Genomic DNA, 135,337 nt, shown 5'->3' with positions numbered 1-135,337 from the left:
ATCTTTATCATTCCTGAGGATTTTGTATAAATTAGGGGCCCTTTTTATAAGCATCCTCGAACTTTTTCTGTGTGCTATTTCTTTCATGACTGTATTCATACTTTCATTATATGTAAACTTTACAAACTTATTGGGAGCATTCTTAAAACATCTTTTCTTGATGTTGTTTTCATATTTCTTAATTATTCCTAGAATTGTACTTTTTTGGTAACCTAGGGTCCTGGCTACACTTATTATTCTATTTATTTCTTTCGTCCTGTCTTGTACTCTTTCGCAATACAAAAAGGCTCTTCTTATTAAAGCTCTGAAAGCTGCAATTTTATATTTATACGGATCCTTGGATTGGGAGGGAATATACAATGGGCTGTGGGATGGTTTAATAAAAACACTAGTGGACAAGTGGCCTTTTTTGAATGTGATATCGATGTCGAGAAAATGCAGATTCAAGGAACTTTTCTGCTCCAATCTTAAAGTAAGGCCATCATTGTTATCATTGATCTTATCTAAAAAATCTTTAATTCTGCTGTTACTTCTCCATAATATAAGCAGGTCATCAACGTATCTGCTGAAATACACGATATCATCCTTAAAACCATGAAAAATTCTTTTTTCCAGCCTCCTAACTACCAATTCGCATAGGATCCCTGAGAGTGGGCTTCCCATAGGGACCCCTCTTCTCTGTCTGTAGACCTGTCCATTAAACACGAAACAAGACTCCCGGCAGACCAAACTAGTTAAACTCTCTACTTCTTCTGTATAACTAAGCAATTCCGAGTTATTGCTGTATAAGAAATCCAATAGTGCCTCCTCGCACGATTCTATCCTTACTGACGGATACATGCTCTCATAGTCGAAAACCGTTGCAACTTCATCCTCCATTAATGCTGAGTACTTGTTGCAGATCCGTTTAATGGACAGGTCTACAGACAGAGAAGAGGGGTCCCTATGGGAAGCCCACTCTCAGGGATCCTATGCGAATTGGTAGTTAGGAGGCTGGAAAAAAGAATTTTTCATGGTTTTAAGGATGATATCGTGTATTTCAGCAGATACGTTGATGACCTGCTTATATTATGGAGAAGTAACAGCAGAATTAAAGATTTTTTAGATAAGATCAATGATAACAATGATGGCCTTACTTTAAGATTGGAGCAGAAAAGTTCCTTGAATCTGCATTTTCTCGACATCGATATCACATTCAAAAAAGGCCACTTGTCCACTAGTGTTTTTATTAAACCATCCCACAGCCCATTGTATATTCCCTCCCAATCCAAGGATCCGTATAAATATAAAATTGCAGCTTTCAGAGCTTTAATAAGAAGAGCCTTTTTGTATTGCGAAAGAGTACAAGACAGGACGAAAGAAATAAATAGAATAATAAGTGTAGCCAGGACCCTAGGTTACCAAAAAAGTACAATTCTAGGAATAATTAAGAAATATGAAAACAACATCAAGAAAGGATGTTTTAAGAATGCTCCCAATAAGTTTGTAAAGTTTACATATAATGAAAGTATGAATACAGTCATGAAAGAAATAGCACACAGAAAAAGTTCGAGGATGCTTATAAAAAGGGCCCCTAATTTATACAAAATCCTCAGGAATGATAAAGATGTTATAAAGGCAGAAGAGAAAGCAGGAGTTTATAAAATTCCGTATGAAAACATGCAATTGGGCGTTAAAAAAGATTACATCGGAGTAACCACTAGAAGTTTAGGAATTAGAATCAAGGAGCATGGTTATGATATCAGAAAGGGGTCTAATGCAACAGTTTTGTCCCAAATGGCGCAAGCGCCAGGAGCTACGGTCAAATGGAATCAGGCGGCCATCATAAATCCTTTATCGTCTCCATCATTAGCCTTGACAGCGGAAAAGTTGCAGATTTTTAGAAGTAGATTACAAGAAGGCTGTCTTAATGCGAGGGACGCAGATAGTCTTCCCTCTGCATGGAAGTTTATGGTTAAGAAGTTTAATAAGGGCTCTAACCAATCAATATAGTGGTTTTATTGTATGTCTTAGAAATTTGCATTTATTAATGCTTACGTATTCATTTGTTACATTTTTATATATTTTTTGTTATTTTTTGCTTTATGTTAGTTATTCAATATTTTATTTTGATTGTACCTTATTTAATTTTGAATTTGAATTTTTGTATTCCATGGATGGAATTTTAATTTCAAATGTATTCCAAGCCTGAAGATGGCCTGTGAATCAGGCTGAAAACGTTTGCGTGTTTGTTGCAAATAAATATATTTTTTCTCGGCAAGTGTAAGGTGTTAAGTACGTATATCTATGAAGTGTAATATAATACAGATTGCATACAATACACCAAAATATACATGACGAGAAGGAAAATTTTATATTAAAGCACATAATTAATGTAAAATATATTTATCTCTTTCAGAGAATGATCGAGTCTCTTAACATAGAATTATATTAAAAAATAATTAATAATTAAAAATCAAATTTAATTTTATGTCTAATGTAAAAAGTTGTCCCGGTGAATTTTTCCAAGGCCACAGGTCTCATTGAGGTCAATTACATATACTGTATTAACTTAGCTTTTGTCTCTGTGTATAGATATGAAATTCAAATAAATTATGCTGGAGATATTACTTACTTGTTTTAAAATTTAATTTATTCTAGAAATAATATAGAGAAAACTGTGGATTTATTTACAGAAAGATGAGCCTTACATACAATAATATTCCGATACAGGAGAACACTTGAAGTTGCCTACGTAACCTTCATTTTCATATCGTGTTTTGGACTTATCTGGCCCTTATCTGGCCAAGTTTGGAAGTTACGCAATATTAAAATAAATTTTACATATTTTAATTTGTTTTATTTTTAAATTAGTAATTAAATTTCATTGTGATAAAATCGAGTTATTAGTTTTTAGTTTCGTTTTATACAAATGTTATTTATTCAGATATTATTGCTTAAAACCTTTTAAAAATGAGTTACCACTATAAAATTGTATGTAATAAACGTGTAAGAGGTGATTTATAAAGGTAAAATATGTTTTAATTAACACAGTGCTATATTTTATAGGTGTTAACTACAATTATACAGGTTAAATAATTAATTTTGTGTACAAAAATGATAAATAAAACTCATATTATTAAGAAAATGTATCTAAAATTAAATATTAGATACATTTGTGTCCGGATAACGTACGCTACTACGTCATACGCAGTGTACACATCGATGTCATACAGTTTTCTTACGAGGAAACGTCATAGTGACGTCAATTTAACGTAAAAGTATACAAAACGAATGCACCTATTACTCGACACAACACATAAAGTAATTTAATATAAATTAACTTGTTACTATGATTTAAAAATAACTCTATTCACACATCAATATAATAATTTCGACCTTTAAGCGGGAAATTACTCTAAAGTTGAAAACAGGTTTCGAGTGAAACATAATTAAACATTTATTAGAATTACATTTAAAAAAAAATTAATTTAATGAAGAACATTAAATAATAATACTATCAAATCTATTCGTAATTATTATGTAAAGTTATTAGAGTAGATCCATTGTAATTTAATAAATAGGCTGCTCGATTGTTCTCCTATATGGAAAACACGTGCATAACCCCGCAAAAAAAAAAAAAAAAAAATTAGTTTAGTAATTCATTTTCAATCTGTGTTAAATGAATTATTAAGCAAACCTGCAACTGAATTAAAATACTGATTTTTTTCTTTTTAAATATTATTGGTTCGGGGGTGGATAACCAGAGTTTTATATGATTATTTAATAGAGAGAAAAGGGCCTTCCGGATGTTACAGCTTAGGTTAGACAGATCCTTTCATATGGTTTTTCACTGCTTTTTTTAGAATTGCGAGCGTTCTGAAAACGTTACTCAAATGAGAGGAGATAGGGTCTTTCCTTGGGGGCATGACATAAACGTTAGAGGTGAGAATTGTGATCAGTAATACGAGAAACTTATCAATAAAAATAACTCTACGGGCAGTGGCGCGTTATCCTGTAGGCAATTACCTAAGGCCCCACCGACAGGGAACCATAAAACCAATCTTTTATAAGAAAATATTTCCCCAAACATTCTCCCAAAGTAAAATTCTGAAGTCAATACCGTACACGGGGCGATCTAATTCAAATTCGCCTGGGCCCCATGAAGTTACAACGCGCTTCAATAGTTACTTTACTGCAAATAAGAGTAATGATTTACGTTTTTTGGAGTTATTTATGTATTTATGTAGCTTAATAAGTAGTTAACAGAAATAATTTTACAATTGAAATTTTTTTTTTCAAATTGCAGTCCAACAATATTAACGATTTAAGTACGTTTAAAAGTTTAGTATTAGACACAGAGATCATTTAACATTGAGCTCTCAAAGTAATAAAAAAAAAATGCTTTTAAAAGGTCCAAAATTACATGAAAAACCAAGGTTAAAGCATCTAAACAAGGTTGTTTGAGTGCGAAGAAGACCTTTGCCCATCAAGAATTCAGCCAGGCTCATGGAATGGTTAAGAACGGAGCTTGACGTATCTAGGACAGTACGCCCATGAAAATTTTCAAGGCTATGGCCCGACTTGAACTCTCCTAGGGTGACACGTTAACTCCTTTACCGAACCAATAAAACTTATATAAAAAAAAACTAGCTGTATTGCGAAACTTGCCGTAACGACATACCCGATCCTGTGTAAACTAATCAGTTTTCTCCTCTATAATAGCATTTTCACTAATATTTAACCTTAAAATACGTATAGTTTTTATAGAATATCGTAAGAATAATCTAAAAATATCTAAACAATATTTGTTTCAGGAAAATTTCATAATTTTTTTTTTGTTTCTTCTACACTTCAACGTTAATTAGTATTGTGAAATAATTCGCAATTAATTTTTGTAAAAGAATAATCACTTTTTCTATAAATTATTTATAGGATTTTCTTCACTCTCTTCGAGGCTTTTTTTTAACATAAAACTCATCTTTACTCTCAATATTAAACTTTTTGGCACTTTATAATAATTAAGAATATGAAAAGCTTTGAAAATATCGTAACAGATGGCGCCACCGTAATTTTAAAGGTGGTCGGGAAAGTTAAGCAACTCATTGCTGGATTTTTTTCTAGAGTTTTCAAGAATTAATATTTAATAGTAGCGACGAACCTCGTTTAAGCACGCATTTCTCGAGACGTATCCCGTCCTTGTACGTGTATTATACACATGTATACAAGTATACACTTATGTAATACATATATAACGAGGGGATGCGTATTATAATTGAAAATTTACTTTGTATACTAGTACTTTTTATATATTAACAGGACTTATTATACTGGAAAATATGGATGCAGATATCTTACATATCAAAAATAATGTTCTTTATTTAGTTCACCTGAACACACACACTTTAAACTTGTGTTTCGGACTTGTTCGTGCCTCCCCAGCAGACCTTTAAACGACACTTTCTACAATTAACAATAAAAACATTTCTTGGTACAATTATAACTAAAATGAATTAGAAACACAATAATTTCAATTTATTATTAAAAAAACACAAGTTTAAAGTGTGTGTGTTCGGGTGAACTAAATAAAAAACATTATTTTTGATCTGTAAGACTAAATATCTGCATCCATATTTTCCAGTATAATTAAGTCCTGTTAATATATAAAAAGTACTAGTATACAAAATAAATTTTCAATTACGATAGAAAGGACACAAAGGATGCGTATTATACTTGCGTATAACTGTATATTGTGAACATCCAAATAACAGGCAAACAAACAATCTTAATATTGTTATAATTAATTAATTAAGTTGTTTGTTTGCCTGTTATTTGGATGTTAAATAACTATTAAATAAAAATCCATCAACGAGTTGCGCAAGTAACAAGCTTAATTTTAGGGGTAGAGATGAGTTTTATACAAAAATTCTAAATGCTAATAACGAGTAAGATCTTTATTACGTCCGATCCCATTCGAGATACGACACGTCACCCCCTTCTATCAGCCACTCCATCGATCTTTAACCACCAAATTTTAATAGCATCAATCCCCCTAATATACAAACCTCCCTGCAAAGTTTCAGAAAATTTTGACATAAGACACAAGAGTTATTAAGCTTCAAAGTGAGTAAGCAAAATTGTGCCCCACACACACTAACATCCATACATAAAGGGAAAAAAACCCCAGCTTTTTCTCATTTCTCCACGTTTCGAGGTTTCCCGAGTCCAAAAATATGAAAATTATTTTGGGGTGGGTCATTTTTTGACCCATCGCCATACTTTTCCTCTGTTATATATAACAGCCGGTAAGTAAAAAGTGATTAAAGTTGCAATGAGAATGTATAGCAAGTTTGCTACTTTTATCCGTTTTAATTATAAAATACAGTAATTAGTCAGTGAAGGCAGCGGTTTAATTAAAATTAATCACTGATTTTTTCTTTTCTTTTTTTTAAAATTTAGTCCTTGCACAGACATAAAAGCAAGGCAAAGAAATATTTAAATGATTAATGCAATATTCAAGGTCTCAAATAAGGAAAACTTTTTACTGTTTTCTACGTATAGTTGATGTTAATACTCCATGCTGGCATGAAAGTCGGAAAGAAAACGTTTTAAATTAACATATAAAGTTGTTTATGTATCTAAGTATGTATTTAAGTGGTAAAATAATTTAGTAGGAAAAAATTACTTTAGAAACTTCACTTTTAACTCTCTCAGCCACGTGGGCACTAAGAGAGCCTTTTAAACGTACCCTGGGTTCTTCCAGAGGGACTCGGGATATGGCAGACCACCTCCAAAAATTCCTAGGCTCTTTCGATCACCACGAATCGATAGTGGACCCCCAGAGCGGTGAGTTGACGTTATAACCGCCTATTCTATCTGCCCCGTGTTGAAATTCGTTATGACGTCAGCCAACTGCTTCGGGGGGATCCGAGATCGATTCAGATGGTCGAAAGAACTCTTTTCAGGGTGGGCAGGCCCGTTCCTCAGCCACCTCCATCGTGTGCCTGAATGCACCCGTAATGTAGGCCTACTTGCTAAAAAAAAAGCCTTCTTAGTACCCATAGGAATGAGTTTAAAAAAATTCAGTACATGATGGTTCAGTTACGACCAATATATAATTTTTTTCAGCACATTAAATTACGTGTTTTCGCATTAAATGCAATCACTTTAACCTTGTCTTCTATCTAAATCTCATTTTCATAAGTCTGCAGGCTATAACAAATATAAGCATTGAAAGTAATTTATAGTTACGTAAAGTATAATTACGATTAGATTTGCTATTTTTAGTTAGAAAAAAAATCTGTATTTCTTTGTAAAATTACATCAGTTACTTGTGATATTTATATGACTTTGTATGACAATAATGATAATTATTAATACATGTTTTATATATGCAGGGTGGTCCAAAACTCTATTTTATTACTGGTGACACCGTGCGTAAATCTGTTTTAAAATAATATATATCGGTTAACTTACTATAGACTATGTATAATGTCGAATTATTCAAATTACATTCAGTCAAACCTGTAAACAACGGCCGCGGAGAGGAGGCAAAAACATCGCCACTGTTTGGGAGTGTCCGTTCTTTGCAGGTTATTTTTTTTATGAGTTTTAAAGTAAAGAAACGCTCCTGAAAAAATAACCGCCGTTTAGTGGTGGCCGTTATTGAAGGTTCGACTGTATTTACATACATTTAAATAGCCTAACCTTCTGTACGACACCGCCGAAAAGTTGTCGACCCCTGATTCTTTTTTACTCTCTCCACCCTGTGGGCACTAAGAGGGTCTCATTTAGCAAGCCCATTACGGATTCGGCCAGGCCCACAATGGGGCGGCCGGGTGGTGAAAACGGGGACCGACGTATCCGATCGGACCACCTCCCGAAAATTCCTGGGACTTTTCGACCCGTCCGGATTCGATTCCGGGTTCCCAGAGCGGTAGGCTGCCACCTTAACCGCTCGGCCATCCGGCCGTCTCCGAAAAATGGTAATTGGTCGCAGTTTCGCGCCTCACCAAACTCAAATTTCACTCAGACTGCAAGAACACAAAAACACGTGAAGAATACCCTCGGGAAACTTCACGTGCCCAGACCACGTGGAGTTTCTCGAGGGTATTCTTCACGTGTCTAACGCCTCAATACGGTCCCGATTCTCATAGAAAGGCCTCTCGGATGACTGCTAAGAGGCCTTACAACCTTGCCTTATGCCCCTAACCCAATTTCAATAGAAATATCATTCAAAATTATAGAAAAATAACTCGATTTTCCCGGTTTTTTCCATGGATTTTTCAATGAAAATTTGCGGAAAACCGTCAGAAGGTAAAGTGCAACATTACAATTCTAAAATAAACAAGAATAAAATACAAATTTATATCTTTTTTCATTGTTTATTCGACAAAGATTTTAAAATATCTTTTCGTTTAATTAAACATTTACCATGGAGGAAAATAAGTTGTATTTGATGATCTGGCAACTCTACCGGCCAGCGTGAAGCGAGGAGGAAGAAAGGTTGGTTGCATTTACAATATCTACTGATGAGTATATGTGTTAAGGATAAATCAACATGGAAACTCTTGACCCTATTCACGTGATAATAAGGTTACACGTGCTTCGTTTGCATCATGTTTGAGCACGCTTCTAAGTATGGCAATTTGTAGAAGTGAACATTTTTCTGGTTTTAAATTACTTTTCTTTGGAATATAATGAAACACGTGCTGTAAAATATTAATGCCGTCCAAATGGAAAATGTAACAAGAAAATAATAATGATACTATGCTGGTTAGGTGTATATCTTGTATGCAGCTTACCCAGCTCTGTAACAGTAGTGGTGCATTATCCTATAGGCAAAAGGGCCCCAAGCCAATCATTTATAACAAAATTTTTCCTCTTAATATCTTCTCAAAGATGAGTGTGTGAATTAAACACTGTACAGGGTCCTCTCCTACAAATTTGCCCGGGAGTCCACGAAGCGCTGCTTGTCGTAGCTTTAGTCCGTACCCATAGGAATTAAAAAGCCAAAGGAACTGACGGTCTACCCTTCGTGAGATATCCCGAAATCGACCTATCGTGTCGGTTACTTTCACCTTTTACTCCTAAAGTATGGTCTACGGCTCAAATAAGGTCGTTAGGAGCCGCGTTCGTACCAAATTGGCATACGTACCGTACAAATTATCTAAAGTTAATCTTTACCGACGGGCGTCTTGCCCGGTAAAGCTGCTCTAGCACGCAACGCACCCAAAATATCCAATATCTGCAGTCGTATTTTATCAGAAGCAATTGTTTTGGCGATTCGAGCCGCAAATACTAATGCTACAAAACCGCTCGAATGATTACTGATATTTGATAATTAATTGGAGATAATTTTCATTTAAATATGCTGGCTGATATTATTTTCTGAAATATTACTATTAAATATAAATTTCAAGTTAAATTTGAGCAAAAATTCCAATTGTAGACAACTGCACTGTCTGTTCTTTACTTTATGTGCTCTTCTAGAAAGACCATGAACTAATGCATGACTTGAGATAAGTTTGTTTATTCTCTGATATGCATTTCTAGTGTGTCGGTACATGTCTTTGGCCATCAATCTTAATTAAAGTCTTGCATATACCCTTTCTGACTTAATTTAAATTTATCACCAGTAAACCATAATTAAATTTAATGCAAATATATATTAAAAATTCCAGAATTTAGTAGTTATATGTAGACTATCACTAAAAGTAACTAGAAAACTTTTGTATGAAACATTGTAAATTAACATGTTACTTTGACATTACCAACATTATTTGTAAACCTGTCTGATAGGCTTACAAATATTATTATTACTTTCAAAAATAAAAATTTTAATTTATAGAACTACATTTTGAAATTCTTAATAAATATTTGCATTAAATTTTATTACAGTTTGCTTATAACGAATTTAAATTTGGAAGTTAATATGCACTGCAGACTTTTGCCAGATTTTATCGTGCTATATTTTAAAGCTACTTAGTAATCGGAATCAAAGCAATTTGTGTGACTAAATTTAAAAATTAATTTATTTTAAGTATTAAATTTATCGAACGATGGCAGCCAAACTGCCTACCTCTAGACTAATTGATTCGATTCCAGTTATTAAGTAGCCTTGAAATTAATGACAAAGCATATCCCCTTTATATAAATTTATAAAATTGTTAAAGATAATTGGCCGACAGGGATAAACATCAAGAATTAATTCTGTAGAATAAATAAAGTTGTTGCATCAATTCGTGTGTTGGTTTATATTCATGTTTTTCCTAGAAGAACAAATAAAGAAACTGAACAGAACTAAGGTGTGACTTGCATTATCAAATCGAAACAATATGGCGGCAGGAACCGATAAGCATTTATGCTGTAAGTGTCACCAGAAAAGTATAAATATATATAAACGTTTTCGAAAAGGTTAATCGTATGAAGTTGCCTATTTTATTTTTTTCGGTCGCCGCATATACTAATGCTTACGGTGCACATTCCAATGAAGTTATTGCATAACGACTTAAACTTTGTTGAGAGAGAAATACTCGGAATTACGTTATTATTGAAAAGTTTAAAGAATAGTTCATTTGTAACATTACAAGGTAATAGATCAATTATGATTTCTTGCAAAATGTAAACTTACAACTTTTTATCATCATGTAGTTGTATCGGCATTGTTCGATGATTTTGAGAAGATACCTGGGAATAATTTTGGTAAGCTTATCCACAAAATTATTTATATAATTATAAATTTGATACTAGTTAAATGAATTTGTTTTGTACGCAAGCTTTTTTTCTCTCTTGCTTATGGAAAAGCAAATATTCTATAAGCTTAAATAAATAAAAGTAATTATTAATTCTGAAATAGTAAAAAAAAATATATATATATATATAGGCCTATATATATATATATATATATAATAAGTATTATCACTTTTTAAAGCATGATTTTTACTTTCTGTAAGCAATTAACGCAATTTAAATATGAAAAATATTCGATATTATGATGATTGGAACTGTTTTTTGAACAGTTGAAGAAAGTTTAAATTTATTTAATATTCTCTTTATTAGTAATTATATAAAATGAAATCTGTTTGTTGAATGATAACTTAATAAACGGGACACGCTTTAGATTTACAAAATCTGCCATGCTTGTTGTGAAAGCCGAAACTGTTCATTTTAATTATGAATGAATATTTTCGTATTTAGACTTTTACTTTTTTGGCTACAATCTACTTTTTTGTCCTGTTTTTCTACTCTGTTAACCCATTTTCTACAATGTTCACGTAAAAATAATGACACGAAATTAAGAAATAAAAACATTATTATAGGAGGTATACGTATTAGTTCTGTCGATACGGTTAAACTGTCCATAAAATATTCGATAAAAAAGAAAATAAACTATTGTTTGTGCGAGTCGACGTCGGGTTTTCGCTCGAGATGCTCATGAATAATGTGACGGTTTGACTAATTTCGAGACGATAATTTTTAATTCATTTGGTATATTTGTGATAAATAAAACATCTTCCATAGAAGGATAGATGTAGTGATTAAAATATCATATTCTTTATATGATAATCAGCAATAATACTACCATTCTAAATCATTGTAATTATATTAATTATTATCCAAGAATGTCATAATGTAAATTAAAATGTCGGCAAACTATCCAAGTTCATTATAATCACTCGATGCGTGCATCTTGTGGCACACGTCCATCCAATACTCAAATTCTTCCTAAACTCATTACAGCTTATTTGTTGTCACTCCTCCCACGGCGGCTACAATTGTACATTTCCTGCAGATTATTTGTGTTATAAAATGATGAGTGATTCCGACTTTGCAAATTGAGAAAGCAAATGCCTTCAATGTTGTGGAATTGCCATTTTTATTTACAGTGATGGGAGATGAAACTTAGACGGTTACTCTATTGACCTGTGTACGTCGCATACTTCTCGGACAATAATTAACATAATTACGGTAATTTAAAGTAGTAGCATTCATTTCGGAATACCCTGATGTATGTGTTAATAGTTTCTAGACATACATGGTATGAAAGGATTGTTAATACAATAATTATTCTCCACTGATGCATTATTTTATGGAAAAATTCTGAGTATTTATATTACTATTAATTTCCTCTGCATTATTTTAAATTGTATTGTTTTCTTTTGCTTTGTCGGGCTATCAAAGACCACGGTCGTAAGGAATTTGTATATTTTAGAGTGAGTTATATCGTATGCAAACCAAACTTTTTATTGAACGTAATTACAAATAAATATGGAATGTTTTTAAAATAAAGAATTAATTATCAAAATATATTTTTTTCTGTAATTAAAAAAAAGAGGAAAAATAATATTTATTTCTGTATTCTCGACTAAAGGAAAATATACATTAAATACCGATTGACATTTGAATAGTGTCAACAGTAGTTACGTAATATTATTAATATATTCAATATACATTTTTGTTTTTAATTACATGTTTTTTTTTATTGTTTATCAATTCAATTAATTTAAACTAGGAAAATTTTATATCTTGTTATTGATCTACACCATTGTCATACATTTAGCATGCATTTCAACGACTTATGAAAATTGGCATGTTTATTTTCAAAAATATTTTAAAATCAAAATAATTGGCTTATACTTAATTACAAGGATACGGTAAAAGTTTTAAATATGTCAACAAAATACGACAAACATTTTAATAGATTCGATTGTTTGTTGTGATGTGTTTTTGCATCTAATCCTATTTCTAAGATGTTGAAACCCGAAAAATTTAGCTTGTGAATGTAATGTATGCTCTGTATCACCAAACACGCAGCTACAAAGATTAGCTAAACAGTAGTAAATGTACTCTATCAGAGTGAAATATCTATATATGTGTTCTTTAGTATAGTGGATAACATAGCATTATAAGAGACTTGTCTACTGGACATTGTTCACTTGGCTTGCTGTAGTTCAAAAGACCGTCAAACCGTTACAAAACCAAAATTAATGGCCGAGGGATGTGTACTGTGTCTATACAGATGACATAATACATGTGAATTGCCAAGTGACACTGCGGAGAGACTTCATTATGTCGACTTATGCACCGATTCTCATGCGAAAACCAATTTTAGAGACTAGAGAAAAGTCCTAAGAAAGGTGTGCAATAGAATCAAGTAAACACTACTTCTATTACTTTATCATATAAATTTTTTTGACAAAATTGATTATAACAATATATTGATGTTGATATCTAATAGGAATTTAATTATACTTATAAATTAATATAAAAATTAATCTGTCAATAACATCAAATATAAACTAATTTTAAATTGAAAATTGATTTTTTTACTTTATAACTAAGGTACATAATCTGGAATCTAGTCCTATTGGTATCAAATAGAAACAGGAGGTTCGTGCGGTATATTTGAAGTAACATTGTGCACAAATATACACATTAGTCTCTTAGGTTGTAACACGAACTAATGTTCGAACGGGCAATGTAAGCATCCCATTGCTGTCGGACACCGAAACTTTGCTATTATTGAAAGTAGCTAAGACTAAATGCCTTGATACTGTTTTATTTTAAAATAGATTTTACTAATTGAATTGTTTAAATTCTTGTTACTTTCCGTTACTTTAATTACGTAACAAAGAAAAGAGGAAAAATTAACAACAATTTAGTTTTCCTCGTAGTATCTTTCTTGATACATCATTTTGAGAAGAACGTAATTAAATTTGTCTGTTAATAATGATATGTCTTGACTACTGATATATATTTCACTTCAAAATTTCTACTTTACTAAAATATTTTTATTATTAACTTTTATTTATTGAATGATTATTTTTTAATGTTACATCATTTGAAAATATACCATTGGACTAATGTCTATGTTTTTATAGATTATTCCCGTTTGTTTATTTATGCCAAATTTGTTTCGATTTGCAAGACATTTCAGCACAATGGCAAGTAATGCGTCCTCTTACGTACCGGGTACACATTCGATTGCTTATGTTACCGTGCCAAACGACGAAGTTGCTAAAAAACTTGCCGAGTAAGTTAACCTGTACATGCTTACATACGACATTAAATTAGAACTTAGAATAATAAAATATTTCTTTTATGTAAATTAGATTTTTTTTAAAAAGGTTGATTTAAATTTAAAGTAGAAAGGCTGAGCGAAGCAGTGGTCTAACCATCTCCTGTGTCGGAATTGAGCCGACAGTGCCATAGTTTCGTGTATTAAATATACTGTTTATAAATACAGGAAAAGAATACTATGGCTCTGTTTAAGTATCGACAGAAACAAAAAACACCGTCTTTGCAATAGAATATCCCAACTCTAAAACAGTTAGACTACTGTTGCATTCAGCCTTTTGATTAGATAACGATGAAATTAATGAATTTTATTTACATTTTTTAGTGGTATAGTTTCGAAGAAACTTGCTGCTTGTGTAAATGTCATACCAAATATATATTCTGTGTAAGTTAATTTAGCCTTTTTATTTCTTTACACGCATGCTTTCATTTAGTATATTCATTATCAAAATAATTTTTAATATGCAGGATGAATGTATCTGTTACCGATGTTATGTATGCATATATATACAATATTATGTATAATTTTTATAAGATTTAGTTTGAGTCGGTGTAAACTAATGTACGGTAGAACCCCAACTTATCCGTGCCCCGATTAACTGAGGTACTGCATTATCCGAGGCAAACGTGTAAATGAATACGCTATTTGTCTTATACTGTAATTCATAAAAGAAAGATTAAAACAACATATATTAACAAAATAATTTGTATCTATTAATTTTTAATATTTAACTAATGGCCATTACAATGCCCCAGCCGGCATTGTAATGGCCGTCGGTGGTTATAACGTAAGCTTATGTATACTGGAAGGGGAGATTGGACCGGAGGTCCGGGTAGCGTAATTGGCAATGCATCTGCACGGTGAGCACAAGTTGCGCTGTTCGAGTCCCACTTCGGGCTGATTCTTTTCTTCTAGTTAGGCCTAAATTTATTTAAATTATTTAATTAAAATTCTAATTATTAAATTTAGCAACAGATGGCACCTAACGCCAAACTCTAGTATCAAATTATCTTAAATTATTAATATTGCTATAGCCGTTTTCTAGCCCAATAATTCAGCATTGGTTGGTGTCTTACTTTATGTATAACGGGTTAGTTGTTGTTTATTTAATATTTAAGTTCAATGTGAGACAATCCATTCACATAAAATACAACTGTAGTAATATATATTTTAATTCACTAAAGAGTAAAAAGAGGCTTAAAAGTCACAAATCTTTTATATTTGTAATTTTTAATCCAAAATGAATGTGGGGCTTTCCATTTTATCCAAGATAATAGCAAAGTTGAGGCCGAAGTTTTAAACGCGAAAACGTGTACATCAGACTTTGGCGCTGCTTTCCTGTAAGCCTACAAGTTTGACAATGGCGTTTGGAAAGTCAGTGGAATCGTGCTCGATATTCCAAAGGCCATTGTCAAACTTCTAAGCTTATAGGAAAGCGGCGCCAAACGTCCGACGTACACGTTTTCGCGTTGAAAACTTTGGCCTCAACCTCACTAGTATCAAGATAAACACTATGATCTACTTGAACATGTTTAGCAGATCTATGTGTAAGGATAGTCTAAAAGAGATTATTGTTCATAAGCTGTAGGAAAGCATCTACATTTATGTAAGCTTGTCTCTGGGTCAAGCTCAGGCTCATTTTGCAAACTGATCACTTATTGTAGAGTACTTTAGTAGTCTGTTTCCCTCATTTGTTTAACCAAATCATCTTTTCTATTGTGCGCTAGCATTTCTTTTTCATCCTTCCCAATAATGGGCTAGCTTTGAGTAAAGAAACTCAAAGCTAGCCCATTATTGGGTCAAAAATGTTTAGATTTTCCCAAATTGTTAAAGATTATGTTACATTTTAACAAAAATATATATATCAAATACAGTGTTAACTCTTTGATGAGTATGCCCTTATATATATATATATATATATATATACATGATGCATATATATATATGTAAGAGTAGACATATATATATTTTTCAAATGACCCATTGTAATATGCTTATCTTTTTACACGAAAACATGAAACTTTACAGATAGCTAGAGACATCTCTTGACAGGTCTAGAAAACTTTTTTCACTTTGCTTTTATGTCTTGCAGGATTTAGCCTAAAATTTGCTATTAATTAGAAAATTCTGTTATAGAATTATTTAGTATTTATTTAATTACAAAGCCATATTACAGTTCCATAATTTGGCAGTTTGTATGGCTTTAACTATAAAATTGGGTTTTCGAGTCGATGTTAATATATCAAAGCCAAACGATTGCCGTAACGAATCAGGCTACCTTTCGATTGCTATTAATAATTAAATTCTAAATAGTTACTTAGAATTTAATTATTAAGAGTGGCCGAAAAATAACCCAATTTATTATGGCCATGATTTGGCTTCGATTAATAACATCAGACTTTGAGATGTTTATATATGATGTTCATGTATAAAAAAATTAAAATTTTAGATTTAGTGAGAAAAGAAAAGTCTGTTTCCAAAAGTTTTTAAAGTTGTTTTGATGTGTATATCATCAAATAAATAGCACGATACATCATGTATCGTGCTATTTATTGTTAATATAGTGTTTGTTTGCCTTATTTGTATAAAAAAAAATGTGTGGTAGGTATGTTATTATAGAAAATAATAACGGGGTTCACTATTTTACACAAATTTTCCCTTATGCATGGGTCTTGGAACGTATTGAATCATGTATGGTTGGACCCTATTGTATTGGGGCTTCTGGACATGTAGAATATTTGAATAATTTGATTTTTGCTTAAAATGGTCATTTTTTTTTCTATCCGAATACTCCATTATGTGTGCATGTACGTGATTGATGTGCAAATAAGATATTAAATGTGGAAATGTACTTCAAATTAATATAGGTTGCTTTCTACATTTATAAAAAAATTTTCATGCATATACAGTACATTTACATTCATACTTATTTATTTTTACCAAAATTGGAAGGCAATCTGGTTAATTGGAGTTTGATAATTGATTCAAGCTTTATGCCATTAGATAAAATAATATATTCTCAGAGAATTTATATAGTTAGCAATTTAATTTATAAGAAAAATTTGATATTTTGATACATACTTTATCATTGAATTATTCTTGTACATGATTAAAAAACTTAATGAAAATGTAAATAATCAAACATCTTTACTACGCACGATACATGTAAAGCTATCCACCAACCAAAGCCAAATATAATCGGGTGAGAAATGGCTATTATAGCCATTTCTTGCCCGATTATATTCGGCTTTGGTTGGTCGATAGCTTTAATGAAAATGTATTTTACAGATATGAATGGAAGAACGAAATTCAGAGAGATCCCGAACTTTTGTTGGTAAGTTATCGTTTTAATTTTAGATATTAAAATTTCGGACAAATTAGTACTTAACGGCAAAATTATTTTCTAAGCTAAGTATTATTTATTGGCAAATGTACCTTTGTTCATTTTGCTCTATTTTCAAACATATTTTAATACATTAAAACATAAAACTTTATTAAACTTCCAAGTTTAAAAGTATTGAAATTAAAAATATAAATTATTTCCTTGATTCTGAGGCACATTTTTACTTATTTGAAGTAGATGTATGGGTTAGAATTGACGATATGTCGTGTGCAGCTGAAAATTAACAATTGCCAGTCTTCGTGAATACACCACTTTGAAATATATGCATCAATAATAGACAGTTTTGGTTGTACTCGGGCATCACAATTAGTTTAAATGAACTTTGCCATTAACGAATGTTTAATTACGATTCATATTTAATGTTTAAATTATCTTTGAGAAGACTGTATGACTCTGAATTAATACAAACAGTTATCGTATATAACGGGTGGCCAAACTGTGGCTCACAAGTTGCACACGGCACTTCTAGACCCTTATTATGGCACCCATGTACACAATTTCTTTTTATGAAGTTGACGCTTACTACTTACTCATACAGTAGAGCCTCGATTATCTGGATTTTTGATTATCCGAATTGTTCAAAATAAACAAAAATTTTACGAATTTGCTGATTTGCACTTTGCGAATTGCAACACTGTTTATGTACGTGATGGAATGCATAACTTTTTTTGTTCCAACAATGTCTCACCCGGCACAGTGGTCATAAACTTTTTAATACATTTTGCGTCGTAATAAAAATATAACTTGACGTACATATTTATAAATAATTTATATTCAAATTACATCATTTCTATGGCCAAGGGTGGTGTAAGGCATGGGCGACATGAGCCACTGCCTATGACCTCGTGGTCCGAGGGGCCTTGCACCTCGAAGGTTTATGCATTACTTAAAAGCTGTGAACACGACAAAAAAAATTTTACTTGTCATAAAACGATAAATAGTTTGTGTTTTTATGAATAAAAATTTGACAGTTTCAACTGCTTTTTATTTTATAAAATCCGTCTTCTTGTGCCACCAGAGGGCCTCGCAAAATGAACCTTGCCCACATCAAATTTAGATCTTTCCCTGCCACTGTCTATGGCACTGATCTGTCTGGACATTGTGGTGATACAATACGCGTTGTTACACGAATCGCTGGTTATGGACCAATCGAACCATTTGGAGCAGCACGAGTGAGAGCGGCGATGCATGTGTAAGTGACGGTGATACTTTCTTGGGATTCTTTAAACAATAGGCAGTCTGTTAGTGCTGGTCAGTACTATAGTCCAAATTCAATACGAACGTTTGTTTCTTGAAAATTTGTTTCACGATTTAAATATTTATTTTTAATACTGTATTACCGATATGTCATCGAAAAGAAAACATTATGTATTATCATTAAAAGACAAATTGGATATAATCAATGCTTTGAAACGTGGTGAGTCTGGATGCTCTTTATGTAATAAATATGGTGTTGGAACATCAACAATTTCAGATATAAAAAAGCAAAGTGAAAAAATTATGAAGTTTACTAATTGTTTAATGTCAGAAGATGAAACATCAGAGCATAAAGTTATGAAAAAATCAGGAAATGAAGAGGTTGAAGAGTGTATGTTTATGTGGTTCATACAAAGATGATCATCTGGACAGCCAATATCTGGTTCATTATTGTGTGAAAAAGCAATATTTTTCAATACAAGATTAAATGGAGATCCCACCTTCAAAGCAAATTCGGGCTGGCTTGAAAAATTCAAAGGACGACATGGTATCGGGGAACTTGAAGTTCACGGGGAAAAGCTTTCTGCTGCCGTACCTCAGCAAACACTTTCATTGACACATTGAAGATGATCGTGGAGAAGGAAGGATTCGACGAAGAATTTATTTACAATGCTGACGACACCGGTTTAAATTGGAAGAAACTACCCAACAAATCTTTAGCATCAAGGTGTGAAAATACTGCACCAGAGTACAAAACTAGTAAAGAATGTGTCACCGTTATGGTGTGTGTCATGCAGCAGGGCAGACACAGACACTCACTGCTTGTCATTGGGGAAATCAAAGAACCCCAGATGCTTTAAAAATATCAGAAGCCTTCCGGTTGAATATGACCATCAGAATAAAGCCTGGATGAATGGAAAAATTTTTAAATGATGGTACGAAAAGCAATTCATTCCAGAAGTGAAAAAATATCAAAATTCCATAGATGAAAGAGGAAAAACATTATTATTACTAAACAATGCACCGTCCTACCCATCTATAGAATGTTTAAACCGGATCGATGAAATGTTTACGGTAAAATTTCTTCCACCAAATGTCACATCAGTAATACAACTGATGGATCAAGGTGTGATAGAAACAGTAAAATGCTTATATAGAAAACAGATACAGACGATTATTGCTAGCAGACTGAAATAACAAAGAAACAGTTATCAGTTTCCATAAGAAAATAAATTAAAAAGACTGTTGCTACATGGCAGCAGAGAATTGGAATTCTATAGATGTATCAACTTTGTGAAAATCATGGAACAAAATTTTGAAAAGACCATTAGTAAATTCTAGTAACACAGTAGAAAGTGGTATAGGCAACATTGCGGAAGCAATAGCACAAATTTCAATGTGCGCCGAATGTGACGAAGATGATGTAACCGAGCGGTTAAATTGCGATGCAAACGATCTTGGGTTCCAAATTTTGAATGACGAGTAAATAATTAAAGAAATATCTGCCTCAGATGAACGAGATCAAGAAGACAAAGAAGAGATTTGCAAAGTAAGAGATATTGGTGTTACACATTCCGAAGCTTTTCAGTGTTTAGATGTCGCCATGAAGTAGTTTGAGAGCCAAGAAGAGTGTAACTCAGGACAACTTATATGTCTTAAAAGTGTTTGCGATTTAGCAGCTTCAAAAAGAACAGCTAGCTTTAAACAAAACTCGATAATTGAATTTCTTAATAAAAAAATAATTTAATATTGAAGCTGTATGTAAATCTAGACATATAAAAATTATTCATATATGTATGTACTGTATGTACTGTACATGTCTTTCACTGTCAATTATTATTATTTTTCGATTATTCGGATTTTTCCTTATCCAGACTACCTTCATCCCCAATTACTCCAGAAATTGAGGTTCTACTGTATATAATATTTTTGTAACTTTTCTATTTCATACACAGAAATTGTAAATTCACAATTTTAATCTCAAACAGGCAGCTCATAAAGTCAAAGAAATTACCTAATCATAAAGAACCAGTAATTATTTTTCCTACAGAACAATAGTATTTTAACTATCGGTATACATAATATAAACAGACGATGCAGCTCTCCAATAGGCATTTCAATAGAGGACATGACTCTCTTGTATTTCCAATGGGAAGCATATGGCTCTCGTTGTGACAAGGTTTGGCCTCCTCGGTATATATGAACGAACAGACATTTACATTAATTTCTATTAATACTTTTTTTAATAAACTTGTTACTTATCATTTTTTTCTATCATAAAGCAATTTTAAGTTCATCATGTGTCTTAGAATTGAGGAAATGCAATATTAAAATTTATATATATGCAACAATTAGATTTAAAATTTCTTTTAGAACATTAATTACAGTTTGAATCATTAAAATTTTATAGATGATAAAGACAAGATCTTCCAGATTAGAAGAATTAACCACATATGTCAGGTCAGTAGAGAAATTTCTATTTTAATAATAATGTTTAAGTTTGATTATGTTGGATGATTGGATAAATTAAGCTTAACTATATTGGCAATATATATTGTACTAGCTGTTACCCGCAACTTCGCCCGTGCGGATTTTTCAAGCAAAAACCATTTATATTCAGTAATATAACAATTACTGTGGTTGTTGATAAACACCTACCCCTGAGAATGATGAAAATTGCTGAGAATCAGACAAACTGGATGAAAATTGCTGAGAATCAGACAAACTGTTTTCAATTTGATCAATTTTCTGGAACGTTTACACTCGAACCAATATGCAATAACGAATTTGAATTTAAAATGGTTGGAACATTTGGTTAAAAAATCAATATATATAAAAACATTTCAGACATTGATAATATTTATAACAATTTAATACACCTAAGTACTCAATAAATACAAAACTCAATGAAAACTAAATGTAGTTAAAAACAAAAAATATCTGCATCTAAAATAGTACAGTAGAAGCCATTCTTCAGGTTAAGCCTGATGCCCGAAGTCCTTCCCCCGTGGGGAATTTCCAAAAATCCCTTCTTAGTGTGCATTCTCATGGCATACCCTGTGTACCAAATTTCACCATTTTTGGTTGTGGTTTGCTCTGGGCAATTACGAATCAGTCAGGAAAAGTAATTTTATATATTTAGAGAACTTGTTTCAAAAAAAAAAAAAAACAGTTGCTTAATATGGATAAAAACTTTGAACTGAACAGTGGTCACTTATCCTATTATTGAAGCATTTGTTTTAAATGATAGTAACACTACTGTATTATCTGAATTACTGAACTTAAATGAATTATCTCTTTCTTACTTCAGTAAATTGTGTGTGTTAATTTCTAATTAAATTTTATTGCAGAGAAAATCATCCTTATGAAGTGTGCGAGGTTATTTCTGTACCGGTAAGTCAAATTGTTATTTTTATTATTACCACCAGTGTAGAATTTTACGATGTAATGGTTTTGTAGATTCAGCAAGGAAATCCGCCTTATTTGCAGTGGATAGGAGATATTGTTCCCGAGAAATCGAGTTAAATTTAATTTCTTCTGAAATATTTGTAATTTGTATCAAATAAAATTTTTGATTACTAAACAATAATGCCCACACATACATACAGAATTTATTTTTTGGGAGGGTCAAATCTGAAACATTTCTGACACTTTTCTGGCTGTCGTGTACACACACAAGGGAAAGTAGAAGAAGAAACATTGTTTATCTGGGATACCTAATTGCAGATGTTGGTAAAGGATTAAAGCAAAAATTCTAAACTATTACAAACCAATGATCACGATGATTTTATTACTACAATAAATTTTTCTTTGAAAGTAGTTTACACAATTCTTTCTCTTCATCTATACATAAATATATTCCCCTGTCATAATTCTCTTTACGGATTCAAAGGAAACCTCTGTTCACGGTGTTAAATTTAGATTGATACATTTATACAAATAATGGCAGTTATTTACAAACACGTCGATTCCCACGGTCTGAAACGACATTTCAAGTTCGAACCTGGAAGCGGCCGGCCTTTGTGACGTACTTGACTCCCTTGAACGGTTTGTATTTCTAAAACAAAGGGTTTCGGTTAAAAATGCCAAATGCACGTAAGATTCGAAGCAAGTCTGACGACATGCTTACCTCTCCATACATGTCCAGGCGATTCACCTTTAATCCTGACACTGCCAACTGGTTGATCGTAAACTGCAACTGTTCAAGAAAAATTATACTTAGTTATGTCTGTTACAAATGTCACATTAAAACAGAATGATTTCTTACCGATATGGCAGGATTGGATTCTGGTGCAGTCAGACCACTCTGCAAATTAATCTACGGAGATAAAAATAAAGCTACATGTAAACAAATGTAATTATAATCAGAAAGATCTGTAGAATTATTTAAATTTTAGAAATTTGCTAAACATCATCTCCACAATTCATCTTAGGTGACTTTCCAGTAAAATGCAGATGAATAGTGAATTTTCAATATTTCCTATTACAAGAGCAGTTTACCTTCTGGTCCAGAATTCGGTAGTTGTGATGGGACTGTTTATTCTCTACATACTGACATGCATGCATGCAGAGTGCTGCACGACAAACTCTGTCTTTGGTGTTGTCATTCCAGGCAAATTGCACATTTCACAAAGAAATCTCACATTTCTCTTTCTTCAAAGGCTAAACGGACGGCAATTGCACGAAGACAGAAATAGATTATAAATTGGGCAAATCAAAATTTTCTTTTGACCGTGGCTAGGACCACAGTCCAACACAATCGAAAGACTTCCATTCTGTGGATTTTGTGACTTGTTTTGACAATGATTCTTAGTGGCGTTTAATGAGGAAAGTCTCCAAATTAAGAAAGGAATGCCAATTAAAATTTGACATTCCTTTCTTTAATTTTTTCACATAGCGGCAACAGGTATCGATAAAAGACTATAGTTACAAGTACCAATATTTTAATTTCTAAAAGTATAACGAAGCCTCCTACTGTAGAAGTGCCCAAGTGACAGTCTACAAACAAACAAAATGTCGTTTGTCTTTTCTACCACATCTACACCTATCCCAAGGTTCATCTTTCACCTATAGAGTTAAGTACATTTAACGTCAATTAGGTCTGCATCATTTGGGCACTTTTTCTACCAACATCCACTATTCTACATGAAACTGGCGTGAAGTACAATTCTCTAAACTGATTTCCAACTTTGACCACGAGAAACACAATGCATACCTGCAGGATTTAGTACATTATGGAAAAGTAAAACGGGACAGAGCGAAAATTTGAATCTTGAAACACAAAACCAAACATTTTGAAACAAAGTCCACAAATGTTAAGTTTAATATAACAACAGAAACTCAGGAAAACTGATGTGTAAAGTGTGTCAAGTCAACTTTTCTGTTTAGTTTTGGGAAAAGAGAGGTTGAGACTGTGGAGAAATATGTCGAATTTTGAGTTTTTCTGCCGTCTTTGTTACGTTATTCTACATATAAACTATCATGTCCCGTGAGGTATCTGAAAAATGAATGACTTTGTTAGAAGCTTACCCACCAGGCCGTCTCTGTAGATAATACTTTCTTTGAGCCAAGATACTTATTTTTTGTCAAAGTATAAAAACTGCTTGTGCAAATCAGCAATAGCAAACTCTTAACAGATTAAGGTATCATATGATACATTAGTTTTCATAATTAAATTTAAGAAACCAATGAACATACATGTGCAACCTGTGAGACTTTTGCAATTAAAATATCGGAAGCAAAATTATAGAGAAACAAGTTAGAAGCATGGAAGACTTTAAAACGCTTCAGTCGTGCTGGTGTACGTCCGAAGAAAACTGAATTCCAAAAGTGTTACAATAAAACTTGGGTTAGTTTCGAATATGAAAAAACAGTATCTGTAACAGTATGTGCAAGAACTTTTAAGCAACAAATGTGTACAGTGTGAAAAATCTTATATTACATTTACCAAGGACATGATGAAGTTTTGTCAATGTTATACTATAGTATAGAGCTTCATAAAAGACCCAAATGTGAAAAGCTACTCTTTGCTAACAACTACTTTCTTTGGAACAAAAACAAGCAAAATGAGTATGTTTTGATATTTTCGTGATCGCTAATTCTAAAAACGAAACTTTCTGAAATTTTACCCTTTTTTTCAATACCTGGATGTGACAAAAATAGAGCGCATGAGAAACAAGTGTTTATGACCCGGTAACATGCCTCGATCTTGCACGTGATGCAAACGAGGAAAGTTGCATTTTCACCATTGATGGATTTGACCGAGTAGACTTATTAAATTAAAATGCAGCCTATGGTTCCTTAATTGGAAAAGAGTAAACTGGTATTAAACCTGCCAGAGTTGTCTGGGTGTCAAAATCAAAGTTAACTATTGGCAGTGACGTGTCTACCCACACACTTAAATTGACTTGACCAAAAAAAAAAAAAAAAAAAATGCATCCCCAAATTCAGTATACAAAATATGGCCTACAATGGGTGTGCTATTGATAAACAATTTGTTTTGTGAAAGTGTCACGTGGGCGTGCAAGGTGGTGGCTCTGTATATTTTTAACGATTACATTAGTAGTTGAGAAAATGCTACTTACAGTGCCTCGGATGCCAGGCATTCTTCCCATTTCGATCCTTCCGATTTCCCACACCATGACTTTGCTGACGGGATCGAAACTGTATTTGCCCTGAGTGGGAGTTAACGTTACATTCAAGACACTTTTTGGCATGGGTATTTCTAAAACAACACTTTCCACCTAGAAAGATTCGAGAGTTTTGTGATCATTTATTAAATCAAAAACTTAAATTTTTACAAGAAGAGAGCTTACCGTTTTTCCCATTGTCTGTTTTGCTCCCACACTAATCTCTAACTTTCCTCCCGCCACATCTTTAAAACAAATGTGGTGTCTTACGTAAAGTGGAATGGCTACCATACTATAACAGATAACGATAACGATTATTAATTTGATAAAATCATCATTATTGACATCAAAGAAACAACCTTACTTATTGGATCCTACATGATATGACATGAGTCTAAAATTCCCATCAGGAGGTACAAACGAGAGTATCCTTTCGGACTGTAATACAAAATTGGTATAATATTGGCATGTTTTTAATATTTATATTATATTATATTAATCCAGAACTAGACATTGTTTTGTTTTCTAACACAAGATAAAAGTCATATTAAAATATAACTCAATATTTACCTCCCACCTTCGGAAGCGAACGCACGGATGGAAGCTGACGTCGTCGAACAGACGAGGATTAAGAAAGGAAAGACTCAAATCGGGCATACCACTTAATTTAATACAGCAATCAATCTGGAAGAATAAAATAAATATGCAATTAAAACATTAGACAGTAACATAATACTATGCTTAACAATACACAAAATTCAATTGTTCTTCCTATTCATTTACTCTAAAGCAGTGTTTTTTTTTATCTGGCGGCAAACTCGAACCTATAATTAAATTTTCACGGTAAATATCACATGATTTAAAGTTGCGTTTGTAAACCTATTGCCATATTACTCACCACTTAACCTAATTCTTTTTGTCATTATTATTTGTGAATTAAATAAAACAGAAATCCTGCATGTCCGTCGAGATTATTTGGAGTCAATATTAGTCAAACGGCCCACAATTCTTACAGATAATGAGGCTGGCAATTTAATTTCATTATTATTTGATCGCAATCATAATATTTTTGCAAATCACAAAATTTATAGATTTACTGACATTAGGGTTTATACAAAAACCGACTTTTTAAAAAATGGGTTTTTGAATTTTCACTCCCCCAAAAATGGAAATAAGGAATGTTTACAACGTATTTTAAAACTTTTAAATTTATTTAATATTTATATAATTTCAAAAATATAACAAAATAAAATCAACCAATGTCAACACAAAACAAAAAAGGAAATGCTAGATTATCACATTAAACAATTTACTCCATAGAAAACCATAAAGAAAAAGGAACAACAATGAATACAAAATATTATTTTATTTCTTATTTTTTGTAAGAATACAAAGAATGTCTATAGATCTATTGCTCAACCATATCCTTATTTTGCACACAAAATTACCAGAAATAGAAAAAACTCTCTCACTTGCTACTGAGCTGGGTTTAATCATCTTTAAAGCATTAAATAATAAATCTAAATTTTTCGTTCTTCTGTTTGTACCCTCTAATACTAAAAACTTCTCTTTAGTGTCTTAGGGCTGGACGAAAGTCACTTCAGGTTCTTGGAGATATTTATGTATTGATTTTTCCATAGCATTTTTTAAAGCTATGGCTTGATTTTCTTCTTTGCCACTTTTTCATCATTGCAGTCATCTTCTATAGAATAATTTGGATATAATCTTGATAATATTTGTCCAGATAACTTAATGATATCAGATTTTGCAGCTAGTGGAAGAAATACGCTAGACGATTTTGTCCAAATGTTCTGTGGATTTTGTAATAAAGAAGAAGTGTTACTAATCCCGTTTGTCTCCTCTCTTGAATTCGTACCTCTAAAGCATGCAACAACTTGGAACTAATTTCAGTTTTCAAATTTTTCAATTCACATAACAAGTGAAGGCATATTTGAATTTCTGTTAATAAATAGGACACCAAGATGCAAACTATGTCGTCCTAAGGCATCAGCTACTAAACGTATTGGTCCTAAAACTTTAAGATGCTCTACAATTTTGCAATACTCTTCATTCCACGTGCAAGAAGCACCAATGTCATTCAAAGCTAAAACAATGCATTCCTTTAAGTGTACAAATCTTTCTATCGTTTTTCCATTGTTGAAAGATTTCTCCCTATTGTAGGATTGGATGCTTTTTAGGCGTAGGGAGATTTTTTTTTGTTTTTGTAGTTAGTTTTATGAAACTTAGTATTTAACAATATTCCTGTTTTATGTCAGAGATGATTTTGTGTCAAAATGTTGATGTTTTTAATCAAATAATTAATTAATTTATATGTTTAAGTCTAGGCTAGGTTTTTTAGTTGGGAAACCCGGTTTTCAAATTATATAAATTTCTTCAAAAAACTGGGTTTTAAAAACTGACAAACCCTAACTGACATTAAGAGAGATACAGTAGTTTCTTAATTCAGATAATACAGTTATTGAAACAACTAACTATTATAAACTTTAAAATAAAGAAACATTCAGTGATTTAAACAGTAACAGTGGACAAATCAGTAGTTCTTACAACATAATGAAAGAATTCAAGATGTAATTGAAAAACTGATGATATAGTATCTTCTTTCATATAAAAGTAATGGAGAGTTACATTATTTATCTCGCTCCCCTTCTTTATCAATATAGAGTTACTGTGCTTTTAGAAATACACATAAGAACAGCTGTTGAGAGTGTATAGAGCCCAAAGGTAGAGCAGGTCTCTCTAGCATTTTGTTTTTTGAATAAATGAAATACATAGAATTTTTCTTTATTAATAAAAAGCAGGCTTAATATTTTATTTTCTGTTAGGAAAAATAATGATTCCTACTCCTATGAAATTAATGGTTTGTGCCCCTAAATTTTCTCCAATCCCGAGGAAACATTCCCAGCTACTGCCCAAATGGTTCTGTGTAGGAAATGTTATGTGCTCTTCCACTATATTTTGTGGCACTGTCCATCCTGGCTAAACGAATAAAAACCACTGAACACTGGTTGTAGGTTTGTGTCTTATCATGGGCCAACCATGTGGAATTTTCTTCTTGTCTAACATCTAAGTAGGAGTGTTTTTCTTAGAAGGTTCTCTAGGGCAGCATTTGGCAGATTGCCCTAGTGTTGCATTGCCCCTTCTTCCATCAATCCATTTTGTGGCACTCCAGTTGAAAATAATTCTTTAAAAAATATATATTTATGAAAACTTGTGCTCATAAACTTCTAATTTTCCTTTAAAATTGATATATTTTGTTTTCAAATATCACAGAAATGTTATAAATTTCTTTGATGATTATACATAATTATATTTGTTAAAATATTAAACATTTTATATTTGTATCTACAAGTTGGAACAATGTTAATAACAGGTGCTACCAAATTATGGAAAATCTGGGTTGTATTTAAATCTAGATCCCTGTAGCAATAGACTGACACCATTCATTGGTGTTAACATTTTAAATCAATCTATAAAACTGCTTAGAATGACTAATTTTATATATATATATATATATAACTTTTTTATAAATTTAAAATTTCTGAATGTAATCTCTAGCTGTATTAATCAAAGTAAGTCTATATAATTGCTATGATATATGGATTTCAGAATTTATTACAAACATTTAAATATTCATTTAAAAACAAAATAAATATACTTACATAACCTTGAATTTCTGCCGATACTATGGATCCACTTTTATCTATTATGGCATCAACTTCTTCAATGACATCAAAGTAAGCCTCATTGTTAGTATATTTCACACCGGTTCGTCTCCATGGAATGTTTGATAACTGGCCAGTTGGAAGCGTGGTGCTTATGCTAGAAATTTTAACATAAAAGTCAACTATTATTTAGCAAATTTACAAGTTCAGAAAAAAAAATTTTTCTTTGTGAATATATTTTATAATTTTTAAAAAACAGAATCTTACCAAGCCAAACAGGTAATTTAAATACAACAGAATAAATAAATTCTATATTAATGCAATTGGTCAGAATTTCAATCAGAATGTATGCTCTTTATACATGGAGATGTAGACAAAAACATTGCATGCATGTGCACCAGACTATATCTTGCTTCTTCTACATATTAGATAAGTACAAGTGCCAAGAGTATAGGTAATCAGTAGTAGGCTATTTGATGGCTAATTGCCATGCACTTCAGACCTCTTTTTGGACCAAATCCTACCCTGGCACCCATAAAAGATAGTGGCATAATTTAAATCACAAAGTCAAACAGCATTTTAAAATTAGTACCAAATATTTTTTGTCCAATTAAAAATACTAACAGGAGAAGTAGCTACACACTTTAAAAAAACTCAGTGAGAGAAAACTGTGCAAGGCTTCTCTGCATGGCCTTGAGCCTGCAATGTTTTTGTCTACACCTTGTATATAACTAATTTATTTTCAACTAATAAAAGTTTACTAATTCTTTTATTGTATCTTGACAAATAAAAAGGAAAATGTATATGCTAAATAATTTATACGAAAATGTTTTTGTTGTTATATTTGCTTCAATGCGATTGGCGTAACTGAAACTGAATTAAATATAAAAATTTTCAAAAAAATCATTAAATTAATGTGTTGTCTATGAAAATCTAGTTTATAACCATTCTGTTGATAAATTTTTTAACGTATTTTTATTTCAATAATATATCAACCTAAAAAATGCCAAACTTTGTGCTAATTTGGTTGTATTTTGATAAAATTTTCATCTTAAAAATATCAATTAAGTAATAATAAAGTTTAAGACTCTTATTAATTATAATAAAGTATAGATAAAATTACAGCAGTTTTTCCAAATGTAATCTTACTTGGAACGTCCAGTGACTGTGTTTGCAATGGTTCGAAGTATGTTGGGTGGCTTTATCAATTCCTTTAGAATGTTTGATTCGGTGGCCAAAGGAAATCCATTGTCTAACATTTCATCCAAGAGCTAAAACAATAATTAAACAAGGTTTTAAATTAAAGCAAAATAAATTTATTAATAAGAGTATTGGCCAATTACTTCATAAACAACAACAAAATGTTCTTTGATCAAAAACTCAGTGTGCTGGTCACCAAAATAATCTTCGAATGTGTCCACAACACGATGCAGAAATTCTATAACGAATAACGGAGGCACTGAAAACAAAAACCAGAGGATTAGATTAATTTTAATTTATAATATTACAGTAAAAGCTTATAAAATCTTTAATACAGTGCATTCTCACTAATCCAAACTAATTACTTATAGCAATGTACACATCCAGAACAATGAGGATCAGATTAACAGCATAAGGTAATGCAACACATGGTCAATCTGACAGGTGACGAAAACCTGGTAAAATCTATGTGACCAGTCTACTGACAAGACATGAATTACTAGTGGTTTTATCCACACAGCCACTGGTGGCCAGCACAAAATTAATTTGGGGTTGTACATAAAGAACAGCAAGTCACAAGAGCCTACAGACAAATTCAAATGTGTTTTTAAAAAGTTAATCCATGACTTATTTTTGTTTTGGTTGGAATTTTCAGCAGAAAAATGAACAAAATTGGTTCAGATAAGAGACGGTACACTGTATAGATATCCCTAAAATTTTCTTGTCTAGTGATAAAATTGCATTTCAATTTGCACATTTGGACTTTAAATGTAAAAATGAGACTGATACCTTCAGATGTGGTTACAGCAACAAAAAATATCTTTCTGCGATATATGCTGATTAAGTAGTGATGAGCGGTCGCAATAACTGGTGGGATATCATCAGGAGTTGCTGCTTTCCTCTGTGCATCAAAAAAATAATCGCATACAGACCGATGAATGACACTTTTCCAGTGCTTTTCCATAAAAATATCCCTGTAAATATAATTGAGAATAGTTAATTATTACTTTATCTTACCAAAAATAATATAATGCAGTACATAAAAAACAAACAATATAAAAATTTAATAAATAACCTCTGCAACATAACACTTCTGAAACTGTACTGAAACTTGTAATCATTTTCTAACTAAACTACAAGCTTAAAAAATTATAATTATTTTGATTATAGCAAGTCTGAAAACTTAAAATAGATAACAAACATTTTTTAATATGAAGAGATTCTTACTTTAATTTCTTTTCTGTCAATAAAATATAAATATTAAATAGATTCTTCAGACAAAAAGCTTATTACTGTTATTCTTAATGGAGAAAAAAATTTGTCATCAAGCAGCTAGTTCGTGGAAAAAGACTAGCACTGAATTTCTGGCATCTTTAGTTGCAAAGCCTTGCCTGACTAACTGCGGTCAAGTATAATATTGCATCAACACACCTCTATCCCACTAATTATATACCTCCCATGTGTCTAATGTATACCACAGATACACTCAATTCTCCTAGAGGCTATAGCTAGTGTTAAATTTAAGCAGAATAAACTAGGAATATCACAAAATTGTGGTATCATCTCCAACAGGACCAATGTAAATATTGTAAATAAGCATGCCCTACATCACTTGCAATATAGTATATAGTTGCAACTAATGCTGCTTCTCTCTGTTTGGCTTGCATCTTATTGGTTGAAGAAAGTCAGGCATTAGAAACTATTGACAAATTATTTCTTTTAAGATAAGTCAAAAATGTTTTATTTACACTTAATACAGGTATGCGTAGTACTGTACTTGCCACTGTATTAATACAATACTATACCTCCAATCAAACCTAGTACTGTTTACTACATAGTAACCTCTATATCTCAAATTTTCTCATTCCTGTGAGATTCAAGATACAGGTTCAACTGTATCTTGAATCTTTGAACTGAAATAAGATCAAATGACAACAAATAGTTCAATTAAAACTAGATTTTTAAATACTTTCATTTAAGAATCTTGTTATCTTAATGGAATTTTTATGCTTAAAAGCATGTGTTTGTGTATATACTATTGCCATTAATCAAAACTGGGTACTCTTCGGTGAACGGGGCACCAGTCAATCGATGAAATCCAATTCGTGTTTATATCTTAGTATTTGCTTCAAATTAGATTAAATCGAATACAGTGGAACCTTGGTATACGTCTGCTTTAGAATATGTCCAATTCGGAATACGTCCTGTTTGGACGAAACAAATTTTGCTTGGTATACGACTTTTGTTCAGTATACGACTTAATTCAATTATATGCACCATCTATGACCAAGTAGCGCTATCGGTGTACTAGACCAGACTAGATGTTCGCGGTGCCACAGTTTATAACTTTGTTAAATTTCTTCTGATTTTAATTTGTAAGTAAAATTTTATTATTTTTATTAATCATGAATTGCAAAAAGGCAAATGAAAAGCAACAGAAAACTAAAAAATGACTAGAATCACAATGGAACTGAAAAAAGAGATTGTTGAGAAATATGAAGGTGGCTTGCGTGTCGAGATTTAACTGTTGCATACCGTGTTCCAAGAATGATGATATTGACAATCGTGAAAAATAAAGACATTATTAAATCTGCTAACATTGCAAAAGGGGTTAAATTGAATTCTAAACAGATTATTAGTATTAAGGAGAGTTTGATTTGATTTGATTTTGATTTAATGATTTAAATAATATAATACAATATACTGTAATAACTTTAAAAATCTATAATAAAATTTAATTTTTATTAGTGTGCTCAAGCAGTGTTTAAATTATTTTACAACCCCATTAATATACCATATCAAGAGGGTTTTTTTTTACATGAGAATGGATTAATAATTTTTAGATTACTTCTTATGGGAAAGGTTGGTTTGGTATACATCCTATTCGGTATAAGTCCAAATATCTTTAATCATTGTGAAATTAGGTGGTGCAATCAGAGTTGTTGAGATGTATGAAAGTCAATTTACATGTTAGAAAACAAAATGTTGAATGTATTCTTCCTCGGCAGTGGGTATTTGGTGGAATTTGCTGTGAGTCGAAAGAGTGTTTTTAGTTACCGTGTGAGATCGTTCGGCTAAAACATCGATTGATGCTATATGAAATAAAGTGTAAGAAGGTAGTATAATATTTTCAGACTAAAGGAAAGAGTACAAAACTGTTTGTATACCCTGAAACTTGATATCATACTCAAAATATAAAAATAATTCTAGTAATTTTAAACATGTATGAATTATGAAATAAAATATTGATTTTGCTAAAAATAGTAGTAAAAATGACTGGTGTCCTGTTAACCGAAGAGTATCAAAACTATTTAGTAAATCTCTAATTACCTATGTAATTTAACTTAACTAAATAGATCATAATTTACATTTGCATGTTTAGTTGATTTAAATTGAATTTCATAGATAATTATAGATTTACTAATCTCGTTTTATGACAGTAATTCATAATGCATGCTTAAAAGATGGAACAAAATTACTTTACTAAGAATCTGTCATTACTAAGTGGTATCCCTCTAGTAGAGTTCCTGGATTTTCCCTTCAACATGCTCTCTAAACCAAACTAAACTGTATTAGAACTGTCCAGGGAAGATATGGCTATCACTTTCACAAATAAAATTACAAAAGTAACCCAAACTGTGAACACCAAGAACATCAAACAATAGAAGCAGCGAAGTTTATGAAGACTGTTCCCTCTAAAAGCTCCCATTGAACTATCCAAACTGAAATCCATCATCTATTCAATCTTGCTCTCAAGTGGCTTGAAGGGCTCACCATTAACTTGTGAAATCTGAAATATATATATATATGGAATGCAAAAACTAAGAGCCCTATAAGAGATGAACTTCAGTGTTTCAAACTTCAAACAAAATGTGGTGTTAAAACCCCATTTTCCCATTTCAAAATGTGAGCTTGCTGCATGTTTTGCATATAGAATATGTAATATAGAATATCCAAGTATGTCACCAACTTGTTGGTGACATACTTGGATTCAGTATTAAATATTGTCAATGAATACCATTCAAAAATTCAACAACAAAGGTTTCCAACATGGATCCTTGTTTCATGTTAAGCCATTGTATATGTGTGTGTGTGTGTGTGTATTACTAATAAAGGAACTGTTGGTGTCTTTTAATAAAAATTAATAAAATTTAGTTAATAATTACATTAAAAGTAAACAAACACTTATTAAATTTGTAATATTCACTAAAACTATTAATCAGGGTTAATAGCAATCAAATTTTGTACTATTTTATATTAGTTTAACACAAAAAAAGAAAATTTTTAGTAGCGAAAGAGTTGCGGAGGAAGACTACAATATTACATTTAGAATAAATTCTGGAATTTTTGAAAATGTGAGAAGACTTAAATGTAAATATTCAAATTATTATAGCAGAATTTAAATGTTTATGTAATAATGTCTGGTCTACAGAAGGGATTTGTACGCCTATTATTTTGGACATTGATAAACAGTTAGCTAAAATGCTTTTAAATGCATTTAGCCATATTTTAAATAATTATGTAAGTAGAGATAACGAAGAGTTTTGTCAGATGGAAGATAACAATTTGAGTAAAGGTATTTCAGATTGAAAAAAAAACAGTTATCTGCTTTAAGAAAAAGAAGTTGATAATGCAGACACTGACTGAATCAGGATGTTCAAATGATGATAAAAAAGCCGATAAGAATATAATCTCAACAAAACAAAAAGAAGAAATTCTTAACTTACATAAGAAACATCCAAAATGGAAATTATGTACATTACAGAAGAAAGAAGCTAAAGAATTAAAACATTTTAGTGATTTATATAAATGGGAAAAACAATTTAAATCTCAAAAACATAAAATTGAAACATTAAAAATCATTAAAGAACATGCTAAACAAATGTTTGACGAAACTTGAGGGAGCTATAAAATTGTTAAAGGTAATCAATTAAAATTATGGGCATTACAGAAATTTCTTGAGCTGAATAGTTCAATTACATTTACAGGTAGTAATTCTTGGATTGCTAAATTTAAAAAAGAATACAGATTAGTATCTCAAAAAAGTACAAAACTTGTAAATAAAACAGAAATAGTAAACAAAAAGGATATTTTAATAAAAGTGTGGTTTTTTCATACAAAATGATTTCACCAAGAACAGTTTTCATATAAAGGAAAAAAAAATACTATTGGATTTGCACATTCTCCGAGTAATAGTTAACACACTATTACTACACTATTAAACATTTAATTAATGCTAACGGACGATTTGTAGATAATGTATTTATTTGCTTACAAGAGGTTCATGGAACCTTTGGACTAGAGTTCAAAGATTGCAGTTTAATGACCCAAATGTTACAGCTAGCTCATCTGACAAATTATCTACAGCAATTATAACAAACTATGTAAAAGATGTATTATCTCCAAATTTAACAGAAAACTCATTATTAATAATTGTCTGATAGAGTGGACAAACAAATATTAATATTTATAATATGGTATTTCAAACATCTATAAATCAAAATTCATGTGAAGTACTAATTATTCCACCAAAGTGTATATCTATATGCCAACCTTTAGATGTTGGGTCTCATAGACAAATAAAACTTTTAGCTAAAGAAATTTTAAATGCTATACAATTATTTTGTAATGATTCTTCAATGAAATCGTTTTACACAACTAGAAATGACATAATTACATTCGATTCTTCATCATCAATTATCTGCACCAATATTTAATAATTTGATTAAATATGTGTGGTTTGCTTCTGGACTCGCACATGAAAAATGTGAATGTTTTAATGTAAAACAAGTTTGTTTCTCTTTTTTAAACACTAACAGATTAAAATGGGTTGAGAATAATTGCCAAAATCTTTGAATTGTTAAATGTGGATGACGTCAACAAGTTCTTTGTTTATTTTGTTTTGGTGAAAAATATCACGTAAATAGTTGCCCATCTAATAATTTGTGAATGTAATTACTTTTCAGTTAAACACATCTAATAAAATGTATTAACTTATTATGTCTCAATTATTTTCTTTACATTTATTCTATCATTACTTTTATATTATATTTTATTGTTATAGTAGTATATATATCTAATCTTTCATATAACATTTATTTGAGTTTATTCCTTATTCTACTCTGTAAATGTAATATTGTCGTCTTCCTCCTCCACCCTTTCACTACTAAAAAATTTCATATCTGTGTTAAACAAATATAAAATAGTATGACATTTGAATGCTATTAACCTTGATTAATAGTTTTAGTGACTATTACAACTTTAATACACTTTTAAAGCAATTATTAACTAAATTTTATTAATATTTATTAAAAGACACCCAACAGTTCCCTTGTAAGTGGTATTCAAATCAAATGATTTATGGTAGAAAGTACTTATACGGGCCAACTAGAGTAAAGCAAAATATCATTGACGCAATTAATTAATTATCACGACTTCATAAGACAAAGTAAGAAAAAAGGGACAAGAAAAAACCACACAATCTAGGTCTCGGGACACTTAAAAACCATAGTTTATTGAGGGCACACTGCAAATTTGTCAGTTAGAAAGACTGCATCACACTTCACACTAGAAGAATCAGATGATTGATTACCATCAGTCATAGAACATATTCGGAACAGGGATCGCATCAAACCATATCCTCCACAAAGCCAAGCTCTCCGTATAGCACGAGTGTCTTGGATAAATTAAACATTTGTCACTTAACAGCTTCAAGTGTCATTGCGGCGAGTTTTGGCACTAATTTTTTTTTTTTTTACAGAAATATCGCCATATCAAATCTAATGCATTTATCCTATTAGAATCTCTCTTTTGACAGCATAATAGGATAAAAACTGGTATTTACAGTATAAATAACCCATAAAGAACTTGTGTACATGTAGTGTTTGTAGATTAAAATATAAAAGAGTACTTTTTATAAAAATTAAACTGTTTTTATTGTATTATTACTTTTTTAAACAAAATTACTTTGTATTTTTTTTAACTTTGAAGTGAAATTGAACATTTCCTAATTAAATTTGTGGCATTCAAGTGTGTGGTTAGGCCTAACAGGGTTACAGCTGATATTCATCAATGTATAAGCTTTTAATTTATAATATTTAGTAAACACATGCATTTATGGCTTCTTCTGTGTATGAAAAACACGAAAAGGTATTAATTTAAATCGTAAAATTTACCCAGATTTGTTGATGAGGAACAAACTGTGGATCATCTTGCCACTTATCGTTTATGCTCACGACGCCACCTGCCAATTATTTAAATTTCCACGGTTTAAATTTTCTAAAAACTTTTAATATACAAATTAAATTATTACAAATTATATTTGTAATTAAAATTTAATTTAATATAAAATTAAATAATGTAATAAATAAATTGTTAACTGAAAACACTTGGTATTAGGTATTATGGTAGTCGTTGGGCTTCAGGGGGTGCTCATTTTGCGTGCGCAGTAGGTTTCTCTTTTAATCGTTGTGCGCATGACGTCACCATCGAGAAACACGCTCCAAGAAACACGTGAGCTTTCGACATACCGTGGTGATCTTTGTTCGTTTACATTTGAAATTAAGTTTTGATGGGTGTTCGGAATACAAGTATAAGGTGAAATTTAATATTTTTAAAGTATCTGTTAAATAGTAGTGTGTTGACGTATGAATTTTTTAGTTATTGTTCATTGATCAAGTTGAATAATGCCAAACTGTTGCGTGGCAGTGTGTGAAAATTACAATCAAAAGACTAAAGGAAGTAATGTAATTTATCATTCTTTCCCAAAGCATCCTACTCTTAGAAGTAAGTGGATTTATGCCTGCAAACGAGAAGACAAAGTCAATGTTGAAAATGCAACAGTTTGCAGTGCACACTTCCTTAAAGACGACTATGAGAGAAATCTAAAGGCAGAACTCTTAAATATACCTTCGAGGAGACGCTTAAAACCTGATGCTGTGCCATCTTTAAATCTAGCTCCTGTTAGATCTTCGGATGTCCCATGTACTGTACATCAGAGATAGTAGAGAAAATGCATGACAGGACAATAAGATATACACAGCGAGAAAATCGGAAACGTGCACTGAACAGACTGTCCCATCTTTCACCAATAAAGAATAAAATTGACATAGGTACTGAAACTGAACCTATAAGTGAGCCTTCTCTGGAAGTGAAATTAGCAAAAAAACTGGATTTAGCAAATGCTAAAATTGATCACTTGAAGAGGGAAATATTTACTCTGAAAATAAAAATAAATTATTACATTTGGCTCTTACTGAGAAAAATCAAAAATTAAAATTATTAGAAAGTAAAAAACATGAAGAAGTGAATGAGAAAATAAATAATATTTTGAAAAAAATATTTACTAAAACACAAATAGATTGTCTTATAACACAAAAAATGAAGCCAGACATTAAAAAATTTATCTTATATATAAAATTCTCGTGTCACAATTTTTGTTACCGTACTCCTCCGAAACGGCTTTACCGATTTTTACCAAATTTGATATGCATACTCAGTAGGTCTGAGAATCGGCTACTATCTATTTTTCATACCCCTACACCATTTCCCCCCTTTCAAAAATATATTTATATATGGATTAAGGCTTTTATGTCCAACAGACGGCGCTAACTTCAGACGACCTAAGTTTGCTTTTCAGTGAGGCATTATGCTTTTCTGTGAGAATGGACTGAAGCAGATCATTTTCTATCTATCTATATAAATAAAATATAACGTTCGTTTGTTCCTACCGATTCCTTCGAAATTTTGACACAACGTTGCATTCGAATACGCACATATAATATACATGTCGAAATTCCCCCAGTGGGGGGAGATGGACGGGATTAAGGCTTACCGTGAATAACTCGGCTTCTATTATACTATTTTACATGCGGTTTTTTTGCGTTTTTAATTGCGTTTTAATAGGTTACGTCAACAGAATATACACTAAAAAGGGATTTTTCGATATTCCCCAGCGGGAAAAGTGACGGGATTAAGGCTTACTTTGAAGAACTCGGCTTTTATTATACTATTTTAGATGCGTTTTTGATTGCGTTTTAATAGGGTACGTCAAGAGAATGTACACTAAGAAGGGATTTTTTTGAAATTCCCCCCACGGGGGAAGTGTTATACATTTATAATAGATACATTTTGAGCCACAACAACGTGTGGCCGGGTCAGCTAGTAATTATATATATATATATATAGCTCTCTTGATGCAATGTTTTGCTTAAACCAATATACACGTTATTTAATATCTAGATCTATTGTAATACCTACATTCATTTTGTATTGAATAGAAAAGCAAAAATGTATTTTGTTACTTGTGAAGCATTAGTATTTTTTTTTTAAACTTTAGTTTTCTATAAGAAACATATTTATAACAAAAAAAATTTTCTTCTTTACTCGGGAAATATCACGGAAAAACATTTATTTTTTATTGTTTCATGTTTATTTGCCTATTTTTTACTTTTCATATTTTTTTCATGTTTATTTGCCTGAAGAGTAGCCATGAGGTAAAGTAACGATTTAATTGCTTATAGAATACTTTTTCTCTAATTAGTTTTCTCATAGGAGTGAATTGCGGCGTGTTATGTAGGATAAGTTTACTGGCGTAATTTAATTAATTAATTTGATTTTGAATAGCACCATATTAACAATCGTACAAGTTTATTAACCGTTGTTTGAGTTTTGCGGCGCTTTCGTTTCTCTAAGATTGCGTTTCTGACATAAACAGCAACATGTTACAGAGCGGTAGTGAAGCAAGTTTCTCGATGGTGACGTCATGCGCAGTGGCATTTTTCTCGCTACAGCGAGTTGCGCTACCTTATCTCTATATACCTTGGTTGGGCTTGAGTTACTCGGACTATTGCGCCCCGTGGTGGTGAAAGATGGCGATATTAATATTTACCTCAGTATTTATGTCTGCTTGCAAACGGTGAAAAAAGGTGATCATACTTTGTATACAAATCTCGATGGGCGTAAATTTGAGACAATCGCTTATCTTGAAGATATTGTGACGACTGATACTGTTGTTGTTTAGAATTTTTTTTCGGACGGGTTCAAAATGATAACATTTATCTAACCGATGTATCGTAGTATCTTGCTCTGTCGGGCAGAAACTGCAGCGATCAGTATTCATCAGGTTACGTTTATGAAGAAAGGAATTAGTGATAAGAGAATTGGTCTGGCCCGATGTATTAGGATAGTAGTGTATCGGTCCGTATAGTCCATGACTGGGATGTGACGGCCGATGATAAGCCAGTGATAATCTGTGGCTTGGAAAATTATGCCAATCAATGTCCATTTGATGTTTGATTTCGGTGTTTATAATGCTGATGTAATCCTCCGGAGTGATATAACGGGTTTTCTTAGTGTCATACGGCTGGCTCTTAAGCTAATTCGCTTGTGCGTTTCCTGACGGTAAAGTTAGTTGTTCGAAAATATTTTAGAGAAACTTGTTAATAAAGTGAACTCCAGTAAAGCAGCTTATTTTATTATATTTACTAAACTATATAACCTATCAGAATAAATCCATCTGTTCTAATGCTAAAGAGGGAAAAGTTCTGTTTGTGGGCTTAAATTCGTGTGGGTTATTAACTACTGAAAGAATGGGACTATAATGCTGTTGATATAATACTACTCTAACTGGTGTATGCTCTGCAAATGCATCATTCGCCAAAATGCCTCTAAAAGTTTCAGAAAGTTCTTCTGAATTATTTACTGTATTTAAAAACATACCTTTACTAGACCTCATATCTAAATATATGTAAATTGGTCGACCTAATGCTATTGCGCAACTATAAATAGATATAGAATTAGCCCAAATATCTGTGTGCGAAATCGATGGATAATGCTGTTTTGCCATATTAAAAAGTCTATTGCTAACACTTATTCCGCGGGCCATATGATCCAAAGTTACCTGCATTTGATTTTTTTCAATCAGTAAATGCATGCTGCTTTTATATTTAATGAAATAATAAAGGGTGCATAATCTTATTAATTCAACAAAAGTATTATCGCCGAACAGAAGAACTGACACGGAAGAATAAAAACAATCACCGTCACCTAAAACGGAAACAGGATGAAATTCATTTAAAAATAAAGGGTGCAGTATCTTATAACTGGGATAATCTATTTTATATTTCACCTTATCAAAAGCACTAATCCTAGCATTTCGAAGTAATTTTATCATACAGGTAATTTTATCATTATATTTTTCGAGACTTGCTGATACAGTTAAAGTACTAGTACATAGTAATTCTTCTAAAATATTTTTTGCATCAGTTTTTAATTCATTGTTTTCTGTACTACTTTCTTGATTTTTATTATAAACTATATTACTTTCTATATTTTTATTAGGATAAACCTTATTTTTTAGTTTTTTCTTAGCAACTACATTACTTTTACATTCCCCAAAATTATATACATTTAATTTTTTAATCTTACAGGCAGGTTTATATTCTAATGACGGCAATTGCCTTTTTGCCTTTACCATTCCTGGATATATTTGTTTAATATGATGTAGGAATGTTTTAAATCTAAATCCAAAATTATTGATAAATTCCCCTTTTTCATTTTTAAAATACCTCTCAAAATATAAAAATGTTCCTAAATACTGATCCACCATTTCAGACTCATAACTACTGACATTACTCTTAACAGATCGCCAGTGACGTTCCATTGTGTTGGTATGAACATCTTTGTTTTTAGGGTGGACAAAATACTTTTTGTGGCAAACGGTGTAATGTTCCATAAACCCATACTTTTTTAGACCCTGATACACTCTAGCACTATCTGTAATAATTACGGACTGCTCATCCACATATTTTAAAAGGAGAGGCATAAGTGTGTTTTCCTTCCTATCTGCAACTCTAACTAAAAAGCTTTCCCTACTTTGCCTGCATATTCCTCCAAAAATCCAATCTTGTTCGGATATTAAACTCCTGCCTCTGTTGTACTTCCTAGTGCATAAATGTGCTTCGTCAACTTCTACTGTCAAACCTTTACCTGCAATTTTTTTATTTTCTAAGTTATTCATCATCGTCATTACACACACTTCCCTACAGAAACTGTACCAATCTATAGCTGTAGGTTTAGAAATGTTCGTATGTAGTGCAGCCTGTGAAACGGGTAATCGACAAATAAAACAAAAAGTTACTTTTAATACTTCTAACACAGTTAATTTTGTCCCCGAAAACCAAGTGTTTTCTAAAACTGAAATTCTATTATTACATTTTATCCCATCTATTCTATTATTACAAAAGAATCTGTAACCACATTTGGATGATTGATGCTTAGCAATTCTCATATTACCATCACATTTTGGACATGGTATAAGTAAGGTAGAGTCATGGAAATCTGGCACTAAACCAAGTTTAAAACATATTTCTATACAGTTATCATCATTAAAATTTTTACTAAAAGTAAAAAAAGTTAAACCCTGAAATATTGACTCTGCATCCATTATGAAATTCTAAATTATAATCCTAAATTTCAAAAGTTATCTACTTTTTTATAATTATGAATACAATTAAACTATAACTCTAAAAGGAATAAGCTCTTTAGGAATTGCTATTTGTTCCTCTTTGGTCTCTTATTTTATAGATTTCATCTATACTTTTATCTTCTTTATAATCATCATATTTGACATTATAAAATATATTAATTAATAAAAGTATATTCCATATATTGTACTCTAAGAAAAATTACACGTTTTATCCAGCTATGGCGTAGTAAGACGTTAATGACGGAATACATTTATATTACATTTCATACTATATGCACACTGTTTAAACCCCTAGACGAGAAACAGTGAAGGAAAGAATGCGTATAAAACGCAATTATAGCTGGATACCTTTTGCTGTACTTGTGATGGTCGTAGTACAGAGCAGCCAGCATCTAGGGTAAAAGCGTTCGTCGCTGTATAAGTGAGATATAAAAGGCGTAGGAAGGCTTTAACGACGAGTGTGTACTATATGCACACTGTTTAAACCCCTAGACGAGAAACAGTGAGGAAAGAATGCGTATAAAACGCAATTATAGCTGGATACCTTTTGCTTTACTTGTGATGGTCGTAGTACAGAGCAGCCAGCATCTAGGGTAAAAGCGTTCGTCGCTGTATAAGTGAGATATAAAAGGCGTAGGAAGGCTTTAACGACGAGTGTGTACTATATGCACACTGTTTAAACCCCTAGACGAGAAACAGTAAGGAAAGAATGCGTATAAAACGCAATTATAGCTGGATACCTTTTGCTTTACTTGTGATGGTCGTAGTACAGAGCAGCCAGCATCTAGGGTAAAAGCGTTCGTCGCTGTATAAGTGAGATATAAAAGGCGTAGGAAGGCTTTAACGACGAGTGTGTACTATATGCACACTGTTTAAACCCCTAGACGAGAAACAGTAAGGAAAGAATGCGTATAAAACGCAATTATAGCTGGATACCTTTTGCTCTACTTGTGATGGTCGTAGTACAGAGCAGCCAGCATCTAGGGTAAAAGCGTTCGTCGCTGTATAAGTGAGATATAAAAGGCGTAGGAAGGCTTTAACGACGAGTGTGTACTATATGCACACTGTTTAAACCCCTAGACGAGAAACAGTGAGGAAAGAATGCGTATAAAACGCAATTATAGCTGGATACCTTTTGCTCTACTTGTGATGGTCGTAGTACAGAGCAGCCAGCATCTAGGGTAAAAGCGTTCGTCGCTGTATAAGTGAGATATAAAAGGCGTAGGAAGGCTTTAACGACGAGTGTGTACTATATGCACACTGTTTAAACCCCTAGACGAGAAACAGTAAGGAAAGAATGCGTATAAAACGCAATTATAGCTGGATACCTTTTGCTTTACTTGTGATGGTCGTAGTACAGAGCAGCCAGCATCTAGGGTAAAAGCGTTCGTCGCTGTATAAGTGAGATATAAAAGGCGTAGGAAGGCTTTAACGACGAGTGTGTACTATATGCACACTGTTTAAACCCCTAGACGAGAAACAGTGAGGAAAGAATGCGTATAAAACGCAATTATAGCTGGATACCTTTTGCTTTACTTGTGATGGTCGTAGTACAGAGCAGCCAGCATCTAGGGTAAAAGCGTTCGTCGCTGTATAAGTGAGATATAAAAGGCGTAGGAAGGCTTTAACGACGAGTGTGTACTATATGCACACTGTTTAAACCCCTAGACGAGAAACAGTAAGGAAAGAATGCGTATAAAACGCAATTATAGCTGGATACCTTTTGCTTTACTTGTGATGGTCGTAGTACAGAGCAGCCAGCATCTAGGGTAAAAGCGTTCGTCGCTGTATAAGTGAGATATAAAAGGCGTAGGAAGGCTTTAACGACGAGTGTGTACTATATGCACACTGTTTAAACCCCTAGACGAGAAACAGTAAGGAAAGAATGCGTATAAAACGCAATTATAGCTGGATACCTTTTGCTTTACTTGTGATGGTCGTAGTACAGAGCAGCCAGCATCTAGGGTAAAAGCGTTCGTCGCTGTATAAGTGAGATATAAAAGGCGTAGGAAGGCTTTAACGACGAGTGTGTACTATATGCACACTGTTTAAACCCCTAGACGAGAAACAGTGAGGAAAGAATGCGTATAAAACGCAATTATAGCTGGATACCTTTTGCTTTACTTGTGATGGTCGTAGTACAGAGCAGCCAGCATCTAGGGTAAAAGCGTTCGTCGCTGTATAAGTGAGATATAAAAGGCGTAGGAAGGCTTTAACGACGAGTGTGTACTATATGCACACTGTTTAAACCCCTAGACGAGAAACAGTGAGGAAAGAATGCGTATAAAACGCAATTATAGCTGGATACCTTTTGCTTTACTTGTGATGGTCGTAGTACAGAGCAGCCAGCATCTAGGGTAAAAGCGTTCGTCGCTGTATAAGTGAGATATAAAAGGCGTAGGAAGGCTTTAACGACGAGTGTGTACTATATGCACACTGTTTAAACCCCTAGACGAGAAACAGTGAGGAAAGAATGCGTATAAAACGCAATTATAGCTGGATACCTTTTGCTTTACTTGTGATGGTCGTAGTACAGAGCAGCCAGCATCTAGGGTAAAAGCGTTCGTCGCTGTATAAGTGAGATATAAAAGGCGTAGGAAGGCTTTAACGACGAGTGTGTACTATATGCACACTGTTTAAACCCCTAGACGAGAAACAGTGAGGAAAGAATGCGTATAAAACGCAATTATAGCTGGATACCTTTTGCTTTACTTGTGATGGTCGTAGTACAGAGCAGCCAGCATCTAGGGTAAAAGCGTTCGTCGCTGTATAAGTGAGATATAAAAGGCGTAGGAAGGCTTTAACGACGAGTGTGTACTATATGCACACTGTTTAAACCCCTAGACGAGAAACAGTGAGGAAAGAATGCGTATAAAACGCAATTATAGCTGGATACCTTTTGCTTTACTTGTGATGGTCGTAGTACAGAGCAGCCAGCATCTAGGGTAAAAGCGTTCGTCGCTGTATAAGTGAGATATAAAAGGCGTAGGAAGGCTTTAACGACGAGTGTGTACTATATGCACACTGTTTAAACCCCTAGACGAGAAACAGTGAGGAAAGAATGCGTATAAAACGCAATTATAGCTGGATACCTTTTGCTTTACTTGTGATGGTCGTAGTACAGAGCAGCCAGCATCTAGGGTAAAAGCGTTCGTCGCTGTATAAGTGAGATATAAAAGGCGTAGGAAGGCTTTAACGACGAGTGTGTACTATATGCACACTGTTTAAACCCCTAGACGAGAAACAGTGAGGAAAGAATGCGTATAAAACGCAATTATAGCTGGATACCTTTTGCTTTACTTGTGATGGTCGTAGTACAGAGCAGCCAGCATCTAGGGTAAAAGCGTTCGTCGCTGTATAAGTGAGATATAAAAGGCGTAGGAAGGCTTTAACGACGAGTGTGTACTATATGCACACTGTTTAAACCCCTAGACGAGAAACAGTGAGGAAAGAATGCGTATAAAACGCAATTATAGCTGGATACCTTTTGCTTTACTTGTGATGGTCGTAGTACAGAGCAGCCAGCATCTAGGGTAAAAGCGTTCGTCGCTGTATAAGTGAGATATAAAAGGCGTAGGAAGGCTTTAACGACGAGTGTGTACTATATGCACACTGTTTAAACCCCTAGACGAGAAACAGTGAGGAAAGAATGCGTATAAAACGCAATTATAGCTGGATACCTTTTGCTTTACTTGTGATGGTCGTAGTACAGAGCAGCCAGCATCTAGGGTAAAAGCGTTCGTCGCTGTATAAGTGAGATATAAAAGGCGTAGGAAGGCTTTAACGACGAGTGTGTACTATATGCACACTGTTTAAACCCCTAGACGAGAAACAGTGAGGAAAGAATGCGTATAAAACGCAATTATAGCTGGATACCTTTTGCTTTACTTGTGATGGTCGTAGTACAGAGCAGCCAGCATCTAGGGTAAAAGCGTTCGTCGCTGTATAAGTGAGATATAAAAGGCGTAGGAAGGCTTTAACGACGAGTGTGTACTATATGCACACTGTTTAAACCCCTAGACGAGAAACAGTGAGGAAAGAATGCGTATAAAACGCAATTATAGCTGGAGACCTTTTCGTTAACTTCTGATGGTAGAGTACAGAGCAGCCGGATATCTGGGGATAAAGAGCTAAAGACGTTAATGTTGTTACAAACACGTGGAAAACTAAACTTGTTAGTAAATTTTTACTTTTGTTTTAATATATAAAAATTATATTTTCGTGTCAAGTATTTTTGTTACCGCACACGTGTGTGTAGGGAATTGTGGAAGTGACGTCACGCTCGACATGTTCCCCACCGGTCAGGGAAAATTTACCTGCGTCAGTTGTCCCTAATGGCTGTCGTGTGTACGTGCGTTCGCGGGCTAACGACACCATTTTAGCATTTTTAATGTCGCTTTCTCTCGTAGATGGAATGTATTATGGTGAATTAAAGTAATTCGTTTTGTTAATATCGATGAGTTCCTGCGTATTTCTTAATAAAGTTGTTCTTAAACGAAGCAAGTAGCCGGAAATAAAAAATCGTTCGTAACTTTTAAACGGTTGATCGTAAGTAATTTTTTTTAATACCAATCGATTCAGCGTGTCAAATAACATCTAAATATGTCTATGTCTATTCGTTAATATTTAGTTTAAGACCTTTTTTTTTTAGCTGGATACCTTTTGCTTTACCCTAACCGGCTTGGATGCTGTTGGTGTAGTCGATGAACGCTGCCGTGACAGTCGTGTCGGTTTTGGAACCGTCGGTGGCCAGGAAAGTAGAGAGATCTTGTGCCGTTGCCCATTCATGGAAGGTGGATTGAATAACAGGATTTGGCAGGGAGGAGTCCTGGAATGGAAGGTCTCCGATATGTATGTCGAGGACGGTGGCGTCAGGGAGTATAGAGTTTTGGGTCGTGTGCTTATCGGTAGGGATATTTTGGCTGTTTGTCCAGTTCCGAATGTAATGGGCTATAGGAATTTTCACACGGGTGGCACCTTCATTGCTGTGGATGAGATGTATAATTTTCCGAGAAAAGTTGTTCCTCGGAGCCTTTTGGAGATAGGAACTATAATGTTTTATAAGATACTTACTGTAGCGACAAGCTATAGTAGTGGTGTTGGTCGCTCTGCGAGTAAGGATATTGTTAGCGGTCATAGGGAGACCATAGTTGAGTTTAACGTACTGCATCTGTAAGGATTCTAGGGTTGCCATTTGGGTTTTAGTTATGGTTGCGATGCTAGGGATGACATAGATAAGTGGACTGCCGATGGTGCTGTTGGCGATGCACAAAAGGTCCTTTGGTTGGCCACCGTGTTTTTTTTGTTGCAATAAATTTTAAAGATGTTTAGGAGCTTTCTGCTCTTGTTCCGGATGTATTGAATATGGTAGTTCCATGTGAGACGTGCAGTAATGTAGACGCCAAGAAGTTTGATTTTAGAGACCTCGGGGATTTGTTGGTTATTGAGGAAAAACTTCTGGTTGCCGCGTATATTAATGGGTATGCGCAGGATTGCGCACTTCCGTGGTTGGCACTGTACTGAGTTTTTCTGAAACCATCTGCCGAACTTGTTTAGAAACTGGACCGTGTTATAGTGTAAATGAGTCGGGCCAGTACCGTGCCTGACAGCTGTAACATCGTCTGCGTAGACATAGATTTTAGTGTATTCATTTTCTAGTTGAAAGATGTCATTCATGAAGATGGCAAACAGGAAGGGGGATATCACACTACCTTGAGGGATTCCTAAGCATTGGGTACTACTATGAGAGAGGTAGCCTCTCCATTTGATTTGTACCTGCCTGTTGGACAGGAAGTCTTGGAGCCATAGAATTGAGTTGCCTTTTAGGCCTTTTTCTAAGGCCTTCCGTATAATATAAGAGTGATTGACTTTATCGTAAGCACTGCAAATATCGAGAGTAGTAACGTTGATGTAGTAGCCTTTATTCCGGAAGGTATATAGTTGTAACATGAAATGAGTTAGTAAGTCCCGAGTGCCTTTGCCGGTAGGCCTCCAAAGTGCTTATAATTAAACCAATTATTGTGAGTAACTATGCGCTGCCATCTGTAGAGAATCATCCGTTCCATCGTTTTTTTGATCGTGGAAGTAAGCGCTATTGGCCTATGATCCGACTATGGTCGAGATAATTCTCGACCATAGTCGGATCTTTACCTTGTTTGTGAATGGGGATGATGATGGTATTTTTCATTTTCGGTGGTATGTTGCCCGCCGACCATATGGTGTTGTAGACTGCCAAAAGGTGGCCTCTGGCCTGATAATCGAAAACCTTTAGCATGTTTGTCGTGATGCCGTCGGCCCCAGGAGTCGTGTTCCGACCTTTATTTATTGCGATATCCAGTTCCCTGTTAGTGAAGGGGTGGTTGTAGAAATCCTGCTGGTATGTAGTATTATTAGGGCGTCTGATGTTCGGCTGTTGATCCCGTAGATCAGAGATGAAGAAGTTGAGAAATTTGGCCGCTTGATCTTTCGGGGTTATTAGTGTACAGTTGGCATGCTGCAGGATAAAGTGGCTTGATGGGGAGTTGTTACTGTTGCGAAGGCGGCGGAGAATGCTCCATATATTATTCTTGTAAAGGGGAGAGGACGCCATGCATTCCCAAAAAGCTGGCTTCTGGATGATGGTGCAGTGTTGTAATTCCGCTGTGGCTTTTTTGTTTGGATCCAATTGTCACGATTGATGTGTCTTTGATATCGATGATAAGCTTTACGCTTGGAGACAAGTACTCGTTGACAATCGGAGTTTCACCACGGGGGTTTAGGAGGTCGATTGCTTAGTCTGTTATTCCTCCGCATGGCGAACAGATTGTCATATCGTTGAACGAGGTCATCGTAGGTCCATTCATTATGTGCTGCCCAGGCGATCAAGGTAATCATGGCGTTTACGTTATTCGTGGTAAGGCCGCGACTCCACTAGCCGTAAAAGGGCCGTAAAACCTTTCGCCGTAAAAGCTTTTAATCACGTGACCATGATATTTTACGCCTGAGCAAGTCGTAAAACCAACGTAAAAGCGAGTTGAGCAGTGTTCAACTTTCGAAGTGAATACGACCGTAAACCGGTACCATCCACCAATCAGAAGTCAGTTAAATCTAGGTCATCGTGACACGGTGCGAAAATGGCGGAAAACGACCTTTTGTGTACGTTCTCTCGTGGCTACTCTAGAAGATCTGGAAAGATTTATCGAAAACATCCGAAAGTATTCATGTATCTACGACAAGAGGCATCCCGATTATAATAATGGATGCCTAAAACACACGATATGAACGGCCAAAGGAAAATCCTTCAATTTAGAGGAGTATATAATAAAAAAGCTAAGCTTATAAATGCTGTATATTATCTTAATAATATAATAATAAAAGTCAATATAAGAAAGTAAATATATTACTTTTACTATATTTGTAATTATAATATAGAGAAAACTCGTAGAATATAATTATTGTCTTTATATCGATATATCACGTATACACCAGTTTTTTTTTTTTTAACTCTTTCCGCCCTGTGGGCACTAAGAGGGCCTCTTTTAGTAAGCCCATTATGGGTTCAGCCAGGCCCACAATGGGGCGACCGGGTGGTGAGGGACGGGGCCCGACATATCCGAACGGACCACCCCCGAAAAATTCCTCGGGATTTCTCGACCCGTTTGGATTCGATCCCGGGTCCCCCAGAGCGGTGGGCTGCCACCTTGACCGTTCGTCCATCCGGCCGCCTACGTATACACCGTAGTAGTCGTCGCCATAAAAAGCTTCGCTAGCCGGACCTCCACCGCAATCCGAGCGCAAACGCAAATAGGTCACGTGATTAAAAGCTTTTACGGCGAGGGGTTTTACGGCTGTTTTACGGCTAGTGGAGTCGCGGCCTAACATTCCTGTCAGTCTGTTGATAGCTTTTGGTCTTGGCAGGTTTGGACGTGTGGAAGTTCGGGTTATTATTGTTACGGGGATGATTAGGATAGTGAAGGCGAATGAGAGGAAGACCAACAGTTATCATACAGTGCTTGCTCCCATAATCTTGAAAGTAAGAGTCCCACGTCACTTAGGGTGCAATATCGGTAGTGATAAGAGTTAAATCGATGGCGGTGTCTGGACCGTTGTCATTTAAGTGTGTGAGACGTCCATCATTGAGCAGACACAAATGGGTGAGATTGATGAGGTCGGCCAAAATACGACCACGTGTGTCAGTAGAGCGATTGCCCCACAGCACGTGATGGGCATTAAAGTCCCCACCTAGTATGATAGACTGGTTCGGGAGATGGCAGAACAAGTCGTTAAATAACCCAGGTGAGATTGAGGAGGAAAGTAGGCATTTATTACCTCGATGGCTTGTGGTACGTAAATTTTAACACAGCCATTCTGGATCGCCCTGACCATTTGATGTTCGGGAATCTGTATAAGAGCACGGAATAGAATGATGGATATAAGTAGTTAGGCCGCCTCCTGTGGTGCCGATACGGTGTGTATGGTAGGCAGTATAACCCGGTAAGTTGATGTGATTGTTATGTTGGAACCAGGTTTCTTGGATGAGTATGACTTGATAATTTTTCCATATACAATCGGTGTTTAACTGCATCATTTTGTTTCGGAGACTATTGGCGTTCCATTGAAGAATTTTCATGAACGTTGCGAGCGGGTGTGGATGGCAGGCGTCTGTGACGTCATGGCCGCTGGATTGTTGCTGATCTTCCCGGTTTTGTTTTTGGGTTTTTTGGTGATTTTAGTTGGGTTCTCTATGGAGTGGTCAGGCGGCGTCTCCCGTTCGCGTCGTTTTGTGACTGTTGTTCCTCCTGAGGCATCTTCAACAGTGATCCCCTCTCGGCGGGTGTCGTTTGTGGTTGCGGTTTGGGTGGAGAACGCTTCAGCTCCGTTTGCACGTTGCTAGCGAGAGCGTCATGTGCTAGTTCAGAAAGGACCTCACAGGAGGTCTTGTTGTGTTGTTGGATAGTACTTGAGGTAGCGTGAACACTTTGTTGAGTGAGAGACGCGGCGACTTTGCTTTCTTCTAGGATTTGTAATATCTTGGAGAGTATGTTGTTTTGTCTGGCTATAGCTTGCTTTATTGTGATGAGTTGTTCCCACGGGTCGTCGGCTGAGGCTGATTGGGCCGCAGTCTGACAGGGCCGCCCGTGGATTTGATTCTGGGAGTAGGTTAACTGTTGTGTCACAGTGTTGTAAGAACCACGAATGTTGTCGGAAGGCGTTGCATGGCAGCCCGGGCGTCCTTCCGCAAACAGTTGTACTGACGTTGATGTCGTAGTATGACCTTTTCATGTTGAATTCTGGGGCATTGAGGTGAGGAGAATGAGTGATCGCCGTTGCAGTTTATGCAACGAGTAGACTGCTGCACATTCTGTGTCATGTTGTGGGTCCCCACAACGCTTACATCTTGGAATATCTCTACAAAATTTTTTGGTATGTCCCAGTTTCCCACATTGCTGACAAATTCTGGGACATTCCTCGTAAGATTCCACGCCATCAGATAAAGCCGCAGGTGACGAGGGAGATCAGTCGCAACAAGAGATATTTTAATTGTTCCGGTAGGGATCGTTTGACCGTCTAGTTTACGGCTAAAACGTTGTACACTAATTGGGAGTTGGCCGTCCTCTTTGAGTAATTGATAGATTTCCTCTGCGTACAGCTCTAAAGGGACGCCTTTTGTTATGCCTACGCGGGCATAAGAACCTCTAATGATATTGACACGTACCGGTATATCGTCGATATGAGTAAGTGTTAGTATAATGGGGATGAACGGATCGCTGTTACGTAAAATTTTCCGGTTCTGGTTGTAGTGATGTTCGATATTTTCCCGTGTATATTATCATGCGAGCGTTTAAAATGATGGTAGATTCATTTGCCAGTTAGAGGGGGGTGCGTTCTCTCCGTTTGTAGGACGCAGGTCGGGTTGTTTAGAGAAACAGTTCGGGAGTTTATCCGCTGTAGAAGGTCCACGATGGTCGGTTCCTCGTGGTAAAGCCAGTGAGAAGGGTTTGGTTGGGGAGTCTCGGTCGTAGTGGTCGGCGAGGTATCGGATGACCACATGTCGCGTCCGTCCGCTTGGGGAGATTCCATGAATTCCTCCTCCTCCCGACCGCGGCCGCGGGGGAATGTTAACAAAAAGTTCGTACTTACACAGATTATTTGGTCACTAGCTTCCTTTCGAATTTGAGACGATATCCATATAAAAAACTTTTAACGATTCGGTTCGATTGGATCCGATCAGGTCCGGTTCGGTCCTAAATCACCTACCGTCACGCTACTCGTTTAAAATCACTCCATTTTGGGACGATATCCGATACAAAATTTGATATAAAAAACCCTTATCGATTCGGTTCGATTCGATCCGATCCAGGCAGTCGAATCCTGAAGTACCTGAAGACACTTGACGTTTTTTGATGGTACAGCGCCCTCTGGTGTAAATCTTTCTTCTCAATTTAAATTTGTTCTTTGTGTTTGATTCGAATGCTACTAAACGGCGTAAAAATTAAATATTACGAGATGATTATTTATTTATTTTAAATTAGTTTTATTATGAATGATGATGCTATTTTTTTAACTTTCTGTACTGTGATTTTCAAAAGACCTTTGCCGATCGTGGTTTCAGCCACGGTCGGCTCACAATGGAGCGGCCGAGTTGCGAGGTATCACTTACCACTTGGCTGCTCCATTGTGAGTGGACTGGGGTTAAAATGTTTGGGACACAATCAGAAAATTTCTAGGTATTTTGACCGCTCAGATTCGATCCCGCAGGTCCTTTAGAGCGGTAGGTTGACACCTTATCAGTTATGTAATAATCATTATCATCGGCCGGATGATTATTACATGGCGTTATTACATGATGACGACGATTATTATATGCGTTCCACGAAGAAACCTTTACTTTTAAACATTATTAATTAAAGTTATAAATTAGTTTCAATTTCTATATAGTTACATATATTCATTCATCAGTATTCATTTCATTTGAAATAAATACTGCACATTTCTCGGGACTACAATTACTACCAAGAAACATGTAAAACATAAGACCACCAGAATGTGTAAATAAGGGAGGCGACAGGTGTGACATCATTACATCAATAACAGGGCTGCGGTCACGTGATCATGATTGAAGAATTCTTGCCGCCATGTTGCCAGAGATAGTTTCGCACTGGTGCGATATGGAAATATAAGTATTGTGATTTAACGAAGGCGCATAAAACAAAATTAAAGCAAATACATGGTCAACATGGAATAGGCATTTCGTATTTATAGCGTAATATCAGGAGAGATGATTATTTAATGGCATTTAAATTACTATTTCTAGAAATAATTTTATAAGATTAAAAATTAATACGTTCCAGAGAATTCAAAATACCTGACGATGATCCGTAGATCAGGTTGAAAATATTTGTAAAACAATAAATATTGGTTCTCAGAGACATAAGGTGTGTGTGTCCTTATTTAAAGAATCTGAGTATATATTGAAGATTAAAAAACAATTTAGGTCCAGAGTGTATTGTAAGAAAAATCTGACGAACTATACTCGCCAAAACCATTTTGTTGGTGACTTCAATGTTAATTAAAATGACTGAAAACTAAATCATTGTAACACTATTTTTTTATGATGGAAACCTCTGCTGAATCTTGATTTACAGAGGTATTTCAATTTAGAACTACCAGACATAACTAGATCATTAGGAAACTTACTATATTCGCAAGAAAGGGATCCCCAACATTCCATTCATTCTTAATACTTGAATGGTTGAAACGGAATGCATCGGCCTACGTTATGGAGCACTTGTGATCCATAATGTTGGCCTGGCCGAACCAATAATGGGCAAGGTAAATATCCTCTTGGTTTCCACAGGGCGGAAGGAGTTAGAAAAAAACAAACAGAATAATCAACAGAACGATTAAGAAACAGAACGATCAACTTAATTCTCCACGTGTTCATATCTGATTAGAATGCAGTTTCGCTTTTAGTGTTGTTTATATGAATAATAATTTATGTATTGAGTTAATATTATTCAGGAGATGAAATAGGTCATTTTCAATATTATAATTTTAATTTTAGAATACGCAATAAATGACACCAAAGGCAACTGTAATCTTCCCAGAATAAGAATAAAGCCGATGAACTGAATTTTGAATATACTGTATATCACTATGCCGCCGTAGCAAGAAACAAACTCTTCGAAATTCAAATTTCTTACAATAATGTTGAACAGTTTATACAGATTATAACAATTTAAACATATACAGTATTACAATTTTCTAATTTATGTTCTACTTCATGAACCTGGAACTACTGTATTTTACTTCGCGTACGGTACTGCGACTTGAGGATGTTCTGCCGAAGGGTACCTCTCGAGAGGAAGTTCTACTCTCCTATTTTGGTGTTAAAAACGCGAAGAAATCCTAGGGAAATCCTCGTGGCCCATCAGTGGCCAAGCAGTTCTGTTCCCTGAACACTGGGAGTTCGGTCGTGGGTTCACGCCTTGTCAGGACGGGCTAGTTATGTGGAGTTTTCCGGGTTTTCTCCATGTCCGTAACATTTGAATAGGGATCAGTTATCCTTAAAAAGACCTCCCGGAAGGCATCCTGCAGGCAGATCGCCCAAGAGTTGCGTTGCTGTAACTTAATAAACAAACTCCTCGTGATCAGCCCATTAACGAAACGTGTTCAGTGTTTTTATCCACTCAGCTACTGATGGGCTCACGGAACATTAATATTAAAGGCGTTAACACAAAAGAAGCATTTTAAAAATTTGTTTTTTAATTTGTATATTAGAGAAATAAAATGATTTTAATTAAACAAAATAATACTCGCATTTTAATAAATATCTTGTAAAACAAATGTGTCTGCTGTTATTTTGTTAGTATATCATAATAGTTTATAATCAAAAGTAGAGACGGTCCGATGGCGGAGAAAGTTAATTAACGCCTCAGCTCACCGCTCCTAGGATCCGGATTCGAATCCGAGCAGCCAATCCCGGAAATTTTCAGTAGTAGTCTGTCCGGATACGTCAGGTCTCTTGTGGCACTGGCCGAACTCGCAATGGATCTGAAGAGAAAGAGGCTCTCTTAGGGTTGCCAGGTACTCGGGATAAAACCTGAGACAAAGAGTTCTTTCCGAAAGTTACTGGGACTTCAATTTCAGGACATGCAATAGATGTGTAATTTCACTCTGCCAGTGACAGGAATACGTTTAAAATATGGTAAAAGAAAAAGATACTTTATTGTAGGAAGTTTTTAGAATAAAATCCTCCTGTGAATCGGAAAGTAATCCCGGACGAAAGCGGGATATCAGGCAACCCTGCTCTTAGTTCCCACGATGTGGAAAGAGACAAAAAATGGTTTATATCTAAGAACATACAACTCTAGTGCTGAAACTGATGCATTAACGGATTACAGAAAAAAAACCTTATGTAAATATAAAAATTTGTTTATTTATTAATTTCTGGCAATGTCGATTAACACGATTTCAAGAAATTACAAATATAGCATACAGTTTTTTCGGTCATATTTGTAACAAACAGTGTAATTTTTCGAAAAATAATCGTAAAAATCCCATAACATACAGCATTCAAAAATTCTATCATTTATTTTTGTACGAAGTTGCCGAAAATCTCGTTCAAAAATTAAATAAGCGCCATTTATTACGTTCCTAGATTCTATTCTTACATTAATTGAAAAATAAACCTCGAAAATGATTATTATACATTATAATTAAAACGCATTCAACGAAATCCTTGGGGCAATTTCATAAATTACAGGAATCAAAGAAGAAAAATTTCGTGCTGTAAAAAATAATTAAATGTTGCCATTGACGATAACTGACGTATAAAATTTGATAAGTATAACTTATAAACTAATTATAAACTTCAACCTTGTTTGGTTTGATGAGATATTGCAACGCGACACTTGGGATATCTGCCAACTATGATGCTCCTGGAAGCACTTTCTACGGGAAACTGGCCGTTTATTCAGACACGTGAAAAAAAAAACACGGAAAATTCCGCGTGGCCATCCCATTGGTCAGGCGCTTGATGCTCCCGAGAAGATTTCTATGGGAAACTGGTCCCTATTTAGGTGTCGGACACGTGAAGAAAACTCACAAGATTCCACTTGGCCAATGAGTCCACAAATATTCACTTGTTTTATCTACCTGGTCACTGGTGGATTCTTCGAACTAATAGTTGTCTTTAAAACACGTCAAGACAATTAACATTAGATTATAAAAATTGCTATTCTCACCCATACAAACTGATGTAGGAGGATGGTATCTAGCAATGTAGCGCGCTTTTACGATACATTTTGCAGTGTCACACATTCTCTTCCTAGACATTAACGTTTAAGGCTGCTAAAATATGCAAAGTGGCCCTATAATGTCATTATAAGGCCTCTACATCTCCTTTACTTGATTTGTCTTACAGGAGAGTGTAAAAAAGATGGTATTCAGTAACCTTGAAGAGTTTCGCTTGCAAGTTAATTATCATTTATGTTTATATTAATATTTTCTCATATTGAAGTTTTAATATTACGAAACACTCCTGTATGTTCTGTGTTCTATTTCGAGTTCAATTACATTAACTTGAACAAAGGAACATTTATTTCATCTTCCACTTTTCACCTCCAGATGAATATCAATGTTTTCGAAGTAATCTTACCATCGACCTTGAATGCCACATAAACATGCTTTAAATGATTCATTAACATTGAATGATCGCCTCCGTAGTAAGTTTTGTGACGTCAATGACGACATTTTAATAATTTCGTACCGAGAAAGAACACCTGAGATTTTTCAACTTTGACCTATATTTTTTCTGTTCAATGAAACGTGCTTTTCGAATGTAAACGGACGATTTCAAAATGAAATGGAAAGTGTTTGAGTGATGGACAGATTATTTTTTCATAAAAATTTTCAGTAATTTTTGGAAATTTAAGTGAACTTTCGTTATATTTCCTCGTTTAGATAAATGCTCTCAATTTAGAGGTTGGGAGAGATGACATGGTACTGCACCTATCACAAACGTCAAGGCCCCTAGACGGAAGATTGGTGGCCCTTCTATATGAGGATTCGTAAATTATATAGTTGCAACAATAAAATTATTTTCTATATTCAGACCCTTAGACGTGTGCCTCACTTGCTTAGAGCCCACCAGTGGCCAAGCGGTCTTCGTATCCTGAACACTGGGAGTTCGGTCGTGGATTCGCGCCTCGCTCGGACTGGCTGGCCACGTTTTCTCCACGTCTGTAACGCCTAAATAGGAGCCAGTTTCCCTTAAAAAGACCTCCCGGAAAGTATCCTCCTAAGCAGATCACCCAAGTGTTGCGTTGCCATAACTAAACAAACAAACACTTGCATAGGGGTAATCCGGCACTGGTGAAGGTCACCCGTACAAAAGCCATAAAAATATATGAATAAAACAAATAAAAATAATTATTTTATCAATTGTTTTTGCATCATACTTTTATACAAAAGAATAAATTCGAGCCTTTCGCATCTAGATTGGTTCATTTGGTTACCGCAACCCATCACGTGCGCGATCTGCCGAAGGGGAATGCCTGCCGGGAGGATTTTTGTGAGAAAATGGCCCTATTTAGGTGTTACAAACGTGAAGAAAATCCGGAAAACTCCACGTGGCCAGCCTGTTGTCCAGGCGCGAACTCACACGACCAACTACCAATGCACAGCGGTTTTATCTATTCGGGCACTGGTGGGCCTTTCGTATCTAGAACCTGAGCCAAATGGCCATTCTATATGCACCCGAAATGTACTTTTCTTACGTAAAACAATCCAATTTAATAATAGTAATAATTCATAATTGGGTTGATGAGATAAAACGCAAAATATAGACAATCTGCAAAGGGGTACCATTCAACAGGACTTTCACGCGTCTAAGTAGGAGTCAGGTTTTCAAATTTAGATACGTTAATCTGGCCACTATTTAAGAGTTAATTAATCTTTTTTTTCTGATAAAATATTTCAAAATTAATTAAATTTTAAACTTCATTAGAGGCGTTTTCTTACTGCCAACGATGTCATACGCGTTTACGTCAAATTGACGTCATTCTTAGGTTGTTTTCATTACAGGAATGCAGGAGTGACGTCAAATTGACGTCGAGGTATGTACTTTTTTTAAATTTTAAGATAAATTAAATGATTCTTACATGAATTACAGCCTTTGATTATGATTTACATAAGAAGATATTTTTAAAATACTTATTTTTTAATTATTTTTTCTGTTTACAATGTTTAATTATTTAAATTTTTGAATTTGAATACTTTCATAATCTACAGTAAATGTCCTTGAAAGCTCTGTTTGCTCGCACGATTTCATGTATCTGGAATGACTTTTAAGCTTCATCTTGAGAAATAAAAAATAATAAATTACCATATTTTTTTTTAAATTTGCAAGAATTTTGTTTTGTTATAAGTAAATAAAATAAAAATAAATATATTAAATTTAATAAAAGTATTATTTCGAACTGGGAATAGTGCTAAATACTACATTTCATATCGTAGCTTTTCATATGTCCCGTGAAAGATTACATTTTGACCCACTTTTTGGAGAAACAAGAGATCCATAAATGGTCAGTTAATTTTTAAATATGACCAAAAAGTCACCAAAAATGGCGGAAAAATTTTAAGTTTAAAAATGAAATGTACCTCCCTGCCTATTTATTTGTTTTATTTGTTTACCGTGAGCGCTCCGCCAAAGGGGTGCCTCCCGAGAGATCTTTCTATAAGAGGACCACCAGTGGCTAAGCGGTTCCTTTCCCTGTACACTCGGAGTTCGGTCGTGGGTTCTTGCCTCGCCAGGAGGATTGGGAATCCAGATGGAGTATTATGGGTTTTCTCCTCATCTGTAACGCCTAAATAAGGGCCAGTCACCCTTAAAAAGACTTCCTGGAAGGCATTCCCCTAGGCAGATCGCCCAAGTGTCGCGCTGCGTAACTTAACAAAACAAACAAAGAAGCTTTCTATGAGAAACTGGCCCCTATTTTTGTGTTACGTGAAGGAAACCGGGAAAACTCAACGTGGCCAGTCCGTTGGTGAGGCGCGATCCCACGACCAACTACCAGTGTTTAGTTTTAGTGATTTAATCCATCCCTGCCTTAGTTATGGCAGTGATTACAAATGAAAAATTAATTTATAGTAACAAAATATGAGTAGCAGGTGCCATTTAATGTGTATACATTGTACAATAAATAATTTACGACTTTGGCATCGCTTTGTAAATAGACAGTAGCCTAATCCAAGGGCGGCAAGCGTTTTAAGTGGCGTGCCAAAATCGTCAAATCTATGACGCAAAATTTAGTGACAGTGGTAATTTGGTAACAATATTTTCACAAAAAAAAATCACCAGATTACTATTAGAGGTAGCAAATTGGGATTTGTACAACTGATTGGCGGGACATCTCCTGCCATCTACGGTATAAATCCTACTGGTACAGTACATCTTTGTATGGTACATCTCTGGTACAAATCTGTGATACATTCAGGAGAATTCAGAAAGAATTAGTAAATGGAGTTCACTAAATACGCTAAATTTTTAAACTGCCGAATTAGTGTTAACAAAATTCTATGTAAATTATAATTTAATAAAGAGTTTTCAATTAATATTGCCAAATCCCAAATTATTTATTGGGATTTATTAAATTTAATTATTAAATTATTCTTAATGTAGCCCGGTAAATAATGAGGAAGGTCGTTTGACAAAATAGTTTTTACATCTAAAGTAGTTGAGTTTAAGTTTTTATCTTTCTTTATCTGTAGCTATCTTACGGTTATAAAAGGTTATTAAATACTTTTAAAGAATTGTAGACAAGAAGAATGAAACAAGAATAAGAGGAAAAAGACTAAGAAGAACGGAACAGAAGCAAGAAGAACAGAACAAGAACATAAGGAAGAAGACGAATAGGATAGGAAAACAAGAAAAAAAAAGAATAGAATAAGAACACAAGAAAGAAGAAGAAGAAGAGAACAAAAACATGAGGAATAATAAGAAGAAAAACCAAGATAACGAGGAAAAAGACAAAAAGAACAGAAGAGAAACAATAGGAAGAACAACAAGAAGAGCAGACAAGAACATAAGGAAGAAGAACGAGAAAGGGAAAAGGGAAGAATGAAACAAAAAGAAGAGGAATAAGAACAGAACAAGAACAAGAGAAAGAACACAAAAGAAGAACTGGGCACAGAAGGTTAATTAATTGACTGAAGAGAAGAGCAATTCGCAGCACATTTATGAATATTGATATAATCTAAAAATCTACAAGAAATTATACAAAATTCATAAAAAAATTTTCTATGTATTTTGTATTGTTCGAACAAATTAAAATTTATTTATAAATTAAAATTTTAAGATAAAACTTGTTATTAAAATACTGTTTAAAAGAAAAATAACATAAAAGGAGACCAATTAGTGCTAATTTAAAAATACAAGAAGCAGTTTAATTATATTACATCACACCCACTTAATTAATTGAAATATAATGTTTAAAAAATTATGTTTCGATAAGTTAATTAATTAATTGAAAATTTCGCAAAAATATTGATTAATAATTTAATTATTTATGAAATTTTGCCTTCACTTCTACAATTTTATCAATTTTTATCTTATTGAATGCCTTACTCCTTATGAATACTTAATAAGTACTTGCTCTATATTTTTTTCCACTGTATAGATTTTAATAATGATCTAATTTATAAATTATTTATTCATTTATTCTTAACTCTAATTATAAATATTCGTGAAATATTCATTAAAATATGTAATATTTAATTATTTGCATAAATATGAACGTAACCTGTTACATTTTCTGCGGTTTGATGGGATGTGGCAACGCAACCCAAGGGCAATCTGCTAAGGGCCACCCCCTTAGGTTAGCAGGACCCTTTGGAGTACCACACGTTAAATTTTCGTGAACTGGACCCTATTTAGGTGTTGGGCAAGTGAAGAAGACTCGGGAAACTGCACGTGACTAGTCAGCTGGCAAGCGCGAATCCACGACCACTAAGAGGGCCTTTTTCTATGCCCATTCTATGTTCCTATTCATACGAAACGAAACACAAGTAAACGACTTTTAAACCACTTCCGTGTGGCAATCCGCCGGTAACAACTTGATACCGCAATTTACAGAGTAAGCAGCAATTACAGAAACAAATAACCAATAAAAAGTATATTTAATTTTTCGTGTTTTTCTCAAGAAAATTATGTGTCAAAGTAACTTATAGCCTATCAGAAGTAGTGAAAGTTTGTAGATAGGTCACCTAGAAGCAAGGAAGAGTACGGTTTTAACAGATAAACGTACAGAAAAATGTGTCAGTTATATGATCTAGAAAGGTTACGTTCTACTTGAGTAGTTTTACTACTTCAAAATAATAGTTTAGGTTGAGTTTTTAGTATCATGCATAACCTAAATCTCTAATTATATCACGTTACAATGTAAATGTGTGCCTAAATATCACCTGTCTTTAATCCCTTCAAATTATACATTCTACTCTAACTTTATAGTTAATTCACCTCTATAGAGTCGTTTTGTGTTTGATTTTTTACGAGGTTTATTGTCTATTAGGGGGGATATCAGCAGAGGAAAAGAGGTGAGGGGTTGGAGCTTTAAATCTCTTTGTAATTATCTCCTGGTTACTTCAAACTTTATAAATCATAAATTAAATTAACATTGGCTATTTATAGACATCATTGAAATAATTTTAGAAGAAATTTGCGCAAAAATGTAATTAGAAGAAGTAACAATTTGGTAAGCTTCTTATGAAGCAACAGAATTTAATCGATTCATTTTGAAACGAATGCAATAAAAATGGTTTTATTACACCCATAAAATTTAATTAATTGTTAAGGAATTTGATGATCTGTAGTAAAGAATCTTAGATTTATCCTTTATTTGTATGTCTAATTAAGCGTGCAAACACAAGCGTACACTTTAATGGAGTATATCTACAAATCATTAAAGTGTGTTGAGGTAAACACGTGCTTTGTCTATCCAAAACTTAACTTTTCTAAGATTTCACGTAATTTTTTAATGATTAAAATTAGTTTAAAATATCATAATTTAGCTTTACGGCAAAGAAAATGTCGTCGTTTCCCTTGTTAAACTCGGTTAAGGTCAGGAGGTTGCTGTAGTACATCGACACATCCTTGGTTTGGTATGACTCAATAACTTTCTCTTTCATAAACACGAGTTCAAAGACTGTTCTAAAATCTAAGTATTTCCTTGATGTTCAGCCTTAGAATCTACTAAACGCGATTTGATATCGATTTCCTTGATGTTCAGCCTTACAGATTTTTTTTTTCTACATAAAAGTACAGGAAAGGTCATCTATCTATTATTCTAACTCGTGAAATTTATTACAACAACACCACTTCGTAAGATAAAGGTTGAAACTTTATAATTTCATTTTCATTCAGAGGAAACTGATACAACAATTACGACCTGTCCTGTGAGAAATTGTTAACAAGTTTGCCACTTGATATCGTAATTGCCACCGAGTAGCATCAATTCTTGAAGTTTACAAGCAAATTACTAAGAGGTAAATTTGTTTGTTGTTTTTTTAAAAATAAGATTAGTTTATTTTGATTGCTTTATAGTAAGGTTAATTTGACTTAATTCATATAGTTATGTGCTTATATTCTTACTGCCGATTACAGAGATGAAGGTCTAATATAAACCACAGCTTTTATCCTAATTCTAGGCCTCTTAATCTTTGCTTTTCGGACAAATAACAGGCCTGCGCATCTTTGCTTTTTGGGTAAACAATGAACCTTCTTATCTTTGCTTTTTGTGCAAGCAATATTTCTCTTAATGTTTGCTTTTTGGGCAAGCAATTATCAATCGTTAAGCATCGTTCTCGTCAAAAGCCATAGCTTAAACTTTAAGGACAGGTCTAAACGGGATTGGATTTAGACTTGTAGTGGGTCTAATTTGTAACATATAACAATCCCTTTCCTCTTACGACATAATGATGCGAGGTCCAAATCCATAGAGTCATTACGCGAGGACCAATGCTGCATCTTGTTTAGTATACGTGCGAATCTGGTCCCAGGTCTAGACTTTGTTTCTGTAACAAGAACTTAATTATTATTTAAAATTAAAATTGAAATATTACTTTTGAGCTTTAGCACAATATAGTTTAATAGATATTTAAAAAATTATGCTATTATGCTAAACATAAAACAGATTTGCAAGTCTATTCTTAAAATTGTTCTGGTGGTTCCTACATTTTACGATATCAGCAGTGTTAATGATCAGTTAAGCTATTGAATAATCATTAAAATAAAAGAATTTAATATATTTTAATATATATAATTCAGTTAATCAATATCAATCCTTGAATTCTACGTCATACCAAGGCTTTTGACCCATTTAATATGTTTTTAATTACCCCATTAAGAATTTATGAACGAATTAAAAAAAAAAGAATGTGTATCGTAAAATTCGACATTTTTTACATCGTTTAAAAGTCTAAAATCGTCATATAACTACGTTAGTAACACGTCATAAGTTGCTATTAATAATCTGAAAGGGGTGATGATATCTAGATTTATGCATGCCAACGAAGGCTCCTTCCCCAATGGCCTACCTATATAAGCAGTTACAGGTCATCTTTATCCAGTAATACTAGTTTTTAAAGAGAAAAAATCTTCTTGTCAGTAGAGCAAGCAATGTCACAAGTATAGAGTTTCCTTCTTTTCAAGTATAGGCGGTTGAAATGGAAAGTGGTTTCAGCTCAATAGGTAAGAGCTAAAAATGATTTTTCCCTTTCAAAATTCAATTTTTTTTTTTTTATAATTTGAAACTTTCTTTACGTAAATTTAATTAATTAATTAGCTTTTAAATGTGTATTTTTAACGAAATTTAAAGAGAGAAAGTGTAGAGGTGTGTATCAAATAAGCTCGTAAAATATTCTATAATAATTTATTACACTTATTTAGGTAATTTCTTACAACAATTACTGTTTTTTTTCTGCCATTTTTTACGAGGAATATCGGTTATATAACATTTATTTGTTTAAATTTAATAGTTTTCCTGTAACAAAAGTAATTTACTCGATGTCCTTCATAGGAAAACCGCATAAAAGAATCAAACATAACCTAAGTTAGTTAATAATAATTTATTTGTTAGTATGTTAATACAAAAAGAATCAACACAAGGAACGTTCTATGTATTTACTTGGAAATCGTTTAAAAAAATATTTTCGCTATAAATAAAAACAGAATAATCTTTTGTTATTTTTAAGGTAATAAAAATATATATATTGCTTCTAATTATAAAAAATTCATTTATTCACTGTACAAAGTTAACAGAAGAAAATTGTAAGGGCTATAAATAATTTACAAATGATAACAATAGGAGTATTAAGAAGATTATTGTAAGAAACACAACGATTTTTCTTAAAATAAATTTTAAGTTTTGAAATTATTAACAATTTTAGAAATTAAATTTTAAATGGAATTTTTTTAATTTTAGAAAGAAAAATAATAAAATATAGGCTTATATAACTAATATTTAAAATTTTAAATTAAATATTCTATTAATTCACACACGAGTGCTTGAAATTGACGTATTACTGCACGTGTCTGAAATGCTTTAATTCAAGCTGTTTGAAACTGATAAATTAAACACATGAAAAAAAAACACGTGTATTAATTTAAATAATTGAAATTTACGCATTTTTCTTAAGAAATGTATTCAGTTTATCAGTTTCAAATTCATGGAATTAACATGTAAAACACATGTCAATTTGTTCACTATCAGACACGTGTCTTACACGTGTGAAATGTTAATTGTTCGATTTCAGACACGTGTCTGAAATCGAACAATTAAATCATGCCTCATTTCAAACTATATTTGTTTTTAAAACTGACAAATTAAATACATTTCTTAAGAAAATTGCACACATTTCAATTAATTAATAGACATATTTTCCCCATGCACTTAATTTATCAGTTTCAAATACATAAACACAGCGTGATTTAATTGTTCAATTTCAGATATTATATGTCAATTTCACAAATTTGAAACTGATAAATTAAATTAACAGACATGTTTTCATGTAATTGACAAGTCAAGAGACATTTTTTTTTTTTTTGGTACAGTTTGAAATTGATAGGATATCTGCCATTTTTAAACTACATTCACGTGTTCGAAGCTGGTTAATTAATTAATACTTTTTTAATATGTGTAAATATTTTAAACAAATAATTTTATAAATAAATGAATTAATTAAATTTATGTTTTTGATATAGTTAAAGAGATATTTTGCCAGCGCGTTTAAACTATGCACTGTTTGAAGTTATCTTCATGTGTTTGAAACTTAAATAAGTAAACATTTTAAAGAAAATTGTTTGAATTTTAAACATATAAAATTAATAAACATATTTTTAAAGTGAATTTCATGCATTTCATAAGTTAAGAGACATACCTGCTCGAAATGGATAGATTAAATGACACTTTTAAACCTATATTCACGAGTGATAAATGCTAATAAAACGTCTATTCGAGCTAAATTTATGTGTTTTATATAGTTTAAGGCATTATTTTAGTAAAGGCTTATATAAAAATCGCTTCTAAATTTAAATTATAAATTCACGTGTATGAAATAGATAAGTTAAAATAGATCTTTGTAGTTTTAATCCATCAATTTCAAACACGTGTAACACGTGTAACACGGGTTTGGAACTGATAAATTAATAAATAATTATTTAAAAATTGTAAATATCTAAAATTGACAAGTTAATAGATTTATTTATTTATTTAAGTAAAAAAACCACGTGTTTGAAATTGACAGATTATTTTTTTAAAGAAACAGTACACGTTTGTAATTGATCGATTAAGTCATGCATTATCTCAATTTAAATTTGTATGCTTGAAAGACTTTTTTTTCTTAAAATATGCTTGAAACTGATGAATTACGCTTGAAATTACCTGATAATTTTTTAAATATACATGATTTACAGTCGATAAATTAAATAAGTTTTTTCTATTTAAAATAAATAAATATAATATTTTTAAAAAAATAAAGAACATGCTTTCATATTAAACTAGATTTATTGTTTTTAATTTTAGTAGTAGTGTTTAAAACATTATTTTCTATATTATAATACGATAAAGACTCTATTTCAGTTGTATATTAATTTAAAATAAGCCATTTTAATAATATAAATTTAGGGGTTTCGCTGTACGAAACACTTATTCCATTTACAACAATAGGACGTTTTTATGTCCTTATAAAGCAGGAATAAATAAATGTAGCGTAATAAGATAGAAAAAAATCATTACAGAAATCGATTCTACTTCAGAAATACATAATTTTTATTTATATTTTTCATTTGTATTATTTCAAAAGTAGCAATTGTTATTAATTATATTCGTTTCATAATATCGCAGTTGTGTCGCTAAATACGAGAAAACTATAAATTTCTCATTATAAAAAGTTTCTTTAGAAGAAAAAAAAATGAAATTTGTTGTTTTTTTTAACAACAAAATAACGAATCGGAAGAAAGGTGAGGAAATTATTAGATCCTATCCAATTGTTTTTGTAATAATTTATATTTACCTTGACTTTCCATCCTTGATGTAAGTTATGAATTTGTTAATTTTGAATTTTGCAACAAGAGAAAGTGTTTAGAAAACTAAAAAAAAAGCTTATCAGATTTTAATAAATGCTTCCAATCTTATAAAAATCTCCCGTTTATCATTAAAAAAGTGTGAAATTCCAGAGTAAATTATGAAATTTTTTTTCCTGCATTTTTTTAATTGCTGTTCCACTCGTCAATACTTTTCAATTTTGGCTAGAGGCGACTTCAATTGTAACTATTAAGGAAAGTAGAAACTAATTTATTCTTCTGATGGCAAGGTCGTGTATATATCTCTCTCTCCTTATGCATTGTTTGTACCGCTGACGATCCCCTGCAGCAAGTTTTGGAACTTATCCAACGTATTTAATATACAAATCACAAGTCTAACCGATTGGAAATTAGTCGGAGCGTAAATTTTAACCGTTCACACTACAGAAAAAAGCCTTACATTTTTTTAATTGCAGGTCGAACAGTATCGCAGATGTGAAGAACTCCAGATGAATTCTCCTTGGTTACTCTGGTTGTTGTTGCTGCAAAGGGCCATTGTAGCCCTGAGTGAAAACAATAACCGATCCCTCAGCGTGGATAAGATAAATAATGAGAATATCGACTACGAAACGTGGGTCAACGCCGAAAAATTGATCAGGCAATTCATGGATATAGTAACCAAAAAGGCCTTACCTCTAATAGTCAAGATCAACTCTGAAGTCACCTTATCGTCCGATTGTATGGGGAGTTTGATGAAATTATTCATGGATCTTAGACAATTTAAGGGATGGGCTGTAAAGAGTAAGCAATTTTCTATTATAAAATAATTAAATTAATTAATTTATGCTCTTTTTTCGGCTGAAAACATAAATTTTTAAGTTGTAGAATGCAGAATTTTCTTAATTATATTTGATATCGCTTCAGGGTGCTTAAATTTAGGTCAGAGAGTTGCGATATCGATGAAAGAAAAATTCAACATACTTTTTAATAAATTATTTAAATATTTTTGCTTGATTTGGTCTTAATATATTAAATATTACTCGATAAAATTCGTAATATTGAATCTTAATCCTTAATAATATATTAATTAAGCGAGTGTAGGGTGTACATTATAAAATACCAAAGCTACGTGAAATTTACTATGTAATATAATTAATTTTAATAAATTTTTAAGGAAAATCTAGAATAAATATTAACCTATGATGATCAATACAATGTACTGTACTGTGCATCCATTGTTTGAAGAATTCGTAAAGAAAAATTTCAATAATTAAGGAAAAATATAAGAAAAAAATTATTTATTGTTTCTTGTAAAAATATAATTTTAAGGAATAACAAATTATATAATAATAATAATAATAATACGATAAATTGGAGTTGTAAAAGCTGAATACATAAACTTAAATTATGCACTATTTTTTTGCAGAATGAAGAACTTTTTAATTTAATTTTTATATTTAAAATAATTTTTAATTTTTTAAACAATTGTTAACAATATTACAGCCTATATTTTCCAGAGATTAACCGTGGAAAATTTGTTGCAAATCGGTCAAAGGGTTTGCGAGTTTATAGAGAACAGACAGGCTAACTCACTCTAATTTAGTAATCATGCAAAGAATAATTATAATTTTATAAATTAAAGGGAGAATATATTATATTCGTCTGCAAAGGGGTTTAAGTTTTATTGTTTTTATTTTTTTTCTATTCAGTTTGTTTATTCCTTATGTGAAGTTTTTACTTTGGCACATATTGTTTTTTTTACAATTAACCTTACTGAAGTCCTATTTTTTTCGTGCAATTTATTTTAAAAAATGACATTGAAAGCGCAAAAAATAAGGCTGATGTTTCCTCTATAGAATTCTTAATGAAAATTATCAAAAAAATTAATTTTAAACCATTAATATTATAAATTTAGTAACTAGAATAACGTTAAGACAAGAATTCATTCCTTGCAACAATCGTGGATGCAGTTTTTAATAATGGTTTATTGTAAAATCTTTTCTGAGAATTTCGTAATAATTTTGTTTTTTTATGCTTGTATATTATCATATTTATAATAAAACACACTTAATAAGCCATTAAGCAATTGAGCAATATTCTCTCATAACCCTATTTAAGTTGTTTATAGTCAGGTTATAGTAAATAGGTTGTTGATCTATAAAATGCTAAAGAGTCGTTTTAACGGCTAATATTTAAAAACAGTTATATTATTAAGTATATATAATAATTAATTTAAGCGTATAATATTCTACAACTTAATTTACAAGTGGAAAAGGCGATGTAACCGTGTATAATGCGCACCAATAAAGAGCGCCTTACACGTATAATTTCTACCACTTTTATAATTTATTTTTGGTAATTTTGTAAATTAATACATGTATATTAATGTAATTTAGTGATAGATGCAATGGGAAAACCGACAGCAGGAATCCTAGAAGGTGTTGTTGCTTCACTAGGATCGTACGACGAATGCTTGGATATTGAAGTAGAACGTCCCAGAAAGACACCCATAAGAGGTCAATACTGCCTGCTAGAAATGTGGCCACCTCTACCTCCAAAACCTACTCCGGCATTCATCAGAAAGTTCGTTAGCAATATCAAATGGGACTTACTACCTTCGGATAAGGTAAGCAGGGGGAAAGGAGAAAAGGAAATCCTTAACAAGGTTAACACTTTCATTTTAAATTGCGTGTCTCACGCACGATATTCTGTTAATTTATATCAAATATAACGAAAAAACGGTTTCGAAAGAGGTCATATACCTTATAACCCTGATAACTGTGTGTCCTTTTTTCCCTATACGTCTACTTTAACGTGTTTATTGTGTGAATTCTTGAACACGAAATTGGCTTAATTTTCAGTTTAGTAAGCAGAAAAATAAGCGATAAAGTAAATTTTCCTGTAGAAAATTAAAGAAAATACATTAAAAAAATTATAATATTTACTTTTTTGTCCTTAATTTACAGTTATAGATGTTACTGTAAATTAAGGACAGATTAAGTTTATATTCTAAAGGTAACGAGTCCTTAATTTACAATTTAAACGTTAAATTTCATATAAAAATCATATATTTTTCTATTTTCTTCAATTTTAAAAGTTAATAAATAAGATGTTTAAAAATAATTTTACAGTATTTTACAGTAAATATATCGATAATTCCCCCCCTTTTTTTATTATTTAACAATAGGATCACGATATAATTCTTCCTGATCTTTGTTTGTTATAAATAGAAGCAAAGTGTAACAAATAATAATAATCCTGTGGCGTGGCTGCTCAATTGTATAATATAACACTTAAAATCTATATTTAAACATTACAAGAAACTAACTAATTATAAATTTTATCTGTTATTTGATATTTTATATAATTTTCTTTTATACTTTTCATTCTGTGGGCACAAAAAAGGGGGTCTTTTACCATACTCGTGGTAAGTTTGGCCGGGCTCACAGGGAGCAGGAGAGAAATTTTATAAGTTTCCAATCAGGACTCGAACCCGGATTCCTCAGAGTGTCAGGCACACGCCTTAACCTCCATTTTTCTTAATTCCAATGCCTAATTCTATCAAACTGCTAAGCTTTTTTATGTTCTTCTTTTTATTAAGAAAAATAAATAAATAAATAAAATTCATTTATAGATGAGAAAAATATTACATAATGTTTCTTTTTCAGTTATTCGACATGGCCCGAAACTATTCTTTCCTATTTCACCTTGCAAAAATTCAATATGGCGTCTGCGTGCCTTCAACGTGTTCCTACAAGGAAGTTGAAGATATCGCTAAAGCAGGTAAAAGTGAATGTTGATAAACACTTATCTTTACGTAAAAGTAACAAAATTTACTTATTTATTATTCTAAATAGCATTGTTCTAAAGCAATAAATATTATATTTAATTTTTTAAATTTATTTCCTACAAATACCTTCGTGCTTCGAAGGTAGCACATTGCAGAGAATCACGCAAAGTACGCTTTTATAATAGCTATTGCACGCTTATTATCGGCAATAGAGTAATATATAAAGTATTATTTTATACTCTACTTTCTGACTAAATATTGCAGGCGTATTGCTTCTTCAGAGTTCTATAAATAATTTTTTTAAAAATGAGATACAACACAATAAAATTGATTATTTTACACATTTATCGTACTCTGCGAAATAATTAAGATGTAATTGATATCGGATTTTATTAAATGTCGATTACGTTATGGTTATCTGAACGAAGACTGGCTAGAGAAGTCAAAATAGGCGGAGATAAGTAAATTTCTTAGATTTTGATTACTTTATTATTAAAAATGATTTTTCAACCGATTTTCGATCAAATCCTTTAGTTTCGATCGAAGAATGTTCATGTTTACAAGCAGTTTCTTTTTACTTAATTCTGTCTTCCCTATCAACTTACTGTACATTTATAAGGAGTACTGCCGCTAATTCTTATAGAAATGATTATTATACAGTGAAATTAAATATGGTTAAAATCAAATATCCGCCATTTTTTCAAAAAATTTTTGCTTTTTTAACAAAAATGCATTCAAAATAACCTTCAAACAACGGGCATTTTTAGAAACGTTTTTAAACAGTAATAACTCCCGAACAAAGGCCATTTTTATGAACTTTTGTTTGTTTTTTGAACAAAAATGCTTACAAAATAACCTCCAAACTACAACCATTTTTTAAAGTATCGTCAGTGGCCTTCGTTTAGTGGCCTGCTATTATTCATTTGGTAAAACTGAACTTTTATCTATAGAAATGTTCTTTTCATCAATAAATCTTCCTTATTTATATAAATTAATTATGATATTCTTGTAATTTATATAACTTTAAATGCAATTTTATCAATAATTTTCATTCAAATCTATTCATTTTCAGTTCTACAGGAGATGAAGTTTAACGGGTCCTTACACAGATGTGAAGTGAAGCGTGGTTTAAAATTTACTTCCGAACAAATAATCATTGCGTACGCATAAAAAAAAATTCATATAATTTCTATAGAGTTTACTATTTTTTCATTATGATAATTTTTTAAAATATTTTCTCCCCTGCCCAACAGTTGCGCTCTCGTTATAGTATTCTTGTTCGTTACCATTGGATCATTATTGGATATATACGCTTACAGAATAAAAATGAGCCATCAGATATGCATGAAAATTAACGACAACAATGGTAATTATTAAAAATAACATTGAATTAGAGCTGGCATATGGTTGGATCAACAAATAATCAGCCAATAGCGTGGATCAGCAGCGTGGCTGCTTGCTCTGTTGATCCACTTTTATACGTGAAATTTTTCTTCTTTCTTGTGTAAATATTATAAATTTTTTTACAGGAAAGTTCGTTAGGATACTTTTAGCATTTTCCGTTTTAAGGAACACCAGCAAATTACTGAAGCCTGATGCCACTTACCCAGAGTTATCATCGTTACATGGATTCAGGTTTCTTACTGTAACTGGAATCATGATGGCTGCCACTTATGGCTACTTTGATCCTATATTTTATCGTAAGTTTATTAGAAAAAAATATATACAAAACGTTAATTAATATACATGTCTTGGAAGGAATTACATAATTCAAATGCTGTGTATAAGAATTTGTATTGTGTATTGAGCAATGGATATTGTCTCGCTCCACTCAGCAGTTGAGTGAAGCAAAACAATTTTCATTTTTTTAATATACAAAATGATTTATGATTTTGAATTTATATAAATTTAAAAACACAATTGTTTTCTTTGAAAGCTCGAAGTTTAATTTCTAGTTTATTAAATTTGGAAATCATTTAGAATTAAAATTGACTAGGTTGATGGAGTAAGGCAATACAAAACAATCTGTCAAGGGGGTGTCTCCCTGCAGGACTTTTCAAAGGACTTTTTATGGCTTTCATTTTGAGGCTAGACATGTGAAGAAATCCCGGAAAATTCCACCTGGCCAGTCCATTAGTGAGGCTCGAACCCGCGATAAGTGTTTAAAATGGTTTTACCCAGTTAGTCACTAGTGGGCTCAAATTAAAATTGAATTAATTTCCAAATTTATATATAAAATACAATAATTTTACATAAATTATACTTTAATCTTTGGAAAAGTTCACTAAAATTATATTAATTAATCAGAAAATTCACGTCAAGTTTGCAAATTTTGTTTACAGATTTATGTACTGTACTTTGCTATTTATTTTCTTCCATGTATATTAATTAAACTTAATAAAAATAAGTTTAATTAAGTATCTTCCTGTAGATAATGTAATATATTAATTATTTTTTTAACCAACAGAAAAAATTGGTTATTTATACGACACTACCAGAACTGTAACGTTTCAGATTATTCTTGGTGGTCAAGTTGCCATAAACTCTTTATTCTTTCTCAGGTAATTGGTCTTAATTGGTCTTAAATTGTAAAATAATTAGTTAAAAAGTGCTTTTAAACACAGATTTTCTATATTTACAGTGGCATCCTAACTATGTACTTCACAATTAAATCAATAAAAGGTGAAAGGCAATTGAGTATACGTATCTTCCTCTTCCATCGTTTATGCAGGTAAAACATGGTTAATTATGAAATATGTTGTTCTCTTAAGTACCATTTTTGTAATATTTAATTAAATTTACAGGCTGATACCGACCATATTATTAATTTTGGGCTTAATGATGATGGTACCACTAATCAGCTCAGGACCCGTATGGCAAGAAATGGTTGGACATTACATAGATGTATGCCGTACCAACTGGTGGACAAATATTCTGTTTATTAGCAACTGGTGGCCCTTTTCTCAGCTGGTAAATTAATTTTCTTAGCTTAATTAGTAATTTTTGCATATGAAATTAACAAGCAGAGTATGCTTTACAGTGCCTGATGTCCATGTGGTTTCTCTCTACAGACATGCAACTTCACTTACTCTCACTCTTCATCATTTTCCCATTTTTTAAGTAAGATTTTAAGAATATAAAATCATTTTAATGCCTTAAAGAAATAGATTTAACTAGTTGAATTCTTGCAGGAGCCCGAAATTGGCTCTGTTCATCGGGATTTTTCTAGAAATATGTCGTGCCATAGCGGTGGCCATTGTGACACTGGTTTACAAAGTGGAGCCTCCTCTGATGTCTCCTGATAGAGAGTATGCTTATAGAATTTCTGTATTAAAACATATTTTAAAGCATTATAGTATGCTAATTTGAGCTATATTTTTACAGCGTTTGGGCCAACATGATCGACAAAATTTACTTGAAGCCACATTCACTAAATGGTGCCTTTAGCGTGGGTCTTCTTGCTGGTTATTTAATTGCAGAGCATTCATCTGTTATCATCCGATTGGTAAAATTTTGTACTTTTATACATAATTTTTTATAGTATTTATTATAACATAAAATCATTGAATTTTGTAGAAGTACCAAATACTTGGATGGTGCTTTACCATAGGATGTTCATTAGCCATGCTATGTTTACCGCACCATCTGGGTAAAACTCCAGAACCGAATGTAGCTGGCACTGTACTATACATGACATTTCATCAAACGGCATGGGCACTAGCTATGGCATGGATAGCTGTGATGTGTGCTTTAGGATATGGGGGTAAGTATGTAACAGAAAGTATCAATTAAGTGCTTTTTCGTAGTTATGTATAACTGTAACATAGTCAAACCTGGATATAGCGCTCCTCTAAGTACTTATTACCCTCCTTGAGTTCATGATATCTATATACAGTGATTCAAAAGTCACAGAAATTTTTAAAAATCAATAACTCACAAACTATTTACAGTAAGATGATGCGGTTTTCACAGAAATGTTTAGAAAGAAGCGGAAATTTTTTACGTGTAATAAAGATTTTAGTACCAAAATAGTTACATTTCTTGCCATAGATGGCGCTTGATAAGATTACATAATTTCTGTAGTTGTTACTACAGCTTACACTAAAAACGTTTTTATTGTTTTATTCTTATTTTAACAAATTAAGAATGCTTTCAGATTCCTACAGCGCCATCTATGGCAAGAAATGTAACTATTTCTGTACTAAAATTTTTATTACACATAAACAAATCCCGCTTCTTTCTAAGCATTTCTGTAAAAACCGCACCATTTCATTGTAAATAGTTGTGAGTTATTAATTTTTAAAAATTTTTGTGACTTTTGAATCACCCTGTATATAAAATACAGAACCCACCGGTATCCAGGCCTCACATGGTCGAGTGAATAAAACCAATGAATCGTGGGTTCAACACCTAAGTAGGAGAAAGTTTCCCATAGAAAGTCCCCTTAGCAGATCACCCAAGTGTTCAATTTAGTGCTACACTCGACCAAATGAACAAAGTTTGACTGTAGTACAGAATATGTAATAAAAATTACAAAAGCTGTTTAAAAAAATAAATAATTTCTATTGTAGGGGCAATTTTAGGATTTTTTTTGTTTTTGGTAAAAAATAATGCGTTTACTGTGCGTGGTTTCTGCTGAAAGATAAAGAAATTCGTGAAAAAGTAACAGAAAAATTCTTTTTATTAATATAATTCTTTGAAATTTCTATAGAGAGGTTTCAAGGTCGCATTTCACGTGATAAAATGCACATTTGTTCCGCCTCTTCGCCATGTTTGTGGTTTAGCTTCCGCTCGCTTAGCTTGCACGTGGTTTGTTATTTGCGCTTTTCAATTTAAACTTAATAGAACTGCAGTATTTTTATATCATGAACAAAGTTAAAAAGCATCTTTTTAACTTTGTCTCGCAGTCTAATAGAACAAGATGCTGATTTATATGGAGAGAAAGTTTCATTATGTCAGAGTGTCGATTCGTACGAAGCATCTACGTTGTAAATTAAGAGTTGTAGCCTAAAGTAGAATTTAGTGTCATCATAAATTATTCGGTTTTGACGACAAATTACTACACTCTTTCACAAATGAAGGCTTACAAATCTTTAGAGGTCCATAACTATCTTAAAAGTGGCTGGATTTCTCCTGATTACGTGCTCTTTCATAATGTAGTTGGGTTGAGGCCACTCATACCCCATGTATAATGTTGGCACCCACTCTGGTGATGACTCATAAAAGGAGGAATATTTTCCTTTGGAGTAAAAAACTTTTTCAATAATATATTATTATTAAAAAGAACTTATCATTATGTTATGTTATCTATAAATAATAAATAAGAATTTATCAGGAACAACTTGAAGGTTACTGTGTAATGATTATTTGTTACTACTGTAAAAAAAATCATTGTAAAAAATAACATCTTAAATAAATCTTAATGTTGCTCACCGAAATAACCTAAATTAGCTATCTGTAAGTGAACAACGGAAATTATTGTTTTATATCTTTAAAAATAGACAAGCTTTTGCTTATGTAAAGGACTGGAAGGACAATTGGTTCGACATTTATTTCTAATTCTTCATCTGCTAAGCGATTACCTTTGATTAACAATTTAATATTAACTCTACGGTATATTTACTACAAGCAGAGACTAAGAAACCAAACTGAAAAGTAAAAAATAAAGTTAAAACACAATCAATATCTATTCAAAATAAAATCTGCTGTTGTTAAAATTATTTAACTTTATTTTATCGTTATTAACAAAGGGATTTATGCAATCAGCTTGTACACATTTTATGGTAGGCCTACTCGTGCAAAAGTTTATCTAATCATTTATTGATAACTAATAATCAAATGTTATTGCTTAACTGAAATGAAATGTTTCTGACAAACTTTTGTACTGATATTCACTTTACCCGTATTAAAGTTTTTCTGGTTAACCTCCCTATTACGGTCGTTGTACAGAGATTTGAATGTATAACAATGTCTCCACATTGATTTATAAAAGTAAAACACAACGAAACGAGCGTAGAAAACACGAAAATTCACACAAACTTTATTCCTGTTTTAATTAAAAAATGTTTATTTTTCAGGTCCAATACAGAAGACACTTTCCTTTAAATTAATTATTCCGTTAAGTCGCCTTTCCTTTACTGCTTTTCTTCTACACGAAGTGGTCATTAGGACTCGTTACAGCACCATTAGGCAGACGTTAATTTTCAGTCACTACAACATGGTGAGTAATTTTCAGTACGAGTAAATGTAAATTTACGCGAGTGAAAACGTAAAAATTAACAGCATAAACGTTTAATTTCAGTTTTACGAATTTTGCAGCCACTTCTTAATTAGTTTTGCGTTAGCTTACGTGTGTTACGTGGTGGTAGAAGCACCATTTAGCAAGGTAGAACGGATACTCTTCCCCCATTGGGATTACGCATGCCAAAAATCTACCAAAGACACGTGTTTCTCTACCGAAAAGGAAATAGAGAAGGTTAACAAGAAAGAAATACAATTATAAAGGATTGTTGGATCACCAACGTGGAGTGTACAAGTGTACGAGTGATCTTATCATCTCGTTATCACTATTGAATCAATAGTAATATAGCGAGATACCATTTAGATTTATTATTTATAAACGATTTAAAAGTCATCGTGTGTTTTATGTTAATTTGTTCCTTTTGTTGCAGAAATTATTGTAAAATAAAAGATTTAATTGACGATATATATATATTTATGGTTATTAATTATTACGTTTAAACAATCCATACAATGTATAAAAAGTTCTAAAACAAGCCTTCGCAGGGGCAGAGTGATGACTATCCAGGGCTGGACAGACACGTTGCGGCCCTAAGCTATAGCATGTAACAGGCTAAATACTGATACGTGTAAAAATGTGAGGCCCTGAGCTATAGTAGACTCATAACGTGAGATTACTATTTTAATAATTAAAGCATTTAGCTATAAGAAAAAGTGAAAAATTAAGGGCTCTACCAGTAGCTAAGTGGATAAAATCACTCAATTCTTGATTTACAAGAGTGGGGTGCGCCTCACAACGAACTGGCCACGTGGAAGTTCCAAAGTTTTCTTCACGTGTCTGACACCCAAATAGGGGCTAAGTATAGGCCTGTAACTCCTACAAGATCCTGCCAGATTGAGACATTTTGTAAATTATTTTTATGTTTTTATATAAAATATTAATTAAACATTAATATAGCTTTCTATAAAACCGTCTGTCCTTCCTTAATATCGAGTACGTAGTTAGATAGACGAAAATCGAGATCAGATATGGAAAGTTTATGGCTACCATTAACTACATAGAACTTCTGGTTTGGACCGGAAGTCGCGTGATTTTTCTAATTAATTTAATACCTATCCCAAAGTATATGACAAATTAAAAATTGAGAAATAATTCTGTATTTGTTTGATAAAATTTTTAATTAAAAAGAAAGCAATTTTTCCGATTATATCCTCATAAAAAAAAGAAGAAGAAGAAAAGATGTCCCGAAACAGGAAAATTAAATTTCCTTGTATGCCACTCACAAGTCAGTTATAATTCACCCGTAACAATAAAATGTTACGGATCATTCTGGTGTCACTAATGCTAATAGATGCCAAAAATTCTTATTATTTTGAAATATTTCTTTAATTTCCAGTAGCGTAACCGCAGGGAGGGGCCAAATTAGAACTTGCAAAACTACATTCATCCCTGCATGTAATCACTGCAACCTCTTAGATACTGTGTAAACACGTGGTATATCACCTTGTAATTGATTTTTTTTTCTTCATTTATTTATAAAGGTAAGAGGCCCCTCCTTGGTTACGCTAAAAACCATTCGTGACTTAAATTTCTTTGAAGTAGCCCACAGCAACTGTCAAAAAATGATTTCTTTAGTAATCCACAGCTTCAAAAATTCACTTTCTATACAGGTTTTCTGACAAAACGTCACTTTCTTTTGTAGTCGACTACAAAAGAAACCTGCCTAAAACACACTTTCCTTTGAATTAGTCCAAGATTACCCAAGACATAATTCTTCTTTCAGTCAATTTACCTGTTAAACAGAAATAGCAACAGGAGAACGGACAATTTATATCAGTTTTTCAAAACCTGTGTAAGCCGGAATCGAATGGTATTGAATATATATATATATATATATATTTTTTTGCGCGGTTTCCGTTTTAAACAGGTTTTTCTTTTAAGACAGATAGTTGCTCTGTTTTTTTTTCTTTTTTTTGTCAGTTTAGGAAGGTTTCCGTTTTAGACAGGTTTTACTGTATTTATATTTATTTTTAGTTTTTTTTAATGACTTTTATGTTTTTATATTCTTATCAACTTATGAAGATATTAATTTTATTGGAGTGCACAGCAGGTTACATAAGGAAGGACTTTTTAAACGGGTGGAGTTACTCTTGTCTTTGAATCATAGAATGTAAATACAGTATGTGCTTTTTTATCAGCAGGAAACGCCAATCACTTTCGACAGGTGGTACAACAGTTTTGTTTTCTAGATTTATATGAAAATTAATTCATACAAGCATTCACAGATACTGTAATTTATTACATAAAAACGTAGACAATGTCTAAATCATATTATTTAATTTATACAGAAAAATTATAAGATGAGAAATAAATTAAAATTTACGCGACGATTTTTCTTCCCATTGTTTTAACACCTGTAATAACGTGTTAAACAGAACACGCAAGTTAGCAATTCATCGCAGATGTAAAGTGTGTATGTGGATAATACATACACACAGACTGACATCGATACATATAAAAAATACTCAAGTTTTCTAGCATTTCTCCACGTTTTAAGGTCCCCTCAATGTAAAAATGTAATAATCTTGGAAGGGTATTTTATGTAAATAAAAAAACAAGTTAACAACTCATAAATGAGTTAAATTTATGTGATTCGAGACACATAAGTTAACATGCCCACCAGTTGATCGAGGGTTCTCGCCTCACCAACGGGCTGGCCACGTGGAATTTTCTGCATTTTCTTCACGATTGTAACACCTAAACAGGGGTCCATACCTCATTTAATAAATAAAAAAATTTATTATCATTTTTAAAGCTAGACTTGGGCCCCCAATCTGCTTCCATAGTCCATATCTTCTGAATTGTTAAATACTGTATTTATTCTTATAAACAGCATCCTCTCATGTTGAAGGCTGAAAACATTAAATGACGTGAACGGAGATGGCAGCACTTATTAAGTTAACATGTGCTGCCATCTGTGTTCGTTTTTAGCTCGTCTTAATCTCGTACGATTAACACCGAAGCGCATAAACCATATACGGTTGCTTCTTTACAATTAAATATTTTAATAATTGTCGGAACGAAGTAACGACTAATACTTGACTTCATGCATTCCTTGTCAACACTATAACTCTAGAATGAGTTGTCCGATCTTGATGAAATTTTCTAGGACGACTCATCACTCAAGGATGAACTGATAAATTTATACTCTCAAAAATGATCCATACTGAAGAAAAACGCGATCTTCTGTTTTGACCCCTATCTCCAGTTCTACAAAAATGGATCATTTTCGAGAGTTGAAATTTTAATCAGTTCATCCTTGAGTGATGATGAGTCGTCCTAGAAAATTTCATCAAGATCGGACAATTCATTCTAGAGTTATAATGTTGACAAGGAATACATGAAGTCAAGTGTTAGTTGCTTCCTGCATACAGGTATAGGAGCGTCATCTAGTGGTCGGAAAATATGACAAGCAGTAAAACGGTAATTTCGAAAGGTAAATGTTATCGCTAACTGGACACATAACAAATATAAAGAATCTTTATAGAATAATAAGTTTAAAAAGTTTTCTTTTCAAAACGTGGAGCAGCAGCGATCAATATTGATGACTTTACGATCCATTGCCTCCTTCGTCTTCCTAACGTTAGTACGAAATTTCGATCTCTAAATGGAGAAGCTGCGCAGAGATTCCAGATTGAGATGAAGTCTCAATTCATCATCATCGATGAAATGTCAATGATTGGTGCAAGAATGCTTTACATGATCGAGAGAAGATTGAAGGAGATAAACCCCGAGAAAGATGAGCCGTTTAGTGGATTAATTATCTATTTGTTTGGTCATTTTCTTCAGCTTTCTCCTGTTAAAGATACTCCTCTCTACTCGAGTGTTTTTACAATGTAATGTCCCAACAAGATAGGGACCTCGTTGGGACATTACATTCCCATTTGATTCTTTTGAGTTCATTGAACTTTGTAATTCTCATAGACAAAATAGCGCAGATAGTTCCTTCACAGATGTCTTACAACATTTAGCTTCGGGTGATTTCTCTGATACAGATCTGAACATTCTGACGACAAGAAATCGAGCCTATTTATCCAGAGATGAACTTGATCAGTTCCAAACGGCAGTAGAGCTATATCCAACAAACGAGCAAGTTAAACAAAGCAACGAAAACTACTTGCAGTCAACTGGATACCCTCTTGGTTATATAGCATCCGAAAACACTTCAGATATTGCCCTGCCTTCGTCCAAGGATGATTCAGCTCCTCGTCTCTCGAAGTATTTGAATCTCTCAGTTAATGCCAGAATCATGCCGAGAGTCAACTTATGGGTGCAAGGAGATCTCGTCAATAGTTCGCTAGAAACTATACGCTACATTATATATGCTCCTAATGCTCGCCCTCCAGCTCTTCCTCTGTTTATTTTAGTGGAATTCGATAGCTATCGGGGACCTTTCATCTATAATAATCTGTTTCCAATAATCCCCATAACACGCTCTTCGAACGATGGCAGTATATTGCTGTCTCGTAGACAGTTTTCCCTTACCTTAGCATACTCGATGACTATACATAAATCACAGGGATTAACTCTTCCAAAAATCAAAATAGACATAGGGAAAAAAAGAGACAGCTATCGGTCTTACCTATGTTACATTGAGTCGAGTGAAAAAATAACTGTCTCAGTATTTTTAAAGAGTTACAATAAAGATTGCTACGAGTCAATCTGTAAGTCCAAGACCCATAATGATAGACAGAATTTCGTGAGACGTTCGCATAGCAATTAATTAACGGCTTATTCTCGCCTTATATTTGTACCTTTAAATGATTCAATAGAAATCAAATATATTGTTGAGAACGAATGATTCTTTGTTTTCCCCCCCTCATAACCTAGAAAATAAAGGTGCGAGTAGCTTCGTTCCGAGTACACGCTGATACAGCGTTACTTAACTAGTTTTAATATACTATATCTGATTAAAATTTTCATACGGTACAAGTTAACGTATTGTTCTTGATCAGATGTGAAATATTAATAAGAAGTACTTATTTAACAAAACATGACATAAGTCTACAAGCGCCTGCCCTGAACAAATCATGTCTTCCGTCATACGCATGTTTTGATATTAAACAGAATACGTCAGATTTCTATCCCTACTTTAAGCGGCTTTTTCATGTTGAACTTGCCACTATGGCTTACTTTTGGCGCTACAAGCTGTGAAAAAAGCACAGCACACTTAAAAAGTGTGATATGGATTTCAGTGTAGCCAGATCTGGTTGCCTTGAAAGTCCATATCACACTGGTCGTCGAACACAGTGTCCATTCCCTTCATAATGGGGACAGCATTGAACTATATCTACATAGCTACGCTCTCTGTATAGCACGGGTGTCTTGTGTAAACAAAATGTTTGTTGCCGGTAGCGCCAAATGTGCCACAATGGTGAGATTTTGTACTAATTTTGTCCTGAAATACCAGATTTGTTTTGTTTTGTATCTATCTAGACAGCTGAATGGGAGTATTTTAATTAGGAATATGAAATGTGCGACAGCAAACATTTCTAATTTCATTTCTGTTTATTAACCTAATATAAACCCGCTATAAAGTTTTATTTGGGCGTCGAACCTGTATCTAGAATTATAAAATATTCGAGTATCGTATACGTAACTAAGTAAAAGTATAGTAATATAAAACAACTAGCTGACCCGGCCACGCGTTGTTGTGGCTCAAAATGTATCTATTATAAATGTATAACACTTCCCCCGTGGAGGGAATTTCAAAAAATCCCTTCTTAGTGTACATTCTCTTGACGTACCCTATTAAAACGCAAAAAAACCGCATGTAAAATAGTATAATAGAAGCCGAGTTCTTCACGGTAAGCCTTAATCCCGTCCATCTCCCCCCACTGGAGGGAATTTCGACATGTATATTATATAAAAACACGTGCGTATTCGAATGCAACGTTGTGTCAAAATTTCAAAGGAATCGGTAGGAACAAACGAACGTTGTATTTTATTTATATAGATAGATAGAAAATGATCTGCTTCAGTCCATTCTCACAGAAAAGTATAATGCCGCACAGAAAAGCAAACTTAGGTCGTCGGAAGTTAGCGCCATCTGCTGGACATAAAAGCCTTAATCCATATATAAATATATTTTTGAAAGGGGGGAAATGGTGTAGGGGTATGAAAAATAGATAGTAGCTGATTCTCAGACCTACTGAATATGCATATGAAATTTGGTAAAAATCGGTAAAGCCGTTTCGGAGGAGTAAGGTAACTAACATTGTGACACGAGAATTTTATATATAAGACTAGCTGACCCGGCCACGCGTTGTTGTGGCTCAAAATGTATCTATTATAAATGTATAACACTTCCCCCGTGGGGGGAATTTCAAAAAATCCCTTCTTAGTGTACATTCTCTTGACGTACCCTATTAAAACGCAATCAAAAACGCATCTAAAATAGTATAATAAAAGCCGAGTTCTGAACAGTAAGCCTTAATCCCGTCACTTTTCCCGCTGGGGAATATCGAAAAATCCCTTTTTAGTGTATATTCTGTTGACGTAACCTATTAAAACGCAATTAAAAACGCAAAAAACCGCATCTAAAATAGTATTAATATAATAGAAGCAGAGTTCTTCATGGTAAGCCTTAATCCCGTCCATCTCCCCCCACTGGAGGGAATTTCGACATGTATATTATATAAAAACACGTGCGTATTCGAATGCAACGTTGTGTCAAAATTTCAAAGGAATCGGTAGGAACAAACGAACGTTATATTTTATTTATATAGATAGATAGAAAATGATCTGCTTCAGTCCATTCTCACAGAAAAGCATAATGCCTCACAGAAAAGCAAACTTAGGTCGTCGGAAGTTAGCGCCATCTGTTGGACATAAAAGCCTTAATCCATATATAAATATATTTTTGAAAGGGGGGAAATGGTGTAGGGGTATGAAAAATAGATAGTAGCTGATTCTCAGACCTACTGAATATGCATATAAAATTTGGTAAAAATCGGTAAAGCCGTTTCGGAGGAGTAAGGTAACTAACATTGTGACACGAGAATTTTATATATAAGATAAAGCTCATTACATTTCATTTAATATTTAAAATCTTGCTGATAGAGCCTACAAATTATCAAACAGGAAGTTAATAAGGTATCTGATTTGTCATTATGTCATATGTATAATGCTAAGTTTACAGAATGGTAATATGATGCCAAGTCTTGTACTTCATCTTGCTTACTATCTTTTCAAGGAGGACAGAATAATGCTTTAGTTTATAGCCAGGTTTATATGGATGCTAGTCTTGTACTTCATCCTGCTTGCTGTAACCTCTTCATGAAGGACAGAGTAACGTTTTAATACGACTTCGATGCTTCGGTTGAATGGCTTCGACCTCAGGTTTGACATCTAACGACAGCGCATCACCTTGTAGAGTTCGAAGTGGCGTCGGAAAGTCCCGGTTTATAGATAGTGGTCAGATTATCAGACGAGCTCCCCCGATACGGTAACGATGGCAAACGTTACGTTGTTACGTTCATGAGATAAGCCATCTAGCGCGCTAGATCTACAAAAAATGGTAAGTGTAAGCTTGTGATAATTCTATTTCTGTAGACTTTTGTCTTTTTATTATTTCACGCTCCAATCGGTTGTGTTGCTTGATTGATTTACAGGTGAAGGTTAATATTACTTTTACACGAACATATAACGACCCCAAATGTCGACATGTTTTAACAAACATGTCGACATTTGGAGTCGCTTAGCGAAATCTTGGGGTCACGAGATTTTTATGCAAAATATTGAAAATAATATGTATGAGTTTGAAAATGGCATGCTTTGTGTCGTAGGTTTCGTGAGTTGCACTTTGTGTCACTTCTGGTGCAGCGAGACAACGATTCAGTAACACTGATTGTAGTGTGAACTAGTGTAGTGTTGTTGCTTTTCAGTGTATTCAGTTGTCTCTGTTCCATTGTGAACTATGGTAGTACACCATTATTGTTTTTGCAAAATTGTATATATCTTCAATATATATGTATATTTTCATTGTATTTCATATGTATATTGCAAAATATTTATATATCTTTATTATATATATATATATTTTTCGGGGGGAGGGTCGCGAAAAAATCACAATCATAAATGGGGTCGTGAATAAAAAAAGTTTAAGAAGCCCTGGTTTGGATGACAAAAACTGGTACTTTTGTAGACTATTATTTCTTATGTTAAAGCTTCACTGCGTGAGTTGTGTCAGTCTGTGTGTCTGTGTGACTTTACGTGTCGGTGTTGTGCTTGTGTATATGTACTGGTGTGTATTTGTATGTATATGAGTTATATAGGAGTGGATAAAAGATCATTCTCAAGAGATGTGTCGCTTGCATAACTGAGACGTACTATTAACACATAGAGTGCATAGTTCAAGTAATCACCAATGGAAGCATTATCCAATAGGAAGAGTGCTTTTATCATCATCACTCAATAAACAATGCATTTAAATATATCTTTCTTTGATATTATATAAATATAAAACGGAAATTGAAGGTTATGTTTAGGATGTGTCGGATTTATACAGATGCTAAAGACCTAACGATATAAAGTTAGAGTTTAAGACTTTTTAAATTTATTATTTAGTAGAGGAAAAACATTTGTTATACATTACAACTTAGAATCACAATTAATTTAAATTCAGTCCTGTTAATCACTTAAATTATATTTTATGCAAGAATATAAATTATATTATACAAACAGCCGTACCTCCGATAACGGCCATTTCCTTTTGAAATGCATACCCTACAAAATAACTTCTAAATTACGGCCACCTCCAAGCAAAACTCTTTACGTTTCCGTCAGTGGCCGTTGTTTACAGGTTTGACTGTATTATTCTTATTCAATTAGCGGACATATGCTGTACAAAGCTACAGAAACAATACATTCAGTAACGTTTAACGATATTTTTAAATATTTTACCTGATAAAGTGAATAGAAAACGAATAATGAGCAAAGGTTAAGTACGATTTTCTATACTTAGTACATTTGTACTCAGGTTATAAAACTAAATGACTTAGACGATCGATTTACGTTATTATTGAGTAACGAGGTTAATAGTTTGACCTGGGGAGTCTATCCGCTGTTAGACGTGACTGCTTAACTCTTTTGCTTTTCTTTTTTAGGTAAGTTCTTGTTTTATTATGTCTCAAGGAGTAAAGAGGAAGACTTTCTCACCAACTGTTCCGGAGAGAACACCAAGTAGACCTAGAAGGAGTAGTTCCGGTCAGGACGAGGAGGTTTCTGAATTACTACAAAATTCGAATTTTGATGTATCGGAAGGTGTTCGTTTATTACTGCGTATGCATGCGGTTCTCAATGGTAAAGTGGAGGATTTTATAAAGCGGCTCGACCATCTTACGGAATGGCTTAAGAATGTGGATGAGGCTCTGGTTGACTTTGAGGTTAGATTAGTTAATATTGAGACTAGGATTGGTTCGGGTGGGTCGGAGATGACGAGCTTCTCCCTTATTGATAATATTAGTATGAAGGTGTCGAAAATGGAACGAGAGATGGATTATATGGACAATCAGCGGAGAATTAATAACTTGGTTATTCATGGTTTGGAGGAGGGAGCTGGAGAATCTGCAATGGAAACATTGGAGGTTGTTAAATCTTTTGCTGCGAATAAGTTGAATTTGCCTCTGTTGCGATATGTTGATGCCAGGCGAGTCGGTAAAAAATTGGGTGATAGGCCTAGAATAATAATTTGTCAGTTTAGTTCTCTTAGTGATAAATTATCTTATAAAAAAGCAGTTATTGAGTCGCGTAACTTAAATGTTTTTGTTAACGATGACTTTTCTCAACGACTAAGAGACATTAGATATAAGTTACGTGTGTTTGGAAGACAGAAGAAATCAGAAGGTGCTCATAGTATTCGTTTATCCTATGATAAAATATTTATTGATGGAGTAAAATATGGATATGATGAGAATTTGGGGAAAATTATTGTTGTCTCCTCATAGCAACCAGTAATCCAGGCTACCTCTATCGTGGCGTGGAATTGCGCCGGTATCAAAAATAAGCCGAATTCATTTTGGAAATATATATCGCAATTTGATGTAATCTTTTTATCTGAAACTTGGTATTCTGCTAAAGGTAATAATAGTAATTTTGAAGTTTTATCGGATTATAATTGTATCATTGGTGATGCTTTTCGTGATGGTAGTAGGGGTAGATTCAAGGCTGGATGGTTGTTGTTTATAAAAGTGTGTTTTTGTTATAAAGTAATTTATAGAGATGATTTTTTGGTTTTGATTAATATTATAGTACCTACGGGTGAATTTTTGTTATGTTTTGTGTATATGCAAGAGCATAATTGGCAGGAAATTTTTGAGATTTTAATTAATTTTCATTTTAATGAAGATTCTAACCTAATTATTTTGGGTGATCTTAATGCTCGGATGGGTGCGGAAAATATTATTCCTGATTACATTGGTGATGTTTTTGGTATTGATTATGTTAAAAGAAGCAGAATATCTAAGGATGCTATTGTGAACAGCAGAGGGCAAAAGATGCTTCAGTTTTGTATAGATAAAAATTTAATAATATTGAATGGTAGAATGTTGGGTGATGAAGCCGGTGAATATACGTTTGTGTCTAGTTTGGGTTCATCGGTTATTGATTTTGGTCTAACAACTTCCTGTGTATGGGGTTGTGTTAAATCTTTTTTTGTTGATGATTGTTGTTTATCGGATCATTTTCCTATAGTACTATGTTTGGACAATCCTGCTCAACTTAAGGTGACTAATAAGGGCAGCTTTTACGAAAGAATTTTTTGGAATTGTGAGACTATGAATACATTTGTGCGAGACTCTGAGAAATATTTGTTAGATTGTGATTCGGTTTCTCTATCAAGTGTTAGTAAAGTAATTGTTGAAATAGCTAATTTGCATAATATGAACTCTAAACCTAAGGACTATTTAAATATTAATAATTGGTTTGATCTGGATTGTCGCCTAATGATCCGTAACAGAAATAGAGCTTGGAGAGCGTTTAAGAAACGTGGTTTAGAATCGGATCGTAAATTATTTGTGTTATTTCGTAGTTTGGTTAAAAAGATTTGTGTAGCTAAGAAAAAAAAGTTCTTGTATACGGTTCAGAATTCGGATATCTTTCGTAAAAATAATAAATGGTTTTGGAATTTGTGTAAAATTAGAAATTATAATAGTAAAGTGAATATTTCTTTGGAGGAATGGTTTACTTATTTTTATTCCTTATATGGTTCTGCACTTCCGTATAGTGTAGATTTGTCTGTTTTCAATGAGTGTTTAAGTTGGTCTGATGAAATTTTGGATGTAGACATTATGGATTCCGAATTGAGCTATGTTTTAAGTAAAGTTAAGGTTGGTTCTGCGCCTGGGGTTGATGGTATACCTTCTGAATTTTGGAGAATGGATTGTGTTTTTCCGATACTGCTCAGAAGTTTTGATAGAATCTTGAGAACGGGGGCAGTCCCAAAAGATTGGGGCAGTGCTATTTTATGTCCGGTATATAAAAATGGCTCTAAAGTAATCCCTAGTAATTATAGAGGAATTTCACTGCTGAACTGTGTTTCAAAGATTTTTTGTAATATATTGTATCACAGGTTGGTTACTTGGTTAAATTTGAACAATATTTTATTTGAGAATCAGGCCGGTTTTCGTGAAAAATATTCTACGGTAGATAATATATTTATTCTGCATACCCTTATTTCTAAGACTTTAATGAGGAAAAGGCGAAAAGTATATGCATTCTTTGTTGATTTGTCCTCAGCTTTTGATACGGTGGATAGAAATTTAATGTGGAAAAAACTTTTGAAATATGGCATTAGTTTTAAATTTGTTTCTTTACTTACAGAATTATATAGTGAGTCTAATGTAAAGATTAAATGGGGTCGTCTTTGTTCTAGGTCTTTTTTTACTGCTACTGGGGTTAGACAGGGCTGTGTTTTAAGTCCGGTATTGTTTAGTATATATTTAAATGATTTAATTGAACAAATAACTAATTCTGACTATGAAGGTATAGAGGTGAATGGCATTGGTATCAAAATATTGGCTTACGCAGATGACATAGTCTTGATAGCCGACTCTGTTAGAGGTTTACAAGGATTTATTAATATTTTGGACAAATATCTTTTAGAAAATAACATGAGTTTGAATCTTATGAAATCTAAAGTTGTTGTTTTTCGTAATGGTGGTAAACTTGCTAAGTCGGACAAATGGTGGTTTAGAAACGATGTGATTCAGGTAGTTTCTCAATATAAATATTTGGGTGTTGTATTTAAATTTAACGGAAATTATAAATCCCATATTCAGATTGTGAAAAGGAATGCTTTTATTAAAACTGATAGAGTTATTCAGATGTGTAGGTCGGCTAAACTACGTAATTTAAAAGATTGTTTAAAGATTTTTAATTCAATTGTCACATCATCTTTGTTATATGCTGCCGAGGTTTGGGGTTATCAATCTGATGAGTTGGATCCGGTCCTGGCTAATTTTATTAAAAGATTATTTGGTTTGCCTCGTTGTACCCCAAGATATTTGATTTTTATGGAATGTTCGCTATTACCTTTGTCTTTTACAATACTAAATAAGTGTTTGAATTGGATCTTTAGGACTATTGATTTGGATGAAAAGCGATGGAGTAGAACGTGTTTAGGTTATGTGTTAAATAAAAGGGATCTGCTGTGGTCCAAAGGTTTAAGGAAAATTTGTGCTGATAACGGTATTAATTTTGATGAATTGCTAAATAATTATCACTGTTGCGCTACTTTGAAATTAAATTATTTTGACAACTTTATCTTTGATTTAAATCGTCGTATTAATGTAAGTTCTTATAATGTTTGGTATAAGCACTTAAACAAATCTTTCTTCGACTGCTTGATTTATAACAATAATCTCTCTTTTAATATTTGCTCCACGATAATGCAAATCAGATGTAATTCCCTTAATTTTTTACAGAACCATCGCAGAGAAATTTGCATATATTGTCAGGGCGATCTGCCATTGGATGCTTTTCACGTGATAGCTAGATGTACAAACTTAGAAAAAATACGTGAAAGTATTTTTGGTATTCCTAGTATTCAGTTTGATAAGTTTTTGGCCCTCATTGGTAATGAATGTAATTTTGATTTAATTAATTTTGTTCAAAAAATTAAATTATTTTTTAGGTAATTTATTATTGTTTTATTGTTTCAGTGTACTTTTTGTACGAAGTTTGGCGTATATTTTGTGTTAATTTGCATATTAAAATATTTGATTTGACCGAAAGGTGGCATTCGCTTCTTTCCTTTAAAGTGTGTTCGTTGCAAGGGATTTTTGGGAGTCTATCCGCTGTTAGACGTGACTGCTTAACTCTTTTGCTTTTCTTTTTTAGGTGGGTGTGATTACTTTTTTACTTATATAGTATTCTTTGTTCGGATAGTTCTCCCCACATTTGTTTTCTTTATATATATATATATATATTTGGTTAAATATATAATGTTATCGTTTTGTGTAATATATTTCTTTATTTTTTGTATATGTTCAGTTTCTCTGTAAAATTTATGTATGGTATTTGTATATTAGTTTTGTTGTAAATGTTATGTTTTGATTTTCTACTCCCGCATCATGGGTTCGTCCTAGTATGACTAAAAAATAAAATAAAATAATAGTTTGACCTTCAGTATGAACCTGTGCCAAACATACTCATACTCATACTCATTAACAGGGGGTGAAAGCTCAGGTCTACTCAACTGGTATTGCCTGAGTGTGAAAGGAGGGATAGATTAAGAGCATAGTAGAAGGACGAAGGTGAAGGAGAAGTGAGATAGAAAAGGGGATGAAAAGGGGGAGTCTCGTGGCGCGCACCGGGAGATTTAATTAATTACAATCAAAATAATTTTTACAGAAAAAGGTATATGCAGTGTCCTGTGCCAAACATAATTGAGCACGCGACCAGGGAGCCAAGGGCCCCAGGCCCCTTTGTAAATAAATAAATTTAGAAAAAATAAGTATAGGGCAGGGATGGCGAACCTTTTTGAGTCCGCGTGCCATATTGTAAGCATACTTAGCTTTAAAGATGTTAATGCGTGCCAAAGTCTTAGACTTCGAATAATGATATTTAAAGAAATTAAACGAATACGCTTTAATTCGAATAAATGTAAAAAATCTGATTGAAAAAAGGATGATCAGGTGATAAACAGAAAGGATGATTGAAAAGGACAGAAATCATACGATACATTACGTGCCAGATGATTTCTCTTACGTGCCACTTTGGGCACGCGTGCCATAGGTTCGCCACCCGTGGTATAGGGGAAAGATTTATTATTCAGTTATAAATTACTTATTTAAAATTTTAAAAGCGATTTACTCATTTAAACAGATAACAAAATTAAATAGAATTTAGCTGAATATCTAAATGAACTATTCAAGTGTTATCACACCACGTACTATAGGCCTACCACGCGTTACTAACCTATGGGTCGCGACGGGTTTTCTATGGGGTCGCCAACTTATACAATAAACTAAAAAAAAAAAAAAAAATATTCACTATAATGCAATTTTTATTTTTACTAGTGTCTTGAAGTTTGAATAATTTCATATATTAGCGAGGTTGAGGCTGAAGTTTTAAACGCGAAAACGTGTACGTCGGACGTTCAACGCCTCTTTCCTGTAAGCCTAGAAGTTTGACAATGGCGTTCGGAATGTCGAGCATGATTCCACTGACCTTCCAAACGCTGTTGTCAAACTTCTAGGCTTACAGGAAAGGGGCGCTGAACGTCCGACGTACAAGTTTTCGCGTTTAAAACTTCGGCCTCAACCTCGATATATATATATATATATATATATATATATATATTTTTTTTTTAATTAAAATAAGTGTAATCTAGGTACGCTATTCTGTCACAGTTGGTTGAAACATGTGTTGACAGTTTGAGAGAGTAATGGTGAAATGCCTCTATTGTTTGAGGCAATTCATTCGAAAAGGAACCGAGAACTTCTGAGAAGGTAAGCAATAAAACGTCCAGACGACCACCGAACGAATTTACCCAAACAACATATGTACAGTACATGTCTATTTATTTTCAACAGTCAGCGCTACAAAACAATATTCAACGAGTGACTGTCACGTGTTCTTCAAAGTATGCTTTGTGATTGATCGCTCACTTTACCAGACGCACCGATGCATACTAATCAACAGGGCATTATTGGTTTGTTGTTTGGGAGGTTCGATTGGCGTGTGCAAAGGGTATGAGGCAACTAGAAATACTAATAATCTTCCACAATAGCACCCGTGTTATATAATCGCTTTTAGCTGCGGGCCCTCTGGCGGATTCGAGTAATCACACAAAAATTTACGTATTTGTACAGAACTCAGGAATTGAAGTTTAAATTCAATAATAAATTTTCCAAGGTATACAAACAAAAAGTTTGAGTCATTTTTTTCTATTTTCTTCCTTTATTCCGGTCAGGAACCACTTTGCAGCTGGCGACATGAAGTCAAAAAAACTTCTAAAATAACGAACAAAATACCATTAGACGAATTCCTGAGTTCTGTACAAATACGTAAATTTTTGTGTGATTACTCGAATCCGCCAGAGGGCCCGCAGCTAAAAGCGATTATATAACACGGGTGCTATTGTGGAAGATTAACAGTTTTTAATGTTTTTAAATAATGAATCATTTTAAATTAATTTAAACGATGAAAGCGACAGCGATTCCTCCAATTGATTTTATTGACTTTTAATTATTTTTTAATAAGTTGTTTTATATTTTGTATTTAAAATATGTTTTATTTATAATCCTTGCCTTTATTATTAGTTTTTACGTTTTTTTTATTGTATTTGTTTTTAAAATTAATAAGATGTTTTATTTATTTTTAAAAAAATCGATTATTTCTTCCGTCACTTAGAGACGAAGCATTCAGAACTAGAGGATTTGATCCCGGGATCCCGACCATTTTTTTGTGCCGAAATTTTCGGGATTAAGTTTACCTGATTCCGAGATTTTCGGGATTGACATCGTTTTTAAAAAGTTGCAAAATAGACTGCATGAAGCGAAACGTTCAGTGCCAGTGCTCTTAACAGAATTGCTTGCCTATCATTTTAATATAAAACTTGTATTTTGAACTAAAATGATAGGCAAGCAGTTCTCACTGGGTTACCTGGTAATATACTTCATTTTTGTATTTTCGCGGGTGCCAATCGATTTTCTGGCGCAGTCGAGAGCACTTTTGGTTGGCTGTAGAGTTCTAACATGACCCTTCAAAAATTCTAATGTCATTCTTCAATGGAGGAATATCATCACCCTTAAGTGAGCGCTCCCACCAACCTCTAGTTGTTGCATCCAATTTAAATTGAATAATGAACATAAATAATATGCTCGAGAACTCATCTACATTAAAATTTAGAGCTTCTAAGGATCGAATACACTCTGTAGTCGATTAAACAAAATTGTAACACGTGTCAGGTATTTTTATGTTATCTAGCATTGATGTACAGTCCACAGCTTTGTCACACGTGTCAGGTATGTTATGTAACTGTAGACTTAAGAATGCGAGGTGAGATCTTCCCGCCTAATGCTCAGTGCGTTTTACCTGTCAATGTGTCAGCCATCTTGTTTTGCCAGCAGATTTTAGTGTTTGCGCCAGCAGATTGAGAAATTGTTCGTGAAAAACTGCGCTTTTTATTACATCTAGTAGCATCTGTAATTAGTAGGTACTTCAATTTATTGCACTAATGTAGTTTTTTTTCTCTTTAAAGATATTTATGAGACTATAGTGATTATGTCGCTATCTAAAGAAAGTTTTTTTGTCAAACATAAAAAAGACGGAGATGCAACGTCGGTGTGGAGCCATTTTTTGGTCGCTAAAGATAGAAAAACAGCACAGTACTGCTCGGCTATATTAAAAACCTTAGGAGGGTCAACCAAAGGACTACACACTTATCTTTCAACCAAACATGGCAAAAAAGTTATTACTGTAAAGCTTAGTTCACACTGAGCGAATAGCGAAAGCGAATGCGAAAAGCGATTTTTATTCGTTTAGCGAAATTGACCTTACAACCAAAAGCGAAAAGCGGATTGCGAATTCTAAGCAGTCAATCATTTGCAAACAAGCAAAAACGTTATCTCGAAAAACAAAATGGCTGCTTCCGATATCTTGTTGTTAACCATGTTTGTTTATTTGTTGAGTAAAAAACATACTTCAAAAAGAAAAGATACTGGGCGAGAAGTATATTAAAAAACCGCGAATTACATCGTTACCATGCTAATTTGGTGCGAGAGATGAGACTGAATGACAAAGAGAATTTTTTTAGGTAGGACTATTTATACTAATTTTTATTCTCTTTAGTAAAAAAAAATATATAAATAACAAAAAATGGTATACGTTTATAAAACTTCTACCAAGTCGTTTTATATTTACTTTACACCGAGAATAAGCTTGTATTGCCATCGTGAAAACAACAAGAACCACGTGACAACTAGAGGGAATCTGATTGGTGGCGAAATTTATTCGCTAGCGAAAAAGTTCGACAGTTTCGAACTTTGAAGCGATTCGCGAAATGGTAAAATTCGCCGGAAACGACGTCATGGCTGACGTGTTATTCGCTCTGTTTTTCGCTTTCGCCAGCGAATCGCGCTCAGTGTGAACTAAACTTGTCCTCATCAACTAGCCGAATTGGCGCAGAACCACCGCCGTTGAAGTGAAAACATAGCTCACTTGAGGTTAGGTACACTTTTAGTTAAAACTGAAACTTTAAGTGACGTTTTAGCCCGAATGACAGCCTTAGATGGCTTTTCTTTTAGTGTCTTCGTAACCTCAAAAGATTTGAGAGCGTTGTTATTATTAAAAGGGTATTCAGATTTACCAATAGCTGCTTTAACAGTTCGTAACCGTGTCGTCAATTATAGCTACAGAATAAGAAAGCATATAAAAGCTGAAGTAACTGCTTTAAAAAATGAAAGCCAGCACTTTAGTTTGAGTTTTGATGAATGGACATCGACTTCTAATAAAAGATACATGAACGTAAGTATTAATTCGGAGCAGTGCCGTAACTAGGGCGCTGCCAGCGGTGCCCAGGCACAGGGTGTAGACCCTGGGGGCGCAGAAAGGACCTGGACCAAGTTTTGGATCATAGTTTTAGAACGTAGTTATAGATGTTCGCACCGGGCGCATAAAAGGCTAGTTACGGCGCTGATTCGGAGAAAAAGTTTTGAAGTTTAGGCCTTATTCGTATCGATGTATCTTTGAAGGCGGAGACTTGTGTTGATGTTTTAAAAGAGCGCCTTTCTCAATTCGATATTTCACTGGACAGCGAAATCGTGGCAATCGTAACCGACGGTCCAAATGTCATGCTCAAAGACCGGAGCTGGTTGTCACACTGCAAATATCACCTATATCAGCGGTCGGGGTAAATTACCCCAAATGGAGTAAAAATTTAATTATTGAGGGTAAATGACCCCAAATGAAGTAAAAATTTAATTATTGGGGGTAATAAGGAGTTTCTCCAAAACCCAAAGAGTAAAAGTTTTCAATGAAATTATTGTGTTCCAAAATGATAATTTTATTTGGTTTGTCTATTATTTATTATTTTCATGATTCATTTTCAGTGTAAAATGATTTAATAAATAGCGTTTAATTTAAATTTGTATCGATTTTCTCCTTTTCAAAATGAGGGGGGGTTAATGTCGACTTACACAAATATATTTTAGGGTAATGGCTAAAAAAGTTTCCCTCCACCTGGCCTATATAAGGCCGCGTTTCTTTATGCAGAGAGAGTGTAGCGAAAATGACGTCACGAGCAGCTATCGCTACACGTTGCTGCATCATAGTTTAGAAACGCTTTCCGCTCGAGCTAAACATGGATGCCGTAATCTATCCTTTAACTACACAGTTACAGCCGAGAGTAGCGCTTTAGTTAAAGAACTACAATATTTAAATAAAGAGATATAAAGAATTGAGCATTTCTTTTTCCGAAAATGTGAACAAAGTAAAGAGATAGGAGATGTATGATTATATTTAAAATATAATAGGCCCGTTTCTTTATGCAGCGCTCGAGAAGCGCTTTACAGCGAACACTGTGAAACCCGTTTCTAAATGCAGCGCTGCAATGTAGCGAACCGTTTCTAAACGTTTGCTGCAAGAGGTCGCTGCAGCAAAGATAAACCAGCTTTTACGTCCGCTACACGTGTAAAGCAAAGTGGACGCTTGTGTGTATAATACGATATTATGCTGCGAAAATAAAACAGTCGAAGTGACTGTGAATATTAGAAACATTAAGAAGAATTAAATTTTATAAAATGACTCTGAAAGTTATCTAAAGAATAAGAAAATACTATATTTTAAATATAATTATACATCTCCTATCTCTTTACTTTCAGGGCCGGATTTACCAATTCAGGGGCCCTGGGCACAAATTCGGTGGGGATCCCCCCTTTAAGAGTAGGCAAATTTGATGATTTAGAAAATTTACACAAAATACTGTACTTTCAATTAGATTTGAACTAGGAAGTTGTAAATTTCATTTAAAAATAAGGTTATTGTAAACACACATATTTTATTGTGTAAAACGAATTATTTTAATTTAACTAAAAATACCTATGTGAAATTTTTCCCGAAATTTTCCGATGTTTCATAGGTTTTTTCCCGGGTTTGGTTTTCTCTGCCTGGTGCCCTCATGATTAGGCCACACTAGGCTGTCGAGGTAATAGAAAAAAAATGATGTTTAAACATAACTTTTTTTAGTTTTGTGGGGGCCCTGGGCACAGGCCCCAAATGCCCTTATGTAAATCCGGCTCTGTTTACTTTGTTCACATTTTCGGAAAGAGAAATGCTCAATTCTTTATAGGCCCCTATCTCTTTATTTAAATATTGTAGTTCTTTAACTAAAGCGCTACTTTCGGCTGTAACTGTGCAATTAAAGAAGTGGTTCTTAATCTTCTTATACTCGTGGCCCACCAAATATTTCATAATTTTTTTGTGACCCCCAATTTTTAATAATAATTTATATTTGTTAAATTATCTATAATAAATTGATTTTTTTATTATTGCTTTATTTTTTTATATAATAAATGTAAATCACAACTTTATTATTTCATTATCTATTCAAATAACATTCAAACTTCACAATTAAACACGAAAAACTCATTAATTTTTAACAAAAACTAAAATAAGAAACATGTCAATAAATCGTTCCAAAGTCGATGCTAAAACTAAAACTAAAACACCCACAACTTGTGGTAAAGATTTTGCATATCTTTTGCAAAAATATTTAAATTTTCAAAGCCTACTACTAAGTCTACTATTTTTCCTAATTATTTTTAAAATTCCAAGCATTGATAGTTTCTTAGAATTGCTTTGGAATAAAAGAAGAAAATACCGCGGTGTAAGTAGCATATTTGCATTTATCTCTTCTGTACTAACAAAGTTGTATGTAGGAAGAAATAAAAAATAAATAATAAAAACTAAATAGGAAAACTTCATCTTTCTTATTTCATTTTTCAATACGATTTTCGGTTATACATCAATTTTCTTTTTATTATATTCTGAAAGAAATTTTGCATAATTTGGCGACTCCCCGGCAAACTTCTTATGGACACCCAGGGGGCCACGGCCCCCCCCTGTTAAGAATCACTGACTTAGACGATCGATTTACGTTATTATTGAGTAACGAGGTTAATAGTTTGACCTTCAGTATGAACCTGTGCCAAACATAATTGAGCACGCGACCAGGGAGCCAAGGGCCCCTTTGTAAATAAATAAATTTAGAAAAAATAAGTATAGGCGAAAGATTTATTATTCAGTTATAAATTACTTATTTAAAATTTTAAAAGCGATTTACTCATTTAAATAGATAACAAAATTAAGTAGAATTTAGCTGAATATGTAAATGAACTATTCATGTATTATAACACCACGTACTATACTGTACATGTAATAAACAACAGCGACATCCACGCCCCATCAACACATTCAGCAGTTTACGAAGGTCGTTAGCTTTATAATTTATGCCTAGATAATGAGAATTCAATTAATTAATTAGCATATTTTCACTCCGTACAATAATTTTAATGCAATTTTTAAATATTTTAACAGTTTTTAACGTCAATATGAGGATATTAATTACTTTTATACGTTTCTTCGTATTAATTGGTATCGCTGTTTTCATCTATTGGAGGCTATCAAGTAAGTTAAATTTTACTTTATATTATAGAAAATAAGTTTAATTAATATAATTAACACGAATTTTTCACAATACTGTTTCAGTTTTTATAGGGCGGATGAAGTTTATGTCAGTGGAAACAGCCATCAACGTGATATTTTTGGAAACTTCGGGGAATTCTTTAAATCTTCGTCAAGCGTGTGCCATCGAATCGGCCGCCGTTCATCACAGAAGATCCCCAATTAATGTAATGATTTTAAAGGATTTCGATTATGTTTACGGTTTAACGAACAGATACTCGAATATTAGATTAAATCGAATCGATTTAAACGATATATCCGAGGGTACTCCATTAGAAGAGTGGTTTAGGAGCAAAAAATGGTCTAAGAGTAAATACAGCGTAACCGAACTCAGCGATGCTTTACGAATGCTCTTAATTTGGAAATTCGGAGGAATGTATTTAGATTTGGATATAGTGGTCCTAAGACCTGTCTACGCCATAAAGAATTTCATTATAATGCAAGATAAGGCCTACGTAAACAATGCGATCTTTCGATTCGATCAATGGCACAACTTCCTCTACAGATGCCTGCTGAATTTCCAGAAAAATTACAACGAAACTGTTTGGGGTTCCACAGGGCCTAATCTCTTCACCAAAATTGTGAAGGACTACTGTAAAATAGAATCACTTAAAAGATTATCAGCTAAGAATTGTGATATGGACGTCCTACCCGAATATGCTGCCTTCCCTATTCATTATTCTAAGTGGCAGGATTATTTTCGTCCACCTACTTCTAGTCTCTTGAACATTTTGAAAGAAAGTTTCGCGATTCATGTGTGGAATAATTTAAGTAAAAATGAAACCATACAGATTGGCACCGGAAGTGTTTATGAAACCGCTATGAAAGAAAATTGTCCTTTTATATATGAAATATTAAAAAAAAGGAAAATAATTAAGGCTGATTGCAACCTCTTCCGTTATGTAGACGATCTCCAGTACATGGCGTTAACAATTTAATGCATTTTCTATGGGGGTAATGGGGTAATCCTTTATCAAAAGTTCTCGAAGACGGAAACAGATATAATGCAAAAAACTGTTTTGTTCTATCTGTTTCCGTCTTGGAGAATTTTTGATAAAGGATTACCCCATTACCCTCATAGAAAATGCATTAAATTGTTAACGCCATGTACTGGAGATCGTCTACATAACCGAAGAAGTTGCAATCAGCCTTAACGTAGATCTTCATACAAGAATTTGCAGAAATTTTGAATTTTTCTTCGAATTTGTAATCCAATGAAGCGTTGTTAAATTATTTAATTGTTAATATTATTCTGCTTTAGAAAAACAGTATTATGATGAACTTCTGGACATAAATGAGATGAGTAATCAAAGACTTTGAATGATTAATGACAGCTTTGCAGTTTTTAAATAAGTGTTATAAATAAGCAAGATCATGTTCCGGTGAGCAAATTATTTAAAAAGCAATGTTCATTTAATACGTAAAAGTTTATTGATTATTTTTCTATAGTAACTATACAACATTTACAACGTTTGGTTGTTTTTTTTTTTCTTTTGTAATGTTAGCCAGGAATTTGCAGAAGGGGTGTTGTACTGAAGATTTGGCTCCTGCTTCAGCCAAATATTTAACTTTTAAGTGCAATTGTTCGAGATAGGAGTAAATTATTCAAAACATTGTTAATTTATTTATAATATGTTTTTATATACATTTTATATAAACAAGAGAAATAAATCCTTTGGTTACATGACAATATTTTAACGTTATTCCTAGATATATCAAATTATAATTAGTATAATTGGTTCCTTTAAATGAAACATAGACTCAGACGTCCAATGGAAATATGTGATTTATTGTACTATACCTGTAAGATTTATAGACCCAGTACACTCGACCAGGGCATCTCTTTATTTAATTTTCCTTTGGTTCCGTCAACAATTAAAACAATAACGCTTTAAGATTAACGGTACGGGAATAAAGACCCATTCATTATGAGTTACGTATGGGCAATCTTAAATTTAATCATCAGTGCCGGTGCTAGGTTGTTTTGGGCCTAGGCAAAGTTTACAAGTGCGTCCTTATTTCATTAGTTGGATACTTTTTAAAGTGAAATTTTAAATTAAAAGGGTAAAAATTATTTTGGCATGTTTTATTAATAATATATGTAAGAAAACACGACAACACTGGAAGAATGGTCTGTTTTATGGTTAAAGGCTTTGGGTGACCCTCGCTTTTCCAGGATGACGCGAGAAGTCGTTTAGCGTATGGGGGTAGTGTTTGTGGACGCAAAGAAAGACTGATACAGACGTCGAATTGACGAAATTTAACGCGTTTATTTAGGTAAACACATGCTTACAATTGATGAGGTACGCAGTCTGGTTGAAGTATGTCACACAATATGGAAGGGGAGATCGTCTCCGAGAGTAAGAATCCCAACTGGAGAAGGTTCGTCTCTGGTGCTTCCGATATGATCCCGGTCTGGAGGACACACTAGCGAGGTTGAGGCCGTAGTTTTCAATGCGAAAACGTGTACGTCGGACGTTCAGCGCAGTCTTCCTGTAAGCGTAGAAGTTTGACAATGGCGAGCAACTTCACTGACGTTCGAACGCCATTGTCAAACTTCTACGCTTACAGGAAGACGGCGCTGAACGTCCGACGTATACGTTTTTACGTTGAAAACTTCGGCCTCAACCTCTCTACTATTCGACTCCCAATCTTCTCGTGTCCTTGGGATTTCGGGCTTTTATGTCATTTTCACCCGGAATCCCGCTTTTTGGTTGGTCCGAATGGTGATCCCCTGTAACTCTATTGGTCCCTGCTTTGTTGCGAGGGACGCGATGCGGGACGAGCGGTGGCCAAACACCCTCGTCCAGGCCGCTTCCCTCCGAAGTCGGGTCATGTCCTTCCCCGATTGACGGTCCCTTAATTAAATTTTAGTCTAATGTGTTTTTCTGACTCGGAGGAGCCGCAGCTGAGTCCAATCGGTCGCAGCCTCCGCCCCCTCTGAAGGGGCGTCTGCAAATTCCCGCTTTGAACACTGTGTAAGATAACCGTCGAATTCTCCCCTTCGGTGGATCTCTCTCACTTTCACGATCTACGACCGGAGACGTGTCAATTTGGTCCGGGAATGCGACAATTAAATTGTATCCCACCCCGTTTCTCTGTAGTCTCGGCCTGTATACGAAATAAGTTACCGATTTATAAGCTTTAGCTGGACAGTTTCCCGTTGGAAGGACGAGATTCCGGCCTCACATATACAAAGTAATATATAATATGTAATCCTTCTAAAACGGAGCTTTTTTTTATTTTCTTTTGTAATTAATTTAGTTCAACGGATAAATCCCTCATCACCTGTTGCTTGCGCTTGTAAGTTTTCAGATGCAAAATAGCTGTACTAACTTTGATGTTTGCACTACAACTGATGATATAATCTGTTTCATTGCCGAACACTAAATTAAGTTATATTTGAGTTTTATATTTTAAAGTCACTTTATATTCGACACTAAACAATTTGCTCACTCGTTCAGAGGTACTGTACGTCACCTCCATTCGTACAGTGAGGCCGTAATCTCCCTCAATATCGTCAGTGTTGCCACTACAATCTATGGTTTAATCGAAGAAACCAAATATATATAAATTAAATAATTTCTATATTCTCTGTACAACAGATCTAAATGTTGTGTTATAACTTTTTAATACGCGAGACATTTATATCCAAAATTTCAGAATGAACGCCGATTGAGAAACCGCACGACCCTAAATAACAGCACATTATCCAAAATTTAAATAATGATGATAAAAGTTTAAAACGATTATGGGTAATTTCTCTGTTTAAAATACGGTATGCATTAAAGCGTGTGGCGCCATCTGTTATGAGAGTTTATTAAAGAATAATTAATTGTTAATTGTTAATTGAAATGAGCATTTTATAATATTATACGAAAATAATAGATCATATAAAATTTTCTACTAATTTATGTTTTAGATCCCTATTCAAGTTTTCTTTGTCGGTACAATAGATCTCCGAATCTCTGGGAGGAGGGGACTATATTGGAAATTGTAAGTTGTTTGAAAATGTTTAGTTAGATTTAGGGTGTTTTAAATACCGTATTTACTCTTATATAAGACCAGGATTTTATTCATTTTTCACCGCTTCAAAAACCTAGGTCGTCCTAGAATTGTATTAATAAATCTAATTTTCTTTATTTTGATCTTTGAAGTCACACCTCGTCCTATATGCGAGATCGTCTTATATGCGAGTAAATACGACATTTGCAAAGTGAAAAGATCAAAATTTTCTAGAAAATAGTTGAAGAAATTAATACCAATGCCTAAAAAACGAAGATGAAAAAACTTGGTCTGGAGATCTGGACTGAAACCAAGTATTTTTAAAATAATATACGACTTCGAGCCCCAGCGCCAGAGAAAAAATGAAAGCTGCAACTGCTCCTGTTTCAGAAAAAATGAAAGCTTCATTTGACTCTGGTCCCATCCAAAACGCCGACTTTGGCCGAGTAGATAAAACACTGGACACTGGTAGTTAGTCGTGGGTTCTCGCCTGGCCTCCGGCTGGTTTTGTGGAGTTTTCCTGGTTTCCTTCACGTTAGTAACACCGAAATAGGGACCAGTTTCGGCGCCTCCCGGGAGGCATTCTCCCTGGGCAGATCGCCCATGTGTCGCATTACCGTAATCGAATAAAACCAAACGAAACCTAATACAGCAAAAAATAAAACCTTCAACTAACTTCGGCTCGGACAAAAAATAAATAAATAAATAAATAAAAGTGAAAGCTCGACTAGCTCAGTCTTCAATCCCCTGACAGTAGTTATGATTTTCTTATGTGTCTCTATAAATGATCATCAATCGCTCAGACAGCAAGAATGAAAAATAAGGAGCAATGTCCCAAGAAGAAATATCCAGACTCGCCCCTCTAACCTACAGCAGAAGCAGTTAAAGTATCATCCTATTAAAGGACTCGTGATCGAATCAGGGTGAACAACTACGGGACATTTTTTGGGAGTGGTCCGTTTCGGATATATTGGGCATCCTTCCAGACTTCTCGACCGCCCCATTGTGGACCTGACAAAATCCACGTTAGGCATGGAAGAAAAGGTTCTGTTGCTGTCCACAGGGAAAAAGTAAAAAGAAAAACAAATGGTGGAGGTTCCATTAAAGAATCAAAATTTATTAAAAGGCTCGAAATTCATATAGAAAAATCCTTAGAAACAGTGTACAGTGTACAGTTTCTTTAACGTCTTCTTGTTTCAACAGATTCTTTATTGTGGTCGCTGAAGTCTTTCGTCTAGTTTATCAATGTATGTTCCCGTGGTTGAGATATTTTAGGGATTAAAGCCACATGAATCCACGTGTCCCATCTGGTTATTACAGGCTGTTTGAGTCATGTCTTTATATAAATGTACAGTACAGTACATTTTGAAAGACATTTAATCAAAATATTTTTACCCCCAAATTTTCTCATTTCGGAAATGAAATGGTTGGCTTGAAAAAATTCAGCTCTGTTAATGCAATGGGTACAGCATATCTGTCGTCGGAAGAAAAGGCGACTGTGATATTACCGTAATGATTCAACCACAGCTTTTCCTCTTTCTTATTTTCAATGAAAAGGTTATTTTCTAAACTCTTCGACTCTAAATACTCTTCGTAAAATGAAGAATTATTATATGATTTATGTCTTGAATCAATTATCATCTATATACTTTATATACAGGTTCAGGAAGTGCATATGAAATTGCAATGGCACAAAATTGCCCTCTTGTTTACTCAGAAGCAATTAAAGTTGAAAAAATATAATCATTCAACTAACTAAATGATTCTCTTTTTTAATGGTAATTCTCAGCCTCTATTCCCTCAATGTTTTATATATAGATTTTCATTAAATTTTTAATATACTTTAAATAAGTATTCTAATTTTTCGATAAAACGATTTTTTTCTAACGAAAATGTGTAAAAGTTGTTATTGTTGTATGGTTTTGTGTACCAACATTAAGAATATCGATGCAAAAAAGTATTGTTTACTTGAATTCATAAGCAGATAACAAATTTATTTGTGTAATACCGTATCTATGATACTGAACAAACACGAAAATAGCACTAAGAAAGCATAAGAGCACAAAATAGGAGATGCTTTTATAGCCACAGCGAGAGACGACTTTTGGCACCCAATAAATGCAGCGAGCGAACCTTTTACTGCCCGTGCAGTTCGTACTCTAGAACGTTCGAAGTATGAAGTACTCCTGTATTTGAAAACCCGTGTATAGACGTGACGAAAACTTGGAAAACTCCACGTGGCCAGACTATTGGTCAAGCGGTCAGAGGTGACCAACTATCAATATTTACTGAATTTATCCAATTGACCACTAATGGGCCGAAGTTTGATTACTAAATTTGATATGTAATTTTTATTATTATAATTAAAATACAGTTTAACACACTAATATTTTTTCTGCAAGATATTTTTCCAGAAATGCACTTGTTTTACGATGATATTCAACATCATATAATGTTATATCAGTTGTTCATATCTCTGAACAGGTAATGCCTAAAAGATAATTAGGGTCAAAGCTCTGAACTTTTTAAATATGATCACCCTGTTTAATATGTAAAATACAAGCCTAGTATTTATTAATCGGGTGAATACTCTCCATTTTACATATCAATACAGTATTAGATATTAGATTAAGAAATTGTGGGAAGAGCGCGCTGCGTTGAGTCGCTACACTCAACGTAACGCTAAACCAGACAAACAGCCATGTTAAAAATTAGTTCAAATTTTAAGAATAACTTTCACTTTCGTACAAATGAAGTTTAAAGTGTATTAGTGTTAACAAGGGGCGTAGCTCAGATGGTAGAGCGCTCGCTTAGCATGCGAGAGGTACCAGGATCAATACCCGGCGCCTCCACGTTTTCTGTTCTTTTATTATAATAAAAAGAACAAACTCGTATGCCATTAATACTTCTTAATCCCCCTTTCCCTTAATATAGCTTACACGTCATTAATAGATAGTGTCTGTCTCGCTATATATTTAAAAAAACAAAAAAAAATATGTAAACAAACAATTTCAGCTGAAAACTCAATTACTGTATTGTATAAGCTGAACGAAGCATAATCTAATTACAGATGTTACAATATGGGACTTTAATATAAAAATTAGGTTACTATTATTCTTCACATGAAAGACGTCTTCCGAAGTGCAGAATAATGTTTGTATATCCTTTAATTTAAAATTTGTTTTAATTTATTATAGAGCTGTGTATATAAGAAATACATTGTGTCGTGCCTTACCTGTATGACAAATAATTCAAAAAGTTAATTTTAGAGCATTAAAGTTAATTAAAATTGATTTATTAGTGGATTTACTAATAAAGGATGAAATATATTATTTTTGTAGTAATATATATTAATAATAATAAACTCATTATGTAATTGCCGGACATACCTGTACCTTTCATATGTTGCTAATAACCACATGTCATCAGCAGACATTTAAATAGAGAAGTTATTTTCTCCCTAAAATTCGACCTAATTAAAATTTTAACTGTTTATTCATCATTTTAATAAATTTTGAACTTTTGCCTTAATTTGTACTATTCTCTTCCAAAATGGCTACTAAAATCCAACGAAAAGAACAATTTTCTCGAGATGGCGACAGAAGCCAACGTGCACGTTGGCTTCTGTCGCCATCTTGTTTTGGCTCTTACTTTGTTACTTTGACAGTCATTATAAAATTCGTCACGGATAAAAGAAAGTGTTTAACTTGTAATAGAGCTGCAAATGAAGCTAGAGTGTTTAGAAAACAAATAACAAATATGACATTAAAAAGTGAATAAATATGACCTAATTTATAAAATGTTACGCGATTCCATTTTACTAGCCTATAAAGCAACGTAAGGCTGTTTTTAAAGGCCTTAAGTTGCTTATAATCAATCGGTGAATATTTCTCGAAAATAAAACACACTCCCAACCAAAATCTAACGTAATACACAGAAAACAGAATATACATATTTCGTTTTCGACAATTAAATATAATAAATACAAAATTCATTTATTAATATCATAAATTAAATGTTAACCAATTACCATTCATTTTTACTTTAATTACGTGAACTCTTATTGGTTGATTTCATACACTGTCTTATAAATCTCCGTTGCGGATATGCGCGTATCACCCAACCATATACCACAATACATCAGTTTTCGTTTTTTAATTTTTCATATATAAAGGGACAATTTACTTTCATAGCGGTTTCATAAACACTTCCGGTGCCAATCCGAAACATTTCATTTTTACTTAAATGGCATTCCAAACGTGAATCGCGTAACTTTCATTCAATATGTATTTGTTTTCAGAGGTAGGTGGACGAAAATATTGTTTCCACTTAGTATAAGGAATGGCATAACCAGCATTTTCGGATAGAACGTTTATATCACAATTCAAAGCTGATAGATTTCTAAAAGAACGGATATTACAGTAGTCCTTTACAGTTTCCGTAAAAAGTTTCAGGCCTATAGATCCCCAAACATTCTTCCTGTAACTTTTCTCGACATTCTGTAAACATTTGTAGAGGAAGTTATGCCCTTGATCGAATCGAAAAATTGCATTATTTACGGTCGATTTATCTTGAATTATCGCAAAATTATTTATATTGTAGAGAGGTTTTAGGACTACCACATCCAAATCCAGATATATTCCTCCGAATTTCCAAATTAATACTATTCGTAACGCATTGCTGATATCGTTTGTTCTAAATTTACTCGTAGCCCACTGATTGTTTCTAAACCATGTTTTCAAAGGGGTTCCTTCGAAGGTATCATTTAAATCGATTCGATTTACTTTAATATTTGGATATATTTTCGTTAAACCGTAAGCATCGTCGGCATCCTTTAAAATCATCAATTTAATTGATGATTGACTGTGATGAATGGCGGCCGATTCGATGGAACACGCTTGACGAAGATTTAAAAAATTTCCCGCAGTTTCCACGAAAAATACATCGTCGGTTGCTTTAAATAACGCATGTATTTTCCACTCTAAAAAAACTAAAACATATTTTATATAAAAATTATATTAATTCAGCTTATTATTATTATTATATTTTAAATATGAATTTTACTAACTTGAAAGTGTCCAGTAGATGAGACCAGCGATGCCGATTAAGGCAAAGAAACGAAAGTATCTATTTAAGTTTTTCATCATATTCTACTTAAAAACTGTTAAAATTTAAAAATATATATAAAAAATAAATATATAAAATGTAAATATATTTAAATTGAATTTTTTATTATTTGAAAAAAATTATCGGATTTTAAAAAGAGGTATTAAGTGATGTCAACTGTTGACTGTAATTAACAGGTGAGGGTGCAGGTGCTGATATAGCTTAGAATGCTTTTAATTATATCTGTAAAAATATTTTTCCGCTTTTATTCCGTTTTTAATTTTTAATTCGGCTTGATCTTTTTAAACAAAGTTTGAAGAGGTCAAGCCGGTAATTTTGTTTTAAAGTAACCCAGTGGTGTCCTTCGTTACTCTGAAGCGACACAATGTCAAACTTTACGAATCGCATTCAAACATATTATCGATATTGGTCACAAATTGGTCAACTATCTATCACGAATTTCCCTCATTAAATTCGTCGAATCTTCTAGTTAATGGCCAGTAATCGGTTAACACTTACAAAATTATTACGCTATTCTGGCTTCCGATCGAGAAACTTTACGGTTATTAATGCTGAAAAAAGTATTTAATTAATCTTGTTTCCCCCTTTAAATTCGGTATTTTACCTGATTTTGGGTTGCCGTTTTCTGCGATGTTTCGAACAATTACGTAATTTATATGGCTTACTTCGGACACATCAATCTTGCTTAAGCGCCACGTTGCAATTAGAGCCAATTTATGCTAACGCAGTTTAATGGAGAGATTAAATCGCTACGTACTCTCATATAAGTCCAGATAGAAAATTTTAACTGATTATAGCTGTGGTTTTGTTCAATGATGTTTGGCACGTCGCGCGCATTAGAACAAATGTCTGCCACGTCGCTCGCATTAGAACAAATGTCTGCCATGTCGCCAGTAACCTGTCAAGCTGTGATGCTGTTTAAGATGACGATGATGGCCTCCAAGTCATCGGATACTTGTTAAATTCGTTAATTTGTTGGTGACTTTTACTTATATACAAGGCAGACGCATAATGTGAAGATAGATGAACAGATATTGAAGAGCAATCATGGATATCAGGTAGTGTCGTTTAACTCTTTTCTTATGGTCACCAAGCCCATGATGGGTTAGGCCAGGCCCACAATCGGTGATAAGGGATGGGTCCCGACATATCCCATTCTTGGAGTTTTATGAATTTATGTCCCGTTCGGGTTCGGATTCGATTCCGGGTCCCCAGAGCGGTAAGCTGCTACCTTAACGGCTTCACCATCCGGCCGTCGGCGGTATGTTTTCTATTTTTTAAGTGTAAATTATAAAAAATTACTTAAATATTTCTGAAGCATATTGAATAGCGTAAATAATGAGAAAACAAAAAGTTTCAGAATCGTCGTGTAACGGAGAAAATAAATAAGATACTGGACTCCTCTGAATGTTGCTTATACCAGTGTGTTTATAACGGAACCCCAAGAGACCGAACAACTCTTCCGTAGTAGACAGGTTTTTGCTTTGTACAGATTACCTACTATAGGTATACCTTGATTACAAAGCATGTATAATATGCCAGATGTGCATTTTATCTGCAGACATTTCGACTTGATTTTAATAACTTTTCCGTTAATGACAGGTTTTCGCTATATACAGTTTCCGTTATAGACCTGTTTGACTGTATAATATTTTGGATGAATTAATGAAAAACGTGTTGCTGGAAGAAAGTAAGAGTAAGCCAAACGTCAGTTAACTAGTTAAACCGCCTTGTCAAAGATAACAACGTGTAGTTATTCTAGAACCAAAATTCTATTGTACTTCTCTCCAAGTGACTTGTGTAAGATTTGCCGACTTTCAAGGGGGTTACAATTAATCCCGCGTCAGAATGAATCCGTGTATGTAGGCGGTTGCGAAGGAGTCAAATGAAAACAAGTTTTTACATGCGAAAAACCATTTATTTGGACGAATTCATGTTTACATCGAGTAGACTATTCCAAACCTCGGCGATCTTCGGAAGATCATCTTCCGAAACGTGAGAGTTCGGTTGGTTGATCGTAATCCAGTCCCGGGCGGACGAGAAGGGCCGTTGGGCGATGAAGGCGATCGGAGACACCCAGAGATGTCTCGAGCGATGGGGACGAGCGGAGATACACTGAGATGTTCCGGGCGATGGCACTATACACACCGTCGGCTTAATCCATAGAAGACAATTCTTAATTCGGAAGAGACTCTCTCTTCGACCTTGAAGTCTTAGTTTTTATACGTTTTTCTCGTGTACTATCCATCTTTCGGATTGGTCCCTCGTCCCTTTGCTCGCTTCCCGATTGGTCTCCCATTTGTTTTCAAGCGCAAAACGAGACCATGTCGGGTCGCGGGAGAGGTCCGATTCGAAGTGTCTATTTGACACCCTTTGTCGACTATGCTCGGAGATTGTTGATAGAACCACAACACCTGCAATCATAATTTAATCCGTTGTTTATGATTAATGTCATTTTGGAATTCTAACGATCACGCGATATTTTTCTATCTCTCCAATTTTTCCCCTTCTCTGAAATTGTTTTTCTAAGTTGAAATTTTTTCTTTGGGTACTTGTGTCAGACTTATACCTCTTTATGAGCGCGTGTGTCAGAGTTCTACCTTTGGATTGAACATTAACAGGTCGTTTGACACGCGTTGGCGTCGTCCCGAGACTTGTTGTTTACATTTTTCGTCACGTTATTTTTATCAAATGTTTCTCTTTCTCTCTCTCTCTCATATAATTTATAGTTATTTTTTCCACAACAGAATTCTGCATTTTTGCGATTTCGGATCTCGTCTGGGTCCTGACACTTGTGACTTCATGTGCACTGATCTCAATGCAAGTTAGGAGCGCTATTGCAGGAATGATTCCAGGGAGATCTACCTGTAAGGTTTACAGGTATGTTTTTTGGCGATTAAAACGTAATACATTACATTTAATTGTGATTGTTAGTTAATTATTGATTGGAAATAAATCATCCATTGCTTTAGTAAACACGTTTCTCTTAGTAACAAACACAAATAGTATACTTTTGCTAACTTTTTTTGCCCACCAGTGGTCAATCGGTTCCGTTCTCTGAACACTTGGAGTTTGGTCGTAGGTTCGCGCTTCGCTAGGACGGGCTGACCGCTTGAAGTTTTCCGAGTTTTCTCTACGTCTGTAATATTTGTATAGGAGCCAGTTACACTTAATGGTCGAGTTACACACAACAGTGACGTACCAGCACAGTGCAGTAAGCATCGATAAATATCACACATAGCCAATCAGAGTTTCATCTACGACACGTGATCTGTATTCTGTCAATCATGCAAGTGTTCTAGATATTTATCGATATTACTGCACCAAACTGTTATTGTGCCGGCACGTCACTGTTGTGTGTAACTGGATCCTAAAAAGATCTCCCGGAAAGTATTCCCCTTAGGCAGATCGCCCAAGTATAGCGTTGCCGTAACTTAACTAAACAAGCTGACGTCTATAACCCTTTGTTTAACATTAGTCATTTGTTTCGTATAGTACGAATTCGCGTAACACCGCACTTTTTCGGAACATAACTACCGTGTTATGTAGTAAAAGTTATATTTTAATTATTAATTACATATTTAAATGGAAGCCATAATTCAGTGTAGACCGTAGTACATAAAAACTTGTATAATTATGTTACAATGCATTTACGTGTTGTGCATGTGCTTCACATGTAAGAACATAATTAACAACTTCAATATCATAAATTTTTGAAGTCCATTATAACCTGACCAATTTTGATAATACTGTATATATAACAAAATCGGTAGAATCATGTCGGCACCCGATATAAATTAGGTTCGGCACAACACCGCCGAACGGTTGACGACCCCTGCTGTAGATAATTGATTTTCTCTTCTAATCAGTGCGCACTCAAAATTTAATCTTGGGGAGCCGAGTTAAACAGATTAAAAAAAAAGTTTTTAATGCGAATTCAATAAAATGCTCACCTCGTGATCATAAGAAATTTTATAAAATCATAAAATTCCCAACTCGCTGATTCATAAGGATTCTATTAGTGTGTTAAACTGAATTTTAATTATAATAATAAAAATTACATATCAAATTTAATAATCAAACTTCGGCCCATTAGTGGTCAATTGGATAAATTCAGTAAATATTGATAGTTGGTCACCTCTGGTCGCTTGACCAATACTCTGGCCACGTGGAGTTTTCCAAATTTTCGTCACGTCTATACACGGGTTTTCAAATACAGGAGTACTTCATACTTCGAACGTTCCAGAGTTCGAACTGCATGCGCAGTAAAAGGTGCGCTCGCTGCATTTATTGGGTGCCAAAAGTCGTCTCTCGCTGTGGCTATAAAATAATTTCCTATTTTGTGCTCTTATGCTTTCTTAGTGCTATTTTCGTGTTTGTTTAGTATCATAGATACGGTATTACACAAATAAATTTCTTATCTGCTTATGAATTCAAGTAAACAATACTTTTTTGCATCGATATTCTTAATGTTGGTACACAAAACCATGCAACAATTACAACTTTTACACATTTTCGTTAGAAAAAAATCGTTTTATCGAAAAATTAGAATACTTATTTAAAGTATATTAAAAATTTTGTATGTGCGGGACACGTTGTATGTGCAGAATGCAGGACACGGGTTCAGAGATGCCCCACCTGCAGGGGATGGATGAGGGACAACAGGAATTTCCTACTGGATCAGGTGGCGGAGATGCTGGCGCTCCCTTGTAAATTTAGAGACAATGGTTGTCAAGAGATTTTGGCTCTCAGGGATAGACGAAAGCATGAGAGACGGTGCGCTTTTCGAACTTGCGCCTGTCCGTCGCTCAGCTCAGGCTGCCATTGGGAGGGAACCCATCACCAGGTTATCCCTCACGTAGTAGACAAGCACCCCCGAGTGATCCATTTGAACAATCATACCGTTTACATGGCATTACTCGGTCTGGACTTGCCTCAACGTTTGGCTTGGACTACCAGAACGACTTGCTACCGACATCATTTTATAATCCAAATCATCAAAACCGAAACGGAGAGTGATTTTTACCTACTTCATCTCCTCGTCCGATTTGTAGGACATCGGGATGAAGCAACTCATTTCAAGGGACGGATAGAGGTGAATGGAAGAGGAAAGACATCGATTTGGGAGTCTATTCCCAGAGGCGTCGCAGGAGACATTAACCAAATCACAAGAAACGGGGATTATATGACTATCCGCGCACCCACAGTTAAACAGCTTTTAGTGAATCGCATCTTGTCGATGGCAGTATTTATACGTTTAACACAGACGGAAAGGAACAGTTTGACTATGAATCAGGAGGAAGAAGATATTTAATGATACAGATCGGTCCATTATAAAACAAAAACAAAAGGAAGGAAAAAGGTTTCCTATGAGGAAATGATTATGATCATAATCCTTGAAATATATATGTCTATATCGGTAATCATAATTCCCTCAAGTTTATTTTGACTGTCTCTTTCTGTATTTTACCCAGACCGAATGGCGACGGGACCAATCCAGATCCACGGTTCAATCGGAGAAGGAGACGGCCCCGATAATTGGGATGATGAGTGGGAGCCGTTTGTTCCTACTTCGTCATCCCATGAATCGGTGAAAAGAGAAGTAGATACAGAAGCGGTCCGATATGTGATCGAAAGAACCCGCAAAACATTGAACTCTCCGAGAGCTGAAATTCTTGTCCTACCGGAAGGAGTCATGTTAACTGAGGAACTTCAAAAGGATTTGGATATGGTAAACTCACTCGTCCAAGTTAAAGCGGACGAGAGGGGCGCCACGATACAGGAAGAAAAGAGCACAAAAGAAAGAGACACTTCGACGGATCTAACCGAAGAAATTACACAGAAATCTCCATTATCCGAATCTCAAGGTCAAGGTCGGAGAGTGGCATTTTACCTGGCTTGCCTAGAGCGAACGGGTGCGATAGGATCTACTGATGTAGGAGGAAGAGGAAGAACACTAGAGCGATGTAATTCCAACGTCACCAATCCACAAGGAGGTAGATCAGTAAGAGGAGCGTCCGTTTCAAATACTTCCAATTTTAGAGGAAGAGGAAGAGGACGGAGAGCTTCCGCTTTAAATACCACTAACGTTGGAGGAAGAGGAAGAGGGCATGGACAACCGATCTTAGACTCCCAGTAGAAAGGAAAGAAAAACAAAGGAAAAAAAAGGGAGAGGAAAAAACCTCCTATTGTATACACTGTTTCTATAGAAAAAAAAACATTTAAGATAATCCAATAAATAAATATATACTACGTATATGTATATACAATATATGTTTTGTTTTAAGAAAATATATTCTTAAGATATAATTGTTATTACTATTGAAAAATTTAATAAAGCCAAATACAGTAAGATGATATTATGTCACCTGTTTTAGAAAAAGCATTTGTCAAAAACAGAATTTATGTTGTTGACATTTTATTTCGATAAACGCGATTGTTAAGACATAAATACGACGTTATTCTGTCATATTAATTATTGTACCTACCTCGTTTTTGTTATCCGTGTGATTATACCTTGAAAAAGTGTTAAGTGTCATAAGCTTTATGTGTATCCCAAGCACTGAAGAACGTTATTCTGGGTTCGACCGGAAACACCTGATATTCATGATTGTAACGCGAAACCAATCTCGCGCGCGCAAAGTAAACTTCGTCTCCTTGTCGCGTATTGCACGGTGTGTAATAACCGATTTAAAGAAAAATGTTTTTTTTGCGCGCGGTCGTACCTATGGAAAAATGTTGCATTCCATTGTGTAGCAACACTTTCAAAAACGCCGGAGCCCTGTGAAGCCCGAGCGATACTCGAGCTCTTGTGTTAAAAATATCATAAAAAATGTCAAATCAAGGGATCAAGCTTTGATTCTGACGCTCGTAGAAATTGGAAGGAAACTTTAAATCGGGAAATATTAAAATTATTAATCGAGAGAAAAATGTCTTTTTTTTAACCTTAAAAGGAGATGCAGCGCTGATATTATGTATCAGACTTATAAGAATCCGAAATAATTGAATACGAGCGGGGGTTTCAAGTTGCGATTAAATTTCCTTGATCAGAATAAAACACAGTGTCGAATTTAAACCTTTAATAGCTCGAAATGGTCGGTCATCTGCCTAGATACAGGAAACCGACCAATCAGGAGCTGGAGATCCAGGGAAGAGAGATCTTATAAAAACCTGGATCTCAAGAGCAAAGCAGACTTGTCTCTGCCTCCCCTTGTGAAGACTTCTCCCAGCTTCTGTCCGCGTCAACTACTGTTCAGACTTGTTTCTGCCTCCCCTTGTGAAGACTTCTCCCAGAATTCTAGACTTCTTCCAGCTTCGAACAGAAGGTTAATATCTGGACTTTCTCCTGCTGTTACCAACCTGTTCCGGACATCGGGCTTCTTTCATTTCGTCCAAGGACTTCCGACCATCCTAGAAACTCCAACCGACCGCCCCGGGGCCAACGCTTCACCGTCCAGCAGTACCATCGGAACAAGACACACTAGACTGTAAGATATAGTGTAAATAAACGGGTTTGTTTGTCACTGCAGCTATTTGCCTCACTTTCCTTCACCTCACATACGATAAGTCCTGACATTTGGAAATCACGAATTCGGCAACCTCACATAAGAAAACGCGAGAACACTGGAAGAATGCCGCCGCCTGACTATGGTCTGTTTTATGGTTAAAGGCTTTGGTTGACCCTCGCTTTTCCAGGATGACGCGAGAAGTCGTTTAGCGTATGGGGGTAGTGTTTGTGGACGCAAAGAGAGACTGACACAGACGCCGAATTGACAAAAGTTAACGCGTTTATTTAGGTAAACACGTGCTTACAATTGATGAGGTACGCAGTCTGGTTGAAGTATGTCACACAATATGGAAGGGGGTCGTCTCCGAGAGTAAGAATCCCAACTGGAGAAGGTTCGTATCCGTCGAGTTGCACAACTGGAGAAGGTTCGTCTCTGGTGCTTCCGATATGATCCCGGTTTGGAGGACACACTACCGAGGTTGAGGCCGTAGTATTCAATGCGAAAACGTGTACGTCGGACGTTCAGCGCCGCTTTCCTGTAAGCGTAGAAATTTGACAATGGCGTTTGGAACGTCAGTAGAATGATGCTCTCCATTGTCAAACTTTTACGCTTACAGGAAGACTGCGCTGAACGTCCGACGTACTCGTTTTCGCGTTGAAAACTTCGGTTTCAACCTCTCTACTATTCGACTCCCAATCTTCTCGTGTCCTTGGGATTTCGGGCTTTTATGTCATTTTCACCCGGAATCCCGCTTTTTGGTTGGTCCGAATGGTTATCCCCTGTAACTCTATTGGTCCCTGCCCTGTTGCGAGGGATGCGATTCGGGCCGAGCGGTGGCCAAACACCCTCGTCCGGGCCGCTTCCCTCCGAAGTCGGGTCATGTCCTTCCCCGAGTGACGGTCCCTTAATTAAATTTTGGTCTAATGTGTTTTTCTGACTCGGAGGTGGCGCAGCTGAGTCCAATCGGTCCCAGCCTCCGCCCCCTCTGAAGGGGCGTCTGCAAATTCCCGCTTTGAACACTGTGTAAGATAACCGTCGAATTCTCCCCTTCGGTGGATCTCTCTCACTTCCACGATCTACGACCGGAGACGTGTCAATTTGGTCCGGGAATGCGACAATTAAATCGTATCACACCCCATTCCTCTGTAGTCTCGGCCTGTATACGAAATAAGTTACCGATTTATAAGCTTTAGCTCGACAGTTTCCCGTTGGAAGGGCGAGATTCCGGCCTCACATATACAAAGTAATATATAATATGTAATCCTTCTAAAACGGAGCTTTTTTTTATTTTCTTTTGTAATTAATTTAGTTCAACGGATAAATCCCTCATCACCTGTTGCTTGCGCTTGTAAGTTTTCAGATGCAAAATAGCTGTACTAACTTTGATGTTTGCACGACAACTGATGATATAATCTGTTTCATTGCCGAACACTAAATTAAGTTATGTTTGAGTTTTATATTTTAAAGTCATTTTATATTCGACACTAAACGACTTGCTCACTCGTTCAGAGATACTGTACTGTACGTCACCTCCACTCGCGCAGTGACGCCGTAATCTCCCTCAATATCGTCAGTGTTGCCACTACAATCTATGGTTTAATCGAAGAAACCAAATATATATAAATTAAATAATTTCTATATTCTCTGTACAGCAGATCTAAATGTTGTGTTATAACTTTTTAATATGCGAGACATTTATATCCAAAATTTAAATAATGATGATAAAAGTTTAAAACGATTATGGGTAATTTCTCTGTTTAATATACGGTAAGCATTCAGTGTGTGGCGCCATCTGTTATGAGAGTTTATTAAAGAATAATTAATTGTTAATTGTTAATTGAAATGAGCAATTTATAATATTATACAAAAAATAATAGATCATATAAAATTTTCTACTAATTTATGTTCTAGATCCCTATTAAAGTTTTCTTAGTCGGTACAATAGATCTCCGAATCTCTGGGAGGAGGGAACTATATTGGAAATTGTAAAAGTTGTTTGAAAATGTTTAGTTAGATTTAGGGTGTTTTAAATACCGTATTTACCCTTATATAAGACGAGGATTTTATTTATTTTTCATCGCTTCAAAAACCTAGGTCGTCCTAGAATTGTATTAATAAATCTAATTTTCTTTAGTTTGATCTTTGAAGTCACACCTCGTCCTAACATGCGAGTAAATACGACATTTGCAAAGTGAAAAGCTCAAAATTTTCTAGAAAATAGTTGAAGAAATTAATACCAATGTCTAAAAAACGAAGATGAAAAAACTTGGTCCGGAGATCTGGACTGGAACCAAGTATTTTTAAAATAATATACGACTTCGAGCCCCAGCGCCAGAGAAAAAATGAAAGCTGCAACTGCTTCTGTTTCAGAAAAAATGAAAGCTTCATTTGACTCTGGTCCCATCCAAAACGCCGACTTTGGCCGAGTAGATAAAACCACTGGACACTGGTAGTTAGTCGTGGGTTCTCGCCTGGCCTCCAGTTGGCCTTGTGGAGTTTTCCTGGTTTCCTTCACGTTAGTAACACCTAAATAGGGACCAGTTTCGGCGCCTCCCGGGAGGCATTCTCCCTGGGCAGATCGCCCATGTGTCGCATTACCGTAATCGAATAAAACCAAACGAAACCTAATACAGCAAAAAATAAAACCTTCAACTAACTTCGGCTCGGACAAAAAATAAATAAATAAATAAATAAAAGTGAAAGCTCGACTAGCTCAGTCTTCAATCCCCTGACAGTAGTTATGATTTTCTTATGTGTCTCTATAAATGATCATCAATCGCTCAGACAGCAAGAATGAAAAATAAGGAGCAATGTCCCAAGAAGAAATATCCAGACTCGCCCCTCTAACCTACAGCAGAAGCAGTTAAAGTATCATCCTACAGAGAGGTTTCGAAGTCGAATGTCACGTGATAAAACACACGTTTTGCTCCGTCCCATTCGCCATTTTTGTGGTAGTTTTCGCTCGCTTAGCTCGACACGTATTTGTTGTTCGACGCCTTTTTTTAGTTAAACGTTCAAAAATACTGCTGTTCTGTTATCATGGATAAAGTTAAAAAAGATTCTTTTCTTGCGGGCTATTCTAGCAATCTAATAGGACGAGATATAGCTCTATATGAAGAGAAAATTTCGTTATGTGGAGGCGATCCATACGAAGCCAGTTTATCAGACTTCGTCGTTGATCAAGAGTTGTGGCCGAAAGTAGAATTTGGTGACATTATAAACTATTTGGTTTTGACAACAAATTTCTACACCCTGTCACAAATGAAAGCGTATAAATCTTTAGAGGCCCATAACTATTTAACAAGTGGCTGGGTTTCTCCTGATATCAAAGTAAAAGTCATGAATAACAACGAAGTAATATTGCTTGGAAAGGTATGTTTTCTTTTGTTTGTTTAAACTCGTGTTTTTACGTATTTCTTAACTAAGAATTTTTGTCTGAAAGTAAAAAAGTCTTATTAAAAACAGCTGTGGCAATTTTTTTAATTCAAATTGTTCAGTACCTTTATTTTCTAGTTGAAATGAGTATATAATAAGCCTACTTGTTTTTAGTTTTAACATGTAATGTTTATAAGTTTGCACTAGCTAAAATCTGAAATTACATTAGTTCATTTATAAATGCACTATACCTAACTAAATTAATATAAGCAAATCAGTAAACTCTTTTAGGTTTTAAAATATAAATTAGTGTTTATTAATGTTAAAATTAAATGTTAATATAAATGTTCTAATGCTAGCACATTTCTTGACACAATTTTCTTAAATTCTTGAGAATGCTTTTTTCACATAATGTCTATTTTTTCAGGTTAGTCATTCTCAAAGCTTGAGAGTTCCACCTTTAAAAGTGTGGATTCTTGGCAAATCTTCTGGAGAAATTGTAACAGCTCACTGCAATTGCATGGCAGGTTGCTCTTCAGCATGTTCACATGTTGGTGCTGTACTTTTTGCTTTAGAAGTGGGTGTTAGAATCCGGGAGTCAAAAACATCCACCGACAGAGCAAATGAGTGGTTGCCTCCACATTCAAGAGTTCTTGCTCCTCGACCATTAAAAGAAATAGATTTTAGTTCGTCAATCTCAAAGTATAACTGCATGACTAGTTTAAATATTAACCAAAGGTCATTCAAAAAGAGAAACATGAAGGTAACACCTATGAATGACAGTGAGCTGGATTCATTTTTGTCAGATGTGGCAAAATGTAATCCACAAGCTTGCATTTTGGCTGTTACACCAAGATTTTCAGATCATTTTGTTCCAAGTCAGGATATACCTTTTCCTTTAATGTTTGGAAATCTTTTTAATCCATCACTTGTTGATCTGGAGTGGCCTGAGCTGGAAGAATACTGTTGCAAACTATTTCAAGAGTTGCAACTTACAGAAGACCAGGTAAAAAACATATGTGACATGACAACAAAACAATACAAACAGAAACTTTGGTTTCAGTATCGAGCTGGACGCATAACTGCATCTATTATGAAAGCAGCATGTCACACAAGTTTAACAAATCCAGCAAAGTCATTGATTAAAAAAATTTGTTACCCATTTGAACATCGATTCAAAAGCCCCTCTGTAAGATGGGGATGTGAACACGAAAGCCATGCACGATCAAAATACGAAGAAAAACATGCTAAATTACATCATAATTTCATTATTAAAGAAACAGGATTTCATGTGTTACCAGATCATCCATTTATTGGTGCCACACCTGATGGTCTTGTAGAATGCAACTGTTGTGGCCAAGGAGTGGTTGAAGTAAAATGTCCTTGGTGTCAGCGACAACAAAATATTGATGAAAACACGCCTAATTTTTTAGTTAAGGAGAATGGTATTTTCACAATTAACAAAAACAGTAATTATTACTATCAAATGCAAACACAAATATTTGTATGTAATGTCGAATATTGTGACTTTGTAGTTTGGACAGAAAAAAGTTTGCATATTGAGAGGATTTATAGAGACTTTACATTGTGGAATACTATCATTGAAAAAGCAAGAAATTTTTTCAAATTCTGTATATTACCGGAACTGACAACACGTTGGTATTCAAAACAATAGATTGAAATTGTAAATAAAAACATTTATTAAAACATTACACAGTGTAAACTTGATTTTATTCAAATGGCACAACACTATTACATAAATTTATTAAAGAACAACTGACATGTACAATCTTTTCTATTGACGTGACATTGTCATGTCCTTTTAGTGTCACATGCTCAATTGGCAATGTTGATTCTAAAATTTTAAAATTATTTTTAATGCGACCGATTACTCGCTCTACATGGATTCTCAAATGAGATAGCTTTCTGCTTTCTGCTACTTCCAATGCAGAAAGTTGTTGTTTACCTCTGGTAAATGCAGGAACTGCTAGCTGTGCTCCAGTAATTCCAACACTATCTGTAATGTTGAAACCTCTGTCTGCTAGCACTAAATCCCCAGGCAGTAAATATTTAAGCAATCCCGAATGTTCGGTTAGGTGTTTGTCACTAACCCTTCCTCCCCAAGGTTCTGATATAAAAGACACAGAACCTTGAGGAGTAACACCTATTAAAAACTTTATTGTGTTATGGTGCTTATACTGGGACCATGTCAAATAGCGAGCATCTAACGATGAAGGCCGTTCAACAAAAAGCTCAAAACAGTCTATTATTACTGCAATCTTACTGCCAATAGTTTTTTTAAATTCTTTGGGCATAGTTTTTTGCAGCACATCTCTTTCAGGCCAAACAATCAATCTGCTTAACCTGATGTATAAAATGTGCAGCCACTTGTCAAAGATTCGGCATATTGTTGCCTTTGAAATATTAAATCTGTAAGCCAAATCTTCCAAACTTAAATTTAAGCGAATTCTCATCAAACATACTATCATCTCTTGAAAAGGAGTTAATTTTCTGGAATTTGGATGATCAATTTGTTTACAACAAAGGTTCAGCACCAATGATAGCAATTTAAAATTGCTGAGTCCAGTAAAAAAACGAATCTTGTTGTCATCACCCTCAAAAAACTCTTCATTAAGAACATATGTTTTTTTTAATAATGAAACTTCAGTTTTCAAGTTTGCACACTCAAGTTGCAAGCTTTCTATATCTTTAACTTTAAATTCGGTCTGGCAAGTGACAGTGTGGGGATCGCAAAAACGCGTAAAAATGGTGAATAATTATAAAGTTCCGAAGTCGGAAGGTTTCGAGTCGAATCGTGTCAGGAACATGTGTTGGTGATGTAAACTAGACACGAAAGAAACTCTCCCAAACTTATCCTAAAACAAACGCGACATGATAATGAACGACCGAGGGGATGTCAACCGAGAGAGAGGGAGCTTTGTCCAGGTGCTCGTGTACGAGTGTCGGAAACGGGAAACAGAGGGGGTAAATGGCCACCGAGGCATCTGGCGGACCGCGTGAGGTCAGAAACGTCAAAGAGAGGGCCATAACGGCCGGAATATACGAGCACGAACTTCAAAGACTCCGTCAACACCTCTCGGAACTTTCCCGACCCAGATCGGTCTCCAGTTTCGCATAGAAACAAAAAAAAAAATGACTAATCGGGGTAAGGGAGAGGAAGAATAGAACCAATCAAAAGGGTGAAATTCAGAGGGGGAAACTCCTATAAAACTCCCGAGTCGCAAGGTCAGGGTGGACCCTCCTTCCGTCGTTCTTAGAGGAAGTGCAGCAGTTCTCCTCTGAACCAGTGTTACCTCACAGACGCCAGAACCTACGTCCGCCAGCTGGTGACACCCGTCCAAACCACATGTCCAGTGCAATAGACAGTTCGTCATCCCAAACCCGGGCACGCGTCTTCGGAAGACGGACCGCATCCGACTACCGACTACCGACTACCGACTACCGACAACCGGAGATCTCTATCACCACAAGAGTCGATCTAGATCGCAATTTGTACCATTACTATGTAAGATAACTTAGTAGTTAGAATAAACGGTTTTGTGTAAGACACTTGTCATCTTTGTCTCCTACCGCCACCACCCACATACGTTTTCGACCCTAGGTTTTCCTGACGCGCGATTAACTGTTTTCCCCTGGATATCGGCGGCCTTACAACAGTTTCAAGTAAAGATGTAGTTTGTACCCATGCATTAGATTTTAAAGGCTCTGCTTCTTCCATTTCTGCAGTTGTTGAGATCTCTGAGTCTTTAACAGTAGAAGGATGGGTGCAACTTCAGCTTCTAAGGCAGCTCGTTGTATCTTGCGATTACGTGCTCTTTCATAACGCTCCTGATTTGCAGTTAAGTTGTGGCTGCTCTCATACCCCATGTGTAATGTTGGCACCCAGTCTGGTGATGACTCATCATACAATGAAGAAGGTTTTCTTTTCGGGTGAAAAAAAACTTTTTAAATAATATATTATGACAATTTAATATTAAATTAAACACAGTGTATTAATAATAATAATGTTATTAATTTCACATATTAAAAAAACTTATCATAATGGTATGTTATATATAAATAATAAATAAGAATTTGTCAGGAACAAGTTGAACATTACTATGTAATAATTATTTGTTACTAATGTAAAAATGCAAAGTAAAAAGTAGCATCTTAAAGAAATGTTAATGTTGCTCACCAAAATAACCTAACTTAGCTACTTGTAAATGAACAATGGAAATTATTAGTTTATATCTTAAAAATACAGTCAAACCTGTTTTTATGCACTCTTTTTATGTGCGATTTTTATTTGTGCGATTTTTTTAATGCGAATTTTTAATTTGTGCGGTATAGTTGGCGACTAGTCTCGTGCGATTCGTCATGTCTTACGTTGACTTATTATAGCTAAATAAACTTATTATAGCATAAATGCACTTATTATAGTAATATTATTGCATGAATATGCGAAAAATGAAATAATTTACTTTTTAAGTCAACAAAACACCACCTGGACAAAAATATGTAAAACAGACGATAGACCAGACGATGCAGTCAAGTGCTGACATCTGTTGTCAATAAATTCTATTTCGTACGGTTTTGAGTTATTTTCTATGTGAGACTTTTTTTATGCGGTCCCTGTTGACCGCATAAAAAAATTATTTTTTTAATTGTGTTGCGAAAACTATTATTTACAGCCATTCGTTGAAGTTTCGTGAGATTTTTTTTAATGCGTTTTTTTTAATGCGGTCCTATCCCACGACATGGAAATTATTAGTTTATATCTTAAAAATACACTTATTTATGTAAATTAGACTGGAGGAAAATTGGCTCAAAATGCACTTCTAATTCTTCATCTGCTAAGTGATTATCTTTGTTTAACACTTTAATGTTAACTCTACTGCATATTTATTATAAGCAGACACTATGATACTCATGCAAAAGTTTATTTAATTTATTGATAACTAGTAATTTGATTTATTGCTTACCTGTAATGAAATGTTTCTGACAAACTCTTGTATTGATATTCACTTTATCTGTATTGAAATTTTTCCGGTTAATTCTCGAGAGCCATGCAGTTTGCCTTCGTCGTGAAAGCTCCTCAGTTTGGGATCCTTGATGACAAATAATGCCGGGAATTTTAAAAAATGATGTTCCTTTGTTCTTGAGTGAACTAGCATTACACCCAATTACACAACAAATCACCATAGTGATATTCGCGACGAAAAAAAAAACACAAAAACTCCAGTTAAAGCGCACGTGAACACACACAAAACGTAAACAAGTCACAAACAGTCACAAAGATGGCGCTGGACAATTGCGCATGCTCATGACGTCACTCGTGATGTCGACATGAAACCTCTCTATTAAAGGACTCGTGATCGAATCAGGGTGAACAACTATGGGACATTTTTCGGGAGTGGTCCGTTTCGGATATATTGGGCACCCGTCCACACTTCTCGACCGCCCCATTGTGGACCTGACCACGTTACGCATGGAAGAAAAGGTTCTGTTGCTGCCCACAGGGAAAAAGTTAAAAAAAAAACAAATAGTGGAGGTTCCATTAAAGAATCAAAATTTATTAGAAAACTCGAAATTCATATAGATCTCGAATAACTCTAAAATAACCCTAAGGATATTTATACTTTACAGTTAGCAGTGGCCCTCCCCAGAGGAGGAGCAAAGGTACCCTGGAACCCCGAAAAAGTAAAAAGAAAACAAACTAGTAAATTCTCCAAAAACTTTTTTCTTAGATAAAATTTATTTTTCATTTATATTATATCTAAACAAAGAGTTATGTTCCAGACGTTCACTTGTTTAGTTAAGTTACGGCAACGCTACACTTGGGCGATCTGCCTAAGGGGAATGCTTTCCGGGAAATCTTTTTAGGATCGAGTTACACACAACAGTGACGTGCCGGCACTATGACAGTTTGGTGCAGTAATATCGATAAATATCAGACATAGCCAATCAGAGTTTCATCTAGGACACTTGTATGATTGACAGAATACAGATCACGTGTCGTAGATAAAACTCTGATTTACTATGTGTGATATTTATCGACGCTTACTGCACTGTGCCGGTACGTCACTGTTGTGTGTAACTCGACCCTTAAGGGTAACTGGCTCCTATTCAGATATTACAGACGTAGGAGAAAACTCGGAAAACTTCAAGCGGGTCAGCCCGTCCTGGCGAGAGCACGAACCACGACCAAACTCCAAGTGTTCAAGAAACGGAACCGATTGACCACTGGTGGGCACGGGAAAGTTAGCAAAAGTATACTATTTGTGTTTGTTACTAAGAGAAATAGTGTTTACTAAAGCAATGGATGATTTATTTCCAATCAATAATTAACTAACAATCACAATTAAATGTAATGTATTACGCTTTAATCTGCAAAAAACATACCTGTAAACCTTACAGATAGATATCCCTGGAATCATTCCTGCAATCAGCGCCGCCTAACTTGCATTGAGATCAGTGCACATGAAGTCACAAGTGTGAGGACCCAGACGAGGTCCGAAATCGCAAAAATGCAGAATTCTGTTGTGGAAAAAATAACGATAAATTATATATGAGAGAGAGAGAGAGAGAGAAAGGAGAAAAAAAAACACTTGATCAAAATAACGTGACGAAAAATGTAAACAACGAGTCTCGGGACGACACCAACGCGTGTTAAACGACCTGTTAATGTTCAATTCAAAGGTAGAACTCTGACACACGCGCTCATAAAGAGGTATAAGTTTGACACAAGTACTCAAAGAAAAAATTTCAACTTAAAAAAACAATTTCAGAAAAGGGGAAAAATTGGAGAGAGAAAAATATCGCGTGATCGTTAGAATTCCAAAATGACATCAATTATAAACAACGGATTAAATTATGAGTGCAGGTGTTGTGGTTCTATCAACAATCTCCGAGCATAGTCGACAAAGGGTGTCAAATAGAGACCTCGAACCGACCTCTCCCGCGACCCGACATGGTCTCGTTTTGCACTTGAAAACAAAGGAGAGACCAATCGGGAAGCGAGAAAAGGGACGAGGGACCAATCCGAAAGGTGGATAGTACACGAGAAAAACGTATAAAAACTGGGACTTCAAGGTCGAAGAGAGAGCTTCCGATTAAGAATGTCTCCTATGGATTAAGCCGACGGTGTGTATAGTGCCATCGCCCGGAACATCTCAGTGTATCTCCGCTCGTCCCCATCGCTCGAGACATCTCTGGGTATCTCCGATCGCCCCCATCGCCCAACGGCCCTTCTCGTCCGCCCGGGACTGGATTACGATCAACCAACCGAACTCTCACGTTTCGGAAGATCGCCGAGGTTTGGAATAGTCTACTCGATGAAAGCATGAATTCGTCCAAATAAACGGTTTTTCGCATGTAAACACTTGTTTTCATTTGCCTCCTTCGCAACCGCCCACATACACGGTTTCCCTTAGTCTCGTTCTGACGCAAGATTAATGGCAAAACCCTTTTTAAAGTCGGCAAATCTTACACAAGTCACTTGGGAGAAGTACAATAGAATTTTGGTTTTAGAATAACTACACGTTGCTATCTTTGATAAGGCGGTTTAACTAGTTAACTGACGTTTGGCTTACTCTTACTTTCTTCCAGCAACACGTTTTTCATTAATTCATCCAAAATATTATACAGTCAAACAGGTCTATAACGGAAACTGTATATAGCGAAAACCTGTCATTAACGGAAAAGTTCTTAAAATCAAGTCGAAATGTCTGCAGATAAAATGCACATCGGGCATATTATACATGCTTTGTAAACAAGGTATACCTATAGTAGGTAATCTGTACAAAGCAAAAACCTGTCTACTACGGAAGAGTTGTTCGGTCCCTTGGGGTTCCGTTATAAACAGACTGGTATAAGCAACATTCAGAGGAGTCCAGCATCTTATTTATTTTCTCCGTGACACGACGATTCTGAAACTTTTTGTTTTTTCATTATTTATGCTATTCAAGATGCTTCAGAAATATTTAAGTAATTTTTTATAATTTACACTTAAAAAACAGAAAACATACCGCCGACGGTCGGATGGTGAAGCCGTTAAGGTAGCAGCTTACCGCTCTGGGGACCCGGAATCGAATCCGAACGAGGACATAAATTCATAAAACTCCAAGAATGGGATATGTCGGGACACATCCCTTATCACCGATTGTGGGCCTGGCCTAACCCATCATGGGCTTGGTGACCATAAGGAAAGAGTTAAACGACACTACCTGATATCCATGATTGCTTTTCAATATCTGTTCATCTATCTTCACATTATGCGTCTGCCTTGTATATAAGTAAAAGTCACCAACAAATTAAAGAATTTAACAAGTATCCGATGACTTGGAGGCCATCATCGTCATCTTCAACAGCATCACAGCTTGACAAGTTACTGGCGACGTGGCAGACATTTGTTCTAATGCGCACGACGTGGCAAACATCATTGAACAAAACCACAGCTGTGATTCAACTTGATCACTTGATTCTATCTGGACCTATATGAGAGTATGTAGCGATTTAATCTCTCCATTAAACTGCGTTCGCATAAATTGGCTCTAATTGGAACGTGGCGCTTAAGCAAGATTGATGTGTCCGAAGTGAGCCATATAAATTACGTAATTGTTCGAAACATCGCGGAAAACGGCAGCCCAAAATCAGGTAAAATACCGAATTTAAAGGGGGGAACTAGATTAATTAAATACTTCTTTCAGCATTAACGGCCGTAAAGTTTCTCGATCGGAAGCTAGAATAGCGTAATAATTTTGAAAGTGTTAACCGATTACTGGCCATTAATTAGAAGGTTCGACGAATTTAATGAGGGGGACTCGTGATAGATAGTTGACCAATATCGATAATATGTTTGAATGCGATTCGTACAGTTTGACATTGTGTCGCTTCAGAGTAACGAAGGACACCACTGGGTTACTTTAAAACAAAATAACTTCTTTAAACCTTGTTTAAAGAGGTCAAGCCGAATAAAAAATTAAAAATGGAATAAAGTGCATTCTGAGCGTAGGCTATATCAGCACCTGCATCCTCACCTGTTAATTACAGTCAACAGTTCACATCACTTAATATCTCTTTTTAAAATCCGATAAATTTTTTTGAAATAATAAATAATTCAATTTAAATATATTTACATTTTATATATTTATTTTTTATATATATTTTGAAATTTTAACAGTTTTTAAGTAGAATATGATGAAAAACTTAAATATATACTTTCGTTTCTTTGCCTAATCGGCATCGCTGGTCTCATCTACTGGAGACTTTCAAGTTAGTAAAATTCATATTTAAAATATAATAATAATAATAAGCTGAATTAATATAATTTTTATATAAAATATTTGTTTTAGTTTTTTTAGAGTGGAAAATACATGCGTTATTTAAAGCAACCGACGATGTATTTTTCGTGGAAACTGCGGGAAATTTTTTAAATCTTCGTCAAGCGTGTTCCATCGAATCGGCCGCCATTCATCACAGTCAATCATTAATTAAAGTGATGATTTTAAAGGATGCCGACGATGCTTACGGTTTAACGAAAATATATCCAAATATTAAAGTAAATCGAATCGATTTAAATGATACCTTCGAAGGAACCCCTTTGAAAACATGGTTTAGAAGCAATCCGTTGGCTACGAGTAAATTTAAAACACACGATATGAGCGATGCGTTACGAACAGTATTAATTTGGAAATTCGGAGGAATATATCTGGATTTGGATGTGGTAGTCCTAAAACCTCTCTACAATATAAATAATTTCGTGATAATTCAAGATAAATCGACCGTAAATGCTGCAAATTTTCGATTCGATCAAGGGCATAACTTTCTCTACAAATGTTTACAGAATGTCGAGAAAAGTTACAGGAAGAATGTTTGGGGATCTATAGGACCAGAAACTTTTTACGAAAACTGTAAAGGACTACTGTAATATCCGTTCTTTTAGAAATCTATCAGCTTTGAATTGTGATATAAACGTTCTATCCGAAAATGCTGGTTATGCCATTCCTTATACTAAGTGGAAACAATATTTTCGTCCACCTACCTCTGAAAACAAATACATATTGAATGAAAGTTACGCGATTCACGTTTGGAATGCCAAAAGTAAAGATGAAATGTTTCCGATTGGCACCGGAAGTGTTTATGAAACCGCTATGAAAGAAAATTGTCCCTTTATATATGAAAAATTAAAAAACGAAAACTGATGTATTGTGGTATATGGTTGGGTGATACGCGCATATCCGCAACGGAGATTTATAAGTCCGTGTATGAAATTAACCAATAAGAGTTCACGTAATTAAAGTAAAAATAAATGGTAATTGGTTAACATTTAATTTATGATATTAATAAATGAATTTTGTATTTATTATATTTAATTGTCGAAAATGAAATATGTATATTATGTTTTCTGTGTATTACGTTAGATCTTGGTTGGGAGTGTGTTTTATTTTCGAGAAATATTCACCGATTGATTATAAGCAACTTAAGGCCTTTAAAAACAGCCTTACGTTGCTTTATAGGCTAGTAAAATGGAATCGCGTGACATTTTATAAATTAGGTCATATTTATTCACTTTTTAAAGTCATATTTGTTATTTATTTTCTAAACAATGTAGCTTCATTTGCAGCTCTATTACAAATTAAACATTTTCTTTTATCCGTGTCGAATTTTATAATGACTGTCAAAGTAACAAAGTAAGAGCCAAAACAAGATGGCGACAGAAGCCAAGTGCACGTGGCTTCTGTCGCCATCTTGAGAAAATTGTTCTTTTCGTTGGATTTTAGTAGCCATTTTGGAAGAGAATAGTACAAATTAAGGCAAAAGTTTGAAATTTATTAAAATGATAAATAAACTGTTCAAATTTTAATTAAGTCGAATTTAGGAGAGAAAATGACTCCTCTATTTAAATGTCTGCTGATGACATGTGGTTATTAGCAACATATGAAAGGTACAGGTATGTCTGGAAATTACATGATGAGGTTATTATTATTAATATATATTAACACAAATAATATAGTTGATTTTTGTGAAACCGTGTTGTATTATTCTTCGAAGTATCAAACACAAATCCGTGTTAATAACAACCACTTGGCTTTTTTCCACCTTTATTTAGTTGAATGTTCTTTTCCGTTCTTTTCTTTCTGGTGGTATTCGCCGTTTCTATAACAATGGCTATTGTTGATTTTTGTGAAACCGTGTTGTATTATTCTTCGAAGTATCAAACACAAATCCGTGTTAATAACAACCACTTGGCTTTTTTCCACCTTTATTTAGTTGAATGTTCTTTTCCGTTCTTTTCTTTCTGGTGGTATTCGCCGTTTCTATAACAATGGCTATTGTTGATTTTTGTGAAACCGTGTTGTATTATTCTTCGAAGTATCAAACACAAATCCGTGTTAATAACAACCACTTGGCTTTTTTCCACCTTTATTTAGTTGAATGTTCTTTTCCGTTCTTTTCTTTCTGGTTATTAACACAGATTTGTGTTTGATACTTCGAAGAATAAAACAACACGGTTTCACAAAAATCAACAATAGCCATTGTTATAGAAACGGCGAATACCACCAGAAAGAAAAGAACGGAAAAGAACATTCAACTAAATAAAGGTGGAAAAAAGCCAAGTGGTTGTTATTAACACGGATTTGTGTTTGATACTTCGACAAATAATATATTTCATTCTTTATTAGTAAATCCAGTAATAAATCAATTTTAATTAATTTTAATGCTCTAAAATTAACTTTTTGAATTATTTGTGATACAGGTAAGGCACGACACAAGGTATTTCTTATATATACAGCTCTATAATAAATTAATGCAAACTTTAAAGGATATACAAACATTATTCTGCACTTCGGAAGACGTTTTTGATGTTAAGAATAATAGTAACCTAATTTTTATATTCAAGTCGCATATTGTAACATCTGTAATTAGGTTATGCTTCGTTCAGCTTACATAATACAGTAATTGAGTTTCCAGCTGAAATTGTTTGTTTACATATTTCTTTTTTTTTTAAATATAAGCCGAAACAGAGACTATCTATTAATGACGTGTAAGATATGTTAAGGGAAAGGGGGATTAAGAAGTATTAATGGCATACGAGTTTGTTCTTTTTATTATAATAAAAAAACAGAAAACTTGGAGGCGCCGGCTCTTGATTCCGGTAAATCTCGCATGCTAAGCGAGCGCTCTACCATCTGAGCTACACCCCCTTGTTAACACCAATACACTTTAAACTTCATTTGTACGAAAGTAAAAGTTATTCTTAAAATTTGAACTAATTTCTAACATGGCTGTTTGTCTGGTTTGGCGTTGCGTTGAGTGTAGTGACTCAACGTAGCGCGCTATTCCCACAATTTCTTAATCTAATATCTAATACTGTATTGATATGTAGGATGGAGAGTATTCGCACGATTAGTAAATAGTAGGCTTGTATTTTACATATTAAAGAAGGTGATCATATTTAAAAAGTTCAGAGCTTTGACCCTAATTATCTTCTAGGCCAGTGGTTCTCAAAGCGGGTGCCGCGGCACCTTGGGGTGCCGCAAGTACGCCAGAAGGGTGCCACGAAATTTTTAAATAATTAAATTAAAATTACTTAAAATAATGGAATTAAAGTATTAAATTAAATAAATAATTAAAACAATTTAAAAAATGAATAGGGTAGATGTACCAGTTTTGGCCAGTGTACTAGTTCTGGCCAGAAAACAAATTTAACTTAAAAATATAATCACCACATATTCAAATCTGTCCAATGAAACAAACTTTTATTGTTAACTGTCCACACAGTTAACAATAAAAGTTTGTTTCATTTGTGATTATATTTTTAAGTTAAATTTGATTTTCTGGCCAGAACTGGTACTACACTGGCCAAAACTGGTACATCTACCCTATTGGTTTTTTCTACTAATCTTGTTACGTCGCCACTTGTCTCAGTGACTCGGTAATTAGCGATACGTAAATACTAGAAAAAAAAAAAAAAAACGAACTAGTTACTAGTTGTCTGTTCTTCTGTTCTTCCAGCGAGTAGAAGTGCATTATAAATGCGTTAAATGCAGTAATTGTTTTTATTATTGTTATATGTTCAGACAATAACGAAAAAGCATCATATAAAAATATTTTTCTTCTTTACAACAAGAAAAAATAAATTATTGAACTTGTAATTAAATTTTATAATAAAATATTGAAGTTAATTATGTCGTTCAATATCATGAATAATTTTTTCATTAAAAAAAAGAAAACGTGACGATTCTAATGATCAAGAAGTGGTTACTGGTAGCAAAGCTAAGGAACAATTAGCACTAGTAAATCATAAAAAATTGAGAGCTCATTTTATCACCAGATACCTTTATAATAATAACTTTTGTTTTGAATGATTTGTGTTGTTTGGACATAAACTTACTTACTTTAAAAAACTTTTATTTTTTTTTCAAAAACTTTTCATCCTTCATATCTTTACTAACCGTAAAAAAGCAAAAAAAAAAAAAATAAATAAATAAAATAAAATAAAATAATAATAATAATAGGGGTGCCGTGAATTTTGTTTAATAATTTCAGTGTGCCACCAGACAAAAAAGTTTAAGAAACACTGTTCTAGGCATTACCTGTTCAGAGATATGAACAACTGATATAACATTATATGATGTTGAATATCATCGTAAAACAAGTGCATTTCTGGAAAAACATCTTGCAGAAAAAATATTAGTGTGTTAAAATGCATTTGAATTATAATAATAAAAATTACATATCGAATTTAGTAATCAAACTTCGGCCCATTAGGGGTCAATTGGATAAATTCAGTAAATATTGATGGTCACCTCTGGTCGCTTGGCCAATGGTCTGGCCACGTGGAGTTTTCCAGGTTTTCGTCACGTCTGTACACAGGTTTTCGAATACAGGAGTACTTCATACTTCGAACGTTCGAGGGTTCGAACTGCACGCGCAGTAAAAGGTGCGCTCGCTGCATTTATTGGGTGCTAAAAGTCGTCTCTCGCTGTGGCTATAAAAGCATCTTCTATTTTGTGCTCTTATGCTTTCTTAGTGTTATTTTCGTGTTTGTTTAGTATCATAGATACAGTATTACACAAATAACTTTCTTATCTGCTTATGAATTTAAGTAAACAATACATTTTTGCATTGATATTCTTAATGTTGGTACACAAAACCATACAACAATAACAACTTTTACACATTTTCGTTAGAAAAAAATCGTTTTATCGAAAAACTAGAATAATTATTTAAAGTATATTAAAAATTTAATGAAAATCTATATATAAAACATTGAGGGAATAGAGGCTGAGAATTACCATTAAAAAAGAGAATCATTTAGTTAGTTGAATGATTATATTTTTTCAACTTTAATTGCTTCTGAGTAAACAAGAGGGCAATTTTGTGCCATTGCAATTTCATATGCATTTCCTGAAGCTGTATATAAAGTATATAGATGATAATTGATTCAAGACATAAATCATATAATAATTCTTCATTTTACGAAGAGTATTTAGAGTCGAATAGTTTAGAAAATAACCTTTCCATTGAAAATAAGGAAGAGGAAAAGCTGTGGTTGAATCATTACGGTAATATCACAGTCGCCTTTTCTTCCGACGACAGATATGCTGTACCCATTGCATTAACAGAGCTGAATTCTTTCAAGCCAACCATTTCATTTCCGAAATGAGAAAATTTGGGGGTAAAAATATTTTGATTAAATGTCTTTCAAAATGTACTGTACTGTACATTTATATAAAGACATGACTCAAACAGCCTGTAATAACCAGATGGAACACGTGGATTCATGTGGCTTTAATCCCAAAATTTCTCAACCATGGGAACATACATTGATAAACTAGACGAAAAACTTCAGCGACCACAATAAAGAATCTGTTGAAACAAGACGTTAAAGGAACTGTACACTGTACACTGTTTCTAAGCTCGAGGTTATATCTGCTGAGAAACAGTGGTTCCTAAGTATCTTCATTTGTAAAATTTGGAGTATTTAGTGAAAACCAAATATGCCCTTTTCAGACCTATTGATGTTGAGAGATCATTTTCGTAATTCAAAGATTTACTTTCTTCGTGCCGTCTGAGGCTGTCCATGAGGAATGTTCTGTGTTTGCAAGCATAATTTTTTCTGATTGTAAACTATGAATCTAATGGATCAGATTTCGAAAGTGACTGATTCGAATTTTCTGTTATTTTCTCGAATTTTACGTATTGTATGCACCGGTACGTAAAACTCGAAAAGTACGCTTAAAAATGTACCTTTATGTATTTTTAAGAGTACTTTTGCCATGAAAAGTCATCACATTTTCAGTATCTTTTTCTACAAAAACTTTTCAGCTGAACTTCCTAAGTTTATACACAACAATGGATAAAAACTCCAAAATCACCTATGGACAAAATGCTCATGGATTTCTTACACAAATGTAAATTAAAGGAAATATTATTATCTGCTGGAAGGAAATATGTCAGAAAAAAATATAATATAAACAGGAAAAATCTGGTAGTCCATTTAAAGCATTTATCTCACCACTCCGTTGACCTTTAACAACCAAAATTTAATAGCATCAATCCCCCTAATATACAAACCGTCCAGCAAAATTTCAGAAAATTTTGACTAAAAGCACGGGATTTATTAAGCCTCAAGTGGGGCGAATGAAATCGTGCCACAACATATAAATACACTTGTATACCTGCATCTTGTTCTTTACAATATTTATTTATAATTTAAATACTTTTAAATATAATACAGGTATAAAAAAGTTAACGTTTTTATTTAAAAATTTATGTAGACATAAATTAATTGAAACACAAAAAAATACATTACTTTTTGAAGATAGAAAGTGGGAAAACTACATGTTAATATATTCAAAAGAGTTAATTCTAGTTGCATAAAAGTTTATGTTTTAATACTAACTCAACACTCTAATTATGTATATATTTTAAGCTAATTAATATGAAAGTTCAGTTAATAGAATAATTAGCAATACAACACTAGCAAGAATGCAACATTGAAGCTTTCAGCAATCAAAATTGCTTACTAATAGTAGCTTGTAACTATTTATTGAACGCATTTTTCTTGCAATTTGTAACTTGTAACAACTCTAAGGGTGCGACTATGCAGACGCGAGCTAGCGAATTTTCCGAGCGAGCGAGAATATGTGGCGAGAAGAGGCGAGACGCGATAAATATCAAAACCTGTCAGATATGTGCGAGAACGAGAAATTCGCTCTCGCCAACGTCATTTCTCGCTTCTTGCTTGTGCATCGTTTTCCTTTGTGAAAACTAAATCGCTCGCAACCTCTCGCTCACTCTAAATTCGCGTCTGCATAGTCGTACCCTAAGAGTTTTATGCAATAGGGTCCCGGTGGTTGCTAGTGAGAAATTAAGTCATGATTTTAAGATAACTCTCGAAAACAGATCAAGTAACACCAGAAACGACCTTTGGGGCCTTTTTATGCTCTTTTTGAGCGGGAAAGGGCCTAAAACCACAAAAGAAACCAGATACGACCTTTAACAATGAATTTAATTCATATATTATGCAAACGAAAAACAGTATTATGATAAACTTCTGGACATGAATAAGATGAGTAATCAAAGACTTTGCATGATTAATGATAGCTTTGCAGTTTTTAAATAAGTGTTATCAAAATCATGTTCCGGTGAGCAAATTATTTAAAAAGTAATGTTCATTTAATACGTAAAAGTTTATTGATTATTTTTCTATAGTAACTATACAACATTTACAACGTTTGGTTGTTTTTTTTTCTTTTGTAATGTTAGCCATGAATTTGCAGAAGCGCTGTTGTACCAAAGATCTGGCTCCTGCTTC

The 135,337-nt window shown here is 34.0% G+C and overlaps 8 protein-coding genes across 8 annotated transcripts; 6 read left to right on the top strand and 2 right to left on the bottom strand.

Annotated features, from left to right (window-relative positions):
* Positions 1 to 8,468: 8,468 nt before the first annotated feature.
* LOC136974394 (protein CutA homolog) lies at positions 8,469 to 22,248 on the top strand. Its single transcript, XM_067269259.1, has 8 exons — positions 8,469 to 8,484; positions 10,633 to 10,683; positions 13,863 to 14,014; positions 14,384 to 14,443; positions 17,348 to 17,393; positions 21,070 to 21,119; positions 22,010 to 22,052; positions 22,119 to 22,248. The coding sequence occupies exons 2-8, from the start codon at positions 10,651 to 10,653 to the stop codon at positions 22,182 to 22,184; spliced, it is 450 nt and encodes a 149-aa protein (XP_067125360.1). The 5' UTR covers positions 8,469 to 8,484; positions 10,633 to 10,650; the 3' UTR covers positions 22,185 to 22,248.
* A 173-nt stretch (positions 22,249 to 22,421) lies between these two features.
* cm (AP-3 complex subunit carmine) lies at positions 22,422 to 37,493 on the bottom strand. Its single transcript, XM_067269249.1, has 12 exons — positions 37,347 to 37,493; positions 30,961 to 31,145; positions 30,315 to 30,430; positions 30,121 to 30,242; positions 28,969 to 29,128; positions 25,859 to 25,972; positions 25,653 to 25,726; positions 25,475 to 25,580; positions 25,244 to 25,402; positions 22,927 to 22,977; positions 22,789 to 22,857; positions 22,422 to 22,716 (listed from the first exon to the last, which is right to left on the bottom strand). The coding sequence occupies exons 1-12, from the start codon at positions 37,379 to 37,381 to the stop codon at positions 22,651 to 22,653; spliced, it is 1,257 nt and encodes a 418-aa protein (XP_067125350.1). The 5' UTR covers positions 37,382 to 37,493; the 3' UTR covers positions 22,422 to 22,650.
* Positions 37,494 to 37,856: 363 nt separating this feature from the next.
* Positions 37,857 to 38,174, top strand: LOC136974740 (THAP domain-containing protein 6-like). The gene has a single exon (XM_067269689.1). It carries the CDS (start codon positions 37,857 to 37,859, stop codon positions 38,172 to 38,174), a length of 318 nt encoding a protein of 105 aa, XP_067125790.1.
* Positions 38,175 to 67,607: 29,433 nt separating this feature from the next.
* Positions 67,608 to 77,717, top strand: LOC136974419 (nose resistant to fluoxetine protein 6-like). Its single transcript, XM_067269293.1, has 15 exons — positions 67,608 to 68,018; positions 69,614 to 69,843; positions 70,886 to 71,000; positions 72,080 to 72,167; positions 72,261 to 72,373; positions 72,537 to 72,707; positions 73,475 to 73,568; positions 73,649 to 73,738; positions 73,812 to 73,977; positions 74,048 to 74,127; positions 74,199 to 74,315; positions 74,392 to 74,512; positions 74,584 to 74,770; positions 77,085 to 77,227; positions 77,309 to 77,717. The coding sequence occupies exons 1-15, from the start codon at positions 67,727 to 67,729 to the stop codon at positions 77,507 to 77,509; spliced, it is 2,208 nt and encodes a 735-aa protein (XP_067125394.1). The 5' UTR covers positions 67,608 to 67,726; the 3' UTR covers positions 77,510 to 77,717.
* A 4,929-nt stretch (positions 77,718 to 82,646) lies between these two features.
* Positions 82,647 to 99,432, top strand: LOC136974730 (lactosylceramide 4-alpha-galactosyltransferase-like). Its single transcript, XM_067269679.1, has 3 exons — positions 82,647 to 82,682; positions 98,348 to 98,437; positions 98,519 to 99,432. The coding sequence occupies exons 1-3, from the start codon at positions 82,670 to 82,672 to the stop codon at positions 99,430 to 99,432; spliced, it is 1,017 nt and encodes a 338-aa protein (XP_067125780.1). The 5' UTR covers positions 82,647 to 82,669.
* A 7,308-nt stretch (positions 99,433 to 106,740) lies between these two features.
* Positions 106,741 to 107,646, bottom strand: LOC136974722 (lactosylceramide 4-alpha-galactosyltransferase-like). The gene is made up of 2 exons (XM_067269668.1): positions 107,568 to 107,646; positions 106,741 to 107,489 (listed from the first exon to the last, which is right to left on the bottom strand). The coding sequence occupies exons 1-2, from the start codon at positions 107,644 to 107,646 to the stop codon at positions 106,741 to 106,743; spliced, it is 828 nt and encodes a 275-aa protein (XP_067125769.1).
* Positions 107,647 to 112,277: 4,631 nt separating this feature from the next.
* LOC136974712 (E3 ubiquitin-protein ligase Siah1-like) lies at positions 112,278 to 112,940 on the top strand. Its single transcript, XM_067269656.1, has one exon. The coding sequence runs from the start codon at positions 112,278 to 112,280 to the stop codon at positions 112,938 to 112,940; it is 663 nt and encodes a 220-aa protein (XP_067125757.1).
* A 5,393-nt stretch (positions 112,941 to 118,333) lies between these two features.
* On the top strand, positions 118,334 to 120,438 carry LOC136974378 (uncharacterized). Its single transcript, XM_067269236.1, has 2 exons — positions 118,334 to 118,506; positions 118,937 to 120,438. The coding sequence occupies exons 1-2, from the start codon at positions 118,396 to 118,398 to the stop codon at positions 120,182 to 120,184; spliced, it is 1,359 nt and encodes a 452-aa protein (XP_067125337.1). The 5' UTR covers positions 118,334 to 118,395; the 3' UTR covers positions 120,185 to 120,438.
* Positions 120,439 to 135,337: the final 14,899 nt, after the last annotated feature.

Source organism: Centruroides vittatus, unplaced genomic scaffold (assembly GCF_030686945.1).
Source record: "Centruroides vittatus isolate TY-2023 unplaced genomic scaffold, ASM3068694v2 contig_1079, whole genome shotgun sequence".
Classification (NCBI taxonomy): domain Eukaryota; kingdom Metazoa; phylum Arthropoda; class Arachnida; order Scorpiones; family Buthidae; genus Centruroides; species Centruroides vittatus.
The sequence above is the reverse complement of the archived record's forward strand: the minus strand, read 5'-3'. Positions and strand labels throughout refer to the sequence as shown.

What these genes read in the sequence shown, in the direction of transcription:
- LOC136974722 (XM_067269668.1), bottom strand. Translation starts at nt 107,646, where the DNA reads ATGATGAAAAACTTAAATAGATACTTTCGTTTCTTTGCCTTAATCGGC. An exon ending in CATCTACTGGACACTTTCAA is followed by an intron (nt 107,490 to 107,567) that starts GTTAGTAAAATT and finishes AATATGTTTTAG; the next exon opens with TTTTTTTAGAGTGGAAAATA.
- LOC136974740 (XM_067269689.1), top strand. Translation starts at nt 37,857, where the DNA reads ATGCCAAACTGTTGCGTGGCAGTGTGTGAAAATTACAATCAAAAGACT.
- LOC136974730 (XM_067269679.1), top strand. An exon ending in CATCTATTGGAGGCTATCAA is followed by an intron (nt 98,438 to 98,518) that starts GTAAGTTAAATT and finishes ATACTGTTTCAG; the next exon opens with TTTTTATAGGGCGGATGAAG.
- LOC136974712 (XM_067269656.1), top strand. Translation starts at nt 112,278, where the DNA reads ATGAGGGACAACAGGAATTTCCTACTGGATCAGGTGGCGGAGATGCTG.
- cm (XM_067269249.1), bottom strand. Translation starts at nt 37,381, where the DNA reads ATGATCCACAGTTTGTTCCTCATCAACAAATCTGG. An exon ending in ATTTTGTTGTTGTTTATGAA is followed by an intron (nt 30,243 to 30,314) that starts GTAATTGGCCAA and finishes TTATTGTTTTAG; the next exon opens with CTCTTGGATGAAATGTTAGA. An exon ending in GCCTGGACATGTATGGAGAG is followed by an intron (nt 22,717 to 22,788) that starts GTAAGCATGTCG and finishes CCTTTGTTTTAG; the next exon opens with AAATACAAACCGTTCAAGGG.
- LOC136974419 (XM_067269293.1), top strand. Translation starts at nt 67,727, where the DNA reads ATGAATTCTCCTTGGTTACTCTGGTTGTTGTTGCTGCAAAGGGCCATT. An exon ending in AACTCTTTATTCTTTCTCAG is followed by an intron (nt 73,569 to 73,648) that starts GTAATTGGTCTT and finishes CTATATTTACAG; the next exon opens with TGGCATCCTAACTATGTACT. An exon ending in CATCTGTTATCATCCGATTG is followed by an intron (nt 74,513 to 74,583) that starts GTAAAATTTTGT and finishes TGAATTTTGTAG; the next exon opens with AAGTACCAAATACTTGGATG.
- LOC136974378 (XM_067269236.1), top strand. Translation starts at nt 118,396, where the DNA reads ATGAAAGCGTATAAATCTTTAGAGGCCCATAACTATTTAACAAGTGGC. An exon ending in AAGTAATATTGCTTGGAAAG is followed by an intron (nt 118,507 to 118,936) that starts GTATGTTTTCTT and finishes CTATTTTTTCAG; the next exon opens with GTTAGTCATTCTCAAAGCTT.
- LOC136974394 (XM_067269259.1), top strand. Translation starts at nt 10,651, where the DNA reads ATGATTTTGAGAAGATACCTGGGAATAATTTTG. An exon ending in GTTGCTAAAAAACTTGCCGA is followed by an intron (nt 14,015 to 14,383) that starts GTAAGTTAACCT and finishes TACATTTTTTAG; the next exon opens with TGGTATAGTTTCGAAGAAAC. An exon ending in GAGATCCCGAACTTTTGTTG is followed by an intron (nt 17,394 to 21,069) that starts GTAAGTTATCGT and finishes AAAATTTTATAG; the next exon opens with ATGATAAAGACAAGATCTTC.